Below are 121,896 nucleotides of genomic sequence, written 5' to 3'. Positions count from 1 at the left end.
GTTTTGTCACTGTTTACCACCTATGCACATCGTCCAAAATTCCAACCACCTGCTCAAAACCCCCAGACGCTCCTTTATTTCAAACAGAGCTAGTCAAGCAAGCATACGTAATGCGATCAACCTTGAAAATACTCTTTAAACTACATGCTAAAGACGTATTGTTGCATCAAAAGTGGTTAAAATGAAGGTTCCTTATTGATTGCTGGGAAACTTATTACACATAAAATCTTTAAATTTGAAAACATTCTTCAAACTCAGAAATCAGTTTTACATACAAGCTTCTTTGACCATCCTTTTTAAAAGCATCATTTAGTAAAACCAAAATTGTCATTCTAAGACCCCAAAGAACCCTATTTTGGTCCCTCATCTCTAATTGTGCCTCCTGTAATGTAATACTCTTGGGACAAACATTCTATATATGGTCATAAATTAGCAGTGTTGTGCATGGAAACTCCCAATCAGGAAGTGTTACATCGCACAGGCCAGCTTTTGGTACTGCAACAACACATCTTTGAATAACAAACAAGGTCCAGCTGAAACAAAGCGTACATTTCTAGGCTGATCATCGCTGTTAATAAATACTATGCAAATGCTGTGGACTTCTTGCACCATTTTGGCAATGCTTGCTGGGGCTTCAATCAACAATCTTATAAACAAAGATTTGAAGAAAAGTCAGTTATATTTCGGGTTCAAAATTAAATGTGAAGAGGCTAAGAATGCAATAAAATTTTAGAAAACCATTTTCAGTTCACTGAGATTAACTCATTCATGATTGGCTTTTTCTAATGTTACTACAATACCTGCACTAAAAGTCTACAACACCAGTGGGAAACCTCAGGGCTTTTAAGCATAAATATGCAGTCAGATTGTTTGGTTCCTTCATTTGAATAGATACATCCAAGTGAGCTCTTGCATTGAGGAGCTAATATTATCAGATTTATGGAAGAATTGTAGAAGTCTATGCATCTATGCCCCTACCACAAAAACCCACTCACGCTGCAGTAACAACGGACATTGCTCCTTTAATTAGGCCTTAATGCTTCTGTTTATGGATCAATGAGCTTGGTAAAATATCTGTTTATTTATTGGTCATGGATATGCGTCTGGTGCACTACAAATATATGAGACATGGTGCAGAGTGAAAGGTCAAAAGCAGAACTCACATTCAAAGGTCAACTTTTAGGGTCCCAGAGGGGTTTGGTGGATATTATGAAAGCTGTGTAATGGCACTTTAAATATCACACAACTAGCCTATGTTATAACATACTTTACATTGAGTGGACATGTTTATGCACTGGTTTGAGGATGCATTTGAGTATTGGGTAACTGGAGAATCATAGTGTTGCAACATGGCTTACCAAGGACCCTTAAGAACCCTGTATAAGTACGTAACTGGATTGTGTAATCTCATAATAGCTGTGGCCAACATCTACTGGGAAGTGATGTGAATGTGTCAGAGATACTACATACAAAGTTCTCCACTTCATAAAGACACTGCATGTAGTGCAAATACCCCCGAGTGACTATTTGTTGTTTGATGTGGTATACTTTAGTTATTGGTACTAAAGAATACCGGTTTAGTATTTCATCAGGGGACCCTTAGGGTGTTGTGCCAAACTGTGCCATTATCCATTTGCACATGGACAGGGACCTGTGTCTTTTGTAATGTGTAACCTCAACTGCTGTAGTTTCCTAACAATCTATCAAGCTGGCTTTGCCTCTCCTGGGTTACACCCATATGAGAAGCAGAAAGACTAAAACAAAGCCCATTACATCAGAAAGATTTGCAAGGCAAATGGTTTAACTATGACCTCTCAAGTTCAGACTCTGCCTGACAGATAAGACGCGTGATCCCGTGTGAGACTCTATGTTCATGCCTTAGTCACACTGCACAGAGCACTCTGAGAGTGGACTCTATTCTTTCTGCAACACACCTGTATACCTAAATATATACTTACACAGTGCATTGAAGCTTGAAATATGTTTGACAGAAAATACATAGTAAATAAGGACACACACACGCACGCACGCACACACACACACACACACACACACACACAGAGAGAGAGAGAGAGAGAGAGAGAGAGAGAGAGAGAGAGAGAGAGAGAGAGAGAGTATGATGACCTTTACAGGGGAGTTCTATTGGTTTTTCAAGATGTAGGCACACACATTCCACAAGCTAATGCAAAGTGCTCAGTTTGGAAATGCTCACAGAACTTTTGATAAGAATGAGTCCCCCAAAGTGTTGAAGCTGCCTCACACAAAGGTATTACCCAAAAGATGTCTGGTTGTAGATATTTTTACATTTTGTTTAAATTCTTTAAATAAAAGGTGAATTAAATTAAAATGTGTTGGTATTGATAAAGGATAGAGGATAGAGGATCAAATTATATACAATGCATATGATATAGACATTGTGACCTCTAGTTGCTATCACCACAACTATAAAGTATATATGAATTATTAATTTTCTTCATAAAGTTCCATTTCACGTTAAACCACTTTGTTTACTTTTCACCACTTCAGTTACACAGAATTTTTAAATAAATGGTGGAACTCCCCTTTAAGGCACTGAGGTTTGAGATTTGACCATATGTATTCTTTATGCAATCTGCTCACACACAGAGACAAACACAATGTGGTGATCTTTATAAGGTCATAGGTTGCATATGGTAGACAGAGAATGTGCACTAATGTGAGATAAGGATGTTTGTAAAATGTACATGCTATGAACCTTATCTCTCCTTTTCAGAAGCTGCAGTTGAGTAACTATAATGAAATAATATCAGCTGTTGATAGGTAAGTGATGTTATTTCCCCTGAAGGACACATATATTCACAGATGGACACAGAAGACAACTGTGTATGTGTCTTTGTTTTTGCATGTTTCTGTCTATGTATATGGATATATTTGTATTTGTATATCATTATCTACATGAATGAGTGTGTATAAGAGCGTAGGCGCTTCACCATTTCCTGTATGTTCGCTGTGTTAGTGCCTTTTACCATATAGGGCTGTGAAGAGAGAACGTGGCAGGCAGAGGAAGAGGAAAGAAGAAGTGAAGAAAAAAGAATTCTCGCGTGTCTCAACTCGCAGCCGGGTGCTGGTGTGGGTAGTGACTATGAGGCTACAGCCAGACATGCTTTTCAAGTCAAGAGTGTTTAGGTGCTCATCCATCTGAGCTTAACTGAAACTATATTGCATTTAGTTTTTTTAGTTCAAGCTACACTTAGAAGAGCCTGGGAGGGAAACTACTACCTTGTCCAAGTTGTGGCATTTTACTGGTTGGCAACACCTATTTGTTTAGCAGCTTCCATAAGAGGATCCCTTTAAACCAACTAACCTACATTTCTAATACCACCATGTTGTAGATGTAAAATAAAAAAAAAATCAATAATCATTTTCAGAGGGTGTGATTTAATACTTCTTTGGTCCCCAACTCATTGTGAACAGAAATAAGTGACTAATAGCCAGGGCTGTCTCTGACACAGAAACCAGATATATGCAATTAATGCGGTGAAAAGGAAGAAATCTGATAAGGTTTAGAAGATACCACAATGAGGATTAAGATAACAAGAATACATATTTCTTGTGCAAAAATCCCAGTCAAAATGTCAAAAGCAAAATTTGTTCTACTTATTTTGCATGGAATATTCCTTTCCATGTGCAGATGGCTTATCTGATATTTATTGTATTTCTGAATTGTTTTATTATCTGTTTAATCCACATTGTCTGCCCTTTTCTTGATTCCTGATAAATTACGTAATTGCCACTTTGAATGGAAATGAAACAAATCATGAAGGCTGGTTAACTAGTTTGCACAGCTCTAAACAAAAAAATATATTAAATAGTAAAAAGGGTCAAATAAGTGGTGTACATGGACAAACAGAAGAATATTATATGAGGATGTGTAACTATTAGAGGGCCAGTGAATTTTGGATTACTAGCACATATTAATATATTATAATGTTGGTATTAGATTCATAAATATCAATGAAATAGGCCTATTCTGTTATGTGTTCTCAATATGTTTATGTGGATCACATTATGTTATAGCTTGTGTTTAATTGTGTTATCAGTCTAAAGTCTTATATGATATTCTGTTGTTGCCAGATCAGGTTTACTGTAAAAGTTGTCTGATGTTTCTGGCAGCAAATACAGCATTTTCTGTTCCTCTACGGTGTAACCACTGTATGAGGCTCCTTCTGACTTGTGTGGGCCTGGCTAAGGCATGCATATTTTATTTCTCTTTCACTAGAATCCTCTCTGGGATATCTAGTTCACTACTGTGACCATGTTTATGTGTTCCCAAGGACTGTGGACCAAAAGGTGAGGACCGGAACAGTTCAAAAGAAGGCAACATGCAGACTCATTCTTTAGTGAGTCTTTAGTGGCCTGCACTACTCTAATGCAATGCTGCAGCTGCCACTGCATTGCACACTTTCTGTGGCTTTCAGGTGCCAACAGTACATAACACACAGATAGTGAGAACTGGAGGTGTCATTATAAACAAGGGAGATTTTTGTCTATGTCTCCACTTGCTCAGATATTTTTGATGCTGTAAATAAATATAATAATTATTATTTGGGCCAGAAATATATCATGTCTCTATTTGTTCTAATATTATTTCTCTAAAGAATTATGATCCAGCCACCAGCAACTTTTAGAAACATTTCCCCTCTGTACAGGCAAAAACACAAATTTCCAGAATAGATGTTGGGAAGGCTGTATAAACTGAAGGAAAGTTTTACTTGTCCAATAACAGCTGCTCTACAGCAGGTGCATGGAATGGGTCAGACACGGTCATTCAGCAGTCACATTGCAGACAGTCAGGGAATCCTCCTAGCAGGAGAGATCTCAGCCCGGAGAGTTAATCGAGATGCCATGCTGAGAGCATGGTCAAATCCCACTTAAATCTTCAAAAGTGCTTCAGTGTGCTCTGCTGGTTATATCCATGCCTAGGCATCTGAGCCAAGCCACTCATCTTAACAAGGCATACTTTTTTGATCATGAAAATTAATTAACCATATATTAAAGAAATCATTGTAAATTTATATTGAGTGGTGGGTGACCTTATGTATACTGGCATATCATTGCATGAGGTTTTACTGATATTGGTTAGTAGATAAAATACAAACTCTTACCTTTGTGGATTCTCCAAAGTATTCACTGAACAACATGAATGTAAATTGTAAATACAAATTTATTTTTTATTTCACACCTGCAACACATTCCAAAAAGGTGGGGGCAGAAGCAGTATGGGTGGAAATTTATAGAAAATTTAAGTTGCAATATATTCAAACATTACACCATAAGCATGTGAATATAAAATATATAAACTATATTGTGGAAAATATTCACTCACTCATCCAAATAATTGAAGTCAAGTGTTCCAATCACTTCCTGGCCACAGGTGTATACAACCACACAGCTAGGCATGCAGACTGCTTCTACAAACATTGGTGAAAGAATGAATTCTCAGGTGCTCAGTGATTTCAAGCATGTTACTGTGATAGGATGCCATCTGTGCAACAAGTCCAGTTGTGAAATTTCCTCATTAACTAAATATTCCACAGTCAACTGTCAATCATATTGTAACAAAGTGAAAGTGACTGGGAACAACAGCAACTCAGCCACAAAGTGCTAGGCCACGCAAAATAACAGAATGGGTTTAGCAGATGCTGAAACACATAGTGCGTAGAGGTCGCCAATTTTCTGCAGAGTCAATTGCTACAGACCTGGAAATGGAAATGAGTTTCCATGGCAGAGCATCTAGATCCAAGCCTTACATCACGAAGCACAATGCAAAGTGCTGGATGCAGCGGTGTAAAACATGCCACCATTGGACTCTAGATATGAAATTACCCTATGGTGAAAATAAAGTTCATGCCAGTTTTACATCATCTCACTAAGATTGATTAACAAATCATATTTTTAAATTCCAAAGCTTCTGGAATTTGGGCTTTATTTGAAAGGCCTGCGTACAGTAAACACTGACAAAATTGCAAAAACTTATAATTGAAGTAGCAAAAGCAGGATTTAGTGTTTTTTTGTGTGATGTCATGAAAATCAACTAAATTTCATATCACTGCCTACAATTTTGCCATTAACAAAATCCTAAAATCCTGATATCATATCAGCACCACCCAGTACTACTTACAGCAGTTTTTTTCTACTGTAATACGCACCGCAGTCACTTGAGCGGTGTTGTATTGGTCTATAGCTGTTGAAGGAAGTCATTGTGTTCAGCCCATTATCACGCCCAGCTCTCAGCCGTATCTCATGCCCTTAAAAGGCGTTTTTCATCGCCTGCTGTTTGAGGAAAACACCGCAAAGCCATAGCGCGTACGAGCACAGCGCCGAGTGAGCTGCTACTGGAGCCAGACCTCCCTCTTTTGGCGAACCAGAGGCAGTGCAGCCATATTGTGTAGGTCCCCCTCGGACTTATTAAGTCATTAAATCAAAGGTGTGAATGGAGGACGACAAAGAGGACATTTTTGGTTTTCTTTTATTTCTTTAGCCTTGGACGGGCAGATTCCTATGGACGGGGTGGGGATTGCCCACCCTAACCATGCAGACATGTCCCCGCGGCCAAGTGAACACCTTGAATTCTGTCCTCACATAATGTGGCTGGGCATATTATCTTGCTGAAAGAGGTCAGAGCCATTAGTGAATGCCTTTGTCATGAAGAAGTGTACATGGGCTGTAACAATATCTGTCGATGTAATGTCCAAATAAATGCCATTACCCAAGATTTCCCAGTAGAGCATTGCCCAGAGAATCACATTGTTATTGCAGCACATTGTTCATATGCTTATTCTCAGTGTGGTGGTGGACAAGGATCAGAAATGCTACTGACTACAACACACTATTGGGCAAAATAAGGCTGAAAGATTATAAGTAAAACTGCTGTGAATATTCCCTGTTACCACTTGTAACCACTGGTAACAGGTGAATTCTTCAAAATGTAGTATAAAAGGAGCATTCACCGAAAGCTTAGCCTTTGCAAATGAGGATGGTTCATGGTTCACTAGTTCAAATAGAATGTTTCTCAAAGTCAATCTGCAAAGTGTCTTTCACCATCTATAGTTTTTAATATCAAGAAAAGAATCAGGGAGTCAGGAGAATTCTTGGTGCATGAAATCCAAGGGTGGAAGCCACTACTGAATGTATGCGAACATCTGCGTGACCCTCAGGTGGTGTTGTTTGAAAAAACATCATAAATGTCTGCTCTGCATCAAGAAATGTAAACTGTTTAATGCAAAGAGGAAGCCATACATTAATTTTGTCTAGAAACACCAGCATGTTCACTAGGCCCAAGGATATCTTAGATGGACAAAAACAGTGGAAACATGTTCTGTGGTCAGACAAATCCATGTTTCCACCTTTTCTGGAAAAGAGGTTTGTAAATAAAAGTAGAATAATACAATGTAGAAGAAACTACGAATATTGGAAGCCTGTGCTAGCATTTCTCCTGCGGTGTTGCTGTCAGTGTGTGAAGAGTGGGAGAAGAGGGTTGCATTGACAATCCAACACAATGGGCAGCACTTTGAAAACATTTTATAAGTGGTCAGAAACTTGTAAATAACTCATGAAAGAATAAAGCCAACATTTAAAGCCAAGCACATCATTGTTTTTCTTGTGAAATTCCCAATAAGTTTGATGTGTCACATGACCCTCTTCCCATTGAAAAAAAAAAAGTTGGCTCCAAAATGGCTGACTTCAAAATGGCCACCATGGTCACCACCCATCTTGAAAATTTTCCCCCCTCCCATATACTAATGTGCCACAAACAGGAAGTTAATATCACCAACCATTCCCATTTTATTAAGGTGTACCCATATAAATGGCCCACCCTGTAGATGAAGAAATGCATAATGAGTAAGCGCAGCGACATGCTGCTCAGTCGGTCAGTCACTAGTCTGTAGATGGACACAATGTCAGAGCATAAACTGAGCCATGCATGCAGCTATTTCAGCTCTGTCTCTCTTCACTCTCTGATGGAGTCCTTCTGTGTTGCAGGCCGGCACTATCCAGGTACAGAGGGAGAAAATGTGAAGCTTTAAGCAACGCTAATCACTGGCTATGTCTATGAAATAAGTAATGAAAAAAAAATTCATGCTTCAAAAAATAGCTGCATAAGTTCAGCTTGGAGTGATAATATGTGTATCACTGAGATAATCTCAAATAGGCAAAAAAGCCTAGACTTATTCAGGTAAGGTTTCCTAAAGATTTGATCATTTAAAGTGAAGTATAGACTAGTTGTCAGTTAATTATAGCTCAGCAATATTGTAAATGAGGATGCTACCTCGATACATTTCTAGAGTTTAAAATAAATAAATAAATAAATTACTGAGATGTCTTTTATTCTTCATGAAGCTATGATTTGAAATACACTACTTATTTTAAATTTACCAGACACAGGTGTATTTACACAAAGTATCGGATCAGTATCGGATCGGTATCGCCGAAACCAGCCGAAATCAGTGGCTAAATATGCAGAGCACCAGTCATTCTGCCAAATGCACCTTTAAAATTGTTTAGGAAGGTAATTTTAACTTTTCCAAATACTCCACAAAACCACAATATTCTGCTACTGGAACGGATTCGAAATTATCTATTGGACGCTGTTGAACCAATCATTATGCAGATCCCAATGATTCCTCTTTTTGTATTGGTTTCTGGGCGATGACGCGTTACTTTAGCCCGGAAGAGACTGAGTGTTTATGTTGTGCTGTTGTAGTTTTCCCTGTGCTCCACTTTAGTGAGTGTAACATCTGCAGACACATGTTTCACAATCTTTTTTGCTGTTTATCAGACCGCGCAGGTATTAAACCCTTCCCATGCGTATAAAGGTGGTTACTGTAATGTAGTACGACTAATGGTTTAAAACTCTTAATATAGCAGCTGTTTTACATTGTTTTCTTTTCGTCTTTTCTACTCCAGAGCGATGGGGAATGCAGAAAGCGCTGTAGTCCAAAATCGGCTGGTCCGCTTTCGTCCAGAGGAAAGACCCGACATTGAGAGTGTTTTTGACCGGCTCCACAGTGCTGGGGCCGCTGGGTCTAGTCTTGGTGCAGGCAAATCGCCTGCAGGGGAAACTTTGATGATTGACATGCTCAAGGTTGGGATGAATTCTTGTGAACACTCTTACAATACAGTCTGCTGTCCATTCTAATGCACTGTGATCCAGCAGATTTCAGTTCCTGTGTGGTTATGTTTCTGCATGTCACCTGCTGTTCCTGATTACTGGGCTGAGGCTGTGGTCTGAATATATTTTAGTCAGTCAAAATCTCCTGGTGGTTTCATCATGTCTCACATACAGACGGTCTACATTGTCATACTGGAATGTAAGAATGACATTATGTTGAGCTTGGACCTAATGAAAGTTAGAGAGGCATGTGGCTTTTTGCTTGGGAAGATTATATTAATTGCAAACAGATACTTCTGTGTCTGAGTTGGAGTTAGTGATCAGTTTGGTTTGCACAATATTTTTATATTTTATATGCATGGTGGTATTGGAGTGTTAGTGCGTTGTGCTGGTATGAGTGGATAAGACACAGCAGTGCTGCAGGAGTTTTTAAACATTTCAGTGTTGCTGCTACACTAAGAGTAGTCCACCAACCAAAAATATCGAGCCAACAGCACCCAGTGGGCAGTGTCCAGTACAAGTGATGTAGGAACAGAGGACAACTGACATAATCTATGCAGCAACAGATAAGCTACTGCATCTGACATTACCTCTACAAGGTGGACGAACAAGGTATATGTGTCAAATAAAGTGGACAATGAGTAAACACACTGTTTAAAAACTCCAGAAGCAGTGCTGTGTCTGATCTTCTCATACCCATACCCTAACATGCCACCATGTTACTGTCACTGAAGCACTGAGAATGATCTAACACCCAAATCATACCTGCGCTGTGGTGGTCCTGACAAAGAATGCAGATCAACAGATGGACTATGATAAACGTGGGTCCAATAAAATAAAATTACTAATTGATTTGAAATTGATGCCACTTTTTTGGGGCATAATATAATGGATTATATAGTTTATATAATTGTTATTATCTACCAAATCACAAAAGGACCCACTTAACAGTGGCACCACTTTGTGTATGACTTGATGTATCACCCAGCAGTAGGTTTGTTTTGGGAATGGCTGGTGTGGCTCTGCAGATTCCCCTTGACTTTTCTGTGCCACTGATATAATAGTTCAGAATTCAAGAACCATACGAGTTATTGTTTTCTGTTCAATTCATAGGCAACAATGGGTAAAATGGCCCCAGAGTCAATGATTAAGAGAGTCTTTGAAGGAATGTGTAGTGTGGATCCTGGGGTGAAACTGCCACCTTGTGGTGGCGTAAGTCGAGAGCAGCTGATCATCTTCCTAGCAGATACTCTTCGGGGAACAGCAGAAGAGCGAGCACCACTTGTCATGGCAATGGCACAAGGGACAAAAGGAACAACTACTCCTGATCAGATCAGAGGGGTACGCACGATTTCATACTAAAAGTATTTTGCTTCCTGTACTTGAGTGCCATTCATCTTGTTCAACACTGATTCAAATCACAGATCTTCTGTCTCTGGTGTATTAAGAGAGCATAGAGACACTTTTTCAGGTAAATGTGTGCTCAGTCATTTCTATTCTGGATGGCAATGTGGAGAAATGTGTGTGCTTCCATTTGTTGTCAAACACCAATGACATCATTGCAAAGAAATGATAATCAAATGAAATTATAATAACCTACTTTAAACATAGGACAAAAAAATAATTGAATATTTCTGGAAACTACTTTTTTAAAACCTGCTAAAACAGCCACAGTAAACCATCACTTAATGAATCTTGAAGACTTAAAAATGAAATATTTTCTACAGTTCTTGGAGGACTTGATTGCAGCTGTAGTTCAGACTATCACACATAGGGGGCGACTCAGAGGCTGGGTGCCAGATCGCATGGGTGATGGTGCACAGGGTGTGAGACTGCTGGCTGAGCAATTAAGCTCAGAATTAAAACCTTCAGGTAAGAGACACTTCAGTATGCTTGATTTTTATATTTAAATCGTCATTAATTTGTGCCACAATGTTCCTGTACAACAGTGTGTAAATATAAAAGGACTGTTTTCAGTGTTTAGTGTGTGTCTACATTTTCCTTATATCACAGGTCATGAGAATTTAGGGACATGCTCTGTGTCTGAAAGGAAGCATATTTAGTTGTCTATTCACTACGTTTAAAGCATCTCTTAAACATGAAAGTGATAAGTACTGTTTATCTTACCATGAGTTTTAGTGGTTTGATTGTCTTTTTAATTCTTCTTTTCACTTCACTTTTCTGATATTCGAACTATCTCTTGAAAAATAAAAAAGTTCTACCAGATGTTTGTTTTGACTGGGAATAAAGTGAACAATGGGGGTTTTCAGAATAAGTGCAGATTGGGATCTGTTAGTATTGTCATTATAGATGAACTTACAGATGTCTTGTCTGTATGTGTCTGACTGAAGGTTCCCTTGTTTTCCTTTAGGTCAAAACACATATGATGTTGCATGTCTGGAGGAATGGCTTTTGCGTGTCTCAGGAGTGGCCGAATTTCTGGAACTTTTGGTTGGTGAGGGTCTTCAGGTTGGATTAACCTCTCACCCATCACCAACTCTGCTGCCCCAATGTCGAGATGCTCCTTGGAGTGAGCTCCACTGTTTGCTGGATATACCTCTTCTTATGTTTCTGACACCACAGCTGCCTACAGGGTACAGGGCTCCCTGGAGGTTGCTGTTCTCCACACATGTGCATGGAGAAAGCTTTACCCGCTTGGTCGGCAATTGTAAGAGCCGAGGCCCTACTGTTTTACTGGTGAAAGACACCAAGGGACACATATTTGGAGGCTTTGCTTCTCACAGCTGGGAGGTTAAACCTCAGTTTCAGGGTAGGTAAGAAACAAGCAAAATAAAAAAAGCCTTGCTTTCACTGTATGTTTGAGGTTGTTTTTTAATTTAAGCATGTCAGTTCTTATTATTATGATTGTCTGTCCAGGTGATTCCAGATGCTTCCTGTTCTCTGTGTCCCCATCTATGTGTGTTTTCACATACACAGGCTATAACCAGCACTACATGTACCTGAACCAGGGCCAGCAGACCATGCCCAATGGTCTGGTGAGAAAATTCAGCACAATACATTTTACATGCCACTAATCAGTCATATAATCATGCAGCTCCTGTGTTTGTTTTTTTCTTCACATTTTAACTCCATATCTTTGAAAAGGCAAGAAGTTAGTAAATAAGAAATTATTATTAAATGATGCTGTTCAAATAATTCATACATGTTTCTGGAACAAGAGTAGTTTTTAAAAGGTTTTAAATAGTGATTCCAAACTTACAAACAATAATGTAACTGTTCATTCACTAGTTTATACTCACACTACAGAGGTAAATAGATTAGTGCCTTTTCCTCATTGTTTTGTGTCAGGGTATGGGTGGACAACACGGCTACTTCGGACTTTGGCTGGACAGTGATTTTGGCCGTGGTCACAGTCGGGCTCGACCACGCTGTACCACATACGGTAGTCCTCAGCTCTCAGGGGATGAGGACTTTACATTGGATACAGTAGAGGTGTGGGGTGTCGGCCTGCCCCCTCAAGAACAAGATCAGGTCAGCTGACATACATTTACAATAACTTTGAATCCTTTTTAATGCTGTTTGTATGCTGATTTGTTCATTGTCGTTGTGTGCGTTTCTTTTTTGTCCTACTAAATTGCACTGAATAAAAGACATTGCAAAACCATTGTTTGATTTTTCGGGATTGATTTACAGGACGAGAATAAGAAGAGCGTTCTGGATCTGGATCCTGAGGTCAAGGCTATTTTGGAGATGACTGGGAAAACTCTACACAGCCAAGGCCTCAGAGAGCCAGAGGAAGACGAAGGATGAAAAAAAGAGATTACCTGCTTATGCAGTTCTGCTTTTAAACAGACATTTCAGGACTCAGAAAACATAGCTGCATTTGTTTGGTCTGTTTGTTTTTTGTTTAGGTATTTTTACAAAATATATTTATGAGATAGGATGCCCCACAGTGTTATAAAGATTATGCCTAAATTTAACAGCATTACTGGGAATATATATGTTGTCGTTGATGTTGGTTTTTAAAGGAATGGTACAATGGTGGAGTTTGTTTCCTACTATGTGGAGAATTATAGGAGCTGCAAAACTGAGATATGCTGAAGAATTTCTGATGAATGTTTAATGTACTGGCCTGGCATGCCTTCATGCATATTTCCACAGTCCAAAAAATGTTTTTTCTTCAAAATATAATTTTAGAGAAAGTAAAATTTTATTTGTGGACCTTTTCTTTGGTCCATTTTTCCAGTGTCCAGTGATCAATATACAGAACTGCTTCTATGCCCAATGGAAACAGGAAAAACTGATGCAGGGTTTGGCTGCAATAGCGATGCTATATAAAATCTCATGCACTCAAATGACACTGATACAGAACAGTGTTAGGTTCTGTGTGACGTGTTTTATTGATTAAATCTAATTGATCAGATTTTGATGTCTACTTTTTGATGGCTGAATGAAATTGTGATTATGAATTATGAATAAAGTTGAATGCACTTTTGAGTTGTATTTACATTGTTTAACAATTGTTTGCTGCATGTTAGGGCTGATTCAAATCTCACTGCTTTGAAATGCCACCACCCACGTCTGAACGTGACAAAGTTTCCAGCCACACACAGGGCCAACACAACTTATGTGTGGTTTTTGTGCTCATTTTTCTGGTTTATCTTGCTTTACTTAGTTGAATGCAAATCTTGGTGAAAGTGACGTTAGATATGTAAATCCTGAGTTTCCATATTGACTCAGAATTTACATTGTGTCACTTTACTGTCTGCGTTACAAGCTCCCGTTTTCTGTCTGTATTTTCTGTCAGGAAACGCGGGGGTTTCGTTCACTGGCCATTTGCTGCTTGTTTCGGTCACTTCTGGATTGAAGCTTCGGTGACAGGTGCTTTCATTTTCAAATTGCTGCTGTAATAGTGCCCTAGGGAAGACGGGGGATGACTGGTTCTGAGAGAAAGTGGAGCTCTCTTTCTCCAGACTTGTCTTTTCTAAGAAAATCGTGTAATTATGAGGTGAAAGTTGAAGCATACCGCCCTGTCTTCCTTGGGGACTTTGCATTGATAGCATCTTTACTTCCGTGTCTTTTTATGAAGGCTATTCTTATAAGGTTCGCTTTACTTCCTTGTGTTTAGAGAATAGAGGAACTGACCAATTTGTAACCGAGCTGGTCTTGTATAATTTTAAACGACCAATTTTCGCTGCTCTTCTCGGACTTAAAATGTGAATTTCTTCGCTTCAGGAGGACTATTTAGATGTGATCCTGTTTTCCTCACGCGGTAAGTTTAAACTGGCTAAGTTGGTTTAAGAGGAAAGAGTCGGCGAAAGGGGAAGGATAGCGTATCGTTGAGTGCATGTAGGTCGAGCTGGAGAGACTACTGAATTAGTTGTAGAATGGGTTCAGAGGACTTAGGACTGCTGACTGAAGTGAAGTTATAATGTACATTTTAAATCGGTGCTCGTGACATATACCTCAATTACAGCAGTCCCACTGCAGTGTGTGTGATGGTGGCCAGTTAGCAGTGATGGGGTGAACTGAACTGAACTGAACTGAACCGCAGGTGCTTCTGTGGCCTGAGGAGTTTACTGCAGGACTTCACATGAGTTTATCACACAGTCATCCGCTGTTCTTCTCACATTATCTCCCAAGACCCAGATTTAACTAGGGATTTTCAGTGGTGATTCTTCACTGGAAGTGCACGTTAGACAAGGATTTTGCTATTAAAAAAACTTCATTCTTTTTCTCTTCCTTTTGGTTTATGGTAGCTCACATAAAGTTTCTTAATGGGAGAATCCATTCATTTAAGTTTTTCTTTAATTTTAAAGACATTTACATACCTCAGACATCACACCAATGTAAACAATTCAAAGGATAATTCTAAATAAACATTTCACATCATGTCAATCATCTTTTAATTATTTTATCTATATACTATTGATATAATCTTACAGACAATGAATTTCTCTTTAACAGCACAACTAATAGATGGAATTTCTCTATCTCTCTCTCTCTTTCTCTGACAGGTAGAGTGCAAAGTTTTCTACTCATTCAACACTTGGGTTAACTGGGTTAATGCTTTACTAACATTGCTGGACTCTTCAGACTCTCTGGGTCAGTCCCTCCATGATTTGCTCTTCTCTTTCATTTGCAATGCAAATACCAGCTGCTGTGGGAACAGTGTTATAGTCTGTTTGTCGTGCCTTTGGTTAAGTATTAGGGAAAACATTCATGTATCGGTTTTTCATCAGAGAATATCATACTGTTCATAATGTGTCATAATGTAATCCCCAAACACAGACATCTACTCTTGATATTCTTTTGTAGAAAAATGTGGGGAGCTTTCTGTTACAATTTCTAAATATATGGAGTTAATCCCCAGCACAGGGCTGGACAATATGAACATTGAAAACAATATGAAAATTTGTATCATGATATGTTTCCTAATTTTGGACGCTACAATATAATTCCAGTATTAATACAAACAATATCAATTCCAATGAAAAACTTACAAGAACCAACAGGAAACATAACATCACCATCAAACCTATTGGTTTGGTAAATATTAATATTTTCTATTCTAAATTTAAAACTGAACTGATGACAGTACCCTGTAATGAACATCTGTCAGTGACAGATGTTGTAAATAATGTATATTGAATATGTGTTTAAAAATGATGTCATTGTTATTGAAACATTTTATATTGCAGTATATATTGACATTGAATTATTGTCTAGCCCTATCCAAGTTTTAAAATTCATTCATTCATTATCTAACCGCTTATCCATTTCATGGTCACGGTGGGTCCGGAGCCTACCCGGAACCCCAGCATTAACAGAGTAATAATAAAACATTATTATTTTTTTAATAGATTTGCTAAATGTCTTTGAATGGTAAAAGAGGACATAAACAATATAATCCTTGCTTAAATTGCATCTATGCATTTTCTCAGTGACAAACAATAAGTGAAATGTAGTCATGAGTTTTAGAAGTGACCGTATGAGAAACTGAAACACTTTGTCTTGCATCAGCATTTTGTAGTTTACTAAATAAAAGTCACTAATGTAAAGGCATTAGAAATGTATAGGACATGTCTTAAATTAGCTTTTGCCCTTGTGCCTTGAGCCCATATATGTGTGTTTTTTCTTAATTGTGTGACCAGAAGCAGAGATGGCGGGTCGACACGGAGACTTGACGGAGTACAAGAAGAGTCTCATTAAACGGGACCTGGAGATGGGTATTGTAATGACTGTGTACAGGCAGAAGATGGAGAGGCTCACTGTACAGGTCATTATGGAGACCAGACAGGTGGCATGGACTCGCACTGCAGACAAGACTGATGGAGTGTGTAAGTAAACAGTCTGAATTTAACTACAACCTAAGGTTTTGATGTATCATTGGTTGGGTTAATCACATCAGAGTGAGTTTTAATCACCAGCTTTAGCAAGAACACTGTAATATACCAATAAGAGCCCCTGGGCAAGATTTCTAATGTCATGTTAATCATGGATAAAATAATCAAATTAATCTCATTAGCCATTATTCAGACAAATGAACACTTGCAAATTTCATAGTTTGTTTTGATATTCACATTTTGATTATCCGTTTTTGTCTCTTTGATCTTTCGTACAATTCATGTCTGGTACAAATACACATAAAGGTTACAGTTACAGTTTACAAATGTGAAAAAAAAAAAAATATCCAATGTCCAATTAAAAATATCTCAAACTTTGTGGATACTATGTTTACGACATCGTTTGAACACAGCAGCAGTCCTTCACAATGTGTGAAAAATTCATGATGAATGGACCAATAAAAATGCTGCAAAATCTTTTTACATTGACTTCCACTGAAAGTACACAAGGTTTTTCCCATCTTCTGTAAAGCTGCTATTTTGGGAGATACATGTTTTTAACTGGACAGTACATATATAGATTTTTTTTTTTTTTTACATTTTTATACTGTTTTGTTCAAATTTACAAGCACTCGTATCAGATACACGTTTAATCCTACAGATGTGCCAAAGAAGGAATTGATGAATATGACTGTGAAATTTGGGATCATGCAGTATACAATCATTGACCATATGCAGCTTAATGAAGGTCCAGCATTTCATCATATAGAGCGAGAAAGAGATGAGTCAACTATAAAAACAGAAGCGGTGTAGGATGTAGGATGTAGGATGTAGGATGTCTTGTCTACTTATAGTAAGTTATTTTTTTTTGAGCCAGCGTATTATATGTTTCAAAAGTACTTATCTTGGAGTTTATGTCATTTAAAGTGAATAAAGTAGTGTTACTGCACACTGTTATTACACCTCTGGATCTTTCAAATATCACACTAGACTTATACTCTCACCATTTCTGTCACTTTTTTTTACTTCACAATTTTCTCCACCCCCTAACTGACTGTCTTTATTTGCTTTTTTAGCATATCCATCAGTTTCAGTTTGTGCCCATATTTTTCCATTATTCTCTGTTTCGCATGAAACAGTTTCTTATTCGGTCTTTGAGTTTGTCTTTAGGTTTTCATTTGTATATGAGCTGATAATGGTTATGAAATTCTTTTTCAAGCTGACCTGCTGTTTCAGTCAGTTTGCTTAATTTGTCATTGAACTCCAGTCAGAAAAGACTTAATCTTGTTTTGTAGTGGACCTGTTTGAGATCCGGGAGGTCCGCCCAGGAAAAAACTCCAAGGACTTTGAGAGATTTAAGGAGAGCAAGGACAAGCATCCAGACAACACATGCTTTACAATCTTCTATGGCAGCCAGTTTGTTCTTAACACACTCAGCCTGGGAGGTAAGTATCAGTTATAATGGACAACACAAGTTATGTTCTGGTGCGGCACAGTGGCTCAGCAGATAGTATCGCAGTCACACAGCTCACAGGAGGTTATGGGTTCGATTCCCGCTCCGGGTGACTGTCTGTGAGGAGTAGGTGTGTTCTCCCTGTGTCTGCATGTTTCCTCCGGGTGCTCTGGTTTCCTCCCATGGTCCAAAAACACACTTTTTTAGGTGGATTGGCGACTCAAAAGTGTGTGTGTGTGAGTGAATGTGTGAGTGTGTGTATTCCCCTGTGAAGGACTGGCGCCCCCTCCAGGGTGTATTCCCGCCTTGCGCCCAATGATTCCAGGTAGGCTCTGGACCCACCGCGACCCTGAACTGGATAAGCGCTTACAGATAATGAATGAATAAATGAATGAAAGTTATGGTCTAACATCATTGCCTACTCATTGTTGATTTATTTGCTTGTTAAATATCGATTAAATAGGTTTTTCATTTTTCACAAATAAAACAAAAAAGAAAATAGATATTTAATGGAAAATGACACAGAAGCCTAAAACCTAAAGATATATTCTTAAGTATTTAGTGTCCATCCTTTTATCTTCATTGCAGCTTTTACACATTCTGAGACACTCTCTTTCAGTTTATAGGGAAATAGGGTAAGCACTTTCAATCTGTTCTGTATCCACGCAATTGCTCAGATAATACCATTTTGCATAGCCTTTTTCCAGTAAAATATGTTAGGTGTCTCATTTTTTCTTTGTTTTTTTATTTACATTTATTTTTAGAACTTATATGTTTTTCTTTTTTTCTCACTTTTCCCTCCATATGTAAGTGGATTGTTATTTCATTCAAGCAAATACTACTGAATGGCCTTTTTTTTACTGGAAAATAAATAGGCAGACGTTGGTCTCTGACTCTGAACTTGACTGTGACAATATAAAATAATTTAAAATGTTCATACAATTTAAAGGCAGGTATAAAGTTTTTCATAGTGTAAAAACTGTTTAAAACTTTTCTGTGACAATAATATTTTATTATTAATAATTGATTTATTGTAATAGGATTAATTAGGTAGAACTTGTCTGAATCTGCAAATGATATAATGAATTTTGTATGTTGTTTTATAGCTGACTCAGTAGAAGATGCAGAGAAATGGCTAACAGGACTGGAGCTGCTCATGCAAGAGACAGTGCAGGCTCATACACCAGACATTATAGAAAGGTACAAACACTCACATAAAATATGCACACTTTCTCCTTCTTTCCCCATCTATCTTTCTGTTTCATGCATATATGTTTTGTCTCCTGCATAGTTGGCTGAGAAAGCAGATGTATTCTGTTGATCAGACAAAGAAAAACAGGTAATGTTCTTCAACATGTTTCTCTCATTTTTTTGTCATTCCCCTGTTTCAGCAAAGAGTTCGCTATTATTCCTCTTACAAATAACATACTGAACTAGAATCTGTGTTCCTATGCTCTGTCTGTAGCATCACTCTGAAGGAAATCAAGAATTTATTAAATCAAATTAACTTTAAAGTGCCTGGAGGGAGATTTCTGAAGGAAAAGATCACGGTACGCTATGGATCATACATTACATTAATAAGTCATTTCCATTAATATCTGCTGTTTACCATTACCCATTAACATACATTCCCTTTGAAAAACAACAACTCAGTTTCCTGCAAGTGAAAAATTTGGATTTTGTTTGGATTACTCTTCAACTTAATCTACATCTTAATTCCAGGCCGTTGGAGGAAAGAAAGATGTTCTGGACTTTGAGAAGTTCCACAAATTCTATAATGATTTGATATTTGAAAACCAAAAAACAGTGAGTGTGACACTTTGTAAAAAGTCATACATTTTGAAGCATTCAGTTTCATGTATTTTAATCATTATAATGACTCGTGTATGTGTATTTGTGTTTTTGTTAGATACTGGATGAGTTTAAAAAGGAGTCTTGTGCCTTCATCATGGGGTAAGTGTCCTCACACATTTAGTTTTAGGACTTAGGAGCTTTAGGGATTTATAAAACTGGCACTTGTACTTTAATTTACTATGACTGTTGTGTGTTTGTATTTTTAGTAACACAGATAAGGCAAATTCCTCAGCAGTCCTTCTCTGTGATTTCCAAAGATTCCTTCTTTATCAACAGAAAGTAAGATGGGTATTTTATGCATATAATATTAATGTGTCCATTTATCCAGCGATCCTCAGTGATCTGTTCAGGCTGTTCACCTTCTTGTAATTTTAAATGATATGTGATTATTGGGGTGGCACAGTGGTAGGTCACACAGCAGGTAGTGTCGCAGGTTGTGGGTTCAAATCCCGCTCTGGGTGATTGTCTGTAAGGAGTTGGTGTGTTCTCCCTGTGTCTGCATGGGTTTCCTCTGGGTGCTCTGGTTTCCACCCACGGTCCAAAAACACATGTTGATAGGTGGATTGGTGACTCAAAAGTGTCCGTAGGTGTAAGTGTGTGTGTTGCCCAGTGAAGGACTTGTGCCCCATCCAGGGTGTGGGCCTTGCGCCCAATAATTCTGGGTAGGCTCCGGACCCACCGTGACCCTCAATTGGATAAGCGGTTACAGATAATGAATGAATGCATGTGATTATTGCTAAATATAATTATTTTATTTACAGTATCATTATTAATGATATTAAAGCTGGTCACCAAGAACAGCTACAATTATAAAATGGGTTGTTACGTAAGAGCTGTTCAGTAGAATGCTACAATCTATATTGTGAATACCAGATAGATGTAATTATTATTATTATTATTATTAAATATTATATTGCAATATGTTATATTCACGTCTGTTTGTTACTCACCCTTGTAGGAGTCTTGGGCTAACAACATGAGCCAAGTACGAGAGTTGATGACCATCTTCATTGACGGCAACATGAGAAAGACCAATGACCCAGAGTTCACAGTTGGCGAGGTGCAATTAGGAAAAATCTGTTTTGAGGAATTTTATACTGTGAATAATGCTGCCTCATAATTGCTTATACTTACATTTTTCATTTCTTTCTGACTCTTTCTGATATCTAGTTCCTCAACTTTCTCTTTTCCAAAGAGAATTCTATTTGGGACGAGAAGTATTCAGAAATCTCCAGCCTGGACATGAACAACCCTCTGTCTCACTACTGGATCAACTCCTCTCACAACACGTCAGTATGGACACTCTTCATGCTCACACACTTACTCACTGCCTTTCTTTTATTACGCATATCCTGTGACAAAGTTTGATGTGCATTTTTTTTTCACAGCTATCTCACTGGTGACCAGCTGCGCAGTGAATCATCCACAGAGGCCTATGTACGCTGTCTGAGACTGGGCTGCCGCTGTATTGAGTGTTAGTTACCTCAGTTCATATATCCTGCATGTGTGTGTATATATGTGTGTGTGTGTGTGTATGTATATATATATATATATATATATATATATATATATATATATATATATATATATATATAGCAAGAGAGATGGTGTGTGTGTGTTCAGAATTATTATGCAGTTTCCAATTTTCATGCAATTTCATCCAGTTTACAAAACACAAAATGAGTAGAAAAATCACTTTTATTATGATTAAATGACTATAACATAAATCAGATAAATCAGATTATTATGCCAGACAATACGTTACATAAATAGTGTCATCTAAATGGCCATATATAATGAGATGTGCACTTAGCTATGCACAATGTTCATTCACACCCCACACACTCACCCATCCATATGGTCTATCAGTTTCTGCATGGTACTCATCAGTAATGAGTAAATATTTGTTAATTTGTTAATTGAATGTCTTGATTTCATCTTGGACACATTAGCTATATAATTCATGACTTTAAAGGGAGTTCTAGTCCATGAGCTTCAAATATTTTCTTACTGGTTGAGATAGGCAGTTTGTCTTTTGATTCTGAAGTTTAAATTTCTGTAACTTGCTTTTCCTCTGACCACTATGCTGCAGAAAAATAAAATGCCTTACTCTGCGATGCACAAGTTGAACTAACTTGAATATTTTCAAGGTTGAGGTGTTTGCATGTAAACTTTTCACCTTATTTTTGTCATTTCTCATTTGTAAGTTTAAATTAATTATTCTGAACATCAATGACAAAATGACTTGTGCTTATTATTTAAGAAACGTGAAATTATTCTGAACACACTGTTGATATATCCTATTTCATATCTTTTACACTGGTCTTTTGTTCTGTTTTAAATGTCACTATCATAGGAAAACCTTGGAAACCATAAGAAGCACAGGGATTTAATCTATTTAAATACACCCCAAATACATTATGGAGTGTCTCCACTAATGTAAAGCAGAATCACTGGACAAAATGACTTATTGCTGTATACTTACTTAAGCGGAATGTTGTTTTTTTCCTTTTTGAAGATACTTGTAGATGTCTTGCATATGCAATTATAAGTACACTGTCAAGATGTTGTATTTTAGGGCACTATTAAAAACTGATTAGCCACTTAAAGTCCATTCTAGGTTTTAGATTACATTTATCAGTTAAAATATTTTTACAGCTTCAGGCTAAATCTGAAAATAATTTGTAATTTAGGAAAGAAGAAAAAAAACACTAGTTTATAAATAAACGTAACATGTTATTCCATCATTAACAAATGTGCAGAAGTGACATGAATTTTCTTTTTCATTTCTCACAATAACATCTCACTGACTAATCATAGACAGGTATGTTCTCCCCTACTCTGATTATGTAGTCCTACCACTTCCATTTCATTTTGCAAAAATAGAAAAATGAAATGCAAATTCTGAGACACAGAAATAAAGCAAATTGGATATATATATATAAATATCTTGCACCCAATTTTCTGATTTTGGATTTAGCCTCAAAAATCTTGAACTGAGATTACACTGAGCATTCTAACTTCGCTTTGTTTGTTGGAGATACAGTGGACTGCTGGAACGGCCCATCAGACGAACCTATTATATACCATGGATGGACAAGGACCACCAAGATTAAGTTTAGAGATGTGGTGAAGGCCATCAATGACCATGCCTTTGTAGCGTCTGAGTGAGTTTTCTTAAACACGTACTCAGAAATATGTCCTCTTTGTTGCTTGTTTATGTAAAAGTTCAAACACAGTGCATATAAATAATGTTTTCAAATTGAATGTGGAGAAACAAAATGAAAAAGGATACGTAGACTGTTCTTGGCATAGAAATATTTTATGAAGTTCTCAAAAAAACAAAAATGTGAATTTTGTAAATCATAGCTCTCATCAAACAAAATATTAGTTTATTCTTTCAAGATATATAGATATATACTGGTAAGTCAACCTTTGAAACAGTTTCTTAAGAAATTGAAAAGGGTCTTTTGTAAAATATCTTTTTATTAAGGTATGTAAACTAATATAATTGACTATTTATTCTTAGGGCAAATAGATTTCTGTAGAACTTGCTCTATGATATGACATTCTGTTTTCTGTGTATGTTTATCCTCATGTATAGGTATACACGCAATTTTGAGTGTCTTTTAAAATTCTGTGAATTTATGCTGAAGAGTTGCTTTGTAGAAATACACCATGTTTTGCTGCTGTGGTTAGGTACCCCCTGGTGTTGTCCATAGAGGAGCACTGTGATATTAAACAGCAGAAGTTGATGGCCCAGGTGTTCAGGGAAGTTTTTCAGGAAAAGCTGCTCACTGAGCCTGTAGAGCAGGAAGCAGAACAGCTGCCTTCCCCCAATCAACTCAGGGGCAAAATTATTATCAAGGTAAGGTCTATGACTAATATACTTTATATTTCACATATTGATTATAGCAGAAACATGGATCTTCGATTCACTTCCAATGTCTTTTAACTTCAGATACTGCCCTGTTTCAGCAGGTCTATGTGCGCGTCAAAATGACAGTGATAATTGATTAGCATTATTGCCATTATGTGTGTGAGCTTTAATCAAGTAAGCAAATCAGCTGTTGTATAAATATCCTTGTTTCCTTGTCAGACACAACTGAATGTTTAACAAAACTGTACTCTTTCAAAATGCAGGAACATGGAGTTTAAACTTGCCAAGGAGTTATATAGTATTTTGATGTGTCATATTTCATTTTGCAAAATAATATCTAATAGGCAATATTTGACATCTGGATGTTGTGCATAAAGAAGCATTACAATGCAATCACAGGCTTAGACACAAACTTGGCTACTTGAGATTTTGTACATGACCTTTCTGCTCTTTTACAACACAGCATAAAAAACTGAATATTGGTGAGACGTTTGGCCAAAAAAACATTCGCAAAGGGGATAAACAAGGAGAGCTTTTTATCTGGGACCCAATAGATCAGGTATATTGAGTTCTTCATACTACATCTGAGACATTCACAGCAAAATTTCTTATGTTTAATTAAGCTCCATAAGGGCAACTATAAGAAATGCTGTACATTCATGTAATGTTAATCAAAATTATTAATGTTAATGAAGTGTGTGTGTGTGTGTTCAGACATGGTATAAGCACTACTGTGTGATCTCAGGAACTAAACTGTATTATGCAGAGGAGTATGAGGCAGAAGAGTGGGAAATTGGAAAGGTATGTCATTATTAATGTTTATTTGATTTTCTTTTGATTTACACAACACTGTTTTATACACAATAATGCAATTAATGAATCACATAGTTTTCACAAAAAATTGCATTTACCTTCAGTTAAATTCAGTTACAACACAAAACTGCACAGTTCCAAATCACATTTAAATATCTCCACTTTTGCTTACAAACACTAATTAGGTATCGATTGCAGATATTTATGATAGTGTTTTATAATTTTTTTCCAAAAATTTGTGAAATCTCAGAGGGGTGAAAGTAATAAATAAATTGTGTATAATATTGAAGCCAGCAGCGATTACATACTGAAGTTTACCTGTGTTCTCCTGATCAGTCACAAGGTGGTACAGATATGCACCAAACAGAACCCTGGTTCCATGGACGATTGTCTGAAGGAAGGCAGACAGCTGAGAGGTTGTTGCAGGAGTTCTGCGCCGAGTCTGGAGGCAAAGATGGAACTTTTTTGGTGCGAGAAAGTGACACCTTCCTTACTGACTGCACTCTCTCTTTCTGGTAAGACATCCTGTTTTCATACCTAAAACATTGATTAAAAAAGTTATTGTTCTCATTTTTGACCTTACTCTTGGGTCTGTAGTATGGTCCTATCTCTTCTCTCATAGGACATTATGCTAGCCATCATTGTTGTCCATTGGCTGATATAAGAGATTTGGTATTTAGTGTTCTCTATCAAGGGTTTTATTCTGTCCAATAAATGAAGTTTCTAAATTGTGATACTTGCTTAACAAATTCTTACTAGCCAAAAAAGCATGTGTTTTGCATGTGTTAATGCAACTCTTTAATTTGAATAGACATTGTATTTTTTTTAAAGAATTAAGTCAGCAAATGACTCAACATTTTCCACTGAACAGCATTTTTTATTGTTATTATTTCATGTCATGTAAAACAGGTGTGATCATAATCTTTGTTTGTTTGCATGTGTGTGGTATAGGCGCAGTGGAAGAGTCCAGCATTGCCGAATTCGCTCTGCCTCAGATGGCGGACACACTGTGTTCTTCCTGACAGAAAACCTGCACTTTCCCAGCGTGTACGCCCTGATCCAGCACTACAGAGAGAACCCTCTCCGCTGCCATGACTTCAACCTGCGCCTTACAGACTTTGTGCCCCGGCCCAACCAGCACATACATGAGAAGTGAGTAATTGTCCTGGAGATGCATATAAAATGTAGAAGATGTGACATTGACACCTAATCAAACACTGTAAAAAAAAAAAATGTAAATCTGTAAAAAATCTCAAGAAAGCCCTGAGTTCCACAGCTTGCCACAATGGTGCAACAATTTAGCGAGCCTGTCTCAAACCTGGTTTCTTCAAGGAACCGTAATTAAATCATTACGTTTTCCACAAAGTTTTTAGGTTTGCTTCAATTCAACACAAGTTTAGCTCATGTGTAATACACAAATGCAATAAAAATAGAATGAAATAAATAATAAAATAAATATAAGATTGGTTGTTGAACATGTGTGTTACAAGTTCCACAAAATAAATAAATTAATACAAATAAAATATATATGCATGTGCATATACATATGCATACATAGTGTGAGTACTGGCCTGATCTTTAGAGGACTGGACTTGGTACTGGAAAGTAATTGGTTCGACCCCCTTACTTGCCGGCAGGAACATTCCTGGCTGAAGTGCCCTTGAGCAAGGAAGCTAAGCCCCAAAATGCAGTTTTTTTGCTTTAAACATATTAGAGTGTGCAATACCAAGGTCATTTATTCATGTACACCCCCAGATATAAATTTATGAATGTATTTATTATTTCTTAACAATGGGTGTTTTTGTCCTGTGCAGATGGTTTTACAGTAACTTGAGTCGAGGTGAGGCAGAAGACTACCTGTTGAGGATTCCTCGAGATGGAGCTTTCCTCATCAGACAGAGAGAAGAGCCAGAATCTTATGCCATCACCTTCAGGTGCTGCTTTCTTATCTTCTTCATTATGTGTCCATCAAGGATCTGAAGAGTGATGAGCCAAATTTGTGTTGTTTCCCAAAAGCCAGGAGTTCAGTATGCCAAATTGACATGTGGGCTCAAGCATTGTTTGTCAAGGCATATACACATACAACAGGTTCATTTGTTACTATTAATAATACAGATCAGCAGTGACTGGCAGGTGGAAAAGATTCTGCTTGAATGAGAAATAAACCTGGGCGGCACAGTGGTGCAGCATGTAGTGTCGCAGTCACACAGCTCCAGGGGCCTGGAGGTTATGGGTTCGATTCCCGCTCCGGGTGACTGTCTGTGAGGAGTTGGTGTGTTCTCCCCTTGTCTGCATGGGTTTCCTCCGGGTGACTGTCTGTGAGGAGTTGGTGTGTTCTCCCCTTGTCTGCATGGGTTTCCTCCGGGTGCTCCGGTTTCCTCCCACAGTCCAAAAAAAACACCCGTTGGTAGGTGGATTGGCGACTCAAAAGTGTGTGTGTGTGTGTCTGTGCTGCCCTGTGAAGGACTGGTGCCCCCTCCAGGGTGTATTCCTGCCTTGCGCCCAATGATTCCAGGTAGGCTCTGGACCCACCGTGACCCTGAACTAGATAAGCCGTTACAGATAATGAATGAATGAGAAACAAACCTATTTTAACTGTAACTTCTTAAATTTTCTTTAGCTCATGCAGTGTTAATAGCTCTGATGATTTTCTTGTGTAAAGCAGGGGAGTAAAAGCCTTGTCTTGTTTTTTTTTTCTGTGGTATTACAGAGGTGAGGGCATGGTCAAGCACTGCCGGATCCATAAAGAAGGCTCCATGTATGTCCTTGGCACCTCCAGTGAGTTTGAAAGCCTGATGGAATTGGTCAGCTATTTCCGCAAAAAACCTCTCTATCGCAAGATCAAACTTCGCTACCCTGTCACACCAGAGCTAGTGGAGCGCTTCTGCACGGTTAGTGCTTATATGGAAAATATTTTGGGTTTCAAAACCTAGTTTACTGTATTAGAAAAATGGAGATATTTTGATGAGTTAAGCCTTTGAACACTAGCAAATTTAATATTAAACATAAAACAAAATTAGTCGTTAAATAACTATTTAAGATGGATTTTTGTGAAATTATGTACTGTATAGAATGTAATCCTCTTGAATTTCAACACAAATATAAACATTTAACTTACTATCCAAAACCACCAGTGACTCTACATATGTCTTGTATTTGTGTTTTTATTTGTAAAGCTCATATTATTTAAATAGGTGTAAATCTAAAAGAGTTTTTGAGGGACTATGTTGCTTGCATGTACCTTTCTGTGAGGTAGGCTTTAAAATATTCAGACATCTGATTCATAACATATTATCATAGCAGAACATTCTGAATGACTATTATAATACCTTAAACATTTAATTATGCAGACATTTTGGAAAATCACTGGATGTACCTTTTAGATATGAATTAGTTTAAAATACTCTGTAACGTTTAAACAGTATATTGAATGAAAGTAATTTTTATGTCATGCAGTTTTGAGAGTGAACATTGAATTTTGGACCAACATGTAGTCCATTGGGACTGAACTGGGGTCCACATTTAGTGGTAATAAACCTTCCGTCTTCTTCCCTTTATAGGAAAGTAAATCTGCTTCACTTTATGACTGCAAGCAATATGTGGAGGCCAATGAAATCGAACCATCCCTGGTAGGAACATTTATGAAGCACACGTTCTTTCTGGAGGTCATTTGCATTATTAGCACAGACACAAGCAGGAAACTCAGTTGTTTGCTATCTCTGTCTCTCAGATAGGAAATGGATCTTCACTAAAGAGGAAATGAGCCACAGCTAATACAGCAGTGTCATGCCTGAGTGTCTTTAGTTTAAATTTTCAATTTCATTTGTGCTGCATTTTAGTGGGACCATTTACCACTGTCATTTTCCTCATCAGATTGATCCACAAATTGTCTTTAAACTGAGTTTCATGAACTTTAGTTTAAGACTTCAAAGTGGCTTCTACTCTTGAAAACTTAGAGGAATTTTCTGTATTTTAATTTTGCAGAAATATACAGATTGTTCCCTCTCAGATTGATAATATTGTGCTCACATTATCCTCTGCAGACTCAGTGCACAGTGAAAGCTCTCTATGATTATCGGGCCATGAGGACAGATGAGCTTAGCTTTACCAAGGATGCTTTGATCTATAACGTCACCAAAGAAAGCAATGGATGGTGAGACTCTTCTTGATGGCTTTAAAATGCAATACATGAAAAACTTGTTTTTTCTATCATCAACATTGAAAAAATAATTATGATAAGTCTTGATTTGACTGATATTCAAGTCTCTCTCTCACTCACACACTCACTCACTCACTCTGCTGACATCTGCAGGTGGAAGGGTGACTATGGCGGCAGGGTGCAGCTCTATTTCCCAGCTAACTATGTTGAGGAGGTTGCTAACAGTGCTGCGGCTGAGCAGAAAGACCTGGTGAATCATATACTTTTACAATTTCCCTGAACTCCTTATCATTGCAATATCATTTTACTGTGTATATCCATAAAGCAATTAAGATAGTATGTTTACCCAGTAATGTGGTTCTTTTAGGCTGATGAAGACAATCCACTGGGTGACTTGTGTAAAGGTGTGGTGGATATTTCCAAGTGCAATGTTGGTAAGTTCCTGTAATGTTTAATACATTTAATGAAAACACAATATAAAAATACCAGAAGTACAACAGGGAGCATAGAATAGACTTGATTAGTACATAATGCAGTGGTTAAAGTTTTACAGTTCAGAAACAATTCTGACCATCTTCTGTACCGATGTTCTCTTAATGTTGTTTCTTCTCAGTGCGCTCAGCTAAGCATGGCAAGACTGTGGTGGTGACTTTACAAAATAAGGACTCAAAGGAGAATCTGATGCCATTCGACTTGGCCACAGAAACGACAGAGGAGCTGTATGAATGGTATCAGGTGGCTTGGGACATCACTCACAGAGAAGAGAACCGTGAGTTTGAGGTAAAACTAATGTCAAAATATGTCAGGAAAAAACATAATGAGATCCAAAGAGCTTTGTTGATTTTGATGCATCAAATAAAAATAAATTTCAGTCATTTCCCTTTTTATGCAAGGATTATTTTCTATAAAACACCACGTAATGTAATCTTCATGTAATTGTTTTTGCATGTTATAAACATGCATGACAGCACATAACTTATTACAACATAAGATCATTAACTCTCATGTCTGTATCCCCTTCCAACAGGAAACAAAGCAAAAAGAGATGGAAAAAACTGATGCAGTGGCCAAAGAAATGTCTGACCTGGTGGTGTACTGTCAGCCGCGCAGCAAAGATAAAGAGCGTTTTGGTATGAACTTGTTTGAATTTGTCACATTTTTCTGTATGTGTTAGTCATCTATCTTGGAAATTAACATCTAAATATAGTAATGCAATTCCAAATTCCGTTGGGCTCAGATTTTGCCTGTGTTTCCTTTCAGATACGTATAGCTATAGAGAGATCCGTTCCTTTGTGGAGAATAAGATTCCCAGTAAAAGCAAGTCAAATGACTTTCTGAGGTATAACCGCAAGGCACTTAGCCGCATCTACCCCAAAGGTCAGCGAGTGGACTCTTCCAACTATGACCCATATCCCCTGTGGCTGTGTGGCTGCCACATGGTGGCTCTCAACTTTCAAACCGCTGGTGGGTGACACATACTACCACTTTTCTTTTTACTTTGTATATCTTTATTACTACCATTAACATTTTTTAATTGAATGGTAACACACAACACAGCCTTGTATAGACGCTGTCCTAAGCACTCTCTCCTTTGTCCTCAGATAAGTTTACTCAGGTGAACAGTGCTCTCTTCAGCCTGAATGGGGGTACAGGCTATGTGCTGCAGCCAGAGCTCATGCGCTCTGAAATTTATGACCCTCAGCAGGAGATCACCACCCCCAAATTTACCCTCTCTGTTCGAGTAGGTCTATGTTCTATTCCCACAACTTTATTTTTAAAATGGTGCTGAGTTATTTAAACACTTTTCAGGACACCTCTGCCACACTTAACAGTCCTTCGCAGGGCGATACACACTCTCACACACACTCACACCTCTGAGTTGCCAATCCACCTACCAATGTGTGTTTTTGGACCATGGGAGGAAACTGTGTAATAAGTTCAGAATATTCATGTAACAGGCTGGCTGGCAAATGACCTGTCTCCCCCTCTTACTCCAAATCTGATCCATCACTATCACAATCGCTGTTGACAGCATCTTACTCATTTTGAGAGATAACTGCAGTTTTGCATGCCTTGTCTAGATGGTCATCCAACATATCTAGAATTTGACTCAAAATGAAGCTAAAAGAAAAAACAATGTAGAAAATTTGGTAGAAGAAGAACTATATATGAGTCTAAGTTTATATATAGATGCATTGTAATATCTCACTGGTAACTGTTGTTGCCATCAACATGTTTACTCATCCCATGACCACACTAAACAAAGTTAAGTAAATGAAAATGCATATATCTACACTAGACACTTTATAGTTTTTATGTTTCAAAAAGAGTTGTCTCCTCTTTACGTTAAAATACTTTATTAACCTTTTCTTTGAGAGCTCTGATGCAGCCATCCTCTTCTTGTGGTGCAACCACATAAACAGGTCTGATGATTCATTAATTGTCTGGAACCGATTATCCAATCCAGGGTCACGGTAGTTCTGATCATGTGACAGTTTACGCTGCACATATTTCATACGAAATTTTCTTATAAACTGATATATTTTCAGGAATATATTTTACAGTCACTATTGTGATGAGATTAAATGTGTTGCCCACTTAAATACATTGACAGCACCCATTCCTTTCCCATGCCTTTCCATCTGTTTATTAAGTATATAGTATAAGCTGTAGTGCCATGTTTAGCTTGTACTGTAAAACATGGACTTCTTCAGGAAATTTGAAGCTGGTTTAGCTAAAACATCAGCATACAGCAAATCACTCAGTATTGTTGAATTATTTTTAATATGTATTCTAATGTTAGTGATATTTGAATAAATATTTAGCACTCAGATGAACAGCTTTTTTGTATAATTGTCTGAGAGCCTAAGACGTTATTTCAGGACTTTATAATTGATTCATCTGCTTGTTGTAGGTGATAGCCGCCAGGCATCTGCCCAAGCCAGGCCGCAGTATTGTCAGTCCTTTTGTGGAGATTGAGCTATGTGGACAGACTGGTGACTGCTCAAAATTCAAGACCACAGTCTGCCGTAAGTATTGGGGAAAGGTGGGATAAATGACTGATGTCTAAAGTATAACTAATTGAAGTAAGTGATTTTTGAATGTTGGAATACACTTATAAAAGGTAATTGCAAGCTTTGGTCCTGGGATTCCCTCTCATTCCCTTTTTCATCTAAATGCTCATGGAGAGCAATAATAATTGTTTTTTAAATTTCATTGTGACACAGATGTTAATTTTAGCAGCAGTCCAACCATATTTCTACAACCCTCTGCACTAAGGACTGGTATTCATGATATCAAACACTGGCTACTTCTGAAATTAACGTTTCCTTATTTGTCTTCAATCCTTAATTAGAACAGTTTCAGCACATGCACTCTTTAGCCAAGATTTTGAGTCACTACACTGTCTTACACGCCATTTCAAGAGACCTACTCCAAGCTGGGGTTATTGTGTAGCTGTTGTTGTGATGTGTATATTAGCTTCTATGGGAACCTGAGTTATGTGAAATCGTTTTTTTTTTTTGCATGTATTAGTATTAATGACAGTAATATTTCCTTTCAAGATTAGTATTGTCTTTTTTTAATTAATAATAAATAGTAGTGGTATTGTTTTTCCCTGCTGTTGCTGCAGTTCTGTAATGCATTGATATAAATGTCTCTGTAGATGATAACGGTCTGAACCCTGTGTGGCTTGGTCCGCATCGGCAGGATGCTGAGACAATCATGTTTACTGTATATGAACCTGAGCTCAGCTTTCTGCGTTTTGTCATCTTTGAGGAAGACATGTTCTCTGACCCCAACTTTGTTGCCCAGGCTACTTTCCCTGTGAAAGGGGTTCGCACTGGTAAGTCTGTCATTAAATGTTCTTGATGGTCATGCATTCATAGTTATAAACACACTCACACAGGCCAGTTTGAGGTGACAGAGGAAGAATTAAACTGTGTCTTTCTGTCAGGATATCGCTCAGTGCCACTGAAGAATGGCTTTAGTGAGAACCTGGAGCTTGCGTCTCTTCTGGTGCATGTTGATATAAATAAAATAGAGGTAAGAAAAATCACTTTCCACAGCCTGTTTTACACTTGGATTCAAATGGACATTTCACCAAAATGATAAGAATAAAAAAGGATATAAGGATAAAAGGATAAGAAAAATGTAGTGTGAAATTTAGAACTCTCTGAAGTGGTTATATTGAATCAGTTATGTAAATCAAACACTGTTCTTGAAAAATCCCAAAGAAGGAATGTTGGGTAAAAATAGATGTTGTTTTGCCTGTAGAATTTGGTGGGGTTGGGCAGCACGCTGGCACAGCAGGTAGTGTTGCTGTCACACAGCTCCAAGGAGCTGGGATATTGGGTTCAAACCATGCATGCCTGTTCAAATGTGTCCATGATTGAGTGTGTGATGCCCTGAGATGGACTGGGACCTGGGACAAGGTGTGTTCCTGCTCTGTGCCGAATGATTCTCAGTAGGCTCAGGACTCGCCATGAACCTGAACAGGATGAACAGTCTTTGTTAGTGGGGAGTAACCAGTAGGATTGGGGCTAATGGTATTTTTTTCCCTATTTAGTTCAGAACCTAAATGACACTGTTATTGTTAATTTATTTAAATCATTAATAATTATTATGAATATATATATAATAAATAATGATTCCTTTTCTTGAATTTGATATTTTGATAACATTTATGTATTTATATTTTTAGTGGAGCTAAGAAAAAAAAACCTGACCTAGTTCTTAATAATTAGTTTTAGTGTTTCACTAAAATTTTGTTTGTTTCTGGATCTTTTTAAAGGTGAAAACGTCTTGATGTTGAAGAAGTCATCACGATGATTAGTTTTCTCTTATGTCTCTATATGAACCAAATCAAACATTTCAATTAAAGGCTAAGCACCACTTAATGGACCTCCATGAATATTTCACATTATTTTAGTTACAGATATATATATAAGTATGAATAAAAATGAAAACAACATGCTTAATTTGCTTTAAAACTGACAATTTTATTAAATTGACGGAAATCCCGAGCTCACTACGGAAATTCTTGAACGCAACCGTGACGTCACTGGTGGACAACAGCTGAACAACGCCGCAGTAAAACACCGTTATGACTGACTGTTATGACAGTATCTAGCTAAATAACTAACATTATTCATGACAATAGCCTAGCAATAAGCTAAACTCAAATTTAGAGGTACCGTTATTCTTGTAAATGTGATCGAAGTCGAACTCGAATTCATCCGACACTATAAACCTCCGTAATGCCACTACGTAGCCGAGTATAATCTGAGCCACCGAGTTTAGCAAGTCAAGCTAACGTTAATAACACCAACTAAAACAGGAGAAGTGAGTGTCCTTACCCTGTTTACCTCCATGTTACAGAGGCTCTTGAACACCTTTCGTTGGTTTCCTTACATGCCCATATTGTTGGAAAAGCACCAGTTATCAATAAACACAAATTAGGAACTCAGATTCCACTGTATTTATGTTTGACACTTTCATATAGCTGGTCCTTAGCCTTTAAGTGTTTCTATTTCTATACTGTCAAATAGCCAAATAAATAATATGGCATATAAAATTTTAGGGGCGTTTTAAATAATATGCCTTCTTAGATAATGATGTACAATTATTTGTCATTGTACAACAAAATGTGTCTTCTGCAATTAGCCCATCTGTGGCAGTGATCACACACTAGTGCACTAGGGGCTGTGAGCACACACCCAGAGCAGGGAAGTTGTTTGTTCAGTGCCTTGCTCAATGGCACTTCAGCCGTAGATGGTCTTGGGGATTGAACTGGCAGTACCAAGCCCGGTCCTCTAACTATTAGGACACGCCGCTGTAGATAATCATTCCTGATGTAATGCATGTATCTAACTTCTGTTGAATTGGTTCTTTATCAGAAAGCAGAAGAGGAGCTGTACTCCTCCTCTAACCAGTTGCGCAAGAGACAAGCCGAACTCAGCAATGAGCTTTTCCTGTACGACACACACTCTGGCCTGCAGCGTGCAGCACCTTCCCATCGCCGTGATGACCTCATGCAGGAGTTCAGCTCTAATGAGAAGCAGCTCCAGAATATTAATGAAACATGCAAACAGAAGTGAGTAATCCATACCCTCCACCACCTGAACCACACCTCACACTCTGCCTTTACATTCAATTTCACAGCACGTGAGGAGAGAAGATTCATATCACATGAAAGTCACCCTATTTTCAGCAACAGAACAAGGGGGCAACAACTAAATTGTAGGCATTTCCATCAAGGAATATTAATCTTAGGTAACTGCCCTGCTATTTAATAATAAAATTCTTCAGAAATTGTTTGCCTCAAAAGCTAGAGGCTTACAAGATATGTCCTAATGAGTGATTGAGTCAAACCCTGTATCTGATGTCAGCTGTGAAATATTTATACAAAGGGAGAATGTAGACATACTATACTTTTATAAAAGAGTTGTACTGTGCTATTCAAGTCACTGCTGGGAGATTAGTAATGTCTGGCTTTTTACCTTGCAGAATAAAAGAGAAGAAAATCAACAACAGCAAGTTCTACTCATGAGGAAATCGCTTCCATTCCCTCTCCCACCTAATTCACATCTGCTTATGAGGCGACCTCTCCTTGACTCCACTGCCAATGCTGTCTGATGCAGACTGAACAGATGAGCAAATTCAGTGGAGTTTTGACTATTTTGCTTTCAGGCATCCAGAATGCAAACTGCATGACACCAGACAGTGACAGTAACATGAGGAGTCCACGACAAAATCCCCTGCTTCTGTGTGTGGATCTGGAAGTGTTAAGATAATATTATCAATAAAATGTGAAACATTATAATTTCCCCCTAATTTCTTCATCAGAATTTAACTATGTGTTTGTATGTGATGCACTAGGCATGTTTAGTTTTGACTCTACCAACGTTTAACTAATTAGACAGCAATTAAAAACCTCAATGTACAACTCTCCCTGTCAGTTCACTGTACTGCTTTTCAAAATGTAAAGCTGCTGGACAATGATGGGCAGAAGTGTTTGAAGCAATGTCACCTAAACTGTGAATTTAAGTAAAGAATTAACTTTGAAGCTTTGCAATTGAAACATATTCACAGACAGTTTATTTTGATTGAAATTATTTCACATCGTAGTTGTCTTATTCTCCTGTTGAAGGTCTTGTATTGTCATTACAACAGCCACAGAGCAGCAGCAGATAAACACAGACAAGAGGAAATAAGGGCAGTTCTATCTGCAAAAACTCGAGGAATCATGGGAAATGTAGTTTAGTTATGTACATGACTGCGCCCAGGAAGGGACCGCAGTGGTAGGCGTCCCATTCTTCACCACATTAAGACTCAGTCACAATTGAAAATGATAGCTTGTTTAAAAAAAAATGCAGAAAAAAAGTTGTAATATCTCGGAGGAGTAAAAGTGTGAGAAGAGACAAGTGCCAAAAGCACAATGAGCTACACAGGATAGAAATGTGACAAATGGATGAGCGGCTCTGTAAAACTAATTTCCCACACTTACTATAGAAAAATGTGACTCCTTTTTAGCCTATGCCCCTTGCCTTGTTTTTTCCATTTGTTTAAAATTGCAGTATATTTTAAAATTCTTTCTACAAAGTAAGGATTAGGAATCCTTCTGGGGATGTGGACACATTTAACCCTGACCTCCCCTGCTGAGATAATGTCCACTATATAGAGTAGAATCATAAGGCCAGAGTACACCCACTAGACAGATGACTGTTTTGCTGGTAAGCCAAGCCTGTGTGTATTTGTAGAGAGAATCAAGGAGGTTCTTTCTCATTTGCTCTAGTTCTTTTTTTTTTCCTCATTGCTTCTTTCTGGATATTCCTTTGCAGTGTTTCCCTAAACTGTTTGCTCTCTGCTTTACAACTGCCCAAAACACATTCTTTATAAGGCCTACAGTGGAGCAGACATCTCTAATTCTGAGCTGAGCTACCACAGCAGCATCCAGTTTAATCAATAATTTACAGCAACTTGTGCTCTTATAAAAAGTGGTAATGGCAACTAATAATATTCCTGCTAGACACCTCATTCGTTAATTGCTTGGTCTCTAATTACACACACGTTCTGTCTCTCACATCTGTATGCAATAATCTATGTGATAAGTGGTTGATTAATCAGGGGAGGGGTGAACGCCCCCATCTCACCTAGTGATCTTACCCTTTTTTGTATTTAAGCTTTCAAAATAACATTATAAAATTAAACTTCTGCTAATGCAACATGTACATGCAAAAAAAAAAAAAAAAATTAAAAATGATGATCAGTCAATAACAATTAAACAATAAAAACCATTGAACACAGATAGTTAAAAGGTAATTACAGTGCACTTGGTCTGGGGAGAAGGAGAGTTAAAAAAAAAAAAAGCTGACCACAAACGCACACATCCTGAATATGAAGGCAACAGCAGTCTCCCAAAAATGAGAGAGAGAGAAATACACGATAGACAGAGTGGGGGAGGGAAATTATATACACTTGTATGTACATTATACAGGATGCAACCACGCAGGGCCTTGATTGGGACCCAAGATTGTAGAACACAATGGAGATTGGTGCCACTACCATCCATGGCACACACAGTATTAAACTCTCTGTGGACGGTGTCCATCTCTGAATTGACTTTAAAAGCTACCGCATAGTTCCACCTCTGGACAAAGCCACAAAAGCTTGGCTAATAATAGTAGTAATAATAATAATATTAACAAACTGTTTAACAGTCCAATCAGAGACTTGGACTAGGGTAGCACAGCAGAGCACAGTCTAGCTGTCCGTGGGTGGAAGTGCAGGGAGAGGACAGATAAGCAGTCTTGTACACCTTCATAGGGCTTTGTAATTAAATTAGAATTTGTAAATATATCATGTAATTTAACCCAAAACAGCTAGGACTAATTGGCCTATTACCTGTGTGAACATTTGCATATTGATTTTACTGGAGATATTGTGTTTCACAAAGCAATAACATAGTTGGAAAGTTTCCTCCTAATGCTGATGAAAATCTGATTTGTTAACTAGCAACAATAAAACAGATGTGGAAATGATAGGCCCATTTCATAACATGTTAGAACAAAAAAAAAAAATAACACAAACAACTGTTCATTTGACTTTCAAACAAATAATGACATAACATTGATGATGTTTTTATAAAATATGCAGAACATTTCATCAACCGCTGCAGAAGGATTGTTTGTGGTAAAACTGACTGGCCACTAAAGGAAACCAAACTTTTAAATGGTGCTGATGAACTTACAGTAAGGAAAAATCTGTTGAAAAAGTAAGCTGTGGAGTATTTACATGGGCTGCAGTTAGTGAACACTATGCCACTTCTAAAAATGATGCACTCTTCACAGAAAATGTCCTTTAGGCACCATCTTGGTTCATATGATTGACAAAAGTAATGAATTTGTTTTTCATAATTATATGAGTGGAAAAAAGGTATAGACAGTGGTAAAGAGAGGGGCACAGCAAAAAAAGGAAGAAGCTTCATAAATATTGAGTAGTCCCAGACTACCTTTTGAACAACCATTCTCTTAAATATGGGTGCAGGATCAATCTTGTACACTGTACAATGAGACAATGAGACCTAAAAGCCCAAAAAAGATAAAAATCTATTTCTAGTAGGCTGTAGACTCTAGTCTTTTAAAATGTCAAAAGGGAATATATATATATATATATATATATATATATATATATATATATATATATATATATATATATATATATATATAATACTATACTGTATAAACAGAATTTATGAAAGCAGAGATGTCTGGAAAAATATGCTCATTCAAGTTGATAAAAATATTTGAGACAGAAAAAGGTGAAAATGAGTGTATACAGTAATGGACACTCTGGCTGCCACCTTTCTGCACAGGCAACAGCAACTTTTAATGAAGGACAGAATATGGGAATATGGCAGACTTTGAACCGAGAGGAATAAGCAGTTATGCAACAATAACAAAATTTTCAATTTTTTGTGGAAAACTTAGCTTTCCACAGGGAGGTGATGTATCAAAAATGTACTGGAATGTGGCTCTGACTGCAAACTCCCTCACAAGTCAAAGTGTACCTCTAGGGAAATGGCACCCCATTGTAAAAAGGGGACAGAGGCAAGAGAAATCCTCAATTTTAAATCTTTTGCGGAAAAGGTGTGGGAGTGAAATCCAAAAGTTTTTGTTGGTCTGTGTAAAAAGTAAAGCCACAGAGATAATGCAATTAGAACTAGATGCAGGTAACAACTAGTATTAGGGGTTGATATGCCTCTGAGATGTGAGGAATATGGGGATGGTTGGACACTCAGAAATAGAGAGAGAGAGAACTATGATATTTCCAATGATATCAATAGAAACAGGCTCTGCCATCTGATGTCTCTATAAATATTAATTTTGATGTGACTACAAATAACGTCTCCTTGTTTGGATGATGACAGTAGACGAGGGCTGATGTCACCAAAAGGTCCTTGTATTTGAACAACGTTCCTATAAAGACAGTCTTTATCTGTAAATGTCTGTGATTGTGATGATGTCAAAGGCTCTATATGTTTGGATGATGTCAGTAAATCCATATGTTCAAATGATGTCAGAGGTTCCTTGAGAATCTATGATGCGGAACACGTTTACCAGGCCTCTGTGTAACGAACATCCACTTCTTTCAGATTGGGGAGTTTTGCCTTTTGTGAAAACAAAGAGGAAAATACATATTCAGACAAACTGAATGTGTGTATGTATATAAGTTTTTTTAAACTAAAGATTTTAGAAAGTGTATCAATTCATTACCTTAAGGTCCTCGTATGTGTCTGCAGTGAGTTTAGTGCTGTTCATATTCAAACTGCACAGGCTCTTCATAGCTGCAAAGCAACACAAAAATTGAAAATACGTTATGGAATGTAAAGCACTAGTTTAAACAGAACTGTTTATAGACGACAGGTTTGAGAAACTTTCTTCACAGACACACTGCAGTAAAACAGCTCTGATCTCTTAATTCAACATGAAGTGTTTTGCAACTTTTGCAGTTGTGCCTTTGTGAGTAATAAAAAGTGTACGTGTGTGTGTGTGTGTGTGTGTGTGTGTGAGTGTGTGTGTGTGTGCTTACAGCTGAGGGCAAGCAGGCCAGCATCAGTAACTGGAGTTTCACACAAGTTGAGAACCTGAAGGCAGGCCAGGTGCTCTGAGAGCAGTCGCAGCCCAGCGTCCCCAAACTACGAGAAAAAGAAAATCAAATTAAAAACAATGTACAAATCCACAAAATTCTTGGACTGTAGTTAAAATGCAAATAAAATCAGTCTGCAGTGATCAGTAAATCCACAGACATGTATACAATATATTTTGTTTCATTACATCTCTAAATGCCTGCAACCCCTCTCAAAAATTCCGAACAGTTGCATAAAAGATTTAGAATGCTCAGAAAACATCATAAAGTGGTGATAAAATCCTGTTTGGGTATAAAAGGAGCATCCAGAAAAGGCATAGTCCTTCATGAGCAAGGATCAATCAGGACTCAAAAGGCCAAAAAAATATTGTTCATTTGAATATTGCTTAATTTGAAAGAATTTTTGGAAATGAGGCTTGTATAAGTGAATTAACCTGAATATGCCTTACAAGTTTTAACCAGCAAACAAGGATTTAATAAATGTGAGAAACATGGTTGTTAGTGACATTATTGAGAAGCTGACCTGGGTAGACCATAGATTGAGTTGTTTGAGGGAGGGCAGCTTGATGAGCTGCTCAGCACAGGCACTGGTGACGTTGGTGAAGGCCAGACTCAAATTCTCCAAGTTCCCAAAAGAGCCAGAGCTTAGCAGACGAGCAAGGTCAGCATCCTGCAGGCAGAAACCAACACACACATACATGAGAAACAGGGACAAAGTTTCCATCAAGCTATCTGATGCTTAACTCAAACATGGACATATTTCTAAACAGCCATGCAACAGCTACTTCTAGTAATAAATGATGCACCTCTCAGTCAATCGCCAGCATCCCTACATATTCAGTTTTCCAACGTCCAAACTACCTGGCAGCTGGTGAATTTTAGCTCATCCTTTTAAAAGTTCTAATAAATTGGAACAAACTATGTGGAAAGTTATGCTTGTAATAGGGTAATTTAATCTGAAATACTCCATTTGTCAACATTTTTCAAATAATATTGATATGTTGTTGATAAGTGGTGTTTTTTTTTTTTTTTTTTTTGATGGTGGTCAACTGGCAAGTATGAGTTATGAAAAGACACATTTCACAGGAGAAAAGCCTGAAAGCTTACTGTGGACTTGGATGGTAGCGTTAGGCGAGTAGGGCCTCCTTTTCTTTGCTTTATATGTAGAGAGGGGAAGAGGAAGAGAGAGGAGAGAGAGATTAGCTTAGCAGTTGCAAGTTTGTGTTTCTCCAGCAGGTGGTGTGTGTGAGCGTTCAGACGTCAATGAAAGTGGGACATGTTTAAATGGGTCACTGAAGGGTCTGACTTTGTAGAAATGAGAGCACCACACTGAACCAAAAGTATCAAAATGATGTATTGCTAATTTAGGGAAAACAACCATAAAATTCTGATTCAAGCATGTGAATACAAGTGTGTGTCTGCACATGTTTACTCACCAGTTCTTTAAGTTCCCTTTGTCTATCACAAAGCTGTTCATACATGCGTAGGCCAACCTGGGTGCTCTCCAGGGTAGAGATGATTTGCAGCTGGGTGTCCTTATTCTCTATAATGTTATACTCCAGCATCAGGCACAGGATCTGTTCCACACACACACACACACACACCACCACCATCCAGTAAACTTCAACATAGCTTCAGATCTCTTTCTATATGCCAATATGGGAACACATAGACACACCTCCACCATTGTCTGGTTCCCTCGTAGTGCCAGTAACATGCAGGGCCCCAATTTGTTTTCTGCCAGAGATAGGAGGAATTTCTTTGTCTTGTAACAAGATCCCATAAGGATGTGAACCTGCAATCATATGGAGGCATCGTCCATTATACCACATTTACAGTCAAGACAACAGGTAATTGTGGCACTGTCAATCTATTCCTTGCACATAGAGTACACACACCATGCTAGCAAACAACTCTCCATCGTCGTCACAGGCAACACCCCCTGGACTATAGAGTTGAAACCACCCGTCTTTTCCGGAACGCACACTGAGCAAACAGGAGTGTACCTGTAAAACCCAAACAAACATCTAAGAGTCAGTGATCTTACCTTTCCAAGTTAATTATAAAACAAATACCCAACACAGTATTCAGCAACAGCTAACAGGAAAAAAAGGCACAGATTATAAATATTACAGTACACATGTGAACTCACCTCTTGTCTGGGGTCTTCAGCAAACCTCTGAATAACATATTTCAGCTCTCTGTAAAGATGCATTACAATTATACTGGATAAAAGACAAAGTACATGTTGACTGATTCAAATTATTATATACAACACTGCTGGATTATCAATAGATTAACCGTGTATTTATTTATCTATTAAATATTTGACGGCATACGAGACAAACTTGCTAATAACTCCAAAAAGGTTCTCCCTACATTACACAATATTCTCCAATGTAGCAGAGACAGACAGTTCTTAACCCTGAACAGTGTACAGAGACTAAATTGATGTCACTTACTTTGTAAATTTGGCATGTGCAAGGGCCCTAAAGGAGAGAGGACAGAGCAAAACATCAGATAGCAACAGTTAGCACAACAGTTAACACGTCTGTGTGTGGTATATCTGTGCGTGCCTCAATGTTTGTGTAACATGTTCTGGGATGCATCTGTTGTTGCCTTTTCCTAATGACGGCTGGTAGCTCAGTTTAGTATATGAGCGCAGGTGAGTTTTCCACCTGTGGCAACACTAGGGCTCTGCAGGAGGTACATAATGAGTCCCAAGCTGACAAAGGCCAAGTACACTACATACTCCCAGGACTCACTGCCACCATGGACCCAACACCCACCAGCCCTCTTTAGAGACCAGTTACAGCTCACCCACGTCAGCAGGCTTCCCTACCCACACCCTCCCTCTCAAGAGAGTCCATAGTTACACACCCACATTTTCAAGCTCAGTGACATGGGACTAAGAAAGATAAGACAGAAATGATGGAAAACAAATGGCAAAGTTAAATAAGCTGGTGAAATTTGTACTTTATGTATGGGCTACAATGAGCTTATGCAGCAGGTGGCCTCAGAACAGATAAGAGAGTCTAACACTCACTCTTTAGGGAATGGGATGGGCTGCAGCAGACTAGCCAGTGCTGGTCTCCAATCATCATAGTCCGAGCTGCGGAGAGAAGGCCAGAGGAAAGAGATTAGAGCAGTACACACAGGAAGAATGACAATGGGGGAAATGAGCGCCTTATGTAAGCCAGGGGAGCACCACACTCTTAAAGTGAAAGACGAAACCTGATCAACCATGGTGAGATACAAACTCTGCCAGGTCATAGGATCAGGTGCTAAACATTGCTACAGTTCAGTACACTTAAGAAACAAGACTTTTACAAAAGTGCAAGTAGGTTTTGGGCCATTCACATGGTTTCTTTAAAAATTTACCCTTGAATAACTGATGGCTTATTTAAATGCATTGAGACACTCGTAAATGTGAAAATACTCGTATATACACATTTACAGTTTCTTCACCCTATGTATATATTCATTCATTTATATGGACATGAAACTCATGAAGACACTTACAGCATTTTGAGAATGAGGGCGAAACAGGCCAGGACTCTGTCAGCCTGTGCAGGAAGCTGAATAGAGAGAGCGTTGAGTGCTGGGCTCACCAGCAGGCAGTCAATCAAGTTGGGCTCGCTGTCACCTCCTGAAGGTGCTTTGCGTAGCACGTTGGCAGTGTTGTTGTTGCGCTCCAGCTCCACCATGATCTCACTTGAGTTGACAATAGAAGGTGGAGGTGAAAGGGGAAGGGGTGGAGGGGACGACAATGTGGTTGGTGGTGGAGGAGTTGGGGGCTCAGGTCGCAGCAGCCTTAAAGGCATCGGGGGTTTCCGTTCATTCTGCTGCTGACAACCATTTCTGATCTCTTTTAGACTAGGGGAGTTATCCCGACTGTGAAAAGAAAAAGTGTAAGAAGAAATGGGAGAAGGAGAGAAAGAGAAAATAAATACAACATTTATGTATCACAGATTTTGAAAGCTTGTATAATCAAACTTTGTTGCTGAAACGACTATAGTCATACTTAAAATACACCTCCCGGGAGATAAATGGAACACTTAAGCAAATGTTAAGAGTCATGCATTAACCCTGGTAAACACATGCAAATGTGTAATTTAAACAAAGACCACAAAATACACAGTGAGAATGGAAACTATTCAAACGGGCAAATGAGAGCATTTAGAGGAGTAGGTAAGCAAAAACAGAGGTCGGGTTGGAGACATCTCATTCTCTAGGGTGAGAGAGCTGACGAATGAATAATGGAAAAATCAGAGTGTAAGATATCCTCCCAGGTATGCCTACCAGGGACCACTGAGTAAGATGATGTAAACCTTACCATCACGGCTTAAAATAATTGTAATCCATGACAGTAGCCTTATTCATAAAAATTACTAAGCACCAGAATGGCAGCTCTAAGACAAGCTCTGTTGTATAAAAATGACCCGCTGTTTTTCTTTAGTGAAGAAGAGGAGAGGACTTGACTGGAGGCTTGGTCTACATGGTGGGGACTCACCTGTTAATAAACTCCTCATAACAGGAGTAGATGGCAGCCAGACACACTGCCACCAGGTTGGGGAGGACCCGAGGGTGAGGGCACTGTCCAGTGGGGCCATGCATGCTGAAATTATACACACATTATGCACATTAAAACTCAAGTCAACTGTAGAAAATGTTTATATAGAATTACAGTGAGTATACAGTCAGTCAGTTGCACAAGAGAAATTAAATATGGAGACTGGTCACTGGTTGAAATATGAAATGAAATAATGCTCAACATAGCATCTGTTAACAGATTAATAAAATCTGCCCTTCAACAGAAAGTGCTAATCAGCTTGCCGGTTACATTGCAAACAGAAAAGGGCTGATGAATTTGTGACACTAGTGGAGAAAGCCCACACACAAAGTGGAGATTTGTGTAAACACAGTAGTATGAACAAGCCAAGAAATCGTGTTATTTCAGCATTACTGAGCTATACAAACTATTTATAGAAAAATGTGTATTTTAAATGATGGTTTTCTTTTTAACTTTTGGTCTCTTCCTATTTATGGAGATCGGTTTTGTTACAGGAGGTAACTGCCTGGAATGCGTTGCAAATTTAGCCGCTGTGTAAACAGACTTCCCGATAATGACTTTGGTTTCAACATGCACTGTACGTATGACATGCCTAGCAATATGGAAACCTAAATGTATATTAATGGACCAGAACTGTGTGTATCTGTGTGTGGATTTAAGGCAATGTCAATGTGATTTCTTTGATATGCAAATGTGATGTACAGTGATGTAAAATACAGAACAATTAAAAAAAAAAGACCCTACTTAAAATCTGGTAATCATACACTGCATTTTACAATTTGGCCACTAAAAATTCAAGGAAAGTGCCTAATGAATATGTAGGTGGGTTACAATGAATAAATAAATAAATAAATAAATAAATAAATAAATAAAAAGTCCCCCATTATCCATATAGCCATTGTCACAGAGGTTCTTTTGGCATTTCAAAAACAGGAAAGCCAAAAATACATACCCTTGTCATTGGAAGGTCTGGAGAAGCTTTGGTGCTTCATATCAATGTCATGTGAAATTTAAGGAGGCTGTGCGCAGCTATATGGAGTTTTATAAACACGAGTTTTTAAAAATACAATATTTCAAGCAAAAATACACACTTGTGAAAATAAGACAAATTCAGTGGCCCTTCTCTCTCTGTGAGATATAAAATGTGTGTAAATTTTGCAGAGTTCCGAGCTGTCCAGCTGAACTTGTGAACTTATCAATGCCGAGCTGAGGCTCTGGCTAACGTGCATGGAGTCATGCCAAACACAGCCCCAGAAAAACACACAGAGCGTGTTCCTGTTTTATTTCTTATTGTTTATTTATATGAACTTTTTAAATGACCCCATCCAGCTCCACTGGGCAATAATGCTATATTTGAGGCTGTTAGCTCTTTCTTGAGTTAATGAACCTCGTCACACCCACTGACAAAACCACATTTCGCTCTGAAGAACCTACTCTACTTTGGTTCGAGCTGGGAACAAATCTTTCTGGTTAGCGAATCAGTTAACGTTAGTGTAAATGCACTGAATGGTTCTAAATTTAGTTCACAAACTGGAAACATGTCCTAGTTGGTGGAAAAGTGCCATGTGAAATACAGCAGAAGGTGAAAACGATCCTACTCGTGCATGTGTGTTTCAACATTAGGAGTCAGTCAATCAGTGAAAACGTTTCTTCTAGGTTGGCCCAGCAAAAAAGAATTAAGTTTTAAAAATACTAAAAAATATTAATTAATTAAAAAATATTTAATCTTGTTAGCTTTGCTGATAATGAAAAACAAGCATCCCTTGAAAACATACACACACACACAATTATGTATATTTTTATATATAGACACAAACAATTCACATGATTTTGTTTGTGTGTGTTATATGTGTGTGTATCTATTAAATATGCTCACCTGTGAATAAACTTTTTGACCACTTCCATGCCAGCGTTGAGTTCATTCAATGCCAAAATATACTCCTGAGTAAAAAGACGAAGTCTGGGGCACTTCCCAAAGTCCTACAAAAAGAGTGGGAGAAATAGAGCAGGAGAGAATGGGTGGCACAGTCAGCCATTAAATAAAACAGACAAATATGGGCAAAATAAAAGTGAAAAATAAATAGAATATTCCAATTACATTGTTTCAAACATCCAACTATATGAAAGAGTACAAAAAATTTATAAAATGGCATCCAAAAAAGGCTCAGTCTGTGCAAGAAAATAGGTCCTGCCTCACCACTTTATACCACATTTCATGAGAGAATTTCAATATAGTTCAAAAAAGAGGATTTCTCATTGTAAGGCTGCATATACAATATTGTGAAAAGATTCAGGATATAGGGTAACTTAATTTGTTTTCAAAATAGGATACTTTAGGATAACATACACACTGGAATGATTACGCACTTGCACAATAAACAAAAGCTATATTTGCCAATAAAAGCAATCCCAGATTAATGAACCTAAACCTATACTGACATTTTAAAAAAAATGAATCAAGCTCATTTTTAGAATAAGAGTAATCAGAGCTTTTAAAAACTCCTTGTCTCATTTTTTCATTTCAATTGCTACAATTATAAAGTTTCATAAGAATATGGAGACATGTCCAGACTGCTTTCAGTTAAAGTGGATTTTAAGTTCTCTGTGCAAAAGATGAACTGGACCATGAACAATGAGCATCTCATCTCAATGAGCAACAGGTGAGCATCTCATGTTTTGGGGGTGTATTACTGCATTCTACAAAAAAGGCTGTGCATTTATGGCATTCTACCATTTTTTCATTAACATATTTAGAAATGCAGTTTATACCCACACACTCACCATGTTATGTTTGAGAATTCTCTGGACAACTGGGGTGAAGACTTCGATGACCACCATAGACCGGGGACGTTCCCGACAATGCTGGGGAAAGAAAGAGGACTATTTATGTATGTATGTAGAAATTCTGAATGCCATTTTCTATGCCACCTATACAGCCCAACAACGTTCCCAGTGTATTTCAATATAACTACAGTTTTGTGCTCTGCTAATGTACTTCAAAACACATTCTATACCAAGTATTAATAAATGGAACATATCCATGTGTGATACAGACAAATCCTACATGTATGTGGCCAAAAATACTTCACATGGGTGTGCTATGTTCATGATCACAGAGGTGTGCAATGTTACTGCATGACCGAATATGCATTTGTAAGGCAAATACACTGTTTTGACTGGGTGGTGGTGGAAGGGCGCAGGTGTATGTTACCTTGCAGAAGAATTCACACAAATCTGGGGGAGGGTGGTTATTCTCCAGAAGAGGAGCAATGGCCTGCAGTAAGACCACAGCACCATTAATCACTATTCACATACACATTTGTACAAACAAAAACCACCAGAAATTGACCATCTTAGAAACACTACGTCAACTCAAAAGATGACGAAAACATAACTGTTCTGAAAAAGACAATATTTCGTTTCAAAACATTTTTGAGTTTTATGAAATATTAATGTCTACATTTAATATTAATGTCTCCTTTAATTACAAGATTACCAAATAATTACTAATATTACTATGTAAAAACATCCCTGTTCATCTATCTCAGAGCAGCAACAGTATAAAACATGCAAACCCACTTACCACAATGATGCTCTCATGGTCTTGGGCACTGAGGTTAGTGTTCTGAGAAGGACATGACACAAATATATTACTAAAAATTCCCTTGCCAACACAGCTGTGACTAGACAGGAGACAAGCATAATTTCCAGCTTGCATCCTACCATGTGGTGCATATCATAATACCAGAAGAGATCAACTGATAAAATAAAACAAAACTATTTTCAGTTTTAAAGTCAGCTCAAAATGTAAAAATAATGATAGTAAAAATAATTTTGAAATAGCTAATTCTCTTGATGCTGACATTTTATGATTTTGTAATGAATAGGAGGCATGAACATTGTGCTTTGTTGAAGAGGTCAAAAATGTTTGCAGGCAAGCACAATATAGTAAGACCTAGTGAGTAGAGAATGTGGTATGTAGCTCACAGAAAGCCCCTAATATTAACCAATAACAGCTGATTTGGTCTTCAATAGAAATTCAGTGATACATGGTGTTTTTAATCAGTCAGAGATGCAACAGTGAAAGTGCAGATATTAGATAAGTGAGAATCAAAAAGAGAACATAACCATGCTGGAGTGCTCTGAATATTCTTGTAGATGTAGACCACTGAAATATTTGGGGGCAGCTATCATAATCTTATACAAAATCTGCACATCTCCAAAACAGTGTTTGCATGAGTGTAGATGTGTGTGTGTGAGAGAGAGAGAGAGAAAGAGAGAGAGAGAGAGAGAATGAGAATGAGGTACCTCAGCAAGCAGGGTAGAGATGATGTGCAGTGGGGCCTGGTGGATGGACTCATCCTGCAATGGGGAGGTTAGGGCCATGTCCACTAGAGCGCGAATCTCTTTCAGCACTACTTCCCAGCGACTTGGGTTATTCAGAACCTTTCGGTACTTATAAATCTTTTTCTGTTAACCGACAAAATTTGTAATGTAAATTACACTGGGAAATTTAATACTGCAATTTACACTGTTGTAGTGATATATATTTTAAATGTCTCAGAAAATGCATAAAATAGGATACTGAACTGTAAATCTAATTTAGCACCAAACTTGACTGGGTCATTTTCTCAAACTCATGAAACTGGATGATCAAGCTTAAAAAATAAATCATCATGTGTAGAGTAATAATACACATGAATATATTATTTAGTAATGGAAAAAAACAATAAAAACAAACCTAAAGCATACACCACTTGCGATAAATGTATGATGTACAGCAAAGCAATTTTGACAAAATCCAGTTTAATCAAAGCCTAATAGATAAAGCCAGTTACTTTACCTTCCACTGCAGTGAGTGAAACCACTGGTCCCGCAGATAGCTGTTGGCCGCCTGAGAACACACACAAGCACGCATACACAGCTTGAGAATGACCCAAACAGTTTACGTATTTGTTTTCATGTGTTTGTAACTATATGGTTCAGACATCTAAAAGAGTTGTGACTGTCAAATGTTTGGAGTGACGATGCAGTTTCATAATCACTGACACTTAAACAAACTTGACCAAAAATAAAAAATAAAAGAAAAACCAGCAAGAAAGCACAGCTAGTACGAAAACCAACTGTAGCTTAATTACTTACTATTTCTCAACGGCCGAGTTCTTTTTCATCATCATAACTGATCTGACAAGAACCATTATCAAAAACAAACTAAAAATTACTCCTTGAAGGCTCAGTCAGTAATGATTCTTAGAAGAGATATTCTTTGACATCAAGACACACCTCACTGATCCTGGGCATTGCTATCAACAGCCAAAAAGGCTGAATGTGCTCCATATAATTGAAACCTGTTGGATTTTTACCACTATCATCATATTTGAGCCCTGTACTGAGAGGTGTAGAACAATACATCCTACCTCTCTGCAAAGTTTTCAATAATTTAGGATTTAAAAAAAAAACTACTGTAAATTGCATCATGCATCAAGGGGTTCAAATAATGCATATAAACCATATATTACACAACAGCTTCTTGGGTTTAAAATATTTTAAAATATTCATATGAAATTAACATGAGGAATAAAAAGTGTATTCAGTTCAAATTCTTTAAACGAAACTATCATCTCTTTTTTTATTTATTTTATTTTTTTGCAGCTGGTGCACTCAGTACCTGCAGAAGGACAGTCCCTCCAGGGATGCTGAGTTGGACGCAGTATTTGGGTGCATTGTCCCAAGAGAGCAGCTGCAGGTCCTCTATACAACTGTAGGAAAGGGCAGTTTCCATGTAGCCTGTAGGCTGTGGAGACACAAAGATGAAATGAATGAATAGCCAGCCTTCAAAAATATAAAATGCTGTAATTGTGCGTTATGTGAACATTTTTTATACCAAAAAATCTGAAGAAACCCAACGACATTTTAAGAAGCCAAACAGTAAGGCAATTACTCATTTTCACTACTATCAAATCTCTTTTGTGGTTATTTCTAGTTCACCTTAACTGCCCACTGATCTTAAAATGAGTGTAATAGGTTTGCATTCTTGTTTTGTATCACACAGGCTCCAGCATCTCATTTTTCAGCTTCACTAATTCTTGACTGTAGTGCTTGTGGTCACATGGCTTCAAATGTCAACAGGCTGTTCCCTGTCTCCATCTCTCTCTCTCTCTCTCTACAATAGAACACAGAAGCTGTTCCTTTATTAGCCACCCTCCCGCCTCCACAGCTCTGCTACAGGCTCTTCCATTATTAGAATCATCCTCCCTCTGATGTTGAACAAACAAGGCTATTACTTGATTTGAGCTGCCCTCCCTCTAGACTCAAACCAAACCACAGTTCCTGTATTTGTGTCAGCCACCCAGTTCAGCATAGCAAACAAGCTGTTCCTTTATTTGACTCATTCTCTGTCTGCCTCTCATGCTCTCAAACAAACATGCAGTTCCTCCCTCTAACTCCCTCCCTCTGTGATAGAATAAAACGGGCTATTCTTTTATTTACAACTCCTTTCTGAGATGATACAGCAACTGGCCATTCCCCGGCCTACCCTCCTCCCTCTGGTCTTATGATAAAATGTACACATCCACACGTGCTGCATGTGAGGTGGGAATGATAACCACACTAGAAAAATAGCTTTATAGCAGAAGCAAATGCATCCTTGAAGAAAAGAAAAACAGAAAAAGTCATTACAAGACCACAGAAGCCAGCCTTAAGAGAGGTTTGAACCTCTTGCACAGGTTGTCATAGCGACAATATCCTGAACAGCAGCTTGCTGTGGTAATTCTGGTTTAGCTCTTGCTTCTATCTGCCTGTCACTATGTCATTCTGTGGCCATCTCCTTCTCTCCCAGTGCTTTCCTCCTGTCCAAGCTCCTGCAGCTTCCCAGCCTCTAGTTCAGTGCATTCAGTCTTTTTCATGCTGCAATTCTTCCTTAAAGAGGAGCTGAACAGCTCTCATCGCCACATTGCAATGTTGCCATGGAAACAAAGACATGAAATAGAGACATATGTTTTTTTTTCCCCTTTGCTGTTGTTACCAGGGAGATCCAGATGGAAAAGATGTAGGGAAAAACATCAGTATATTCAGGTGCTGCCTCTGGAAACAACTGATTTAACAAAGCGATCACTGGAGAAATAATTTATATAAAAGGACACAACATGTAAGAATACGTAAAAGTGCCACAATTGATGATTTTTTATTATTATTTTTTTAAACGTGGAACTGCAATACCGTATATATAATTTAAAAAAAAAAAAAAAAAAAAAAAAAAAAAAGCTCTCCAATATTGCTTTCAAAACATTGTTTGACGTACACGCAAACATTCATGCAAATGCAAACCAAATGGAAATCAGTCAGCAGGCTGAACAGAGACTGTCTCAGTAGTGGAGAGTAAACAGTATTTATATAAAAGAAGGGGAGGGGAAAGAAAAGCATTGAGCCTGCCTGCTTCCTCCCTCTCGGGTCTCATTCACACCTAAAGTAAACTGCAAAGCCCAACAGAGGCAAAGTGCAAGCTGTAATGAGGAGGAATCTAAATCAACACGGTCATGGTGAAAGTGAACAGGTTCAATAAAACCTGATGCTGGTTGGCAAAGCTCAGAACAATAAAACATTTTGCTCATAAAGTAAATGAGAAACGTGGGGCAGATGAGCCATGAACACAGTACAGTTTCCATCTGCAACATTTAAGTTTTGCATAGTTGTGATTAAGTCTGAATTAGTGCTGGGCGATAAAACAATATCATTAGGCTTTGTGATTGATTTTCGCTCGATAACGATGATAAGCTTTAGGTTATAGCACTCGCTAAACCTTAATTTCTATTCCAGGTTAGCACAGCCAGCTGCACGCTATCTGGCACATATACTCATGCTATTACGGTAAATGAACATGCGACCACAAGACTGCTAGAAGGTAAACAAGACTATAATAGGTTTAATTCAAGTGCTTGTGTGTATGTATTAAATATATGCACATTTACATAAAATATGTTATAGTCTGATGTTTGTTATGTGCTTTGGGGTGTATTTTGTTTGGTATGGCAACCTCCTGTCAGAACACAAGCACAAAGTTTCCATCGCTCACAGGGAAAATCTGGTGAGTTTTTCTTCACTCAAAGTGTATCTTCCACCCGGGAAATGTTTTCCGGTTTGCGAGAGGTTTGTTGCCTGGTGGTTTTCCTCACATGAAATTTTCCCTGCTTGTGATTTTTTAATTGGCCCTGATGCCATAGATTAAGCTGCATCTCTTAAATAAAAACTCCATCTGAAATTTTTCCGCTTGGGTATGCTCCGGACCCATCGCGTCCCTGAACTGGATAAGCGGTTAAAGGCAGTGAATAAATGAACGTGCAAAACTGAAAACCTTCTAGCTTTCCCACTGTTACAAGCACTGTTCTAAGCCTTCTAATGGGTTAAGTGCAATATGAATGTAGTTCAGCACTTGGGAGTGTTCACAACACAAGACAAAGATATCATTACATTTATATGGTAAAAAAAATGTTATTATTCCAGTGAAATCTTTCCTTGTGAATTTGAGTAATGTGCATACTATATGTGCATATATATGTTGTATAAAAATGAACATTTGGTGTACTCAGTCTATATTTTTATAAGGATGTCCTTTGTCACAGTGTGACAAAATGTTAATATTGCAATAAATATCGACATTGATCAATATAGAAAACCTTATAGTCAAAAATATTTTGGCCATATTGCACAGCTCTAGTCTGAATACTAAGGTTGTTTGTCATCAGCTGCTTAAATATATTCATGTTAATCTGAAGATAATCGCCATCAGCTTTCATTTCTATACATATCTGCCATACAATCTATTTGATAAAACACTTTCCTTCAAGAAAACATCAAATAAGGCATTTTGCTATTAATAATTTATACATATACGTAATGTTACTGAAGGAAATGTATGAAATACAAAGAACGTTGATTTAATTTGAGTAATATTTAAAAACAATCTTATAAAAAATGAGTAGCTAGGCGCTACTATTCACAGTTAACAGGGAATGAGTAATCAAAGATGAGGAACCAATGAAAACTAATAAGCGACATTGCTGTTCTGGTAAAAGACGTGCAAGAATTCACCCTTGACTGAAATGTGTATTATCGACCAAAGACTAGTTTTTTGCTAAACAACTGACACGCTGAATATTATGTTGAACACTAATAAATGCACCCTTTGGATTTCTCATATGCCAAAATACACTATATGAATTGCATAGGAATTTGTATGGTTTGAGAGGTATTCATATATTGGCAGGACAACTACATGAATGACAATTGTCTGATGATGTGTTTTTTTAAATGTCTGTAGACCAGTGGTCACCAAACATTTTACATACAAGAGCACCTTTTGAAACCTTAAATTAAAGATCTACCAGCATAAATGCAAGGATTAGTCTACTTAAAAGCTCCCTATTGCCACCAATAACATAAAATGAAACTGTTTTACTTCATTAAATTACAGCTGAGGGTTGGCTTAGTGTGTCTGAGGCTGCACACTGTACCTATTGATACCTATCCTACAGAAGCTCTACACATGCTCAGTCTCATCATTTTGAATGTTTTCATACGTTTCTCACTGTAAATCTAGTTTTCCTCTGGTGCATTATTCAATCTTAGCTTACTGGCTTACTGTTATTTGTTTTAGCGTTCCAAAACTGTACATGCTGAAACAAATGTGAAAAAAAATAAACAATTTATTATCATCATAATTATCTTATCTGTTCCCTCATACAGGCAATTAGACTGTACACATCTCCTGCTTATATTTCTGTTGGGAGCATTTTCTGACATACTTCTTTTAACTTACTGAAATATCTTACCTACTGTTTTATTTAAGTGGCCATACTTAGCAAATATGGTAGCACATTTCCACAAGGTAGCACAATTCAACAGAACACCGGGATGTAGTGCGATTCTCGCTTGTGTTGTGATTTTTTCGCATTAAATTTTTGCATAATATCTCTCATATTGAAACCGAAACTGTCAGCGCTGTCCCCATGTTGGCTCAGACAGGGCAGAGACAGTTCAGAACAGCAGCAATATTGGTCAGGGATGCAACTGGCCTATACGCACCCAATACTTCTTTTGCCTTTAGGGACATGTATGCACATGTAATTGATTAACTACTAGCAGAGATATTATGAAATCTAATACACTTATTTATGTATTTTTACATTAAGACATCAACTTTGAAAACTATGACTTTTTTTGTCTCTATACTTCACTTTTTAAAGCACTAATGTTTAGTAGTAGTAGTAGTAATGTACACAAATTATGAGGTGACCAAAAAACAAAAATGCTAGGTGAGAGCGAGAGTAGTACAAACAGAAAATGTGTTAACTGAAAATGCAATTGTTCCGAAAAAATAATTAATCAAGCACATCTGAATACATTTACGCCTCAATTATTGAGCTCTTGCAAAGGAGAGAGAAGAAAGAAACATTTCTCTTTATATCTCTTTTAACCCCCTGGAGTCTGAGGCCTTTCAGTTGCACGTGGGGTGATCTGACAGGCTTTGATATTTTAACAAATAAAAAAAAACTGTTTCCAAAATACACATGATAATATTCAGCATAAACCCAGCAACAATAATGTGAGAGATGTTTGTATGTCATTCAACTATTTTTGTTTAAATTAACTCTAAACATGGACTCCCCAAAAACCTATTTTCAAATGTGCTCATATATAGGGAAAAAAACACATTGTGAATATTTATGAAGTTTTCTTTAGAACTCTGAACTTTGTAGACATGATGGGTGTTATCTATACTTGGTGTTTACAGCTTTGATACATTTTGATATTTTCTATACCTGTGGCTCACACATTATTCATGATATAGGTGTGAAATACAGGTAAGAAATCCCCTCCCTACTGTCAAAGATAATAGCCCTTTAGCCCCTGCCCCACCCCATCAGTGAGGACAACTGGACCATTTTAATGTAAATGTTGATATTTTAGTTGTTTAGCAACAAAAACTGCTTTGGAGCATCAGAACCATACATATGAGCTTCGGATAACTGTTTAAAAGCAGCAGAGAGGACTCAAATTTTACTACAGGCCGTTTTTTTCCCCTCTATCACCTGAACTCATTTACAAACATTTACTGTCAGCTTCACAAAATCCATCTGCAATATATACACTGAACTAGCGTAGCATAAATGCCAATCAGTGCAAAACGTGCTGCAGAAAAATGAGTCAAATATATTTCACTTACTCATCAAAAAAAATGAAGCTGTTTCTCCTCAGTTCTCCTCCTTCGCTCTGTCTTGGAGCGAAAAAACAGCCATGTAGTGTTGGGCAGTATTGCAATAATAACGTATACCACTGTGCTTAAAAATGTGGATGGTATCTCAAAATGAGGGTGGTATTTATAATGTGTGTGCGGTGTGTCAAATTTCTGTTCTGTGTCTTTAAAAGTTGGCTAAAATTTTTATGTGCATTTAAGAGAGCCACAGGGAGGTGGTGCTAACTGAGTTCAATGACTGCTGATGTCACGGTCTGAAAACGGGTGGAGAGAAACACAAGCCCAGTAGCCCACTGCAGCTGTAAGCTTAGCGCTGAGTTTGGGTTAACGTATTGTTCAAAGATTACTTTTTAAAATAAAGCGATCATTAAAGCATATGTTCTGTTTATCAGGATATAAGCTTATTATTCACTTAAAACATACGCGCTCCTCTGCTAAGTCCGGACAAAAAAGCAGTGCTACTAAAAATGTAGCAAATTGGCTGCGATATAAATTTTATGAGGTATTGTCTATTTACCATATATGTTAAAGATGTAAATGAGAACGAAGAGAGAGCAGACTGTTCTGGTGTGTATTTTTCACAACTTAAGCAAAAACACTTATGCCTTTTTCACACATGAACTCCGGAGAATTTCTAGAGAAACTGGTCCAGAGATGTCTCGGAACGATCGTTCACACATGAAGCTCAGTTTTTTTTTCCTCTTCAACGTATCAGCTTACTTAAAATCTAGACAGCTGATTTTGACCAACATATACCCCTGTGTATCTCAGAAATTCTTCCTTTTACAATAATATTTCAAACAAAGAAATGGCACAACTTTCGCAAACCTGAACCTTTAGCTTTAGTTCCGTTTTGGCCTTTTAACACATATTCCACTAGCTTTAAAATGGTTGCAAGCCATATTAAAACTTCAAGACCCAGAGTACGTATTTTGTTAGATTTTTCTGAGCGATGGACCAAACTGAGATTTTACAGGTCGGTCCAAGATAACAGCCAGGTCTTGCACATGTCTGTTTCAACAAATTGTTTTTGTTCTGTCACCAAGTAAGTGCATATGCCTCTCGTAGGCAGTACAACAAAAATCAGTACAACAATCTAAAATTCAGCCTAGAGCTCTGTGCTAATTTTGGCAAAAGTGCATTTTCTCCCTACAGGTATGGTAGTGTGTCAGGTTAAGTATTTTGGGGAAGTTGTCAATCTTCCGATATCAATACTGTGCACAGTAGTGTTAGCAGACATAGCAAGTATTATTTATTTCAGAGGATAAAAATATATTTTGGGAAGATCGTAAGTGTGTCAAAAAAATGGGGATTTTTGGAACACATTTGTTAACAAGACAAAAAAAAAAAAAAAAAAAATCAGTTCTCAAACATACAAATATACCCACCCATCCTCATTTACAAATCAACAGACTGTCCCTAATATTGGCAGAATACCTACTAAAAAATGATATGACTTTCAAGGTTTGTTTGAATGTACAGATTTTTCCCTTCTGTTTTTAGATTTTGTCATTGAACAAAGTGTATAAAAATTTGAATTGGAAAAAAATAACTTGATTTTATAATAAAAATTGTCATTGCAGAACATGAATGCAAGAATAGAGCTTGCATAGAAGAAAGTACATAAACTGAAAATGGGGTGAGGAAAAAAGACTTACTTATAGAAAGCATCATTAGTTAAATGCCAAGTCAAGAACACAATATAAATCAGATGGATCTTCCTATCTGTGGCATCCTAGAACCAAGACAAATAATCAAAGCTTGCTTATTCTGCACATGCATGCATAGTTTGCTTTCACATAGTTTCTCATAGGTGCTAAAGAGAACTGAATATTGATATGGTGTCAACTGAAATGGAAAATAAAAATGAAATGAAACATTATGCCCAATTAACATTGCTAGCCAATACTACAATACTCTATTAATTCTTCAGGGTGAACTTATCTGGTTAACATATTCTCTCCTGTGAGTTGCTATCCCCATTATCAATTATATTTATTTAATGTGAAAGCTATTTAATTTTTTTTATCACTATTATTAGGCCATTAACCAGCTGCATTGTGCATATTTTTGCAATCGGCTTAGATTGAACGGCCTGTCACATTCAATCACATGGCACTTGAATGTATGCTACATGATTCTTTAGAAACTGACAAATTAGCCCTCAATGAGTGGTGGAATGAGGAGTATGACATGTTAGCTTCCTTACTGTGTGTACACACCAAAAACTATAAAAATCACTCAGCTTCGCTTATGCAGAATATATCTGCCCTGTGCGTACACACCAAAAATTATAAAAATCACTCAGCGTCACCTATGCAGAACATATCTGCCCTCATTTTATAATGAACAGAAAAGTAAATTACAAACCTGTGTTTATATATGCAGCTATAACGGAACATCATTTTTGGCTTAAATGCCCTTTGTAATTTATGCATAATGTTCTTAATCAAAAAAAGTAGTTCTACCTAAACATTTAAAACAAATATTATTTACAATTTCAGTTGAAATAAATAACAAAAAATTTGTTTCAAATAAAATATAATATATATTCTGTATATTAAACTATAAACAAATCTACACAGTAACAAGTCTCTTCTCATTTTGAGAAAGGAACAAATACTGCTGGGTGAAAAGAGCAAATCAATATAACAATTAATATCACAATTACGATTAATGAATGATTATATTGGGTTTTTTTTTTTTTTGACCCTCATAGTTCAGTGACGATGCTTTTGCTGTACGTTTTTTTTTACTGTATTCTCCAGGATTCAAGCTGGGATATTTTTTCTAAAGTTGCTTGGAGTTTGTTGCTCTCTTGTTTTCCAAGCACTGTTTAAATTTGGTGTGTGATTGTGCTTTGGTCGCCGAAACTGTATTTTCTCAGTGTTTACATTTGACTTCTTTTTGTTCAGTGTTGTCTTATAGTCAAAACACAACACATCCAAACCACAGACGCTGTGCTTTCTTTTGGTACTAGCTTCTTGAATCGCTCAATCGACCTCACCATTTAGGTTCTCCGCCTTGTTGCATATAGGGGCAGAATCACGTGACTGCAGCTTGGTAGAGTGGTTTTAAAGGGACAGCACATGAATATACATTAAATAATAAAAAAATTTATATTATCAATATAGACTAGATTACGTTGATGAATGACCTTTTTTTATTCATTTTCGATTAACTGTCCAGCCCTAGAAACAAATCTTTAGCAGGAACCATCCTGAGGGAATGCGAGAGCCTGTTTTCTGAATGGTTTCACTTCAATACCAATGTTTTCTATGGGTCATGCCAGTACAAAGTATTGTGCAATTGCACTGAAATCATTCTATAATTTTGTCTTCAGTTAATGCAGTATATATTTAAAACACAGGAACATGTTGCACAGTTTACACTTCACGGCAGCCTCTTTCACAAATTAACTCCAGAGAATTTCTAGAGAAACTCTAGAGAAAGAGTATCATGTCCAGAGTTGTCCAGGAGCGGTCTTTCAGGCATGCAGCTTACAGCAGAAGATTTTCTGCACCAGGGGAGCTCTTTCAGAGGGAAATGAAATACATGCCTTAGGTGTGGCACAGTGCCTGTGCAATGTGTTTAGGAGAAACGTCGGAATATTTCCTGCACCATTCTCACATGCGCTGACTTTTTTTATTTTATTTTTATTTTTTTAAAACTTGGGCTACTGTGCATGTGTAAGTACAAATGTCCAGGATACATTAATGAGACATTAAATATTCCAAATTTGTAAGGAGGAAGGTAAAATGTAAACAAAGTGCAAAAAAACAGGACTTCACAAAACTGGGGTTTAAGAAATTATTAAAAGTTATACAGGGACTCCTAATAACCACCCAAGAACATGTAGACTTACAATACTGTAACCAGTAAATTAATAGCATATATCTGTATTATACACAGAATATTTAGCATCTTGTTACAAAATTTAAACTAACTAACTAACTAACTAAGAGGTAATTCTTTTCAGAACAAAGTAGGTGGTTTTCACAGAATAATGGACTGGACAGCCAGTGCCCAGATCTTACACCACTGTGTTTTTTTATTACTTGAAACAGGACTTGTTGTTTTAGACTTATCAGACTCAAGGATGGCCCCTGAGTTTTGCACAGAACTGTAAGTTCATCCCATTACTAATGTGCATTTGTTTTAAAAATATTTATATACTTAAATGAAGTGAGATAAACAGGATATCCACAGTTCAGTTCAGTGCGATTCATATTTGCCAGTCTGACATTTCTATACTACGGAAAGCTTTTAGCACTCAAGGGAAACCCACACTACGAGGGTCTAATTTATGCCTGCATTTTTGCAGTTACAATTTATCATAAATTTGTTTTATATTTTAAGTGAAACAGTATATGTGAGCACACCTCTTAAAGGTGAATTTTGATCTCCCATCTGTTTTTATTTATTTATTTTTATTACTTTTTTTTTTATGATGAAAAAGCTCTGGTTTTGGTATAAAGCCCTAGTTCAGCAAATGGGGAAAAAGTTAAGGATCTTGGTCCAGAATGGTTCAAGCTTTTTCAGTAGCTGAACCACAGCCAAGAAACTGCATCTGGAGGGGTGTGGATGGCCGAGAGGCTTCTGAACTGTTCTTTCTGCAGCCTAATAATTATATTGTGATTTTTAAAAATCAAACATTTATTTGAAGAAATATCTTAATGTTTAAGTCATAATATTTAAAAGATTAGCATGGTAATTACTTTGGCATTAAAGACCATTTTTTTTTAGAATAAGATCACTGGAACAGAAACGTGTTGTTTAGGGAGGGTTTTCTGATAACATGACAGGGAATTTGTAGCATTTCTATTCTTTATCATTTTATAAAACTTTTCTTCGACCTGTCAGGTTTTGGTGACAAATAAACAATTTGGTAAGGTTTTAAGTCTTAAGAATCCAGTTCTTTTGGAGACTAAAAACTCATAGGATTCCCTGCCCCTCAAGCTCACTCTACTGTAATACACAATGTAGACACGCAAATGGAACGAGATATAGTCCACAGCGACCTTACAATCTCCAAATACTGCAATTTAATTTTGAAATAATTATAAATTTAAAAAATAATAAGATTTTGACAATAAACAAGACGCTGTAAAACACAGTCATAGTTAACAGGGGAATGGCACAACTTCCTTGCTTACTGTTGCAATGGGAATAGAGGTGGGAGTAGCATTAAGCAAGTAATCTACTGACTGACATGGCAATCTGCCAACCACAGAAATGTTCTTTGCAGACACAAACATTTTACCGCACACTAGGGCTATACAATATAGACAAAAAATAATTTAAAAAAAATTACACACACACACACACACAAGTATTTATGCTCTGTACCTCATTCATATCATTATTATGGCTATGGGTTTAAACTTGTTTTTTGAAGTGATGATAAAATAATTATTTTATTACAAAAGGATTTGGAAAATGTAGCTACTTTCAAAAATATTTTATTAAGCACACTGAGAAGTGCAAAGTGGCTTGACTATTAATCAACTGTGTAAATACTTATTTAATCAGTATGTATTTAATATTTTTTATATACCAAACAAAACCCACAATGTTTCAAAACCTCTTAAAACCATCAGCATTAAATACATTTTTCAATTAAATTCTTGCTATATATGCTATATTTTTGATAGTAAAACAATAAGCCTGAAGCTTTACTACACCTGATAACCATTTCAGGGAAGTTTTTACATGTATAGTGGGTATGACTCTAGAAGTGGAGGATGAGGAGGCTGGAGCAACAGGCTGTACAGTCTCACTAGAAGCACCGAGTGCCAGTTATTTGACTGCAGCGAGCCAAAAAATAAATAAATAAAAATTAATAATAATCTACACACTGGATTGAGTTCTTTTCATTACATCTCCCAGAATTGTCCTTCTTATAACTTAAGATCCCTAAACTCTTGAAATCATTCATGTGAAAGTTAATTTTAATCAATTTTGCTATCAGTATAAAACTGGGATTTATCCTTCCTATCAAAGCTGTAAATATCTTTTCTGCTGGCAGGTGTCACAAATGTTTGCTCATTCTACAAAAAGCTTGACCTATGCTGCTGTAAAAGAAAAGGGCACTTGCAGCATCTATACATTATTTCTCAATGTTTTAGATATATAAAATGGTAGACCCTTCAGGCTTACTGCAAACAACACCGTTGTCCCGAAAAGTTGTGTGTCTCACCCTGGGATTAATGGACGCAATTCATTTGGAGCCTTGCATTGGTGAGAACAGGTAGACCTCAAAGATACAAAATGCAATTTCTACCATGTTGAGCCTGGGGTAGCAAAGATAAGAGTCTCTGTTTTCTCTATTACATGTCAGTGGAGCATCACAATGATTCTGAAGCTGTAATTTAAGGTTAATGTTGATAAATGTTGTTACACACACACACACACACACACACACACGATGTCCGGATTAAGTATTTTGCCATGATTCTGACCTTTTGAATATCTGCTGATACAGAGTCAAATGTTTTCACAAACAGCTCATATAATTAATTTTATATTATTTTTAATCTTATATGAAATTATTTAATATGATTTGTGTGTGCAAAGAATTACTTTGATTCTAAAAGTCAGTCAGTTTGTCATCACAGATGTGCTGAGGGAAAGATTAAACATAGTTTAAGACATGGTGCTAAAATAACTTTTTTAAGCACTGAATTGTTTCTCTCAGTGAAGCCACAAAAACCCCTGTAGGCGGGACTGTGACTCCATTGGCATCAGCACTAAATGATGTACAGCTAACTCTGGCTGCTGATTGGCTAAATAGGTGAAAACCAATGAGAAGGGTGTTTTTTGTTCAGGAGCTGTTGGGTATCTGCCCCTCCTTCTGGCTGAGGGAGAGCAGCGTGTCTCAAACTAATCATGGTCTTAACAGTGTCACCTCAAAAATATGGGATAAAAGTGTCCTGTATGGGTCCAAAACACAAAATGGCATTTAGTGTCCAAAAACTGGATGATTGGGGATTCTAATAATTGGATTACAACATCATTTACAAAGCATGGTAGAGGAGGAGGAAGGAGTGGGAGCTTGCCACCTACAGGAAACTGAGGATCGGAATTAAGATTGAGCCCAATAAAGCGATACAGATCAGTAAAATAATGCTATGCTATGAAATATGCTATGATGCGTCCTGATACTGTTCTCTTGATTATATATATTTTTTTACATTGTGTTATATTCAGAGTATACATGTTCAGAGGAAATGTATATATAGTGTTATATTCAAAGAAAACACGATCTACAGTATTTTTATAGCATTCATTCATTATTCGTTGTCTTTAACCACTTATCCAATTCAGGGTCCCAATGGGTCCGGAGCCTACCAGGTATCACTGGGTGCAAGGTGGGAACACATTCTGGAGGGGGCGCCAGTCCATCGAAGGGCAATATGCACTCACACCTATGTACACTTTTGTCGCCAATCCACCTACCAAAGCATGGTTTGGACCGTGGAAAGAAACTGGAGCACCTGGAGGAAACCCACGCGGACAAAGGGAGAACACACCAAACCCCTCACAGACAGTCACCCGGAGCAAGGCTCGAACCCACAACTCCAGGTCCCTGGAGCTGTGTGACGGTACTTTACGCACCACCATTTTTATAGCATTGTAGACCTTTATTCCACGGTTACATTTAACTCTATGTATATAATGACCAATACATTATATTATCTGACAAAATGTTTGGAATTTTCATGCTTAGAAGATGCTCACACAGCTTATTTACATTATAGCTAATTACATAATCACTCAATGTTAAGCAAATGATGGAACTGTCTTGTAATTCCCATTAATAGAACAAATACTGGCAAAAAGTCTTAAAATGTAAATTCCACAGTGCTTGAGTTATGCACACCCAAGTCAGATCCATTACAAGTAAAAGGCTAAGACATTAGCAGAACAGTGCCAGTTCAGTCTTGTTGTGGAGGAATTTCCAACTGGTCACAAATGATGGATCATGAGGAAGCTGATTTTATAGTCTGCATGCCATATGATCAGCTGAGTCTTCTTTTCACTAGGGTTAGGGGGTTGTTTATTTAAACACTCACTCAAACACTCTCTATTAGAGGATATAACAATTAAACCAATGTAAGAACACAAAGCCTGTCACAAAACAGAATTGAAAACACCTTTAAAACAGATGTTTTTGATAAAAAGATGTCACACTTAGTGCTGGGCTTTATAATGATACTGATATGTTTTGTGATTAATTTTTGCTCAATACTGATGATAAGCATTGGGTAATAGAGCTCAATAAACCTTCAATTATATTCCCGGTTAGCACAGACTGCTGCACACCATCAGGTGCGTATACTCATGCTATTATGGTTAAAGAACAGACAACGGTATGAACGTGAGAACGTAAAAAATAATATATAATAGGTTTCATTTAAGTGCTTGTGTGTAATTATTAAATATAAATATTAAATATGTTATAGTCTCCTGTTCACACTGTGTTTTGGGGTGTATTGTTTTGGGGTATATTTTGTCTGGTATGGCAACCCCCTGTCAGAACACAAGCGCAGATACTTCCCTCGCACGCAGGGAGAACCTGCTGGGTTTTTCTTCACTCAAAATGTATTTTCCTCCTGGGAAATTTTTTCCTGTTTGCAAGAGCACTATTCGTTGCCTGACGTGTCCCCCCCCCCACACTAAATTATATTCTCCGCTCGCAAATTTGTGATTGGATCCAACGCCATTGATCAGGCTGCTTCTCTTAAATAAACACTCCCAAGGGCGGAACTTTTTCCTCCTTGCACTCAGTGATTCTGGGTCCACTCTGGACTCACCACGACCCTGAACTGGATAAACAGTTAAATGCAATGAAAGAATGAACACGCAAAAGTGAAAACATTCTAGCTTTCCCACTGTTACAAGCACTGTTCTAAGCCTCCTAATGGGTTAAGTGCAATATGTTTACAGTTCAGCACTCTGGAGTGTTTATTTATTTTTTAATTTATTATTTTATCTCTTCCTAATCTGACTTTTGTGCTCTTTCTCGTTCTTTAAAAGGTTGAGGTGGTAATGCCCCAAGAATGTTTTCATGACACCAAACAGATATCATTACTATTTTGCAGTAAGATGATGTTATTTTTCCAGTGAAATCTTTCCCTGTGAATTTGAGTAATGTGCATAATATGTGCACGTATATATTGTAATGAACATTTGATGTATTCAGTCTACATTTTTAGTAGAATGTCCTTTGTCACAGTGTGACAAAATAATATTGCGATAAATATCAAGATCAATCTAGAAAAACTTAGTGATAACATTTTTGGCCATATCGCCTTGCTCTAGTCACACTACAGTTATTCAATGTCACTAGTATTAAGTTTGGTTTGTTCTAGATGATTAAAACTTAAACAAATGGCAAGACAAGACAAAACAAAAAAAATCTTTACAAATCTACAATTTGGACCAAATCTACAATTTGGACCAAATCTACTTGACGCTAGTCCAGGATCAAAAAGAAGAAATGGGATTAGTTTTGAAAGAACCATTTTAAATCCATAAGAAATATCATTTGAAACCATGATAAAATTGGAAAATATTATGATGATGAATCAAATCCTTTAGCCAGGCACTAGCCATAACCTGACCCCACTGAAAATCCATTATGCCACTCTTCAGGACAGAAAGACTTGGTAGGCCTGTTCACTTGACAAGAAAATTAATGTGGCTGTAGGCATACATGTTTAGATGAAATGCTTTGATATGTTTTTATAAGGGTGACAGGAAGTATTTATAATTGGTTGGCATTACGCAAATATGATGTAGGTTCTCCATGCTTAAGAAAAAGGTTGAGTCACATCTTTGGTATCTTTCAGTAAGATCACTTTATGTAGAACAGTCAGAATTGACTTAGAGTAAGCTGTCTGTAACGAAGGAAACGGTTCAACTAAATGCTGCAATTTTTGAGATTAGGATCACACGAAACTTTTACCAGTGAAATGAGGTCATATACACAATTAAATAAAAAATAAAAATAAAAAAATAAGTACAAAAAACCAAGCAAGTAAAAAAAGGAAATTATTTCATAAATTCACAAGTTCTTAAGTTTAAAAAGGGGAAATGTATCATGATTACAAATGTGACCCATTACTTATATGTATATTATTATTATTATATATAACCTATAGTGTAGTACAAGTACAAAATCATTTTAGAGCCACAGCCATTCAAGAGGTCAAGTATACAGTTCTAACCTTTGCCAAGGGGGAACATTAGCTACAGTCAACTACCCTTCTATTAGCTATGGTCAACTGAACACAGGTCACCAGCTAAACATCTATTAGTCTACAGTCCTCACAAACAAGAGAATCTAGATGTGAAAGTCAAGCAGGGGAAGTGACTATCATTTAATAACAAAAGCAGTCCACTTTGCATTAGTAGCTTTCAAACTTTTTACTACATAAGATTCTTTAAAACTTCTATAGATTGAGTTGTCTAGAGTGGTTTATTTATAGCCAATATTTATGTCATCTTTTTCCACTTAGTCCAAATTCAGGGTCAGGTTTTCACTTGAAATGATCATCCAATAAATTTATTACCAAGCATCCTGGAACTAAATGCAACATTTTAATGAAAACGTTACGTAATACCAATATTATGTCTGTGTGAAAGCAGGACTTGTTTGAAATAGTTGAGAAGGTACACTGTAAAAGCAAAATGAATAAAATAATTTCACAAATTTCAACTCTGTCAATGTATTGGGCCTGTATGACATGTTTCAACAATATGGACGAGTCCCATGTCTGACACAGTCAGCATGTCAAAACAGGGTAGTGGGGAAAATACAAAGTAATACAACAAGTTACATGCGTAACATCAGGAAGAAGGCATGTTAAAAAGGCCTCTTCTGCCTACACAGAACAGCCATTACTGATCCTGTCTGACAGACCTTAGAACATATAAAACGACAACACTAATTGACAACATCACGCTGAAATATTTAGCAAATGTTGTAAAATGAGAGATGCCATTAGTGTAAAACAATTGTTGATGGCCCGTCTATTAAACATATTTTAATAGAAATCTCTTGTGAAATGTTAAAAACACCATGTAACTAACTGCTACAAAAATCGCTCGAGTGTGTAATTTTCTTTATCAATTAATATTGCCTTTAGCACAGCAAAACAAATCAGTAGAATAGTAGGCCCCATTGTGCAACTTCATACATCGGACACCGAAAAAAATAAATAAAAAATAAGCTAACACAGTTTAAACATTAGAGTCTGTAATTCTACTAAGTGTTCATGATTTTTTTGGTCTTGGTCGTTATGATCACTCGTTTAGAACATAGATTTCTTTATAAATACTACCCTTTTGTCAAAAAAGACTACCATCTGAATAGATAGGTAAAAATGGATATCCTTAAACGTACGTGCAGAAAAACGTGTAGGAGTAGCAGTGTACGAAAGAAAGAGAAAAAAAAATGAAGACAAAGAAAGCAAGCAAGAAAGAAACGCATCACCGTTTATATCAGAAGGCAATGCATTTTTCTTATCCAGAGGCCGAGCAAAAGAAAAGAGAGGAAAGCGTGTTTTTCCCCTTTAAACTTTAAGCTCACGGAAGCCTACTCTTCGAAAACGCTGCTTTGGAAACAGAGAAGCTGTTATAACATGGCTATGGCATCAGCAGAATAACAATGTTACGGCCCAATCTCTAATCCCGTCGGTGAACGCTTCTCCGCGGCTAAGTGCGGAAGATCTTACCGTAGCGGAGACGAGGCTGCTGTCCGCCAGGGTGAGGTGGTGAGGCTCCCATCTCCGCAGAAATTTTGAGGTAAGGATTTTACTGAGGAAGGTCCGCGGGTGCTTCACAACACACACCTGAATGTCGCCTTCCTGGAGAAGCTTGTACCTCATGCCGCTGCTGCTAGGCAAGAGGAGGCTCCTCCGGCACTGCGGCCCAGCTCCCTGCTTCGCGTTATTATTCCCTTCCAGCGCAGTGGGCGCCGACATCTCGCCGAGCAGAGGCTTGCTCTCCTCGCACGGATAAAACTGGTTGTTGTGAAGCTCATTGCCGCCGCCGCTACCGTTAAAATCCATTTTAACTGCGCCAACGGACTAAAAGCTGTCGGTTGCAGTTCTTGAGGAGTGTCTATTTTTTAAAAATACGAATCCCAACGGTCGCCTCGGTATGTTAGCCTCGGCTACTACACAGAGAGCCACCGTGATTCGACCTCAGTCGTTTTAATAGCGCTAAGGGCGTAAAATAGACACGGGCGAGGGACAGCGAGAAAAGCCATTAGGCGAAGTGAATCCGTCACGAAAACGTACGTAAACGAAAAATAAATTGTGTTCGGGTATGTGGTACAGTCCGGCGTTTGTTTTTTTCCTTTTCCTTGTTCCCCGTCAAAACGTATTTCCCCTCCAGTTAACGCTCCGTCCGTCCAACCAGCTATTCAATATGTTCGGGCCATTGCCATATCCATTCTGTCACTCTCCACGAAAGCATATTCCGCTTAGCCACTTCCAGCGGGTTTAGGGTTACAGTACTGTAGAATGAAAGGCAGAATCCAAAAGACGAGAAGATTCCTCCGTGGGAATTTTTCGTTCTTTAAATGCTCGTAGACATGGTTCCCTTTTCTGTCTTTTTTTTTCCTTCTCTCTCTATCTTCGTGGAGGAACCGACCACTCCGATAGCACTGTGTTGATTGGTCCTTTCTCGGTCATGTGACTTCGAAGTGACGTCAATGGGGAGGCAAACGGATGCGCTATGTCTTTCTGTCGACACACGACTGACTGATAGGTAGAGAAAGCCAATCTAGTTCCCTTCACACAAAATGGAGAGAGGGCACACGATTTTCTGTATACAGTAATCTTTCTTCTTTTACAAATTGAAGTGCGTGGAACTGAGAAAGCATTTACAGTTCCCCTCCTTACATTTAACCATGAACTGGTGCTAGTGACCTGTGGCTGCTGACATAAATGACGAAGGGATTAATTGAAAACTTTACATGTAAACGTTGCAACTGTCTTTAATTAGGAAGTATAGCCTTTTTTCGTTTTTCCACTTTTCATTTACAGACTTATTTATTTAATAAAAAGGAAACCCAGAGGTCAACATGTATTTGAAATGTTTTTGTCTGTGACTACTGGTTCTGTCATTAGGGACCTTAGGTATTATTCGGCCCAAGTTAAATGATCCCCTTCAATTTTCTGGACAAAAGCCTCTCCAGACACTCCAAAGCTGTTAGAATGGCCACCTTCTAAAATAGTCAAGGAACTGAGATTCTAGATGATTCTACATGAAAAGATCTAAAGCTTTAAGGAAGAAACAAAGTTGGATAAGTTGAATCACAATGCTGTGAGTGTCGATTTCAACACTCTTGGACTATCCAGGACTGTACAGGATTTCTCAGGAAGGGAGTGAGGGCCATCCCACACTGCAGACAACAACAGTTACTGACACTCCCCAAGAATGTGGCAGCACATTTTTTTTTTCATTTCTTGACGTAATTGTCTTCAGTCTGAGTCAGGACAGTGAGGGTAGATTAGCAACTTGGAAGGAGATCCAATTCGTTGAAATTTAGAGGGTAAACATTTGTGTGCTCATACAAACTGTATACTGGCTCATAAACCGGCATTTCATATCAGCCACTTAAAGAACAATGTTATTCTTATTTACTTGCTAATCTGCTGCTGCAATATACCACAGCAATATTTTGAATACAATATGTGAATACAAATTCACATATTTCTTTATTTTTTATTATTTTTGTCTTTTAATTGGGCCTTTAATACAATCAGGTTATACTGGTATTTACACATTATACCTGGAATACTCAGGCCATTTGGAGAATGCCTAATGTTTCTATAGAAATAAAGTATACATGCCTGTACATTTTATTTAATGTTTATTAAATATAATTATTGTTGTTGTTTAAAACTGTGATAGTATAACTGTATTACTTAATTCATTACTTGCAAGTTGTGTTAAATCTAGGTAGTGTGGGCAGCCAACTGGTCTAATGGTTAGAGGACCTGGCTTGATTCTGAAAGGTTTCTGATCCAATTCCACAGACTGACGGGAACTTGAACAAGGCACTGAACCCACAACTGCTCCCTGGGCACTGGGGATGGCTGCCCCCCACTCTGGGTGTGTGTTCACAGCCCTTAGTGCACTAGTGTGTGTGTGTATTCACTGCCACAGATGAGTTAAATGTGGAAGACACATTTCATTGTACATTGTACAATGGTAAGGCGTTTAGGAGCTGTCATATTGGGTTAAGCAAGGTTTTATTTTGGTGGTGGATCATTCTCAGCACTGCAGTGACACTAATGTTGTGATGGCATGTTAGCATTCATTGTGCTGGTACAAGTGGATCAGACAAAGCAGTGCTACTGGAGTTTTTAAAAATTGCACACTGACTATCCACTCTATTAGACAAAGCTACCTTGCTGGTCTGTCTTGTAGATGTAAAGTAAGAGAGAGTAAGAGATCTGATGCTTCACAGCTTGTGTTGGTCATCCACTAGTCCTTTATCAGTGATCACAGGATGCTGTTGGCTGGAAATGATGGATCATTCTTAGTCCAGTAGTGACACTTCTTTAGTTGATTCACTTATACCAGCACTAACACACTTAACATGCTACCATCACATCAGTGACATTTCAGTGTTTGGAATAATCTACCACCTGCTCTGTGATGGTATTGGCCATTGAGGAACAGGGTGAAAGAGGGTTAACAAAATAACTGATGAACTGCAGTTTGTAATGTTAGAAGTTTTAAGTTGCTGATTGGTGTTTTTACAAGCTTCATTGTTATTATTTTGTGTGTGTGTGTGTGTGTAATACACAAAATTCAAAATCTGCTTAATTTGATTGAAAAAAAATAATGGGCACCACTGTTAGCTTAACACTACTATATGAGAAAAGCATGGGGGTACTGGACGTTATTAGCATTACTGTAGATTAATTGTTTTTTATTATTGTTGATTTTTATTGATCAAGTCAAAAAATGAATGCATTGAAATCATAGTCCACCAGTTGTAGGTTGGCTAAAAGAATTAAAACCTGACAACATTGCTATAAAATATGCCATATGCTATATGAACTCATTACAGACCATGCCGTCATTGCACCAAGCAAATATACTAGCTTGATTAGTACCCATGAGAAGGATCTTAAGCTCTGAAAGCAGTGTCCCTCTCCTGTTTTGTTTACAGTCTTTTCTGCATGTGGTTGCTGAGATAGAGTCCTTATGTCCCTGTTGGATATACACTGATGATAGGCTATACAATCCCTCAGAGCTCAGACTGAAAAAGATCAGCAGTCCAAACTGCGTGGCATCATGTATGTAGTGTGTTTGGTACCTCCTGACCAGCATCTGACAAAGAAATGAATCAGACTTCCCAGATCAGATGAAGTGATATCAGCCATAGTGACTTAACACTTGGTCACATGACCAAATACAGCACAGGAAGCAAACCACAGGAAGTCTTTTGTCATGGATGCGACGAGACAAGGAATGTGTGCATGAGTCAAATTTTAGGTCTTGGGTCAGGCATTGCAAAAACAAGTATTTCAGTCTCAATACTGAAATTAGATTGGTCTCTGTACAGGAAGACTGTTTCTCTCACATTGATTTTTTTTCCATATTACCCACACTCATTACTCAACTTTACCAGTGAAATGCTCCATTTACTCTGAACACATTTGGGTTTCTATTTTGCAAGACACAGTGACAAGTCACAAATTGAATCACGTTACAAAATGAATTTGAAAGTGAAACAGGCCTAGGTCTTTTTTTTTTTTGATGTCCTTCCACTGTAAGAAACATCTCAATACTACAAGTCTGAAAATATGAGTAGCTATGGGCAACAGAGGGACTAATTCTTAACCACATAATTTGGGGCATGAGAGCCCAGCTCCTTCTTATCTGATTTTTGCCACTCATCAGTGTCTCAAGTCATAATACCTCTTCTTAAATCAATCCTTGTCATGAGAACAACTCATTTTAAATGAATTAACTTTATCTTGATTGTAATCCTTTTGCATTAATTCCAATCATTTTTGTGTGTACTCACACTGAAGTACAGAGTCTATCTCTATACACATGAGAAAAAACAATACTTCAGTTGCTGGAGAAACAAATCCCGTTTACCTCACCCACACAACAAAGTATAAAACATTCATCAACAGAAATCAGTCCATTAATTTAAATTTGGAATTTAATACCAGTCATGGTTTAGATACAAATGAAAAAACTGGAACATTCAAAGTGACAGTCCGTACATCATTTAGAATCCATCCATAATAAAGGAAAGTGCTGTTTTTTAAAATCCATATGAATTTTGCAGTGGTCCATCTGAAGAAAACCTCATGTCTCAAGTATTATTTGGTAATATTACTTAATATTTCTGACAATGTAATAGTATTTATAAGTTAGCAATATTTTTTATGTATGAAGTGAGCATCTCTGACAAGATAAGATGCATAAGCCCAAATTAATTAAGTTTAATATACAAGGGTAAAATAAATGATTGATTGTGCAATTTGTCATTCTCAAGGTGCTTGTTTAGGTGTTGTGTGAGAGTACGTCTATGGATCTAGAGCCCACATTGAACTGTAAACAATGACATATGAAGGAATGTGACGTGTGTTGATTGTTATCATGTATTTGCACATGCACAAGCACAATGATTGGCTGGGTGTGAAATCCACTGTCAGAAAGGTGCACTGCTAGCAACGACTCCAGTGTTTTACTGCTACATAAAATCTGCTAGATCAATCCCACTTTAATGTTTCATTATTATAATAGATGTATTATACAAAGCATTATTTCCCCACCAATCTAAGAAAGGCTATACGGTAAAAGGAATGGACAGGTAGTGAGAAATCTGAGTTGTTCAATGTGCTCATACAGTGTGTACCATACTACAACCATCTCTCACAAAACTGTTTATTTATAGTTTTTCTTTTTCATTAAAAAAAATCTGTAAATTATTTTTATACCAAAGTGGACAGCACACTATGTGCTGAGAATATACTTTGGTCCATTTTAATGCTGACGGTCTTGAACACTGCCACTAATCAGTCACTGGTAAGAGCAATAGCACATACAAAATAAAAGGCCAAGTACGTCACATATATTATCACCACATAGATAACCACAACATTTTGAGCCATGGAAGCAGGAAGCAAGTCACTAGTTGCTTCTTGTACCAATCAGCATGATGATAAAGAGATTAGTTGATGACTCACTTTAAAAGCTGCATCTGATATATGCAGAAAAACACCCAGGAGCCACAACAGGCATCCAACTTGGGCATGTGATCTGAGGGTTTTTATACGTGATTGAGGCCACTTTGTTGATAAATCAAAAGGTGCATTGTACACAATATACCTGAGTTAACGAGTCTGAATATACTGAATGTGAATGTAATTATACTTTGAAAATGTGATGTTATATTTTATACCTTAATGATGTCATCCAATGTCCAGAAGCCTTGTGGCTTTAACAGAGTTTGGCCTACAGCAGTTTTTTCTAATCCATGAATAATTAAATGACATAAAATTTACTGGAATATGTAATGTTTCAATCTGACATTTCCCTTCAAATCTATGGAATGAATATAAAACTCATTTTGCAGTTATATATTCTAAATGGTCTAGTGCAAAGAAACCACCTATTACAAGTTTAATGATTGTGTAACCATTGGATTAGAACTATTTAAGATTAGTGTTTAATACACGGTCTGTAACATAATGTTTAATGTACAGCTTTGTTTTGCTTCACTCATTAGGGGTTTGCGTGTGCAATTGTGTTTCAGTAGGAGAGAATTTGTAATGTGTGGGCCTTAGACTAAAATGGACAGCAGCAGCTGTGATGCGCACAGAAAAAAATGGGGTCACCAGATGCCAAAACTGTATGTGGTGAGTGGAAAGCCAGTTCAAGGGTCAAAAACAAAATACAAAGAATGATTTTAAAAAGTGAATCTCTACATCTATCTCTGACCAGCAGTTGTGTCCAGAATCCTAGAGCAAAATTGTATCTGTTTAGTAGATAACAATATCAGATATAATCATAAAATATGCTTAATCAAATTCAGCCCCATTTTAGCAAATGAAAAATAAGGAATTAATACCGTGTAAAGTATATTGCACATCTTGCCTTAAACGAAATAGCTGTATGCATATCTTAGTAATCTCTTAATAGGCAAACACTCACATCCTCAGCGGTTTCATCAAAACACTTTTTAAAATTCTGTCACTTATCAAATATTTTCACCTTGATGATTATTCAACCAATGGGATAGTCAACTTTAAGAATATTCACTAATTTGCAGGTCCATTTCAGACATTTGATTAATCAACAGTAACCCTTGTATTGTATTAACATTCTCTATAGTCCCAAAAATAGCCCACCTTTATTAAAACCTTAAAATAAAGCAGCTTAAATGAATTTGCATTTAGAAGAAAGAAACCTTTTACTACAAACGTTGTGTATAATCTGTGCTTGGAATACCTAACAGTGCAGAAGGACTGCAATTCATCAGGGATCACCAATTGTTCATTACTTCACACCTGCCATAATACTTTTTACTAGAGGTTTGTTATAATAATGTATAAAACATACTACGTAGAAGTAAACATTACTTTTTTTTTTAAACAAGAAACAGTCCGAGAAATGAGCAGAAATGTGATGAAAATAGTTCTGAATGCATTTTTGTAAAGGGAAATAGTAAACATATTGAATGTTTTATGGCAACATTCTGATGTAGTCTTATTCATTCATTTTCTACCTTGGACCATGTGCCTGTCCCTCAAAGGGCATCCCACACTTGTCTAGTCACTCACACTTTTGAACAATTCCACACATCCAATCCACATACCAACATGTTTTTTTTGATTGTGAAAGGAAACCAGAGCACACAGAGGACACCCACATACCAAACCAAAGTCTGGGATTCACCGTGCTGTCCATACATTCTTATATACTTAACAATGAGGACATTGACTACATAATCACTAGAATTCTCCCTTTTTTTTAACCAGTGCCCTCATGTAGGTTTTCAAGCAACAACAGAACATAATAATACAATAAGATACAAAACAAAAATATGAAGGTAAATCAGTCAACTCTAAAGACAGACAAATGTGTGTATGGACTTTGTAGATGTATTTCCTACATGTGCAGCACGAAGTATATGTTTTAGGGTCCTTCTTTGGGGGAACAAATGGTCATCTACTCCCTTTACCTGCCCCAGCTGCAGCCTCAGAAGGATCAGGACAAGACTCAGCCCCCTGAACAGCTTTGACATCTGCTGCAGAGGCTGCTGTGCAGGGGAGGTGCATTCTTCTATGAATGTGTGGAGTCACATGCCATGGGAGGGAAGTTGCAGTACATGCACAAGAAATTTCAATCAGCAGCACACAATTTCTGTTGCTCATTTTGTGTTTTTGTGTATGTGGTGTGTAACTGATTTTATGAATGCAGGGTCATAATGACTAAGGGAATACCCTGGTGTTTCAGGCATGTAAAAAGACCATGTTTCACCTTCATAATGATGGGGTCACTTTAGGAAAAGTCATCACATTTATAGTATAATTAAGATAACTGAAGGGGGGTCCTCTACTGCTAAAATAGTAGCAGGTCTTTTTTGACCCTTAAGACAACACAATGGTTAAGAAGATTCAAAAGAGGACTGTTAGCATAGAGAGATACTTGCTGTTATCAATGTGTTTACATATGCATCATGGCTGCCTCGCATATCCTGCATTCATTTGGTGCATCGGTTCACGTCCTCAGAAAATAAACGCAGGTGCAGTACATGGGTAAATGGTAGAGGCAGTGCAGGCTGTTGCCACCAGATTTGCGCCACTGCCCGATTTGGACTGTGCATGTGCAGAACATTACGCTTTTGTGTACACTGCTCTAATATTTTACTAATTCCTCCTTCAAGCATAATTGTAAGGAGACACAACCCTTTTTGGTTGAACGTCATGTCTGTCCCACATCGTTATTTGTCAGGTTTTGTTTAAACACAAGGCTACCTCAACACGGATATTGTCAGTTGTAAATACAAACACTTTGCAGATACTCCAGTTGTTTAAAACTGTAAAGGAGAGCTAAGAAAGGCTAACTCATGTTTGTTTGTTTGACGTTACTCACTCTTGAATATAAAGCTTCTCTCTGCTTTGGAAAAAGTCTTTTTGAAGCTATAAGCTACATGCATGCTGTGCCTGCACTGTCTAAATAGGGCAGGTTGCGCAAATTGGGGAGGCATTCAGAACCAAAATGGCGGAAAGTTTAGAAGAAGTCGGTGTCTGCAATTACCTGCATCTTTCTCTGGTCTGCCTTCCAGTGGAGGCTTCCAGCTACAAGTAACGCACATAGGCAAGCATGTGAATAGTTACATTCACGATGCGAACACATGGCCAAACAGCAAGTATATATCTGAAAAAAGAGAAGCTAAGAAAAATCTTGTCAGTAAATAGCACTGCTGAATTGTGTAACCACTACATGGCAGGCATAGCATAGTGGCTAACGCTCTCCACATTGCAGACTGGACATAATGAGGAAAGCAGAGCACACTATACCAATATAGTCTTTGGATATGACACCAAAACGTTCGTACACTCATCTGTCTCTATAACATTAGCCAAATAACAAACTTGTAAACTCAATATGCATATATTAGATAGAATAAATTCAGATGTGGTCTTCCTTCCTGACTTCAGTTATTGCATAACTTAGTGTATGTAAAAAAGCTGTTGTCAAACAAAGACAAGCTCTTTAACATTTATATATATCTCAATTAAGCATTAGTGTTGGCTTAAATGTTAGCTGCAGCAAGCGACACCCACCTTGTAATTCTACGAAATTACAGTATTAATACTAAAAAAGCAGCTGGAGTGATGCTATCACATATTAAATATATGATACTTGATACCCTAAGAGTACAAAAAAAAGCAAAGAAAACAAAGAGCTTTTTTTATGCACATTCCCTTAAGAATTGTAAACAAAGAGACCCAAAAGTACCTATATTCCTCACTCAAGTATTCTGGCATAAGATCCAGCTTCGGTCATAGCAATAGTAATTCCAAACCCCACATGCAGTTTTTTAAAACAAGAAGTAAAATAAAGATGTGCACTTGGTTTAAATGGATGGCACTCGGATCCTGAAAAGGCCCTGTTTGAGTTGCAGCCTGAACAGCTTACAGTTGGCAATGCGTAGGGCAGCACAGCCAGTCTTACACAGATCAGATGGCAGGAGGGGTCTAGTAGGATGCCACGTGCCTGTACTGCGTCTGAACTCTCGAACATAATCATAACTAGTGCCTGCACACAGAAAATTACCATGGTATTTAATATATCATCAAAGGGACAAAATTACCTTTATTACCACAACATATAAATATAAAATAAGTAAAAATACATTGCATTAATCGCAAGTTAAAATGCTAATAATTTCTTTTTTTTTTTTTTTTTGTTTTGGTTTTTTTTTTGGAAGGGAGCTAAAACACAAATGTGGTAAAGTGATATCAACAACAAACTGGTTAGAGGAAACAGCTCTTTTTACTTTAGTATTGATTTGCAAAAAGGAAAAAAAAACTTCACTTTGACAGCACTAATATGTATATGTATATAATATTAGCTATTCTAAAAAGATAAAGAAAACCTCCAACAAAAAGAAAAACAAATAATTTTATTCTGTGAAATCATGGAGGTCTTATATTTTGCATCATATAATACAAGCTATTTGGAGAGTACACGGCACATTTCATGTGGCTGTTTATTAATTTATTAGCTTTGTCTTCCAAGCCCTTAAAAATTAAATGTAAATATCAAACTAAGTTTGAACAAAATGTAAAAATCAGCATTTCTCAGTGAACTGAGCTTTCAGGGTGCACAAGTAGTCTAAAACTGATCTCTTCAGTTAAAGCTCTATAAAACCCTGGATGATTATTTAAATTGCCCAGTTAGTTATGCTATTGTTCACCACATAAAACAGTAGAAAATTTAGGTGTAAGCTCTCAACAAAAATCATAAGAACTCATAAAAAAGCATTATATAAGTTTTACTGAATTGTTTAATGTATTTTTTTTAACACATTTGTTACAAATTATGATCATACACATGCTCACAATAAAATCTTCCCAGCATATAACAAAAATCCATTAATGGATTAATTCATTGTCTGTAAGCGCTTATCCATTTCAGGGTCACGGTGGGTCCAGAGCCAACCCAGAATCACTGGGCGCAAGGCGGGAACACACCCTGAAGTGGGCGCTAGTCCTTCACATTGCAACACACACTCACGCACATATTCATTCACACATTCATACATATGGACACTTTTGAGTCATCAAACCACCTGACAACGTGTGTTTTAGGACCGTGCGAGGAAACCAGAGCACCCAGAGGAAACCCATCCGGACACGAGGAGAACACACCAAACTCCTCACAGAAAGTGACCCGGAGTGGGATTTAAACCGCTGTGTGACAGCGACACTACCTGCTGTGCCACCGTGCCACTCATAAAAAAATTTTATATTATGAATCCAAACAGTAAGTCACTCCTCTGAGGCTGAAACCTGTGACTAAGATCTGATTCAAAATGTTTACCAGTTAGATTGAGATTGAGACACAATTTAAAAAGCTGTTAAAATATTTACCTGTGTCAAGCTCTCCAACCACATATATACTGGCACCAATAGGAACAGCACCGTAAACAAAGGATGATGTAGTGTGTATGCACAGATTCTGATCATCGAGGAGCACCCATCTACAGTGAGAGGTTTGTTTAAAAGAAAATAAAAAAATAATAAAAATAACAAATCACAGTATATTTAAAACGGGTTAAATGGTGGGTTAGTGACATGTTTAACTTTTCATAAATGTACATATAAAAATATACAAATATACAATATACACATTTTCTCTATCCCCAAGTATCACATTATCTATAATCCTAAACTTAATGTTGACCCAAAAACTCAACAGAAAATCTGTTATCAGTATGAGCATTTGTAGGTAATCTATTATGAACAGTCTAAATAAACTGTTGTTCTTTAAAGCCCACCTTTTCAGTTCATCATGAAAGAACTCAGATTTGCAAATGGTCATCTGACTGGACTCAGGATTATCTGCATCCCTGCTCCTCACACCTCCAAACACATAGAGCTCCTGACCAACTCCACATGCTACAGCACCAAACCTGATGAGGATATCAAAAATAAACTAGGATTGCACATTTATATCAAAATCATATTGGCATATATGTATTAAAATAGTTAGACCTCTTAGGAAACTAATCACTGAATATAGGTGTTTCATTCAGTCCCATTGGCACATGTGTATAAAATCAAACACCTAGTCATGTAGACTGCCTTTAAAAACATTTTTGAATATTGGATCATTCCAAAGAAATCATGACTTTCATGGAATTTTTTTTATCTCCCGGATATTCCATGAAAAACTATGAGTAATATTATTTGGAAGTGTTTAGGAATCGCAGCAACTCGGCCATAAAGTGGCAGACTCAGGTTTCAAACACATGATATCTGGGCAAAAAATGGAGTGAATGCAGCAATCAAGAAGAGGGACAGCACAGGTGTGTAGTTTTTCTTATCTGTGGCCAGAATATTCACAGACTAACGCGAGTGTTCATCATATGTGAAGGAATGACACGGATTCCTTCACATAATATGACGGACACCCGCGTTAGTCTGTGAATAGTCTGGCCACAGACACATCATGTCTGGTGTGTAACAGTCTTTATGATAACAGATTTAATATAGAATATTCCTAAATGCTAGACCATATAGAGGCTCCAGATACTTCAGTGTTATTTCATGCTCATGTTTTATTTATTTATTTATTTTAGCATGTAAGATACTATAGTCAAAAAAACACTTATTACAATTTCTCAGTTTTTGGAGTGTTTATGGGTTTAAAATTCAAAGCCTGTTTATATTAAGTTGTTCTCTGTTTTGGCTTTAAGTTTTCTCATTTGAAAATAGGAGCTGTGAAACATGCTGGATTTCAGATGTCTCTCTCTACCCTTTGTAGTGCACATGTTATAATATAACCACCTCTGCACCCAAATTAGTGCAAAGTATGTCAGGTAATAAATCATTTATATTTGGCTAAAGCTTTGTTTCCTTGACTCATATTTGGTGCACATGGTGTAGTAGTTGCCTTAGTTTTATAATCTGCGCAGTGCACTATGTAGGGCGTAGAGAGCATTTTCAGACACAGTCTGAGCTCCTCTGTACTGACTGACACAGTTGGGCCCCATCTATAAACGTGACATGGATAAATGGGTCAGGGTTCCTCACTTATATTTCTTCCATTTTAATGTGAACTAGAGAGACAAACAATAAACCAATTAAACCTCCCAGTTTTTGTTTGAGTTGTGTGTTTATGATTAATGGGCTGTAGATTATGAGCCTTTACCCCTTGTAACTTTAAGAATGGTAAGATTTTATGATTCACAATTAAATATAGATTATTTTCCCCACACTGCAGTCAATACACTGCACAATTTAAACTTTTACTTTCAAGGTTTAAGAGTGTAAAATACAGCATGTTATTATACATTATTATACATCTAAAACTGTTTAGATGAAGTAAAACAGAAATTATGTACACATTGAGGTGCTTTTTTGCACCTTTTTTTATGCAGGAATGTAAACTCAGATCTCATCTGGTCAGTCTATCCTGACCTAATGAGGACTCTATCCTGGTACAAAACCCATGTTAACCCAGATGTAAATAGGCCCATACATGCCCAGTTAAACTTTATTTTTTACTCTGGCCCATGCTAAACACACTCACATTGTGTGTGACCTAACACCTAACTTAATGGGATATAATTTATCATAGCAATATCATCAATTTTCCTATACCTACTTATTCCCTTATTTTTTGTTCCATTTCTATACGTTATAACCTTTAATACTTGCACTTGTACCTCCTCTCCTTTAGAGGGCAGAGTGTAGTCCACTGCTGCGTTTTGGGGTCATAGCATTCCACAGAGTCATAAATTTTTCCATAAGATCCTCCTCCCATCACATAGAGCTTCTTCTTCATGGTAGCACAGCAACTAAACTAAGGATTGTAAAGGCACAGAAAAAGATCCTAGTGTATGAATATGATCTTGATTGTACTGAAACATTGAAGACTGCAGCTGCTGGAAACATATATCTGCTTGGGTCTCACCTTTCGTACTGTGGTCATACTGGTTTGAGTTGCCCAGCTATTAAAGTGAGGATCAAACACTTCCATTTCGAGGAGAACTTCAGTGTCTTCATTTTCTCCACCCAGCACATAGATCATCCCATCCAGCTCAGCAATGCCAAAATGCCGCCTCGCCTAACCATGCAGTAGAAAAAGGTAAAACACTGACTCCTGGTGTTAAATCATGAGAACTGTCAAAAAAAAACCTTGAACAACAAATAGATACAAATAGCAGTATATAAAACACCAAACTGAAATACTATGCTATTAGTGTGCATTCTATCCATTGCCATCATTCAACACCAAAATAGTTTTCTTCAATATTAAAAACATATCTGAGGCAGTCTGATGTTGCATGTTGTTTCAAAATCCGACTGAAAAGTTTGAATGCACTGCCTCTAGTGGATTTGTCACCTCAAGAACAGGAAGAGTGTCAAATGAAGACTGTGTGGTTAACCTGCTTGTTTGATGTACATTGTTGTTGTTTTATTAGAATTAGCATTAGAATGAAACAAATGATACCTGCTTCATCGGTGGGATAGTAGTCCAGGTATTCGTCTCTGGGTCATATTTTTCTCCACTACTCAAGACAGCCTTGTTTTCATCTGTTCCTCCAATTGCAAAAAGACACCCATCTGAATGGATAAACAGGAACACATCATGAACTACTGCAGTGACAAATAAAAATACAATGTATTTGGTCTTCAGTTATTTTCAGAACAGTTGTTGCAGTCACTATATTCATACCAGTATAAAGTAGTACTGATGTCAAATATATACTTGAAATTAAGTTTTAGCAATATTAGCAGATGATAAAAACGTAACCGGAGTAAACTGTAATGTATGTCATGTAGGTTGTATATATTCATTTAAAATCTTTGAGTCAATTTCCATTCCATCATAGCACTGTCCAGTAGTGGGCTGCTAAAGAGAGGCTACTTCGGGCTTCATTAATTTTATCATTGCAACTGATAAAGAGACATATTGTTCAATTAATCTAAATTATGTTTGACATGTTCAAAAACACTTGGCACTGGACTTTGGCCATACCTATAGGAGAGGAGCAACCTATTAAATATTCATTAAAGACCGATATTCATTAAAGATGGTTATGATTCATAAAAAGGCTATTCATCAAAAATTAACAGATGTTATTGCACATATGTAAAGTTGTCTAGCACAAAGCAACTTTGGTTATTAGGAAAACCATGTGCATATTCATTTGGCTGTCTGGAGCCTACCAACCCATAAATTAAGATATCAATAGGACCCAGTGTGGCTTTGTGGGGTCCCAAACTCAGAAAACACAAGTTAAAAAAGGGGTTTAGATTTGGCTCCACTATCAGATATCAGAAAGGCTATAACACCACACCCCATCTGTGTATGCCCACCCACAGCGCTGGACCGCAAGACACACTGAGGGTGTACATATAAGAGAACCCCGCAAAAACAGCAAAATTAGAGCAGAGATCTAAGAGCTTCTTTGCTCTCAACTCTCACAGTTTTGCACTTGAGTTTGGGTGAGCATTGGCTTATCATCATTTAAAGGAGCAGGAACTGAAATCAGCCATTCTGAACAGGGCTGTTTAAACAAGCTTAGAATGTTTTTTTCTTTCTTTTCTTTTTTTTTTTGTGTGGTCTGTGTGGTATTTTGACGAAGCGTATCACATACATTTAATTGGATCCCAGAGATGCATGTTAAGTTTGGACAAAATGGGTATAATGTGTTAGCATTTACAAAATGCTTATTATTTGAGGTCATACTTTTAGAACAGTCTCCAGTATTCATTGGCTAAACATGAAAAGAACTTTGCAAGAATTACAAAATATGACTTCTTTTTATACAAGTTACAAACCAGCAGTGACTACCCCATGACCAATGCGTCTCTCATTCATGGGCTGCAAATCAATCCACATCTGCCGGTTTCTGTCATAGAGGGGACACATGCAGCGTGTCACAGCCGAGGGCTTCCGAGTGCTGAACAGGAAATAAAGCAGAAACCCTTTTAACATAGTTAATGCTTAGCCTTAGATAATAATAGATTATTCTTTCAATGGAGATTTCATTTCACCATTTCATTTCACATGAAATTCTATTTTAGGCTCTTAAACTTAATTAACCCATGAGGTCAGACTGAACCCTATATTGAATGGTTTTAAATAATTCACTGAATACATTTGTTTGTCGTCTCCTGATATATCCACAGCCATTTTGTTTTGTGGTGTGTTCTAATACTCACGGCCTATCCTCACCCCCTACAATGACGATGCACTCAGAGTAGCCTCTGGGTTTGAAAGCAGCAAGCATTGCCTCTCCTTGCTGTGCTGCCCCTCCCAGAGGTTCCATGCAGCACTGTCCAATCACCTCCCTCATTAGGGGATCTCCCAGCATCTGCTCCTGCAGGTAACTCTGGTCCAGACCCTGCACCCATACTGCAGACATCACCTCCTTCATATGTACCTACATCAAGGGATTAGGAGGAATTAAACAATCATAGTATATTAAATGTGATTGATTAAGGGTTTATGTAAAAACAGACAGGCAGGGGACTTGAAAGTTTGTGAATCATTTCTGCACGACTCAAAATATCATCAGATGTTCAGATCAGCTTATTTAAATTTGATGAAAAGTAGTTGTTAAATTTTTCTCATATTTTTATTGTCTGAACTCCAGAGAATAAAAAATACTGCAGTCTCCTATTTATAAATACAGAATTTAAATATAAAAAAAAACAATAATAATAATAATTATCCAATGAGAATAGATAATATTTCAAATCCAGTGATGTGCACCATGTAAAGTACAAATCGAATTTTTTTGCTGGTTTATTAGCCAAATACCCAGGCTAATACACAGGCTGATGTGTAGTCCTAACAAATGCATACACAGCAATTAAGTGAAGCATTTGTGTTCTTGACAGGCTTATATTTTTGCATCATAAAACTATTATACACGTTCGCCAAAATGAACATATATCAGACAATAACAAATTACATGGCATACATGGCATACAGAGAACATCTGCCAAATCCTGACTGATTTTGATCAATTACCCCTCAATATTTCAAGTAATAACATGTGTTATTACATATTTTGCAATGTAATTTTAATGTACACTATAACTCTTAAGATGAGGCTGCACAAGAAAGTCTGACCAAAGCCTGTGAAGGGACCTGTATGACTGTTATTCTGCAAGAATGAGGTACGCTTAGAGCATTTTTTAGAGCGCTTTGCTCTTACCCGCCGGGCCTCGATGTCATGGGCGAGCCAGCGGACAACTGCCTCCAGCACATGCCTCTCATTGCCCACATTGAGTTTCTCCATGGACAACAGCTCACACAGTCGGTCTGGTGGCAACTCGTGGAACTCCTCAGTTTCTGCTACATCTCGGAAGTGCGTCTGTAGGTACTCAGTGGCCACATGGTGGACATGGTGCAAGCAGTAGTGCAGAGAGAACAGTCGGATACCAATACAATTCTCAGCAGTTATGCAGCTCTCCAAAAACTGGCAGCACAGTGACTTCAGGTCAGTGAGAAGCAGCAGGTCAGCAGCCTGGACCACATCCTGAATTGTATCCTCACTCAGGGTGATCTACAAAAGAAACTAAATTCAGTAAACACTCTCTAAACTGAACCCATCAACTTGAGATCATCCATCCATCCATCCATTACCGCTTATCCAATTTAGGGTCGCGGGGGGTCCAGAGCCTACCTGGAATCATCGGGCACAAGGCCTTCACAGGGCAGCACAGACACACACACATTCACACCTACGGACACTTTCGAGTCGCCAATCCACCTGCATCGTGTGTTTTTTTGGACTGTGGGAGGAAACCGGAGCACCCGGAGGAAACCCACGCGGACACGGGGAGAACACACCAACTCCTCACAGACAGTCACCGGGAGCGGGAATCGAACCCACAACCTCCAGGCCCCTGGAGCTGTGTGACTGCGACACTACCTGCTGCGCCACCGTGCCGCAACTTGAGATCATGATAGTGGCATTTGTTCAGAGTTGAAATTCATGTGACACACACAAGAAATCACCTCTCCACTGAATATGTAGTCCAAGATCTGCTTCATGATGTGGACAGAGATGCCCTGCAGTTCGATTTTGTATGTGGATCCATCTCCTTTGGGTGGGTTATAATTTAGCTTGGTCCTGTAAACACAGTAGTGGAAAATGTACTTGATGAAATTGATCTATATTTATGCTTACAGTCAATGACACAGTTGGTGTTTTGTTTCTATAAACAGCTGAGATATGGAACAGCTGAATTCCACATATAACATGTCATTCAGGGTCTGGCTGATAAAGACAAGTAGGATACAAATAGCTGAGGCATGTGTTATAGATTATGTTACTTCTAAATATTATTGACTATCCTAATATACTGGAAACACTTATTACATTAATAACTGATGTGAATTTAGTATTAACTTACACTCTAGCCTTTTTTTCTAGAGCTACATCGCTGAAGTTAAGCACCTGTTGGAGTCAGAGTCAGACCAAGTCAAAGTTCTGACTTTACGTTCAGAAAAACTGTCTCTGCGGTGTTTTACCAATTGTACCATATTTTATAATAATTGTAGATTTTGAATTGTGTTGATTTCATACATCATTGCTGGTATAGTCATACATTATTGTTTGATTATTTTATTGTTTTATTTTACACAGAACAAGTAAGCTTATGAATATTCACCTCTCCCGAAGAAGAAATTTTAATGTAACTTAAAGGAACACAACTGGACTTTTAAACCATTGATATACCTTTAAATTTACATTTACACTGTTTGTATTTTTATTGACAATAATGGACCTCTACCATTTTTTTCTGCGTGTGTAAGAAAAAACACATTTATGTAAGAAAAACCCACCAACATACCAGAATTTAACCTGTTCTGTTCGGAGGAATGGGCTAAATGTGCTTTAAGCTGAGGACAAAGATTCAAATACATTTGCAAACCACAGATTTGCAAATGAACTGAGATTTCCTTATCTGCTTTTCAGATCTTGTGTAAAAATCTGACAACTTAGGTCATGTTTATATAGAAAACAGAAAAATAAATAAATAAAAGGTTCACAAAAGAGGACAGAGGGAAAACTCTTATTTAGATTGTGGTTAAAGTTCTGGTAGAATTCACTTTCCATTTTTGCTACTGGTCCAATTTTCTTTTAATTTGACACAATTTTCTTTTAAAATCTATTCTCCGCTTACTTTAGTTTACCTAGACGTTCCCTTCCCTTATATTAATGCATAAACGTTATATCTAATCTCACCAGAAATATAAATGAAGTGGTCTCTGAGTTTTGCAAAGAATAGTTAATTGAAACCTGTTGTCAGATTCCAATATTCATTTTCTTAAGTGTTTCTTTAGCATTATCTTGAGAATAAAAAATTCTAGAGAAAATATCTTTTTATTACATTTTGAACCTAAGCTAATTAAATGTACGTTAAAACCATGGCTCAACGGAAGACTCTAACAACAACAGACAGAGGTGGAGTCACGCCCTGATGATGTAGTTTAGCTTGAGGCGTTTCTGTCGCATGTTTCAACATTTCCACCAAACTTTGCACAGCGAGAAAAATCACTACTGTAAAATACCGTAGAAGAATAAATGTACAATGCAGTGTTGTACCTGATGTATGGGCTCGCAGCAGCCAGAATATTTTTCTGAACAGGAATCTCTTCTCCTTCCAGAACTAAGACAGCGTCCTGAAAACTGCCCTCCTGTCTGAAGGACCTTAGAGATTTTAAAAGCTTCTGTGAGTGTTGAGGGTCCGACACAACTGACCCCATATCGGCTCCTGCTTCAGTGCCAGCTTTTGCCATGTTTTTAACCTATTTAACTGAACTGACGGACTGGAGCTGCTGCCTCTGCTAAAGTAACTGAAGCCGGGAGTGAAAACCTTAATGTTTACGCATAGCTTTAGTGGTCCACTCGGTACATAGAGAGGGGGCTAATGACAAAAATATAGTTTGTGTGTGTGGATCAACTAATCTCAAAAGTCCAGTGAGTAACTGTAACTATTAACTCCACACTTGCGCTGCTGCAGATCCCACCAGCCGCTGGAGGTGAGTGAAGACTGTCACCAACGGCACTAGGACAGAACAACACATGTCCCTCATTTCACAGTAAAAGCTTCCACGCAACACACGGAAAAATGGATGCAATGCATTAATGGCATATTATTCACTCCTTTGCCCACAGTTTCCTTAAAATAATTATTTTATTTTTTTATTAAAAATGAAATACTATAAAATAAGTCTAAGTAAACAATTTGATAAATCATGTACATATGGAAAGGGACAGTCAGAATAATAATAAAAAAAAATCCTAAAACTGACCCCAAAACTAGAGTGTATTCAACAATGCGGGATTTATCAGATACCTTAAACCCCAAATCCTTATTTCCAATAAGGAAATCCCACAGTTAAGGGCTTTAGATATTGGGTTAACCAATCAAACTGTAAGAAATGCAAGACTTTGATTTTGATGTGTAATCCTCTGTGCCGCCACATTGAACGCTGTAGCCGGAGTTTGTTGACAAACAGTAAACACTGATATTTTAAACTGAAGTGTGGTTCGAACTGCTATTTTTTCTCCTTATTGTGAGTGGGGGAGTTAGCTAGAATATAGTCATTTTAGCGGAGGCCAGCGCTGTTACATTTATTCCTGAGTAGTTAAATTCGTTTTAGCACCGGTTATAAAACGTTAGACATGGCCAAACCAGTAGATGTGTTTTTTTTCCCTTCAAAATAGGAGCCCGCCTCCGTAGTCTTTCAAATAAGCACACTTATGCTTTTTTATGTTTCCTATGTTACCAGTGTCCATACAATGTATATAAATCTATGCAAGTGCCCTAACTTTGATATATCTTAATAATCTTAATAATTTTAAGGTAAATTATTGGTAAATCTTCTAAATGCCATTACTGTGTAAGAACATTTTTGTTAAAAGTATTGATTTAGCAGTGTGTTAATAAACCCAATATCAATGCATAAACCCAATATGCCATAACAATAAATAACTATAAATAGAGTAAAAATATTAAGGACAAACATATTATATCGTAGCAACAACATCCACATGGGCATGTAATTTAAGTAGTTAACTTCATGTCCTGCCCTCCTGTAAAATAGTGTCTATTTGTGTAATAATTTTTGTTGTTTGCTCATGACATGTACTTTAGTTTGTAGTGTGTTGGTCCTTTTTTTGTGTTTGCCTGGAATGTAATTTTGGGTCTGTTTTAATAATGTTATATTCTCATACTTTTTTACGTTTCATAAGTTTTGACTGTTGATAATGCATTGACTGTTGAGTAGCGTTGTAACAGAGTGTGTTTAAATGCTGTTTGAATTTGCTTATTCATTCAAATTATTCAAATTTTAAGAACATATTGCCTAAGAGAATAGCTTATGCAATTTTCCCAAGTTTCTAAATAATTTCCACAATAATTTATCTCCTTTGTCAATAGTGCCCTGGAGTCAAACCCCCCACTTTCTTTATTGGATGAAGTTTATAAAGTTTGGGGACTGGTCAGAAAAATGTATGTGGTTTTTTTTTCTTGGAGGAATGACAGCAGTTAGCAGGTGTCATGAGTTCTGGAGGTTGGGGTCGAGCTCAGAGATTAGCTGGTCCTCATGACCAGGACTTCACTCCTCTCAGCCCTACAGCAAACATGGATGAGTACATGGCACGCACTTATGGCACAGGAACACTGGACAACAGGCCTTTGTTTGGAGAAACATCTGCACGGGTGAGAGATAATGTTCTTTTAAAAGCAGTGTGGTCTGGAAAGGTGAAAAACAAAAAGATTCATAAGGACCACCCTTCAGTTATAGTTTACATTAGAGCTCTTCTTATTCTGCTCCTGGAGGACAAGTGCCCAAAACAGTTTGATCATTTTCCAGCTCACCTGATTTCATTCAACAAACCTACCAGGTATGCTGAGGGAGATGCCGCCCCACACCATCACACTGCCTCCACCAAAAGATGTTACTCTATTTGTGCAACAATCAGCATAGCGTTCTCTGCGTCTTCTCCACACTTTGACCCTATGATACAACTGCCGTAGGCAGAATCTAGACTCATCGCTGAACATAACAGTCCTCCACATGTTCAGGTTTCAGTGCATATGTTGATGACACCAGTGCAAACGGGCCTGATAGTGAAGGGCAGTCATGGCGGGCCTCCTGGCAGCCCAATGAGATTGGCTGCACCCAAGGAGATTGGCTGCGTGCAGACTGTTCTGAATTGTCTGGGCAGAGAGCCGACTGCCATATCGTTGACTGCAAATCTGTAGAAGACAGCTTACGGTACCTAAATGCTGACAGGGTGAGGAAACAATCTTCTTGGGGTGCTGTCTTCTGTCATCTCTGACACCCCCATTATATGGAACTTGGCTTTGGAGATGGTACTAAGGCTCTCTAGCAACTTGGTTTTGTGGAACACCAGCTTGAAGTTGCTCTATCACACGGGCCCTATCCAGATCGGTCAAACGTAAAATGCCATAGCAACAGCAAAGTAAGCTGTTTGGCACTGGCAGACAAGATTTGACAAATTTTTCATACTGTATATATATTTTTTATATATATTTGATGTACATAACTTGTGTTACTCTAGTATTCTGTTTGTCCTATAATACTTAAAATATATACATTTTGGTATTGTTACTTAGCAAAACAATAAATGAATTGAGAGTTGAATAGTCGAAATGCATTTGCAAAGAAGTGGTCTTTTTAATTGTGACAGATTTTTCTTCTCTTTCAGGATCGAATGATCAACTTTGCTGTTGGAGGATTCACATCATTTCTAGTCACAGTAATTTTTTTTCTGATGTTAAAACTTTGCACTTGCTCCCACATAGAGAAGAATAGACAGAAAATAGTAGCTGAGCCTCATTCTTGAGGAACTGCTTGATGTTTTACAAATAGAGTGGTGGTACCTTATTCTGATCCTGTGCAGCCTTGATGTTAAACTGTGTTCCATTCCATTCTCCTCAAGGTAACAATCATCAGTTCGTTTGTCTTTCCTACACCTCATCCCAAAGGCCTGAACATCTTCTTTGTGGTGTGCATTGTCATGATCTGTTTCTCAGTGCTGGTTCTGGTTAGTACTGTCCTCGGGTCTTCGCTCTCTCTACATTTGGTTTGTGATACACATTAACTGACAGTAAACGTTTTCTGTGTGCATATCTATGAAAGCCTAAGTTAATAGCCTGTGGACAATAATTATTATTTCAAATACATATAGTATAAAATTGGAAGAAAAAAAAGCTTCTACTTGCAGAAAAAGCTTTATATTCTTATTAATAATGGTAAAAATGGACCATCGTGTATCAGATATATTAGATTATTAAGAAACTGTAGTCCTGATGATCTTCAGCTATTGTGTAACAGCCATTTTTTATTTACAGATATTTTGGTATCGTCAAGGAGACCTGGAGCCCAAGTTTCGAAACCTTATCTATTACACCACTGGCTCAGTCATCCTGCTCTGTTTATGTGCAAATCTTTACTTTCATGATGTTGGGAGATGGTTTTTCTCATGCCAAAAATACACTAACCTACACTCTTCTATAATCATTCCATCCACTTATTATTATGAATTCTGGAAGTTGAAAACTGTAACTCACCCGAGCGCTCACCCGAGAGGAACCCAGTGGATATGCTAGAGAGAAACAGAACAGTAAAATGTTGAAAACTTTCATTTAATCATTTAAATTATTATGTTATTACATTTTACTTTATGTTAAAACTACCAAAAAGGCCTAATATACAGTATTATTTGAGAGACGGACAGAAAACACAAACAAAAACAGGTATTTATCTGACTGCAAAAGCTGAATATTTGTGATATTTATTCTAGGTTATTTGAAATATATATATGCATAGAGGGCATTGATAACATTCTTTCATTCTGTAACGGAGTATCCAATTCAGGGTCACGGTGGGTCTGGAGCCTACCTGGAATCACTGGGCGCAAGGCAGCAACACATTTAACAGGGTGATTGTTAATTAACATGTGCTTTGGTAAATAAATAGAATAAACACAATGCTCTGTTGAGAATATTCATCTGTACACTGTACTGGGGAAAAAACATTATTATTTTGAATCACAAGTTTAACATGAGTGTTTCTGTGTGTTAAATAAGAATGATGCCTTTTTTTGCAATGACTAAGCAAAATCCCCAGTGAACACATCCAGACTTATATTACAACTGAGGAGTTACTGCAATACTTTCTTGTGTATTTTAATGGATTTTGCCGCCCTCTGGTGGTAAACTAAGTATATGACAGAGGAAAGACGTTTGTATAAAAAGTTCTTCCTTTTTCATAGTTTGTACCACTACCTTCATTTCAAACCTAAAATGCATTATATTTTCAGATATCTATAGACTATAATTTTTATAGTATATGATTTTTATGACCAAAAAGTCTCCCTCCAGTCAAACTACGGTTTTTATTCCAAGAGCTTTGGTTTCTTCCCAAAATCAAAAATATGTGTTGGTGTGAGGATTCAAAATTGTTAATAGTGTGAATGACTGTGATAGACTGTCCAGGGGTTGTTCTGCCTTGCAGTTAGCAATATTGGGTAGGCGCCGGACCCACTGTGAAAGATGAAAGAATGAAAATGTTACAGAAAATAAATGATTTGAATGTTGCAATTTTGAAGGATGTTATCATAGCATTTGAATCTAATTGAAAAAAGAGCAATACTGAATTCAGTTTAGTTTTAGAATTCAGTATCTGATTTCATGATAATAACATCATTCACAATGATAACTTTCAATGTCAAATTAAAAAAAATTATAACTCCATGATAAAATGTGCAGCACATACGTTCTGGCTCCTGTATTGTACATAGGAGTGGAATAATAATCAGTCACAATTGTATTTTAATACCAGTATATAATTTACCTGCAAACACCATCTTCAAACAACTTGGAATATTTTGTAATTTACAATAAAAACAGAATTTGTGATATGTTCATTCTCTCTTTTTTTATTTGACTGAAACCCCCCCCCCCCCCCCCCCCCAAAAAAAAAAAAAAAAAAATATATATATATATATATATATATACATATATATATATATATAATTATAGTGGTAGTGTTTGTTGTGTACCCATACAACATGCAATACCACACCAACAACATGTCAGTGCCACTGTTGTTGTGGCAAATAATGTATGCAAAACAACACACACTATATTGCCAAAATTAGTCGCTTGTCTGCCTTTGCACACATAGGAACTTGAGTGACAACCCTTTCTTAATACATAGGTTTTAATATGTCGGACCACTCTTTGCAGCTATAACAGCTTCAGCTTTTCTGGGAAGGCTTTCCACAAGGTTTAGGAGTGTGCTTATGGGAATTTTAGACCATTCTTTGAGAAGCACATTTGTGAGGTTACACACTGATGTTGGACGAGAAGCCTCACTCTCAGTATCTACTCTAATTAATCCAAAAGGTGTTCTATTGGGTTGAGGTCAGAATTCTGTACAGGCCAGTAAGGTTCTTTCACACCAAACTCACTCATTCATGTCTTTATGGACCATGTTGGAAAAGGAAGGGGCCAACCCCAAACTGTTCCCACAAATTTGGGCGCATGGAATTGTCCAAAATCTCTTGATATGCTGAAGCATTAAGTGTTCCTTTCACTGGAACTAAGAGGCCCAGCCCAACTCCTGAAAAACAACCCCAATCTTCCCTCCATCAAACTTTACATTAGGTACAATGCAATCAGACAAGTACAGTTCTCATGGCATCCACCAAATCCCGACTTGTCCATTGGTTTGCCAGACGGAGGAACGTACTCCAGAGAACAAGTCTCCACTTATCTGGAGTCCAGTGGTGGTGTACTTTAACCATCTGACGTCCTGCACTGTGCTTGGTAATGTGAGATTTGGATGCAGCTGCTCTGCCATGGAAACCCATTTAATGAAGCTCTCTACGCACTGCTCTTAAGCTAATCTGAAGGCCAGATGAAGTTTGGATGTCTGTAGCGATAGACTCTGCAGAAATTTGGTGACCCCTGCACACTATGCAGCTCAGCATATACTAACCCCACTCTGTCATTTTGAATTGCTGTCATTACCAATCACTTCCACTTTGTTATAAGACCACTGACAGTTGACTGTAGAATATTTAGTAGTAGGAAATTTCACGACTGGACTTGTTGCACAGATGGTATCCAATCACCGTACCATGCTGGAAATCACTGAGCTCCTGAGGGTGACCCATTCTTTCACAAAAGTTTGTAGAAGCAGTCTGCATTCATAGGCACTAATTTACAAGGGGGATATACATTGCACGCATGCTTGAACAGTTTTATGATTAATTTTTGTTTTATTTTTTATGATTTATAATGTCCCATCCAATAAAAAAAGCAAATAGGGCATTCACTTAAGAAATTACATTTGTGAATAAAAAATTAAGACTTGAGATTTGTCAGATATACTTGAATACATTTGTCTTGGTGGTTTCCCAAACGACGAAATAATGTTTCAATATTCAACGATACCTTTCGTCAGTGATACGAACATTAATGGCACTGAGGTGAACATACTTCCTCAATGTGTATTAGCTTAGTGTGCCTTTAACAGCGTGACGTCACAGTGCTGAGAGGAGGTGAGGTTGAGGGACAGTGGATGGATGAGAGAGAGAGAGAGAGAGAGAGAGAGAGAGAGAGAAAAGAGGCTTAGGCCAGTCACACACAGCTTTATCTGCTCTATCTACGTAAACACAGCTGCTGGATGGTGTGCTGCGTTTTTGTATTTACCGAAGAATGGATGCCCCGAGGAGAGCGCTGTGTTTTTTGGGGTGTTTGTGCTGGATGTACAGCAGTGTGTGTGTGATGGCTGTGGCTGAGAGCCTACCTCAGTGCAGCGAGGTGAGACATGTGAGACACCAACATCACGGCATCAGTATGTTTATACTCAGTGTACCGAAATATACGGTTACTGCACTGAGCGCAGTTTATATTAGTTTTATTAATGAGTGGTTTTATGCACACTTGTTTGGCTAGCCGCTTAGACTTCCGTTTGTGGTATTGTGAGATGGTCGGTTCTGATATAACAGTAGTAATATTAGGGATTATGAAACGTGCCGCGTAAGAGTGTTATGTTCGTGTATTTATTGCTTCGGTGATTTTAAGGCCATTTCCTCTTAAAGAATGTGAGTACACCTCATATGTCTACATGTTGGCCACATTACATTTTTTTGTGTTATTTTTTGTTATTTCAACTATCTAATATAATTTCAATATCAACAAGAGTACAACTCTCGCAGTGCTGAAGAAAGTTTGTATAAACTGATGCTAAGATGGCTGCAGGTGAACTGGAGGGATGAAGGTTCAATTGTTGCACCTCTAGTAACATAAGCTGTGTTTCAAATCATTCCCGGCTCCCTACATTGTGCACTGCGGAAGTAGCTTCTACTACGAAACGATGAACTAAATGTTAAACTGTAAGTCATGTAGTGTATGCCTGAATATAAATGGAATTCTGTGAGATATGTAGTGCACTATATAGATGTAGAAGATATAATTCGATAACCTACATTGTGTACTAAGCAGACATTAGGGAGCCATTTGGGATGTAGCCAGTCTTTAAGACAATACCATTATCATTGGTAGACATTTAGAAATCTAATCATACTTATTTGTATCAATAGCAAAATGTGGCTTACTTGAACTCTATTCAGTATTACTGTTAACAGGGAAGTCAACTGTGCTTTTCCCATGAGATTTTGATAGAATATGGAACTTTTTATTAATTATTATTATTATTATTATGTATTACATTTATGAATTAACAAATGAGGCTACCATTTTTTGTGTAACTATGAAGGGAAATTAATTTATAGTTAAAGGAACCAGGTATCAGAATGTTTACAACACAAATGCGGCTCTCCATGAATCCACATTTTTTCTGAAGTTTTAGTTAAATGTTGATAACGTTATTAGGTAGGGTGACCAGACATCCTCTTTTACCTGGACATGTCCTCTTTTTTAGACTTAAAAAAATGTCCGGGCGGAATTTCACAAACGTCCGGGATTTTGTTTTTCTAGAGCTTACATAGAATTTCGAGAAGCGTTTCGTTCACAAACTAGTCCCGCCCTCCCCTACTCCGATTGGTTCGCTTGATTGAGAAGGGGGACTGGTGAAGTAGCCTAAAATCTTCTGATTGGACGGTCTGACTGTAGAGCTACCGTTATTGGTCGATAACCTTCTCTGCAGACATTTAATTGTTCAGCCTGCACGTCAGTAGCACTTTTTCACCATCTTCGATCTAGTCAACCTATATTAGGTAACATATCATAACTACTTCATTAATGACTTTCTGTGAGGTTGCTTTTAGAAGCATTAAACTCTTTGCATATCTGGTTCCTATTACCAACATAGTGAACAAATCTGACCTGGTGAGTTTCTCTGAAATTAAGCATTGCACCTAAAATACCTCTGAGTAATTTATTTTAAAATGTTAATATTTTAACAACAACAGCAACAACAACAATAATAATAATAATAAAAACCCTAATTCCCATCTAAAAAGGGGATGTGTGTGCATGAGGGCATGGGGGATGGTAAATTGATTTTGAATCAGGTTTGCACCATGCATAGGTTGATTTAGCAGTGTCACATTACTTTAGGGGTCTGACTTCTCATATGATCTCACACTGTGTGGCTTAAATTTCTTGCATAGTTGTTTTATCTCTAATCTTATGCAAATGGATGAAACAATTTCCAGGGGAGAGTTAAGTGGTGGTATTCACCACTTTGGTTTTGACTGTGTCCCCATCTCAATTGCTTGGTGATAGGGATGCTAAAAATAGCCCTTTTGAAACAGCTGTTGTTTAAAATTGAGCACATCCTTGGGTGACTGTGTTATTTAGGGGAGAAAAATGACATTCACAATTACAGTGAACATTCATATAATCCAGATCTCTTCTTATTTGTAAACACTGGCTGCTTGCACAGTAGATGCAGAATGAGTTCATTATCTATGAATAAACTGACTTTTGGTTGCTTATTCATCTGTAAAATATTTGGAGTAACAGATTTTGTGGAGTCTACTATAGTTCTTCATTAGTAATAACTAGTTTTAGAGAGTGTTATTATATCCTTGGTCAAAATGAGTTGGTAAACTGACAAGGAGTAATAAATTGTTGTAATAAATTGCTTGAAAATGTGCGTCTTATTTAGTATTGAATAACAATGTAAATAGAAATGTGTTGGACATTTTTAGAAAAATACTAGATGATAAAAAAAATTGGAAATATTAATGAATCATGTTTTGTTGATGAATATTGATCAATTGCTAAATAACTTCTGTGATTCCAAATATGGGTGGTTGTTGGAAACCTCCTGTCACATATTTCTTAAGCTGTAATTACGATGCATATAGTATTGAGGATATAAAGAGAAGTTGGGTTGTGTAAAGGGAAACACTATTTGAAAATCTGCAGCATGCAAACCAACGCATATTATCTAATTAAATCAGTGACTTATGTCTGCTTTATGACTCCTCTGTATTTGCACAATTTGACCTGCTGAATATCTCTGATTGTCCTAAAGGAAGTTTAATCAGCTCCATTTAACTGAAGCTTAATATCTCATTTCCAGTGCAGAGAAAACAATCATACAGTCACATTCTTTTCCCTGTTAAGATGTCTTCTGCCTTGTGCCCGAGAGAAGCAGACAGTGTTTAATGGAGGACACCTTATTTCTTGGAGTTATTTCACGTTTGTTGGTTCATTCAGTAGACTCTATTATATTAATGGCACCATTGTTTTGTTCATGGCTTTGCAGTGTTTGTGTAATGATTATTAATGTAGCACACCTCTGTTTGCCTTTTTGCAGCTGCCATTATGTTGGCATTTTCTTTGGCCATTGTGGATAAGGTATAGTATTATCAGAGGGCACTTGGGTGTTTAGTACAGTTTAGGTAGGTAAAGCTGTAGTGTGCTTTGGTGTGTGTTGACCTGTGGGGCATTCTCTGAGTTTATCAGTTTCCTCCCCAAGGCAGCCTTTCCTTCCCTCTGTCTCAATCAACACCAGAGGCACACAGCAGTGTTGCACATGAATAAAGGAATGAGCCAGCCATTCCCACTTGTATCTACCAGTTAAAGCATATGTACTCTATGGACTGTAAGTGAGTTATTAACTTTCTGGTGATTTGTTTTCCTCGGGCAGTTGTAACTAAAGGGCTCTAAAACAGTGTTGATTTTCCCTTCAAGCCGTTACTGTGTATTTACAAGTGGTATACATAAATGATGTCCGTTCTAATTAGCACCTGTGAATGGTGAATTTTTCATAAATCAGTGCAGGCTGAAATACTCACTCATAATATCCATTTAAAGGGGTGGCTAATCTTTGCAGGCCAACTAAGCAGATGAAATACGTTTGTTTCTGATATGTGATTTAGGCTGCTATTGCAGCCTCATTTTCATATTTAGTTTGTATGAGCCTGGAAGTGAATGACATGTTTTATAATTGGAACAACCAATTATAGTCAAGGAAAGTGGAACTTTATACTGGCTGACAGACCTTTTCAATTACAGAAATTTCAAATTAGGCACTGAATTTAAAGAGAGTTTACTTTATTTTTACACAAGTGTAAAGTGGTTTGATTGACACAGGTTTGGTTGATCTGTGCAATCTTTTTCCTAGTCCAATAGATGTTATTAAAGTGTTTGGTTTAAAGGTGTCTGTAAAGGAAAGGGTGGGGTGGTACTTGGCTTCAGGACAATCATATGACTCACTTTCTGTTTTTTACTGTGAGCTTTGTTTGCATGTTCTGCACTTTTTAATCATGCTTCACCTACTGTTCACAAAAATAACGACACTTTACCTCTTTGTATTAACACTGCATTAACACAGATAGAATTAAACAGCTTATGTGTTTGTGTTTTCAGGGGGATTACTACTTTGAATACACAGAGTGTGACAGCACTGGCTCAAGATGGAGAGTGGCCATTCCTCAGAGGCCAGGAGAGTGCACTGGACTGCCTGACCCTGTGCAGGGCAGAGACTGCAGTAGGTCCATATTGTGAATATATAAGAGTGTGTGTGTGTGTGTGTGTGTGTGTGTGTGTGTGTGTGTGTGTGTGTGTGTGTGTGAGAGAGAGAGAGAGAGAGAGAGGGTGTATGTGTGTGAGAGAGAAACTGAATGAGATTAAATGGGCCTAGGGAAGAGAGAGGGCGCAATGATTTGTATCATCCATTATTAATGGCTAATGAATTAGACTGAATTTAGTTTTAGAGGTTGATAATGTGGGAGGTACTGACTGAATGTCAGGTATAATGGTGAAAACATGTTTTTGAATATGTTGAAAGCAAATTGAAATAAGACCATAAGTCCAATAAGTCCAAACTTCTAAGCTTTGAAAGTGAGGAGACTGGTGTAGAAAGGTGTTTTTGTCTGGGGATTGGTTTGGTTTGTTTGCATACAGTTAATAGTAATTGATCTTTTAATAAAATAATGCCCCTCGTATACACTGTTGTGACTCTTGTGTTGGTATAACATATTAGATCATTTTAAATGAATTGTTTCAAATATATTAAATTGAATTTGATGTATATGTAATTACAAGGAGTAGAAGTTAATTGATTTGCCAGGTTGCCCAAGATAATGATGCAAAGTGGACAAAGCTGTGGTGGACTTTGTAGGAATCTCATTCTAAACAGTTACTGACCCATAAGCTTCCAGTGAGGTGATTTAGAACCTGTCAGGTTTTGAGAATAAATAACAGCTGAATGCATAGTATTAGTGCGATGACACAGGAAATTCTACTTTTAAAGAACAAGATGAAAAATCTTCTTGTAACATTTAAATCATACAACAGATGGTGGTTCACACTTTGCCTTGTTCTGTTTTGTGAATAACACTACATTAATCAGCAGAAATGTCTCATGTCTTCTTGTATCTGCTGTTATTCCCTGATAGACTCAGTACCATACACATTAACTCACTTCCTTGACAGAATTGTTAGTTGTTTAAAATCGCTTGAATTCAGCTCCTATAGTAAAGCAAATGAAATGATCACAACACCTAAATGATAAAAGATCAGTGCTAAAAATCATTTTCTTGATAAGTAACCTATCTCTGACCTTCTCTGAATTTAGCAACAGCTGTAAAATATCTAGACTGGCCATCTAATCACCACCAATATCAAACACATCCCTGCCTAAGTAACATGCTCTTCCATGTTGTAAAACAGAAGGGTCTTTGTGTCTTTCTGAAAGCAGTTTCTAGTCTCTAGTCCCTTATCTTCAAACATGGTTTGCCAGAATGTTTGCACAGCATAGTGAGAGAGGATTGAAGGCAGACACAAGAACGTAGATAAGAGGACGTGCAGCTACTGTACAGGGCCTGTGGGTGGCCTGTTTAAACACTGTTCAGTCATTCTCTAATATCCGGCAACAAAGATTTGTGACTCAGTTTGACACGGACCACTGTGTGTTTAAGGATGGAATGGCCCTTCAGCAGTCCAAGCATGGTTCCCATATGAAAAACCTGAAAGAACATGCAAATTAGTTTTCCATTCATGGAAAATACCAGGAAAATAAGAACACTGATAAAATGTCATGAACATATTAATGGACACTGACAAAACCCCTATGGAATCACCATAATTAGAGGATGTGTTTACTTGGTATATAAACAAGTCACTGATATGAAAAGAGATGTTTAAAAATGTAATATATTGGCATTATGAAACAAACCTAATACAATTTAAATTACATTAAATAATTTGAATTAATGGCAGGTTTTTCCAGATGAAGTAGGGGAACATAATCAAACAATTTTGAAGAAATAATGACAAAATCATCACATTTACAAGTAGTACTTTCTTGGTACTTCCTTAACATGTCCATGTGGTGTTTATTTCTGTATGATAGAAGACTCAAGCCCAGACTCAGACAAGCAGGGTTTTATACATCAGATATTTAAGGAAAAAAATTACAACAACAAGCAAGTGGCAGAATGGATGGTAAAGATAGAGGCAGGTACATCTTAGCCACTTTTAAGGCATTAGGACATTTCTTTTAAAATAACATTTAAATGCATCGTATAGATGAATATTTATAATATTTATGTTTTTTTCTCTCTGTGAATGTTGTGTTTGCTGTGTGCTGAGTACTAAAACATGTCTTTTACAGCTTTTTCATGTGAGGCGGGTCAGTTTCTAGAGATGACTGCTCAGGAGTGTATTCAGTGTGCAGCTGGGTCTTACTCTCTGGGCAGAGGTATTCGCTTTGATGAGTGGGATGAAATGCCCCCTGGATTCAGCAGTGTGGCAACCTACCTCGACAGCACTCCACACGGGCAGGAGGGGTCTTCCTGTAATGGGTGAGCGGCACAAGGAAGTGCAGGATTAAAACAATGATCCTTTGTTTTTTGACCTAATATTTGTCTACCCATCTGGAGCAAATGGTCCATTACCTGAACAATCAGTATGTTTTCCTGTACTAAATAAACAGAATAAAAACTCTACAGGAAATAGGGGTTAGATTTGAGAGGTAGTAGGCAGTGGATTCTTTTCTTCTCCCAGATATGGATTTGTTAATTGAACAGATGTCATTGTGTAGCTTGTTGTTCAAATCTTGAATCATAATTGTTTTCATGTACAAGAAATGAAACTTACTAGTAACACAGTTAAAGAAAAGTATCCTAGCAGCTTGTAATATTCTTTACTAGTACAGAATTGTATGTTCAGTTGGCAGTATCAACATGCTTGTGTTACCCTGTTAGCTCTTTAGATGCCCATGTGGATTAAAAAAAACAGTGCATCTGGTTGCCAGTTGGTCCAAAATGTGAGAGAACTCTCCCACACAAATTATGTCACTCATTCAATAGACACTCACAAAGAAGAATCAAAACTGTGCATGTACTGGTTTTGTTAAATTGAGCTTCAACACGAGCAACAAAATTTAGTTGCATAAAAAAGAACAATGGGTGCAGAGAGTACACACTATGTTTATTTTGTTTTACCACCTAGATCCTCCTGGATAGCTCAGGGTAGTTATGTGGAGTCAAACAGAGATGAATGCAGTGTGTCTCTGGTCTATGCTGTCCACTTGAAGAAGCAGGGATCAGTCTCCTTTGACTACCAATATGTGGATAACAACATCTTCTTTGAGTTTTTTGTAAGTAGCAACTTCCATAGTGACCTGTCCTAATGTTATACTAGGTGCTAATATATATGCATATAAAACATATATACATATGGATTGTAATAACAAGGTGTTTTGCAGACATTTTAGAGATAGCTACAAATAAACAAACAAACAAACAGAAGCAGCCTATTAAATTCGGAATACAAGCAGCTTATTTTCTACTATCCTTTCCCATTCCATCAGAAAACTGTTCATTTATATAACTTTCAGTCAAAACCAGCTTTAAATACAAGTTACTCATTTGTCAGAAGATATTTCTGATGACATTAGATTTGACATAATCCTCTGCATTTCAGATAGGAGGAAATCAAATTGATTGATTGAATAAATTATATTGGATTCCTAACATACAAGACCTGATAGAGCACCAAATCTGTCAAAAATCTGTCAAACCTGTCAGATAAAAATATATTAAATATTTCTGCATGCTCAAAAGTGGCATAGTGGTCTAAAGAGATTGCTGGTTTGATGCTCAGAGTCCTAGAGATAAAAATTGGCCTTGCTATTAATAAAATTGGCAGTAGCATTTTTGGGACTAAAATCGGGAATTGTGAGAAGCAAAAAAAATAGTGGGGATATTAATACTGAAAATTTAATGGCTTTATCTGAGTATAAATTACATTTCTGACTTTTTCACTGTACGTTATATATGACACTATCTTTCTTGGTTTTAAAAAAGTTCCAAAGTACATTACCGTTATGAAATAATTACACTTTATTTCTCCAGCATAAGGCACCGTGTAATTCTTTGACCCACAGTTAGTAAAATTGAATTATTCCTGTTTATTTGACATTGAATTTATGTGGTTTGAATTCATTTGTTCCTGTGACAGATTCAGAATGACCAGTGCCAGGAAATGGAAAAGACTTTGGATCAGAAGTGGATGAAGCTGACAGGCAATGGAGAGTGGAGCAAACACATGGTACAGAAGCTTATACAAATGCAAACATAAAAACACATGCCTGCATTGTGCATTTCTGTTTGTGTAAGTGTATTTCCTCTGTCTCTCTCTGTCATCATGCAGGTCAGTCTGAAGTCTGGAACCAATGTCCTGTACTGGAGAACTACTGGCGTTACAGTGGGAGCTAAAGTGGTCAAACCGGTTCTGCTGAAAAACATCCACATAGAAGGTAGAGTGAAAACGACAATGCTTGTCTTCATGGTTATAACTACTTAATATACATATGGCGCTTTCATAATGACCTAATTTTCTCTCTCTCTCTCTCTCTCTCAGGTGTGGCATACTTGTCTGAGTGTTTACCATGTAAACCAGGCACATTTAGTAATGCTCCTGGCTCCTCCTCTTGTGAACTCTGTCCCAGAAACACTTTCTCAGGCAGAGGAGCCAGCTCCTGCACTGCCTGTAACACAACCACACACTTTTCATGTAAGAATACCACACTACACACACAACATAGAATGGTCATTTAAACACACACACACACACACACACAATAACAAACACATCTTTATGCAATTATGAGTTATAATTTATCTGTGAAAGGGCTAAAGGGTTAATGTGCCAACTGCTACTCTGGTGATTTTATTTAGGCTTTATTCACACATCAAGGCAAATCTAACAATTTAGATGAAATTTTAGAATTTGGATTTGTTTTACACAACTTACATATGAATAGTACACGGTATGATATCAATATTAAATGATTGTGTAAACACCGCTTTGTCTAGCCTTTCGTGTTGGCTTTGACACCATCTTTTAATTTAACTAAAGTCATTAATAGGAGTTAATCACCTTTAGCCACCATAATATAAATCTTCTCTCTCTCTTTATATGTATGTGAAAACAGCCTAAATAAAACATGCATTTTAAAGAAACCACAATTTTTAAAATTATTCAAACCTTAACCCTAAGGTGCTGCTAATCATGCCAGTGTGATAAAACATGGGGACTGTTTCAAGATGAGATGCATCAAAACAATGTCACACTGATCATTGCCACCAATTTCATGAGTTTTATGAGGATAGACAAAGTAGAAAAAGATGTCATTATTTAAATTTTATTTTAAACAATCATGTTCCCACTTGACTAAAGGGGGGAGGGGTGAACTTGCTGGAAGAGAGAAAGAGAGACAAAAAAACAGAGAGAAGGCTGGAAAAATGATACAAAACTCAATGTAAACTTTGTGAACATTGTTTAAAAGAATGCAGCCAACACTCCTAAGGAGTACAGGTACAGAAACAACATTGACATATGGAAAAATAAGCACAGAGATATTAGTTAAAATTAGATTAAATATGGTGACCAGAAAACAAAGAGAACTATTCAAAAATGATTGAAAACCATTTCTGCATTTCACTCCTCTCTGCTCAATCTTATTTACAAGAACAGGTTCAATAGAATTGGACACTCTAGAAAAGCTACATTTAATCCTTAGGTCTCCATGTCAAATGCCAAACTCTACTAGTGGCGTATAACTCCAGCCAGCACTGGAATGTGGAGCAGTGTAAATGCAATCTCTGGAGTGATGGAGATCCAGCACATTTGGAATGAACTGAAGGGACTTTGTGATCAAGAAATGATCCAGCATCAGTGCCTCACATCACTTATGCTGTTGTGGCTGGACGCAATCAAATTCTCCCTGTGAATCAATACATTTGATTTTAGGACTTTTTACCACTACTATTTGGCCATATTTTCTATATAGTTTATTTTGTGGTGTAGATGTGTCAGTGTTGCATGAAAAAAATTGCATAAAATGATAATTTTATGGAAAGCAGAAAAGATCACAAAAGTCCATTCAAAACAAGACACAACAACACACAACAAATTCTCCAGTATTAAATCAACACTATTAGTGTTAACTGTCAGGAATGCGGGGCGGACTGACGGAGGTGGATGCACTTGCTAAAACACAGTAACATGTATTAACAATACAGAGACATACTAAGATAACTAAACAGAATACTTAAACAAAGAGAGACCTAGACAGAGAAACTTGGACAGGAAGAGAGGGAACTGGACATAGAAAGCTAGATAGAGGGAGCTAAACAGACAGAGAAACAAACTAAACTTGAACATGGACAGCTCAACAGACTAAACTAAAAAACAGAAAGCTAAACAGACTAAAATTGAACACAGACAGACATGAGACAAGAGAGATACAAAGACTGACTTGGAAGGCATGAGAAACAGACCAGACAGACAGACAGACCAGAGAGCACAAAACAAAGGTGGAAAGCAAACTAAAGGTGGAATGTCCAGCCAAGAAACACAGACAAGGGAACTTATATGACCACAGACAAGGGACACCTGGACTGATAACGAGGGGGCAGGATTACAAATGACACTAACAAGAAGGAGGAAGAAAGGTGGGACTTGGGCGGAGACATGGACAATAACAAACAGAGCTATGTGCCAAGTGAGCACATGGCAGGGACAACAGACACGACAGGACAAAGGCGTAACATTAACTTAACACTGGTAAATTTGCTGTGTAAACTTTATTGAAGAAAGCATAAATGTGCCACTAAATGATTGATAAAGTAAATATCAGTATTGTCCAGGTTTGTGGACAATGTTTATCATTCCCACATTACATGTGCATTTCTGTGCAGAAAGTACTGCATAATATTTGAATAGTGATTGTTGGTATTTATTATTTGAACTCTTCTTTGTGTGATGACCAGTGGAAGGTTCTGCTGTGTGTAAGGCTCGACCTCCATGCTCAGAGAAAGACTACTTCCAGATCCACAGTGTCTGTGATGAAGAAGGAAAGGTAAGCAAGCTTTTTTTGATATTTATGTTACAATTTCAGGCGGCAGGGTGGCACAGCAAGTAGTGTTGCAGTCACACTGCTCCAGGGAACTGGAGATTGTGGGTTCAAGTCCCACTCCAGGTGACTGTATTGTGAGGAGTTTGGTGCGTTGTCACCGTGGGTTTCCTCCGTGTGCTCCGGTTCTCTCTCACGGTCCAAAAACACACGTTGGTAGGTGGATTGGTGATTCATAGGTGTGAGTGAATGTGTATGTGTCGCCCGGTGAAGGACTGGCGCCCCCTCCAGGGTGTGTTCCTGCCCACCCTGAATTGAATAAGCAGTTACAGACAATAAATGAATGAAAATTACAATTTCAACAATAAAATATTTTATAATAGCAATTATAATAATGCACTAATGATAATAATAGTAATGTAATACTGATAGATATTGTGATTATTCTGATAACTGATGAGATAAATCTGATAATAATAATAATAATAATAATAATAATAATACATTTGTTATAAGTAATTGAAAATGCTATCATTTGATATGAGTTGTTATATATCTGTCTCAGACTCAGATAATTTATAAGTGGATAGACCCTCAGATCTGTCTGGAGGATGCTCCTGGTGCAGTAACACTGCCTCCTTCTGGTAAACGGGAGCCATGCCCACCCTGTAACCCTGGTTTCTATAACAACAATACAGCTACGTGTCTACCCTGCCCTCAAGGAACCTACTCAGATGGCCTCAAAGGTGAGTTCCTAAACCATTCCATCATCTTTTGTCGACATGACTGTTTGTCCCTTACAGTGGTACCACAACTGTATTCTTGCAACTTGATTATTTGTGTATATGTGTTTGTTTTTTTTGTCATCTAGAGTGCCAGCCTTGCCCAGCAGGCACGGAGCCTGCTCTGGGCTATGAATACAAGTGGTGGAACATTCTGCCTGCCAATATGAAGACGTCCTGTTTCAATGTGGCCAACACCAAGTGTGATGGCATGAATGGTAAGAGAGAGTAAGAGAAATCTTAAGTGAGAGCTAGTTCTTCAAGAAATCAGAATATATATATTTTACAAGCAGTGCTATATGTGGGCGATAGAGGGCAGTATTGTACCATGAGAGGTTGCAAAAAGGAGCTTTCCATCCTTTTTTCTGTACTGTATTCTTTATGTGTTTTTAGCAGTGAGCTGGGGGTTTACTGATGAATTTTATCTTTGTTTGTGTGTGTTTTAGGTTGGGAGGTAGCAGGAGATCATATCCGTTCTGGAGCAGGTGGTTCGGATAATGATTACCTCATCTTAAACCTTAAAGTGCCTGGATTCAGGTGAGACAAAGTGCTCATTAAAATATGTACTACAAATTTTACATATGATATAATGTAAGCAGTTAATAAATTCACATGCTTCTGTTTAACCTTTGTCTCAGTACCCAATGGATGTAATTTGGATTAGCTATTAACTTTCATCACAGGATATAAAGTGTTGTGATGTTTAATAAAAGATACCCCTCTCCACATTGATTTCAGTACAGTACTGTTATATCCTTTAATACATGTTAATAAAATAAATATATTTTAAAAAGTAAATAATTAGTAAAGGAAATAATTAAAAGAAGTATATTAATATCCAGTAGCCGAAAGGTCTAATCAGTGTTTGTGGATAAGGATGGCAAAGGGTAGTATACCATAAATGTGTTATAGGTATGAGGAGAACAAGACAGGTGAATGTAGTGCTGTGTTGTGTTATTGCGGCTGCTGATGATATTACGTAAAGTTCACATGAAACTGGTGGCACTAAGCCTGCATTAACAGTGCCAGTGGGGCTAGGTACAGCTTTAGTCACCAGTGAGGCCATTGTGGATTTACGGATGGCTGTACAGAAGGATGGTAGGACTGTAAAGCTAGCTTGGAGGGGAATGGGTGTGGAACAACAGACATTACTGTTGAACCTTTCCGGAGGTATCGTAGGCTTATGTCAGCTAAACACTGACAAGGTAATTTTACATTTATTCAGTGTATGATTATTATTCAGTCTGTTTTGAACATATTGTTTTATTAATTTATGATAGAATACAAGCACAGAGAACAAAAAATTAGGAAAATAAAGTCTCAAGGCATTCATTGAGGTGCAGTGATATGGAAATTAGCATTTATTGAGCAACAGATCAAACACTAGCTATAAGAGTAGCCTATAGCTATTTAAATTGTTTGCTACCTTTAGCAAAGAATATCTAGTTTTACTCTACTACACTGTAACTTAGGTTCTTTACATTATGTATTATGTAAAAAATAATGTTTAGATGATCAGGGACAGCATCAGAGTGAGTTCCTTGCAGTCTTCTTATGGCCATGATGCATGTCCATGCCCCCCTCCACAATGATATCCACCATGTACCTTGGTTTGTAAATCCACCAGACAGTTCATAGCGAGTGCAGTGCCCAGCCACTTTTCAGATCTGCTTTGAATTCAGCTTTTCAGAATGTCCAAAGCAACCACTGAAAAGCTGGGTCTTGATCGGACCAACGATATCCTGCAGACCATATTAGTTCCAGCAACACAGCCAAGCAAGCATAATAAAGACAAACGCTGGACAAAGTTCATATTATAAAAGGTTGATTTCATTTATTTGTCCTGGTTCTGTGTTGTTTCTTTTACGTAGCATTTGTTCTTAATAATTTGGCAGGAAAGTCAATAAATGCTGTGTGGTCTCTTGAGTTTGACACAGTGCTGTTTGTGTGCGCAGTGCAATTCTGTCATGCTCTATTTTGGTTTGCAGGCTCCCTTCAGTTTTAATTAAGCACTTTCTTTTGATAACGAGTGAATGAGCAGAAGACCAAGTTTGCTGTTTTGATACTGCCATGTTAGCTTCTGTGTTAAGTGCAACTAGTAATGCCACTGTTGCTCAGGTAACCAAGAAAAGGTGCCGGATCCTCATACCTCATACAAAAAGACATGTGATGTGGCCAGAAACATTGCTACAGGAAAAAAAAACATTTATTATAATATATTATTCCCTTTCCTCTCAAGAATACTACTGTCCTTAAGAAGCCACTTTAATTTTGTAATGTTTATTAAGAGCTAAAACATGCATAAATACCAAAGCACAGTATGGAAGCCTGTCTGCTTGTATATGTCAGGTTGCCTACATCAGTCAGTGGGACCAGTGGTACGGAGTTTGGTCGTGTCACCTTTGTGTTTGAAACCATCTGTTCGGCCGACTGCGAGCTCTATTTCATGATGGTGAGTGTTTGTGTATGTGTGTGAAATAGTCTGAATGTATGCATCACAGAACTTGTGCTTTCATCAGCACTTTTGGACAGAGTTTTGGACATTGTGCATCTGTCTTTAGCCTGTTCTTTTTTTTTTCCAGAGCAAATGTTTGAGTGTTTGTTGTTTTTGCAGGACACAGACAGAAGGAGCACCAATGTGGTGGAGTCATGGGAGGGCAGCAAGGAGAAACAGTCCTACACGCACATCATGACTAAGAATGCATCTGTGTCTTACACATGGGCCTTTCAACGCACTAACCAAGCTAAGGATGTCAGTATGCACACACATACGCACATGCACACAGACACACACAATTTACACACATTCCTTTATAAATATTTACAAAAAACCCTAAATGGGATTTGTCAGGTTAAGTCTCACCTTCCTCACTCTTAACTTAACATAACTACAAGACTACAAAATATGTCCAAAAGTAGAATAGCTCTCATGAGCCTAAAGCCTCCCATACCCCATGCAACGTTTCAGCGAGAGGGCTATAGGACCTTCCAGGTTTTGGCGGTGGAGTACAACTGTGTTTTCTGGATTGCTGAATTAAAATCCAATACTTATGGGATGCACTGGGATGAGTTGTTCTTCAATTATTTTTACCTGAACTCACTAATGTGTTTGTGATGATGTACAGTACCTGTGACACATCACCAAGAGAAACCATTATGTATACTTACCTGTACTTACTCACCTGCATACGGGTCATGTGAGAGGGAAAAGAGTACTATCTCTTGATGCTGAGTTTTACTTACCTGGTTGAATCCATTCTCCACAGAGGGAAGGGGGAACTAGCATCTAGAAGAGGGAAAATATATTATCTAACAAATAGTGATATTATGAATGAATGTTAAACATGCCATGGCCGTAATTGAATCTTGGTACAGTTGTTAGTTCATTGTTAATTTTTATTGTTTATGAAACTTGTGTATCCAAGATACTATAACTTATACCTCTTCAGGGAATGGTATATTCTAAGGGGCGGGGCTACCTATATATATACCACACAAGGGTAAAAGAGGGAGGACTCTGCTAGACCGTGGCGAGAGAAGCATAACCTAAGGGCATAATAAGACTCAATTGATTTAGTTGTCTTTATCCTTTTTGTCTCTGCTAATAGAGAATTTTATTTTGTTATTTTTTTTGTCCTCAAGGAGCGCGCATGTATATATTGTATATAGAAATATAAAGTCTGCTGTGTAAATAAAGGTGGAAGGGAACCAAAAATCGAACCTCTCGGTGTCATTTCAAGTCGACCTTATAACATCTCAGGCCTCTCGCCCGACTCTACCCATAGAGGACACCTCCCACCATTTCACTTTGCGATGGTGTAGGGGTGAGCTTTATCACAGTGTTCCATGGCTGAATGCTGTTAGATCCTCACAGACATGTTCCAACAGCTCATTTCTCAGATCACAGCTCTGACCCTCCTTTATGTGAGACTTGTTATTGTAATGAACAGGCACTGATAACAGTCATACAGAACAGGGCTGTTTAGACAGGGGAATACATTGCTGTGTTGTTTGATCCTTGTGTTATATTGATCAAATGATGTCACATACATTTCAATAAGGATCTGTGTTAACTTGTGCAGACGGTGTGTACTATGTCCCTGTTTTAATATTTTGCATTACATTGAACTTTGTGGTAGCTCACACCTATACATTTTTTTATACATTAAAAACATCTGTGACCAATTTGTGTAATAGTTTTCTGCGATGCAACCCTTAGAGACAATACTTTGGACATGTAGTTCTCAACAACGATTCTGACTCTGCAGGTTTCTTATTCATTTCACATCAAGATATTCATTATGACTTTGTTTACATCTTAATGATTTATTTATACAAATAAATAAAAATGAGTGTAATTCCCCTTTAAGGCTATATTGTATATAGGATAATCCTTGAAGTGAAAGTTGAGGTGGTTCTCTCTCTCTCTCTCTCTCTCTCTCTCTCTACTCTTTCTCAGGTGCGTCAGTATGTGAATGATATGGCGAAGATCTACACTGTCACCGTGACAAATGCTCTGGATGGTGTAGCCTCAGCCTGTAGGGCATGTGCTATAGAGTCTCAGGAGCCTGGCTCAGCATGTGTGCCATGTCCAGCTGGATATTACATTGATGAGGAGACCAACCAGTGCCAGGAGTGCCCACCCAACACATTCCTCTCAGGACACCATGTCTACAGCCAAGATGCCTGCCAACCGTGTGGCCCGGGTAGCCGCAGCAACAAGGTACAGCTCTGACTGTGTGTATGTTTGCTTTATATTTCTGGGCTGTTTATCATTTTTTCACTAATGCTGTCATTTAGATTTCTAAACAAATCCTGCATCAATGAGCATAGGAAAATGCTGAGCTTTTCAGCTCTTTTTAGATCTAAAACACAATGCCAAAGCTTTAATCTTAGTGATGTGACCAGAAGTCACAAAGCAATAGAGATACAGATTCCAACAAAACTACAATTTTAAAAACAAAAATGGAATTCATAACTTAAATGTTGCCAAGCAAAAAAGACCTTACTCTGGAATATACTTGAGTGGAAAATGTTCTTGGTTCATATGTTGATGCATCTTTAGAGGTATGCAAAAACAGATAAGCCTTTATAAGAGAAGAGAAAGAAAGGTCGCAATGAGATTTTATTCTAGTATAATTTGTGTTTATGTATACTTCATACCCTCAAGCTATGAAGGACAGCTGCGGTTTTTAAATGGAGTAAAATCATGTATTTTTGTGGCATAAAGCAACAATATCTTGTAAATATTCACAATCAAAAGAGAAGTAGAGGTAAAGATTTTTCCTGTTTAAGTGTATTCATAGAAACACTTTTATCTTCCTTTGGCAGTGTAGTAGTCTTGATTCCACCAGTGAAAACTCTGAACTCAAAGTAGACCCAGCCAGTGCTGATCTTTTATGCCGAGGCCCTGCAGCACCTAGAGAAAGCAGAACAGGATGCTCTTATAGACGTATATGGTTTGATTAGCTCCTATATATAACTGGAGCACATTCTTATTGATCTGTTCACTAGTACCCGTTTTGAAACTTGATGGGAGCTGCTTGAGGCGAGAACTTGAGAGGAATGAGTGACTGTGAAAGTGGAGGGAATTTCAGCATTGTAATATTTTGTGACTTCCTTCCACGCTATTCCCTGTCTGTATTACACTCTACACTAAGTCCAAATGTTTGTAGCAATCCACTTTCAGCAAAGGCTTTATATTGGATATTGTAACATTGCTGTGAAGGTTTCATTGGACTTTTTTTAACTCCACTCAATCTGATTTTAAGAGCTTCAGAAAATACTGTTCCATTACTCCACAGCCCAATTGTAAAGGGGTGTTATATCCCTCTAGGTAACTTTGGCATGGTGACCTTATACTCATGTGTGATGCTCCAGAGCATCCACCTTTGATTAACAGTATTTTCCTATTGAGATTATACTAGATGTGTGCTGACACAGTACTAATAGAGGATAAAATGAGGATTATGGAGCCTATAAAGTGTATATTTTTCATTTCAGGAGCACAGCTTGTGTTTTAGTGACTGTTTATTCACACACACGGAGCAGAACCAGACACTGCAGTTTGACTTCAGTCCTCTAGGCTTCACTGGGTCCATCATGAATGGCCCCAGCTTCACCTCCAAAGGCACCAAGTACTACCATCTCTTCAACATCAGCCTGTGTGGGCTGGAGGTACATATGTTTCTGCTGAACTAGAAGTGTTGTAAAATAAGTGGTTATGGGGTAGCTATTTTGTCACATGAGAAATATGCATTCCTTCAATCCATTAGATCTTAGGTGAATACATTAAATATATTTAGAAATGTGTTACACTTTATTCTCTGTCTTTCTTCTTATGGTTCTCAGGGTCACAGACCAGCCATATGCTCAGATAATGTTACAGACCTATCTGATAAAGATCCTCATAGTGGTGATTCCAACTCAGTGGAAGCCTTCATCTGTCAATCAACTGTTATCCCTTCTGATGGGCGGGGCTTTAGGGTAGCTCTTTCCTCACAATCCACCAGTTTGGCAGACTCGTTTCTCGGTAAGTAATGGAGGGAAATTGGTGTATCTATTTATAGGCAAAGTACCTGGAATTGGCTTTTTATTAACATGCATTTTCCTTCATGCACTTTGAGTTAATCGATGAATATAGAGGATACATTAGGAGCATCCTGCAAATCTCTATGAATCTTTTTTTAGCTGTATGTGAAGGATCCTTCCCATTGGACCCTCCTTCAGTCCCATAAAGGGCAAGAAAGGGCATCAAGCGTAAGCTGCAGCTTATGTATCCATCTTTGTGTAAAGTTCACACTATTTTGCCCATGTTGGTTTTTCACATCATACACTAATTTATTTTAAAGCTGTATTTCAATCGGGACTTAGTGGAAAACCTAAAAAACTTTTTTCATTTCTCATTTAAAATTGATATCTATTGATAATCATTCTACAAATCCCATTTCCAGAAAAGTGGCGATGCTGTGCGAAATGTAAATCAAAACAGCATGCAGTGATGCAGTGCAATATTGAATGGCTGTGATCTTTGGAGGGCACACCTTTCCAGGGTTCTGGGGTTGTGGGTTTGAGCCACGTTTTCGTCGGTAGGTGCATTGGTTACTTAAAAAGTGTCCATAAGTGTGAGTGGCTATGTGAGTATATTGCGACCTGTCCAGTGTGTTTTGCTCTCTTGCACCCACTGATACCAGACACACTTTGACCCTCAACTGGATAAACAGTTTTAGATAATGAATGAATGAATGAACGTGATCTTCAGGCCCTCAGGTTGCACTGAATTAAAAACAGGCATGTTTCTATAGTGAAAATCACTGCATGGGCTCAGAAACACTCCCCAAAACCACTGTCTGTAAATTCATCACCACAAGTATAAGTCAAGACTCACAAATGAAGGGAGGAAACCGTATATAAACAGGATCCAGAAACACAGTTGCCTTCCCTGGGCCTAAGCTTGATTAAGATGGGTGAAGTGGAAAAATAGTAAATATTTAAAATTCTGTTTGGAAATCATGGTGCTGCATCCTCAAAGCTAAAGAAGAGAGACCATTCGGCTAAATACACAATTCAAACATGACATGTTAGAATCATGTTTAGAATAATTAGAAAAATGTCCTATTAGTACAGTATATTGACAGCTAAACAAAACCAAAGATATCATTCTCCTATCTTTACTTTGAATAGGGAAATGTTTTTATTGAAAATTCTACTAACATGAATCATCAATATCAAAAACATGTTTGATTCGGATGTTATTATGTTTTCATAGCCCAGGACTACTTTTCACTAACAAACCCATAATACAACCTGAAATGTTTTTCCCTGTACCAGATCAGTTACACCCATTGGCATCAAGTTTTTAGATTGAACTGGGCATAAGACCAACACATTTTTTTCAGAACTTGACCTCAATAGAACCATGTCACATTTAGGAGACTGATCTGGGCTCAGTTATATTCTGTCTGAACCAGCCAATCATCACCTGAAAAGCAGAATATAACATGACAGCCTAGCACATGTGGATAGCCATCAAGGTGTAGATGCAGTGTATCCCAAAGATAGGTCTGGAAGTCTGGAAATGCAGAGAAAAATCTGTGGAGGTAAACAGAGAGGTAAACTGACCAGAAACTTAAACCATGTTTAAGAATTTAAGGTTTGTCATTCAAGTCATGACTGTAACTCTTATGAGAGCGTGTGTGTGTTTGTTTGTGTGTGTGTGTGTGCGTGTGCGTGTGTGTGTGTGTGTGTGTGTATTTCAAGGGAATTTTTTTAAGTTTTCGGTTCCACACTAAGAGCATCTGTGTTTGTTTTACAGGAGCCACAGTGGAGAAATCACTCAATGGAGTTACAGCCAGACCAGAACTCTTCCCTGCTCCTCCCAAGAGAATTCCAGATGTCAACTTTTACTATCGGTAATAGCACAGCTAAAAACATATGTCCTTTTTGCCTTGACCTGATAAAAAAAACCCAATAAGTCCTGTGGGGTTGCGTTGTAGTTTTGAGGGTTGTAGTCTAGACCGATTTTCTGTTGTGTTTCACACAAGACGCACACAGTTGACTTGTACATGCTTTCTTACACTTTCCGTGTGCAGATCTCCACAGACGACATCCTCCTGTGAGAATGGCAGGAATACAGTGGTTACACTGCGCTGTAATCCCGAGAAGAGTGCTAGAGGAGAAATATCAGTGCCCAGGTACACTGCATTACTGCATGCTCCACAGGGTGTATGCAGTAAATGGGAACTCACCATTAGTCTTCTTCCACAGTTAGAGACATTGCTGAGGCAACCACTGTGATTGTTCTGCCTTGTCTGCCCACAGCCCTGTCCTCATGCAAATCTGAGGTTCATCCATATTATCATCCATAAATATGTTGAAGTGCAGAATGTGCTTAGTGAATCCAGGCAAACATCCTCCCATTGCAACATTTTTATATCTGATCATGTATCATAAAGACAAAAAGTAGACTTCAGTCTCTCGACCCTATAATATGTGCAGAAGGCAAACTAAACAAAACACAAAAGAGAGCTTTGGCCTATAAAGGACGGCTTTTCTAATGAATTAATTACTTAATTCTTACTAACTTTTTTTATAGACTATTTATTAAATGTACATGGATTTCCCCAATCAGGAGGCTTTGGACTGAGTACATTTTGGACAAGCTGTTTTTCAAGTTGTAAAATGTGTTTGCAGAAGTGATACTAACTTTATTTTAATCAGACAAACTAGCAGCATTATATAGTTAGGAATTTTTGATTTTCATCCTTTTCATGATAAGGTCAGAGTCCAGATATTAACTTGAATGAATGAATATGTATATACAGTGAATACATATACAGTGAATATACAGTGAATATGTATGGAATTATGGATTGTGAGATTCAGAAAATCCAAAATCTCCAGGTAAGAATGGAAGCTGGATTAAAGGGAAAAGGTGGACACTAAGTAGTTGAAAAGGTAGATTCTGTATACTTAGCTGTTGAGGGTTTCTGCATTTTTTCCTGCAGCTGCTGTATAACTAGCTTGTACTTCATGGCTGTTTCAAACTGGAAATTGATGAGAAAATGAAGGGTGGTCTTTTACTATCAACCTACATATGCTGATATTATTATTTGTCACATAATGGTGTTTGGTTTGTTTTGTTGATGATGGAACTGTATGCTAACTTTTCCTCTGTATCATTCTGCAGACAATGTCCAGCAGGCACCTGTGATGGCTGCACTTTCCACTTCTTGTGGGAGAGTTCTAGTGCCTGCCCACGCTGCACTGAGGCTGATTACCACCAGATCGAGGGAGCCTGCAAGGGAGGAGTACAGGTGCTCTTTATTCAGCTGTTTCATCAAAGCCCACTAAGATCCCTTCTATGTCTTTGAACCATCAATCTTCCACCTGTACAAAAACAGGGATTTTACGGAGACTCTTGAATGTGTAAAACACTACACTGTCTGGATCTTTCGTTCTGATCAGTGCATACTGATGGGTGGAGTGAATAAATGTATGGTTGTGTGTGTGTGTGTGTGTGTGTGTGTGTGTGTGTGTGTGTGTGTGTGTGTGTGTGTGTGTGTGTGTGTGTGTGTGTGTGTGTGTGTGTGTGTGTGTGTGTGTGTGTGTGTGTGTGTGTGTGTGTGTGTGTGTGTGTGTGTGTGTGTGTGTGTGTGTGTGTGTGTGTGTGTGTGTGTGTGTGTGTGTGTGTGTGTGTGTGTGTGTGTGTGTGTGTGTGTGTGTGTGTGTGTGTGTTTCAGAACACTGTGTATGTGTGGACAGAGCCGAAGCTTTGTACAGGAGGAGTAGCCCTGCCAATGAAGAAGAGCACAGCATGTGAAATGATGGATTTCTGGTTGAAATTGGGAGCCGTGGTGGGGGCTGTCTGTGCAGTTATTCTTGTGTCCCTCACCTGCTACTTCTGGAAGAAGAACAAAAAGTAAGATTCCTCTGGACTCCGTCAACCACTCACTCACCAATCACATACCCACTTAACCATTTGATTACTAATGAATTTATTTAACTTGGACAAAAATGTCTAGGAAAAAGAAGTGGAGAACAATGGTGTGTGTTTGCACCATTATACCAGTAATAGTAAGTCTGAAATGTTTTCATTTTCTTCACCCAAATAGGCTGGAGTTTAAGTATTCCAAGCTGGTGATGTCAGCCAATAAAGAGTGTGAGTTACCTGCAGCAGACAGCTGTGCCATCATGGAGGGAGAGGGGGATGGGGAAGAAGTAGAGGATGAAATTGTCTACTCCAAACCCTCTCTATTGCGCAAGCTGAAGGCCATTGCGACAAAGGTACTTTAACACTACTTTGTATTCTAACCCAGTATCTGGGGTCACATTAACATATGGATTACAAAAAGAAATGGCAACATGCTCTCTTTACAATGCTCTGGATTGTAATTTCTAATGAGGTGTGAGGTACAAACTCTAACGCACAAGGTCATTATTTTGGGTGTTCCAAGATCGAAGTTATTTTAAATGGTGTAGCAGGTTCTCATAATGTGGAAAAGGATATCTACGTGAACATTGTAATTAATTAGTGATTCTTTCTGTGGTTTTGCTTTTTTCCTCAATTTTTTCCCTCAGAAAATATTGATTTATATAAGTCAGTGTTTTGTAGATAGTTTGTTGTAACTGGTGAATCTAGTTTTAAAGGAACTCTTTTTAATGTTATTAAATACTCACTAGTCTTGCATTTTTTAAGCAAAATTAATTATAATCCCCAGGTCATTGGACAGATTTTGAGATCCCTGTTTGGAATTACAGACAGTAATTTGTTTGTACTTCCTCTATAAATTACAAAATGAAATATATAAATATGATTAATATGTAATCAACGATGTAATCGATTTACTCAGAGACATTAAACAAATGTCCCAGCTCAAAGGTAAACACAGTGGTTTATGTTTTTTGAGGGAACAATTCACATATTATGTCAGAATTTTGCAATACAAATACAGTTATGCACTGTTTAATCCTTCTGATCACACTAAAAAAGACAACTCTTGGAATGGGATTTCTTCAAACATAAGTTTGGACGTGTTGGAAAAGATGGGAAAAAAGGAAAAATACAAAAAAAAGTTCATTCATTCATTCATTATTTGTAACTGCTTATCCAATTCAGGGTCGCGATGGGTCCAGAGCCTACCTGGAATCATTGGGCACAAGGTGGGAATACACCCTGGAGGGGGCGCCAGTCCTTCACAGGGCAACACAGACACAGACACGTTCACTCACACCTACGGACACTTTTGAGTCACCAATCCACCTACCAACGTGTGTTTTTGGACTGTGGGAGGAAACCGGAGCACCCTGAGGAAACCCACGCAGACACGGGGAACACATCAACTCCTCACAGACAGTCACCCGGACCGGGAATCAAACCCACAACCTCCAGGTCCCTGGAGCTGTGTGACTGCGACACTCCCTGCAGCGCCACTGTGCCGCCAAAAAAAGTTACCACCCAAAAAAGATACAAGGAGTGTGTATCCAGGTGGGAAAATGGGCATGTTGAATTAGCTTATTTCCTGGTTGCAACTTCAAAGCAACACAAAGGTACCTAAAAAGGCCTCTTGCGCAGGATACAGCAGAAAATCTACATTGATTTGACACTACAGCATAAATCGGACTTTAGTCAGACCATAAAAAAAAACCTGGCTGGGTTGTCTTGCTTCACAGTTTGTGGAATGTTAGGCACTCCAGATTCACGAATGTGAAGATCCACTAAAATGTGACTTTTATAATATGCCCCCTTTAAAATTTAATCAGTGCTTAGACTATTTTAGCTCTTCCAGTGTAATTCTGTAATTATTATAAAACGATTTTACCCAAAGTACACAGTAAAAAGCTTGACTGTGTTCAGCGTAGTCTCTTGTTGCTCATCATGATTACCTAGTACTTTGGAGGTTGAACTTCACATTAACCTGGAACTCAAGGTAAAGCATTACCAATAAAACTTCCTAAGTTGGAAAGTTTACAGCAGGTAGTGTGGCAGTCACACAGCTCCAGGGACCTGGAGGTTGTGGGTTCACATCCCACTCCAGGTCACTGTGAGGAGATTGGTGTGTTCCTCCGGGTGCTCCGGTTTCCTCCCACGGTCCAAAAACACACGTTGGTAGGTGGATTGGTGACTCAAAACTGTCCGTAGGTGTGAGTGAATGTGTGTATGTTACCCTGTGAAGGACTGGCGTGCCCTCCAGGGTGTATTCCTGCCTTGCACCCAGTGTTTCTGGCTATGGATAAGCGGTTACAGATGAATGAATGTGTGTGTGTGTGTGTATGTGTGTGTGTGTGTGGCAAGCAACATCACAAGGTCCCATGTGAAAATTAGTTCATTATTGTATCACTTCTGTGAGTTCTAACGATCCTAAAAGTTAAATCTTTCTCTGGGTTCTGAAACACATACCTTGTACAACCTTCAAGCCAGAACTACCCTAATGAACCCTTGAGCATCTCTGCCCTCTGCTTGATATTTTCCTTAAGCAGATGTGCTTAGGAAGGTTTAGAGATAGAAATGTGAAATATTTAATTTACCCTGCTCTGCACAGTACGTGTCTCTTAAATGTGGACTTTTGAGGAAAGTGAATTCAGTTTCTCACACTCTGCATTTGAAGCTTGTGGCTGTTGACTCAGCATTTAGGGTGAAAACTTGCTTATCTGTGATTACTGCTGAAACATTTTGACAAAACGAATGCATGTGAGAGACCTTAATTCAACCTCAGACCTCTTGCCTCCTCTCACCTGCTCTTCTTTCGAGGTCTCTCTCCCTCTGAGTGTTCACAGCAATAGCAGAAATCAGTGTGTGTGTGTGTGTGTGTGTGTGCACATTAGTGTATGAGTGTATGTGCGTGCCTTGATGTGTAACTGAAAGCAGCTAAAGTAGCCACTGAGCAGCTTCTTTAAGATTAAAGACTAGGTTGAGCTGCAGAAAGAGATGCAGTGTGCCACATTGTGTCTGAAGCCAATTAAAGAGAGAGAGAGACCGCAATGGAGACAGACAAAGAGAGTGGGTTTTGAGGGGCTCTTTCTTTGGAAGTGCCATTGTCACTTAAAAGAAGTCAGCAGAGTCGACTGCAGGGAGAGAAATAGAGAGGTTTCTTCAGTTGCCTTGTGGGAACATGTTTAAATATCTTCTGGCAGGCACAGACCCTTTTGGCTCTCTTATCAGTAAAGTAAGGCTAATTAATGATAAAACTCATCAAACTAATCAAATCAGGAGAAGCTGGTTAAATTCTTAAGAAAACTTATTAACCACTGTTCTATTAGCCGAAGAACTTGTAGACTAGTGTGGTCTGATTGAAATAACTGATGTTGTAATGCTTAAAAATGTACACTTTAAATGAGTTTTAAAACATTATTTAGATTTTTCCCTTGCCCTAAGAGTACTCAATGTGCCAAAACAGGGTTTTGTGTTTGGAGTTTTGCTTTTTGCACAAGCTAAAGAGCTTATGTTACTAAGAAGTGATGCACGTTTATATCCCCCAATGTGCATTGTGCAAATCCCACATTTAAAATTAAAAGCAAACAGTAGTTGAGGCTTAATATTTCATTACAAATGAAGCACACAGTCCCCATCATTTGTTGAAAAATAAGCCAAAGACGTTAAAGCATGTGTGGCAATAAAAGGCTGCATTCAGAAAGGGGACTGGTATTGAGTAAGGATGGCCTTGAGCTGTGGAGGCATGTAGCTGGGCTCTGGCGCTGTTGGAGGTAGACTTTTTTCTCGCCTGCTGCCTGGCGTCTATCCACACACCGACGAGCCCAGCGCGAACGAGAGCACTGGTTGTCTTGGTAACGTGTTGGTGTTGCTGGTTAGTCCTTGGCCTTGATCAGGGGCGTGCTTTAGAAAGCGAACCGGGCAGGGCCACCCCTCTCCCTGCTCGGATACACATCTGAGAGCTGTGCTGCCATTTGTTCCAGCATGTAAAAAACTGCATGTCACTGTTTCTAGGGCAACGAGCAGAGCTCTGAGGCTGTCCAGCTGAAATCCTCCCAGCCAGAGAAATGGGTGTGGGGATAGAGGGCTAAAGAGAATAAAAGATGGAGAGATGGATGTATAGATGAATGGAAGGAAGGATATTTTGAAGCCCCTCTTCGCTCCTAAACACGTACACATGCAGTGGCCTTAAAACAGAGAGCGGAAGAAGAGCTGCTGAAGGGGAAACAAAGAGAAAGACCCTCTGGAGATTTTGGGCCAGCTTGACTCTGTTCAGGACCTAGAGGAGCAGACCCTGTGGGATGGTTTTGTTTGATGTCTTCATTATGTCACTGTGCAATCTGTCTTTGTTTTTTGTTTATTTTTCCTGTCATTTTTGTGGGTGTATTTTTTTTATAAATAATATATTGACATATAAAATTTGCGTTGTGGAACTGTGTTTAAGAGAAGGGTCATGGTACTAGATGGTGCGCACAAATGCAGGCATTCAGGGACAAAGGAATTAAAAATCTCGTAGTAGGCAAAAGTTTGGATGCCCCTTGACAAATAATGTGAAAGACATGGCATATTTTAACTTAAAACCATAATCTGTGAAATGAGTAAACGTCACGACACATTCTTTATTGTTTTTCCCCAATGTGTGAAACAGAGCAAATACATGGAAATTGCTCATAAAAAAAGTCTGGCTTCTCGTAGAGCCAGTGTTAAGTAATTTTGCCTCCATAGATCAACACACACACACACATTATTCACATATTTGACCAGGGACATTCAAACCTTTACGTTTGACTGCTAAGATTAAAGATTAAGTAAGATTTGACCGCTCACAGACAGTGGTTATTTACCCATACAATTACGCCATCGTCTTGTCCTTATTAGTCATTCTGTTCTCACTGTAAGAACTCCTTTACATCTGGTCATTTCATGCATCTTGAGCATCAGGACTGCATCTGAGTAAAGATTGTCCAATTAAAACTTTGAAGTCTGAGGAATCAAATCTCTTCAGGGATGATTACATTTTGGCCAGATGCTATATTTTAGTCTAGTGATGGGATTAAGACTTTCCAACGAATAGAGAAAAACAAATACACTGCTACTGCACCTGTCTTTGATCTTTTCTGTCACTGAAATATCTGTTGACTTGAGAAGGAAGGGCAATGTACCATCCACTGTAGAACTGTGGAACTGCATGTTGTAATGCTAGCTCTGTATTAGCATGACTTGAGTGTTAGAGTTTCTCAAAGCTAATACCACGAAGGACGACGGGTGAGCACCTTCACAACATGTTTCTACATGGTCCTGTGGGACCTGTGGATAAATATCCTGGTTTTGTCAGAGGAGTAAAGAGTGCCTTTGCTATGCCCCCTTGTTTTCTTTTTTCCCCCTGTACTTTTGAGGATATAGATGTAGTTCATATGAATATGCAGTCCTTGCAGTCTTCTTATTGTGTTTGATGTGAAATGAAAGCCATGTAACTGTATCAAACTGAAATTCACAGATCTTTGATTTGAGGTTTTGATAGAATAAATAACTGTTTGCACTGAAGATGTTTCCTGTGAATGATTTTCAAAGTCATTTCACATTTGAGACAATGTATTTTTTTATTCTGTGACATGTAACTGGTAGAGGTGGATGGGGTCTGCTGACCACTGATTGCTGATGGTTTTACTTTTTTACTGATGGCTCCAGAATAGTTCCCCTCCTACTCCATTATCTGATCCTCTTTATCCCTCCCCCACACCACACACACCTTTTCAGTTTCCTTCTTTCTTCAATTTAGCACCACTCACACCCTCCTGCCTGCAGCTCTCTCAGGGTTTGGGATGGGGTAGCTGAAGGAAGAGGAGCTGTTTAACCTGAGAAAGTGCAGTCATGCTGTTACTTCCCATAAAGCCCAGCACCAGGGCCATTAGAAATCCACTGAGAGCAAGGCAGTGTGATTGGGATGTTC

The 121,896-nt window shown here is 37.8% G+C and overlaps 6 protein-coding genes across 15 annotated transcripts; 4 read left to right on the top strand and 2 right to left on the bottom strand.

The window, feature by feature from the left end:
* Positions 1 to 7,931: 7,931 nt before the first annotated feature.
* Positions 7,932 to 13,618, top strand: meak7 (MTOR associated protein, eak-7 homolog). Of its 5 annotated transcripts, none has more exons than XM_066684775.1 (8): positions 7,932 to 8,037; positions 8,947 to 9,124; positions 10,265 to 10,492; positions 10,879 to 11,023; positions 11,523 to 11,921; positions 12,029 to 12,147; positions 12,461 to 12,643; positions 12,806 to 13,618. In XM_066684775.1, the coding sequence occupies exons 1-8, from the start codon at positions 7,964 to 7,966 to the stop codon at positions 12,920 to 12,922; spliced, it is 1,443 nt and encodes a 480-aa protein (XP_066540872.1). In that variant the 5' UTR covers positions 7,932 to 7,963; the 3' UTR covers positions 12,923 to 13,618. The 5 variants fall into 5 exon arrangements, with proteins under 5 accessions (XP_066540872.1, XP_066540873.1, XP_066540875.1 ...); XM_066684776.1 differs by lacking the exon at positions 7,932 to 8,037 and adding an exon at positions 8,710 to 8,827; XM_066684778.1 differs by lacking the exon at positions 7,932 to 8,037 and adding an exon at positions 8,714 to 8,764.
* A 114-nt stretch (positions 13,619 to 13,732) lies between these two features.
* plcg2 (phospholipase C, gamma 2) lies at positions 13,733 to 35,647 on the top strand. Of its 6 annotated transcripts, none has more exons than XM_066684772.1 (34): positions 13,734 to 13,993; positions 15,134 to 15,217; positions 16,267 to 16,452; positions 17,754 to 17,903; positions 19,018 to 19,111; positions 19,203 to 19,250; positions 19,377 to 19,461; positions 19,634 to 19,717; positions 19,821 to 19,864; positions 19,972 to 20,044; positions 20,724 to 20,825; positions 20,936 to 21,054; positions 21,154 to 21,239; positions 22,812 to 22,932; positions 23,465 to 23,633; positions 24,109 to 24,204; positions 24,360 to 24,446; positions 24,795 to 24,973; positions 25,410 to 25,610; positions 26,273 to 26,392; positions 27,169 to 27,349; positions 28,019 to 28,087; positions 28,502 to 28,611; positions 28,771 to 28,867; positions 28,985 to 29,051; positions 29,231 to 29,397; positions 29,645 to 29,747; positions 29,878 to 30,081; positions 30,219 to 30,358; positions 31,532 to 31,646; positions 32,282 to 32,461; positions 32,573 to 32,661; positions 34,515 to 34,711; positions 35,125 to 35,647. In XM_066684772.1, the coding sequence occupies exons 3-34, from the start codon at positions 16,275 to 16,277 to the stop codon at positions 35,165 to 35,167; spliced, it is 3,798 nt and encodes a 1,265-aa protein (XP_066540869.1). In that variant the 5' UTR covers positions 13,734 to 13,993; positions 15,134 to 15,217; positions 16,267 to 16,274; the 3' UTR covers positions 35,168 to 35,647. The 6 variants fall into 6 exon arrangements, with proteins under 6 accessions (XP_066540871.1, XP_066540869.1, XP_066540866.1 ...); XM_066684769.1 differs by having other exon boundaries at positions 15,130 to 15,217; XM_066684771.1 differs by lacking the exon at positions 13,734 to 13,993 and adding an exon at positions 14,046 to 14,384.
* Positions 35,648 to 38,381: 2,734 nt separating this feature from the next.
* On the bottom strand, positions 38,382 to 68,253 carry cmip (c-Maf inducing protein). Its single transcript, XM_066684733.1, has 21 exons — positions 67,331 to 68,253; positions 50,007 to 50,132; positions 49,182 to 49,232; positions 48,647 to 48,808; positions 47,922 to 47,963; positions 47,550 to 47,612; positions 47,120 to 47,200; positions 46,215 to 46,318; positions 44,279 to 44,383; positions 43,288 to 43,659; positions 42,812 to 42,877; positions 42,228 to 42,254; positions 41,918 to 41,966; positions 41,664 to 41,771; positions 41,444 to 41,560; positions 41,202 to 41,342; positions 40,873 to 40,920; positions 40,289 to 40,435; positions 39,709 to 39,814; positions 39,393 to 39,463; positions 38,382 to 39,286 (listed from the first exon to the last, which is right to left on the bottom strand). The coding sequence occupies exons 1-21, from the start codon at positions 67,664 to 67,666 to the stop codon at positions 39,233 to 39,235; spliced, it is 2,376 nt and encodes a 791-aa protein (XP_066540830.1). The 5' UTR covers positions 67,667 to 68,253; the 3' UTR covers positions 38,382 to 39,232.
* Positions 68,254 to 71,804: 3,551 nt separating this feature from the next.
* Positions 71,805 to 86,874, bottom strand: gan (gigaxonin). Its single transcript, XM_066685019.1, has 11 exons — positions 86,452 to 86,874; positions 84,858 to 84,972; positions 84,052 to 84,402; positions 83,051 to 83,271; positions 82,667 to 82,788; positions 81,333 to 81,445; positions 80,793 to 80,945; positions 80,545 to 80,681; positions 78,652 to 78,786; positions 78,245 to 78,354; positions 71,805 to 76,907 (listed from the first exon to the last, which is right to left on the bottom strand). The coding sequence occupies exons 1-11, from the start codon at positions 86,643 to 86,645 to the stop codon at positions 76,726 to 76,728; spliced, it is 1,833 nt and encodes a 610-aa protein (XP_066541116.1). The 5' UTR covers positions 86,646 to 86,874; the 3' UTR covers positions 71,805 to 76,725.
* A 1,321-nt stretch (positions 86,875 to 88,195) lies between these two features.
* On the top strand, positions 88,196 to 91,079 carry tmem243a (transmembrane protein 243, mitochondrial a). Its single transcript, XM_066685021.1, has 4 exons — positions 88,196 to 88,573; positions 89,587 to 89,637; positions 89,821 to 89,925; positions 90,233 to 91,079. Exons 1-4 carry the CDS (start codon positions 88,412 to 88,414, stop codon positions 90,488 to 90,490), a joined length of 576 nt encoding a protein of 191 aa, XP_066541118.1. The 5' UTR covers positions 88,196 to 88,411; the 3' UTR covers positions 90,491 to 91,079.
* A 2,436-nt stretch (positions 91,080 to 93,515) lies between these two features.
* On the top strand, positions 93,516 to 121,480 carry elapor2a (endosome-lysosome associated apoptosis and autophagy regulator family member 2a). Its single transcript, XM_066685420.1, has 22 exons — positions 93,516 to 93,712; positions 97,739 to 97,859; positions 99,987 to 100,176; positions 100,826 to 100,973; positions 101,837 to 101,926; positions 102,029 to 102,134; positions 102,239 to 102,391; positions 104,653 to 104,741; positions 105,301 to 105,481; positions 105,607 to 105,735; positions 105,964 to 106,054; positions 107,867 to 107,969; positions 108,132 to 108,269; positions 109,977 to 110,240; positions 111,521 to 111,694; positions 111,869 to 112,049; positions 113,832 to 113,928; positions 114,109 to 114,210; positions 115,206 to 115,332; positions 115,759 to 115,937; positions 116,131 to 116,302; positions 119,961 to 121,480. The coding sequence occupies exons 1-22, from the start codon at positions 93,608 to 93,610 to the stop codon at positions 120,027 to 120,029; spliced, it is 3,009 nt and encodes a 1,002-aa protein (XP_066541517.1). The 5' UTR covers positions 93,516 to 93,607; the 3' UTR covers positions 120,030 to 121,480.
* Positions 121,481 to 121,896: the final 416 nt, after the last annotated feature.

This window comes from Hoplias malabaricus, chromosome 11, assembly GCF_029633855.1.
Source record: "Hoplias malabaricus isolate fHopMal1 chromosome 11, fHopMal1.hap1, whole genome shotgun sequence".
NCBI classification, from domain to species: domain Eukaryota; kingdom Metazoa; phylum Chordata; class Actinopteri; order Characiformes; family Erythrinidae; genus Hoplias; species Hoplias malabaricus.
This window is presented reverse-complemented; position numbering and strand designations above follow the sequence as displayed.

What these genes read in the sequence shown, in the direction of transcription:
- meak7 (XM_066684775.1), top strand. Translation starts at nt 7,964, where the DNA reads ATGCAGCTATTTCAGCTCTGTCTCTCTTCACTCTCTGATGGAGTCCTT. An exon ending in TGATGATTGACATGCTCAAG is followed by an intron (nt 9,125 to 10,264) that starts GTTGGGATGAAT and finishes TTCAATTCATAG; the next exon opens with GCAACAATGGGTAAAATGGC. An exon ending in CTCCTGATCAGATCAGAGGG is followed by an intron (nt 10,493 to 10,878) that starts GTACGCACGATT and finishes TATTTTCTACAG; the next exon opens with TTCTTGGAGGACTTGATTGC.
- tmem243a (XM_066685021.1), top strand. Translation starts at nt 88,412, where the DNA reads ATGAGTTCTGGAGGTTGGGGTCGAGCTCAGAGATTAGCTGGTCCTCAT. An exon ending in TTGGAGAAACATCTGCACGG is followed by an intron (nt 88,574 to 89,586) that starts GTGAGAGATAAT and finishes CTTCTCTTTCAG; the next exon opens with GATCGAATGATCAACTTTGC. An exon ending in GTTTCTCAGTGCTGGTTCTG is followed by an intron (nt 89,926 to 90,232) that starts GTTAGTACTGTC and finishes TTTTATTTACAG; the next exon opens with ATATTTTGGTATCGTCAAGG.
- elapor2a (XM_066685420.1), top strand. Translation starts at nt 93,608, where the DNA reads ATGGATGCCCCGAGGAGAGCGCTGTGTTTTTTGGGGTGTTTGTGCTGG. An exon ending in GAGAGTGGAGCAAACACATG is followed by an intron (nt 101,927 to 102,028) that starts GTACAGAAGCTT and finishes GTCATCATGCAG; the next exon opens with GTCAGTCTGAAGTCTGGAAC. An exon ending in TCTGTGATGAAGAAGGAAAG is followed by an intron (nt 104,742 to 105,300) that starts GTAAGCAAGCTT and finishes TATCTGTCTCAG; the next exon opens with ACTCAGATAATTTATAAGTG.
- plcg2 (XM_066684774.1), top strand. Translation starts at nt 16,275, where the DNA reads ATGGCGGGTCGACACGGAGACTTGACGGAGTACAAGAAGAGTCTCATT. An exon ending in AGACAAGACTGATGGAGTGT is followed by an intron (nt 16,453 to 17,753) that starts GTAAGTAAACAG and finishes CTTGTTTTGTAG; the next exon opens with TGGACCTGTTTGAGATCCGG. An exon ending in TATTTCCAAGTGCAATGTTG is followed by an intron (nt 29,052 to 29,230) that starts GTAAGTTCCTGT and finishes GTTTCTTCTCAG; the next exon opens with TGCGCTCAGCTAAGCATGGC.
- cmip (XM_066684733.1), bottom strand. Translation starts at nt 67,666, where the DNA reads ATGGATTTTAACGGTAGCGGCGGCGGCAATGAGCTTCACAACAACCAG. An exon ending in GCAGCCTCGTCTCCGCTACG is followed by an intron (nt 50,133 to 67,330) that starts GTAAGATCTTCC and finishes GTGTCTCCACAG; the next exon opens with CCTACAGGCTACATGGAAAC. An exon ending in ACACATACGAGGACCTTAAG is followed by an intron (nt 39,287 to 39,392) that starts GTAATGAATTGA and finishes TTTTCACAAAAG; the next exon opens with GCAAAACTCCCCAATCTGAA.
- gan (XM_066685019.1), bottom strand. Translation starts at nt 86,645, where the DNA reads ATGGCAAAAGCTGGCACTGAAGCAGGAGCCGATATGGGGTCAGTTGTG. An exon ending in GTAGGGGGTGAGGATAGGCC is followed by an intron (nt 82,789 to 83,050) that starts GTGAGTATTAGA and finishes TTTCCTGTTCAG; the next exon opens with CACTCGGAAGCCCTCGGCTG. An exon ending in TTTCATGATGAACTGAAAAG is followed by an intron (nt 78,355 to 78,651) that starts GTGGGCTTTAAA and finishes CTCTCACTGTAG; the next exon opens with ATGGGTGCTCCTCGATGATC.